Genomic DNA, 144,179 nt, shown 5'->3' on the forward strand with positions numbered 1-144,179 from the left:
ATGGTAGTTGTAAAGATTGGACAGAACACAAGTCAAGTTCCCAAAACATAGCAGGTGCTCATTCAGTGGTGTTTATTTGCCATTATTCTATCAATTGTCGCTTAGTGTTAGCCAGGGTGGGAACTTTTGAAGGACCGTCCATATAGCAAGCAGAGGAATTTCCTTTCAAAATGAGAAAACTGGAAAGGCGGGATTTAGACAGCACCACCCAGGATGGTGTGTGTGTGTACGTTTGTGTATGTGTGCCCGTGTTATCTTTCATTGAAGAAAAAAAGTTTCCAGTCATACCTATAAATGACTCTGGCTCAAAATGGGCAAAATGATGTATGGAATTAAACAGGAAAATCCTTCCAATTGCTATTTGTCACATTCTTACAGGTTATATTAACCCAAACTACCTTAAGGGAAAGATTCCATCAGCATAGAAGGAGAAAAAGAAAAGAATCTTCTAAGAATCAAAACTAATTTACAACTTCTGTGAAACACCCCAAGCAGGACTTTAACAAATCGGGTGACCATCGCGTAAAAGTGGGCGGCATGGTTTTCACAAGCGCACACAGCACTCACACACACACACACACTCAGCCGGCACGACACCTGTTCCCGGCAGTTCCCAAATTCTCCAGGTAGATCATCTCATCTAACCCTTGCATCAACACAACAATCCACTGTTATTATGCCCATTTCACAAATCAGGAAAACTGATATTTATGGAGGTTCGGTAACTTAGCTCAGGCATGGCTCTAATCCACAGCAGTTGGGGTCAAGTGTGGACTCCTAACTCCTGGTTCCATTGCTATAGGGGACACCAGGAAACTTTAAAACCCACACATGAGGCAGAGGCGAACATGGAAACAAGGTAGCCATAGGGTCGGAAAGCCTGGTTTCAATTCTGACCGCACCCCGCCAGCCCTGTGCCTCGCAGGGCATCTCAGCATCCCCAAGCCAGAGAGTTAATTTGAGAAAGTAGGGCTGTGTGTGCAAGCACCGTGTCCATGGCCAGACCCAGACTGTGGGATGCTTCCCTTTTGTCCTTCTCTTTCTTTCCAACCAAAGCGCCCCATTCTTGAGGAAGGTTTTACTTTCTTTGGCTTGAGAGCAGCATCTGAGGGAAGTCAACAATCCCGAGACCAGGGAGACAGCCAGGCAAAGGAAGACAAACAAAACTGACACCGAGCAAAATGCAAAGGTATTCAAAATGCGAGCTCTAATTTTCACTCCCTTGCCTGAGGCCTGCCAGACACAGGGCTTTGAGAAAGAAAGAAAGAGAAAAATCTGATTTGTACTGAAAGGGGCCAAAAATAACCTTGCTTTCTCTTGCAGAAGAAAACAGAAAACTCTGCGGTTTCCTCCCATTTGGATGTTGTTTCTCCTTAGCTGCGGTCTGTCGGCAGGGTGAGCCTCTTAGCTCAGGACCTGGAAGGAGACAATAAGGCCAAAACACTCAGGCAGGAGGGGGACAGTGGGGACCTGGCGGAGAGGAGACCGAGTCTGATGTAAAGCTCTGGGTTTCTCCAGGGGCAAGTGTGGCTTGAGAAGGAGGCAGAGAAAGAAGCCTTCATTTGCATATGCTAATTTACAGCTATTTCTAATCAGTAATAAGCCTGTTTTTTCAGCCTTCCCAAAAAGAATCTTATGTGTCCCTACTTTCCATCCCCACTTCCCCTGCACTGTTTCTGACTTTTTTGGGCCGAAGCTTCATCCCTGGGCTCTGTTGTTTCCAGCCTATTCCTATCTTCTCCACATTTTCTAAATGACAACTCTGATGTCTGTCCTTGTTTAAAAGCTTCCAGTAACACCCCATCAACCACAGAAAACTATATCATCTTATCCCTGTCTCCCTCTACCCTCCGCCAGCTCCCTAGTAGTACATACTTTCTCCGGCTCCTGCTTCCTTAGGTCAATAAATCTCACTCACCCCTCCTTCCTGAGTCCCTGCTTCTTGTCCATCCTTTACAGCAGAGCTCCTCTTTCTCCTCCTCCAGCTCCAAGTGGTTCTTTTTCTCCCAAGAACTCTTTTCACAAATGCTTTCAGTGGGTTGTCACATTGGCCCTGAAAAGGAAGTACAATTTCCCCCAACTTACTGATGGGGAACTGGGGCCCAGAGAGGAGAGAGAACGTGCACAAGGTCACATCACTCATAAGTGATGAACTTGATGCACCCTCAGCTTCTGGGCTGGATCCCGTAGTGATTGGCAGCTGCCAAAACCACACGTGAGGTCCCACACGTTGCTCCTGAAACCTCTAAATTGCACCATTGCTTCTGAAATAATTAAGCAGCAATTCCAGGTGTTTCTGCCACTGGAGAGAGAACTGATGTAGCTCTGGACTTTTTTGGCCTCTGGTTTCTCCACAATTCAGAGAATCTATTTTTAGCTCAGAAATCAAGCAGGGTGTGATTATCCCTGCCCATGTTTTTTTCAAATGCATATCCCACTGCCAAGCACATTGGAGAACTCTGACCAGGCCAAAGAGAACTCAAATACAGACACAGAAAACGCAGGACAGAGCAAGAGGCCCCGAGATGAGTAGGTTCAAGGATTATGTAAAGGCAGCTGACCGTCCGTTGAAATGCTTTGATGGATAAAGACTGTCAGTGACTGTGGGAACAAAGACCCAAGGTGGGAGTCCTGGAGCCAGAGGCGAGTGTCTCCAGTGCTGAGCACTCCCTAGGCCCCCACCTTGCAGCCCTGAACTCACAGAGGAGGGGTCCCTGCTCTTGACTCTTCCCCCAGCCTCATGGGTCACGATTCTGGCCAGCTCCACCGAGGAAGCGCTGGCCCTGAGTGCCGTCTCCCCAAGACTCAGTGTCTACTCAGAGACCTGATAGAAAAGGTCAGCCTCCTTTCCGAGAGATGTGGGCTGACTTGGTCCTTCCAAGGACCAAGGAATGAATTCCTGAGCGAGAGAACAAGCTCCTCCGGGATATGTCAGGAAGAGTGGTCCTCAGACCACCCCATCAGCAGCATCAGCTTCACCTGGGAACTTGTTCGACCGGTACATCCTTAGACCGCATCCCAGACCCGGTGGGTCACGCATGGGCAAGGGGCACACTCTGCCTTAACAAGGCTTCCAGGGGATTCTGGTGTGCCATTGAGAACCACTGACTGTCACAGAGAGGCACGAACAGGGCACAGGCCTTCTGCTGCACCCCCGCCCCACCCGACACATCACGGTCCTCCTCAGAGAGGCAGGGCCCCTTGAACCTCACCCCCTCCTATGTCCGCGAGGTTCCCTGAATCACTGAAATGTACGTATTGCACCTCCCGCAGTGGCCTCCGCTTCCTCAGTCCATGCGGGTTGCCTCTCCGTTCAAGGCTGTGATGTAGAAGACCTGGCCGTCCACTGTTACCTGGATGCTGCGGGACTTGCATGGGCCAGGCATCGTGTTAGCCTCTAGGGAAGCTGAGGAAAATGAGAAAGGGGATTGCACCTGCCTTTGAGAAACTAAGAGCCTGGCCAGAATGATAGTTATTATTAAACATAATAGATACTAAACATGTGACATGGGAGGTTGTCACCCTAGAGGAGGAGGAGAGGGAGCAGTGTGAGTGCAGGGCAAGAGGACCCAGTCCGACTCAGTTCATCATGATACATTTCACCATCATAAACAGGAGAGAACAGGAGAGAGGCTGAGAGAGGAGAAAGGGAGAGAGGAAGGGACAGAGGGAGGAAGGGAGGGGAGCGGAGGAGAAGAAAGGACAGGAAAGGAGAGAGGAGAAAACACCTGGCTAAACTCTGGTCCCTAAAAGAATCTGCATGTTTATCTTTTGACACTTCCCTTCGATGAATGTCTCAGAACGCGCTTTGCAGCAGAACCACTAGCTCATTCAGCCTTCTTTCTGCCCAGTGGCCTCCTCTTTGATGGAAAAGCCATCATTTTCCTGCCACCCCAAACGTCTCCCTACAATACAACAGGACTTCCTGTAATTTGAAAAAGCATTTGTAATCACCTTCTTGCCAGCAAAGAACCCAGGACCTTGGAGGATTGGGATGGAAACTGGACCTTCCCCAAGACCAGGGTGGCCACCAGGAATCCTCAGCCAACTTGACATGTGTGTTCTCCATGAGGTCACTGCCCCCCCCCCCATGCTGGTGGCAGGAGGCTGGGAGGTGTGGGGGTGCTAATACGCTTTGCCAACTGGACCCAAATTGGTCCGTGTCTGGCACCTTGTGTCTCGGGGCATCTGCACCCCTCCGAGACCCAGCCAGTGAGTCTAACTTAATCTTGACCTGTGGTCGTCTATCTAGACCGCCCACGAGAAGCATCCGGGGAGCTTTAAAAATATATCCCCAGTGGGATAATTTGTTCAGGATGCACTTCTGGTCAATGAGCTATGGTGGCAGATGTACTGAAACGCTTTCTCATAAGGGACACACGGAGGGAGGGACAAGCCCCTTTCTGCTGCTTCAGATGCTTGGGATTGCAGCAGCCAGCTGGGATAAGCTGACCCACTGGAGATGGTGGAGAAGGGTGGGAAGAGCTCAGGTCATAGAGGATGTTGTGAGTCCCTAATTAACCAACTCTGAACACCCTACTTCCATATTTACTAGTCCTGTGACTTTGGGCATACCATCTGAGCCTCGTTTTCTTTTCTTTCTTTTTAAAAATAAGGATAAAAAGCCCTGTCTCATAGCGTTGCTGTGGAGATTGATGAATTATGAATTAATCCATCGGATATGCTTAGCAGAGTGCTTGACACGAAGAAATGATGACACTAATCCTAATCCTATTGTTAACAGTAACAATAATGCTGCTGGTGATGGCAGCTTCTCCTGGGGACAGTGCAGTTATCACCTGCCATATCCATTCTTTGGCTATTCTGCTTTTCTCAGTGCACTCTGAGACTATGTTAGGGTTTTGCTTGTTTGTGGTTTTGTCCTTTAAAGTTTTAGCAAATGATCATTATAATATAATCAGGCCTATTTTTTTCTAGTGGATCATACCATAGGTTTGCTTCTGAGGAAAGGTCAAGTTAGGTCCTTATGCTATGAGCTGCTGTTGAGCCCTCCTCTGCTTTCTGCTTTCTCAGTGGATTTGTGAACAGAACCAGGACTGGGTACCACATGCCAGTGGTCCAGGCTGGGCTGGATTGCACTGGGTGCTGGGACTGATGTTGCCCCAGGAGGCTGGCAGCCTCATCTTCTGTTCATGCCATTTTAATCTGAAACATCAATGCTCTTTTGTAACAAGCATGACAATGAGATATGAACTCCCAGAAGGTGGTCTCAGGACAACTTCCCATCAGATGTGTTTTCAGCTCACTCAGTGGTGGGCTCAGCCATTGAAAGTTCTGGCAGTACCTCTATTCTGTGTGCTCTGGAGCATCTCAGGATAACGGACAGATTTTCAACAGGACCTAGAAGGTAAAGACTTAACATATTATTGTGGTTTGAAAGAAGGCTCTGGAGTCAAATTCTCCTGGTGATCTTAAGTGTGTTATGTCACTTCCTGGGTCATTTCATTGGTGTTTGCACGTTTAAAACGAGGCAGTCAGACTTTCGGGCCTCAAGATTTGAAACTGTCAGAGACATCTATTTCTTATGAAGTGTGTATTAATTTATTTATTTTCACATAAAGAGATTTCTCCTAGGGTGAAGGTTCTTAGTGTTTGAATAAAATAAGTTCTTCTCAAGTATGGTGTGCGTTTTTATAATATTCAGTTGTTTTCACTTCTGGATGAAAAGGCCCCAAATTTTACACAGTAAGGTTTGCATCAATCTTTTATTTCTACCAGATAGCTCAAGGTTATGATGTTCTTGTCTTTGAAAGAAAACAAGGCCAGACGAAGTGGAATATATGAATCGGGCCCGGCTTTCCCCTCGGAGGAGCAGGAGGGGGGGAGGGATGCTGCAGCCCTTTTTTCGTTGTTCATAATTCATTATTATAGAGATTTATAAAAGGCCTTTTCAGAAGTGCTTCACAAAGCAGATTGGAACAGAAACATCGCATACTTTAGTCAAACCTACTAAACTGACGGTACAAGGGGAAAGCTGGGTAGGGTTTGAGGAACCAAATATGATCAGTACTATTATCCTCCAAGACACAAAGGCTCTACCCTTGGCGAGGCTTTATGGGCAACAATCTGAACTCCAGGAGCAGTGCTTGCTGAGCAGCTAAGTCTCTCCGAATCCGAGATCCTTTTCGACTGCTGCCTCTTTTAGGATTTTTTAAGTTAAAACTCCTCCACCCTTGCCTCCATTCTCCTTGCTAAGTGGGTGAGCACCCTTCTCAACCCTCATTTTAGATTCTTTCAATGCTGTTCTCTCCATGCTGCACTTCCTCCAGAAATGACCAGGTCCCCACTATGCTGAACTTGACCTACTGGATGCTCTTGGAATCAGAATTCTTCATTAGCCTGGGAGCTCCCAGCAAAGGAGGCCTCCTCGCCCTCCTTGCTTACGACTGCATGCCCAGCACCTAGTGCAAGGCCCCGTATGCTATGTAGATGCTAAATAAATAGCTCTTGAATTAATGAATGGATTTCTACACTCATGTCTTCACTTTCACTGGAGTCCTTTCTTTTTTTTTTTTTTTTTTTTAGGTTTTTTTTTTTTTTTGACGTGGACCATTTAAAAATTTTATTGAATGTGTTACAATATTGCTTCTGTTTTACCTTTTGGTTTTTTGGCCCCAAGGCATGTGGGATCTTAGCTTCCCAACCAGGGATTGAACCCACACCCCCTGCATTGGAAGGCGAAGTCTTAACCACTGGACTGCCAGGGAAGTCCCCAGAGTCCCATCCTAAGATGGCTGGCGTTGCTCCTCCCCACAGGGATTTAACTCAAGTCCAAATTTTCCACCAGACACCCCCAGACACCTCCGCCCACCCACCTCCACCAACCTGGCCTCAGACTCATCTACCCCGTCTCTGAAATCATCACTGTGTGCACTACAGTGCAGGGTTTAAGATGACGGATTCTGGAGTGAAATTTTCTGAGTTCAAATTCAGAATTCCCCAAATACTATCAGTGGGATCTTGAGCAAAAGACTTAACCACTGAAACCTTGCTTCCTCATCTATAACATGGAAATGTTAGCACCTATTCCTCAGTATTGTTGGGAGGACTAAATGAGTTAATATCTGTAAAGCCCGCTGCCTGACCCAATTCAAGTGTTTTTTGAAATGAAATAGCCAGTGCCTTAAATGTAATTTGGAGTTTCTAGAATGTTCAAGCCCTGCTGCTGAGAAGACTCTGGGCTCTCAGAACTTATTCTCAAAGACCTGACATCCAGACCACCATCTTGGAGGCAGCTGTGCCAAGGCTCTGCTCACACTACCCTTAAAGCTTGTGCTGGCTCACCATGCAATGGTGTTTGAAAAAGCCTTTCTCCCAGCTAGGGAAGAAGTTCTCCAAAGCCAGGCATCATGACATTTTATCTGTGTCCCAACATTTCACATATGTTTGGACCAAAGCTAGTGCCCGGTGTTTGCTGAATGAATAAATGACAACAACAGACACATAACCCACCTAAGATTGGTACCCATTGCTTCCTGGGTGAGCTCTGAGTATCACATAGCTTCCTCTGTCCTAAGGTGTTGTCTTTTACTCTAGGACTAGTCCACATGGCTGGCTTTTTTCTTGGAGGTACGCCTCAGGTTTCCAACCATGTACTAAACCCAAGCTCACAAAATCTGATACTCTACCTGCGCCCTACCACTGGCTGCATCCTCCCTCTACCCACAATTTTGCAAGTGTGTTGGGCTCTATCCTGGATGCTATGGATATAACCATGAGTGCTAAAGGTGTGGGTCTTGTCCTGGCAGAGCTTACACTCTATGATGGGTCATTCACAGGCCGTACTTCCCAGGATGACGGCATGCTCTTTCTCCTGCCACCTCCCTGAGGCAGGCTTCAAGCTGTTTTGGCACTAACCACATCTCAGGTGTAACTGCTCCCTGAAGAATTCTGATGTTGGGTTACTTTGGAAATTAGCATTAGGCTGAGACCCAATTTGAGTGTATCACGCCTCCTCGGACACCAACACCCTCTACAGGTTGTTTCCCTACACTTGACTCAGCCCATTTCCTTCTCCATTGTTCTTCTTCTCAGTTGCCAGCAGCCAACACTCACACATTATGCTCTAGTCTCAGTCTCCTGCCACCACTCAGAAGATAAATCAAAGTAGTGTTACAGTTAGTCCTCCCAAACCCTCGACTTACGTGGAACTTGGTTGCATACTAGACTAAAGGGAGTTTCTAGATTTAAACATTCATCACTCCCCATACTATTCTAAAATAATTTCCTCTTAAATTCAAACAGTTCAGTGTGATGACTACACCCCCCTACACACAAAAAATTAATATGGTCCAACTGGTTATAAATTTTGTACTCATTTCCTCCATATGTACAGACATTCATAAAAAATAGAGAAGTCTCATGAGCTCTATGGATGGGTCACTGTATAATTGCCTACAAGGAGAGAGAAAAACGTATTAAGGATATAGAAGTAAAAGAATAATATATAATTCATAATATGGAGATGAAAGGTGGGTGAATATGAAGTGATTCTTCTCTTGAAAACATTTAATCATTTTTTAATATCAACACACCTTATAAAGACAACACAGCTTATCCAAATATAATCAGTAAAATACTACAGTCTTTAACTGAAAGATTATGAAATTCTCAAATAGTCCCTAGGAAAGAGCATTTTATGAATGTGGTTTGAATATCAGTTAAATACAGATTTCTTAATAGTTGAGCCATTATGTAATTAAATAATATTTGTATAATGACAATTGCATACTCCATAAGTAAAAGTTAGATTTAATGAGACATTTATTGGCACAAATGATTAATAATAAAACTCTCCCTGCTGAAGGTAATTTATACACATGCGACGTGGCCAAGAAGAAAAGCTCCTTTTAAGGCTTACCTTGTGTGCCATGTGCCTACTCCTATCCAATTTAAATCAATTCCTTGTTAAAAAACATCAGCCCAAGACTTAGGGGCGATAATCGTTAGGAGTGAAACAATGGACAAAGGCACCTTTTTAAACATGTTGCAATTATAGTACATTTGTGCCAAGATTTAAATTTTATTTTGCTAGTACACTGGTTCTTTTTCCCTCGATAATGTATGGAAATGTTTCAGAGACCAAAATAACCATAGTACTGATTTTTCTTTTGAGGGGGTGCACAGTTGAATAGTAGATAATTTGGTAATCATGTGATCCTCACCTCAAACGTGAGCAGTGCAGAATCAGGTGTTACACGCTGAGCGCTTGTCAAGTGCCAAGCACGGTGCTAGGTACTTTACTGCATAATTTCAGAGGCAGAGTGAACATGGGCTTGTTTGGGGCTTATAACTAGAAGAGCATCCTGGCAAGTATCCGTCATCATGATGGTTCATGAAAGTGATCAGGATAGCAGTATTAGGCAGGATGGCTCTTGTGGTATTTTGGTACAATGTGTCTAAATGACCATTTCTAACTCCTTACAATGCCCTCATTTACAGCAGAAATCACAAACATAGGTTTGAGTTCTAGACGGACTACTTTTTATTTGTGCTTCACTCTCGGTAAGTCACTAAATGTTTTATAGTTTCAGTTTCCTCCTCAGCAAACTGGTGATACTGAGGTGTCCCATACTGAAGGGGAACCAATAACATTGGTGACCAAGGGCTGAACTCCCACTGCCCTTTCCCCAGAATCCAAAGAGAAAACACACCATAAGATACAATCTTATCTGTGTTGTATCCCTACCTGCTATAGCACTTTGCACAGAGAACACACCAATTAATGTTAGATGAATGAATGGGTGTGTCTGTTGAACTCTACTTAAATTTTCCTCAATTATTTCCATTATTCCATAGTAAGATGAAAAGAAGAGATGTCATAATACTGGGACTCAATGCCTACATGTTAATAACAGTGTACTTGGAGCACCCAACTGCCATGATTTTGGTCCCTTCTGGAGAACTGCAACATCGCTGGGAGGCTGTCACTGGTCACGCCACCTTTCCTGAAATGGATCTATTATAAGCAGTATCATCCCCAAGTCTGTAGTTTCCAAAATTACTATTTTGCATTGGAAAACAGAGTTTTCAGCACAGTCTGGACTGACCCTGAGGTTTATTTGCCTTCTCCAAGTCCAAGGTTAGAGAAGACACTAAGGGTGATTCAAAAGTATAAAGACAAAAGCCTGGACAGAATTAGTCGTTTAGCAAGAATGATGTCTGCAGGTGGGACATGGGGAGTGAAGTGATGGATAAATATTGTTTGTTCTAATTTTTACTGAAATTTTAACCAAGGCTGTAGTTGGGTAGGGGCTATGGCTTTTTTTTTATTCCACTTCACACGAAATTTTCAGGCTACAGTATGCAATGGTTACAAATGAGTTACATGCATTCTTCCTGCAAAATGCAACTACTTCCAACAGGCTTAGAAAACCATATTGATGAGCATGGGCTCTCATGTCAGACTGGGAGGGTTTCAATCCTACCTCTACCACTTAGTAGGTGTATAACCTCAGGTGTGTGTGTGGGGGTAATTCTTAACATCTCTCAGTCTTGGTTTACTTCCCTTTAAAATGGAGATGATTAGAATAACAATATAACATAGTTGCTGACCTTGGAGACTCAACTCTTCTTAATAAAATTAGAGAAAAGCATTTCAGCTCCTACAACTCTAAAGTAGAGCTCCTCTAGGACACAGATATTGGGGATATATTCTCACATGCTGTATCTCGGTGTCACCTCTTCCAAGGTCTTTTGGATGCACATACACAGTACAGTTGCAGATACACACACACACACACACACACACACACCGTTTCTCTGAACTTTTCCTAAGAACTGACATCACTCTTTTTTAGAGGAAGTCCATTCCTTGAACGTCACTAATTTTTGGATCTTATATTTCCTAAAGTGAGAAAGGTGTTTTGAATACATATTCTCCAGTAACTCCTAATATTAACACATTTTTGTTAGTCAAATTGCAGGTGAATTCCAGGTATCCAACAGACCACTTCCTCATTGTCAACTGACAAGCAGAAAACATGATCTCATCAAGAAAAGTAAAGGCAGACTGCATTTCATTAAGCCATAAGGAATGCCACCTTTGATTGTTTTCTCATGGCCCCATCTTCCACAATGTGCCTTGAAAAGTATGGGAGAGAAGTCTAGGTCTTTACAAAATCTTGTTATCTTTTCTGCCTGGGAACACAGCTGGACCACGGCTCTCAGGCTCTCTTGCCTTTCAATGGAGCATGGAGCTAAGTTATGACTGATGGTATATGCACAGGAACAGCAGACCTCCCCAGGCCAACCAGTGCAACCTCGCATGCAATCTGCGAGGCCCGTCCCCATTCTGCTGGGAGGAAGGGCACAGAGCATCCAGGGAGGACTCTGGGAACCCAGGGGCTGGCAGAACCACCAGACTGAAGAGCTCTGGGTCTCTGAATCACAGTATTGGAAGATCACCTTCAAACGTCCAACTCCATATAACATGAATAAGAAATACACTTATTGTAAATTAAGCCACTGAGGTTCTGGGTTGTCAATTACAGCATTCAGCCTTACCATAATACAAGAGACAAACCTGGATCCCACTCAATAATGACAGCTGATAGACAATTTTGCAAATCCCTCCCGGTGTTAAGGACATTTACAAATAAAAACAGAGTTTGTTGACAATTGCAGATATAGATCTTGAAAGACAGGAGCAAGAGTTCAGAACTCAGAGGCATCTGCTTCCTAAACATGACTCCAGCCCCTGAGGACTCCATCTGCTTCCTAAAGATGACTCCAGCCTTGGTAGACAGGAAACTTCCTGGGCCAGGCTCCCTGCTGCCCTAATCACCACCTCCAGAAAATGAGAGAGCACCTCCACAGGAGTATTTTTAGACCAACCTAATTTCTAGAACCAGCCACATCTGAGCATTCAACCTCAACGCGCATGTTGTTACCCATACCTTGGCTATTCAGTTTCCATTATTAACATTTACAACAATATGGTAAGTCTGGTCTGAGCCTCTGAGTTAGAGGGTATTATACCTTTCCTAACTATCAAGCCCATGAAGGAGATCCTTGTATTCTGCCTCTCTCAATAATCCCACAGACTCTCGGCGTATGTGCCTTTCTTTCCTTGGGTGATCAGGCTTTGGGATTACGTCCCTGGGAAGCCTTCACTGATCACCCTTTAGCTGGGTTCAGTACCCTTTCCCAAGACCTCATAACATCCAATGCTAATGAATAACATTTATTTCAGTGAAAGTATGTTATAAATATTACACTTTGCTTCTCTCAGGCTGTGAGCAGGAATTGAGTCAAACAGTTTAATTTCTAACACTGGGGACACAGCCTGGTATATCCTTTTATTCATTTCAGAAAGATTCCTTGAGCACCTGCTCTGTGCCAGACATGGGGTAGTCAATGGAGAGCTAACCGCTGTGAGGGTCCCAGTTCTCATGGAGCTAAAGATGGGCGTGGACAGTTAGCAAACACAGGCTCTAAAAAATGCATAATCATAGGTAGTATAGGTGATCTCAAAGAAATAAACCTGTTTCTTTGATGAGGTCTTACTTTGTCTTTCCCTAAAGACACCTTTTAGACAAGGGTTTGGGTGCAAGTTATTTATTTGGGAGGTGATTTTAGGGAGCGCAGTGAGGGAGTGGAGAAGCGAGACAAGACATTGAGGAACGTCAGTAAAAGTTACATTAAGCAGCAGACGGATGCTGTGGGCAGTGGCTACTCTGAGAGCCTGCTGGGGGCCCCTGAGAGACTATATGGTCCATGCCTGAGAATTTCCCCACTGTAGGGCAAGACTGTGGTCTTAAGCAAAGGACAGATACTCAAAAACACAGATGGATGGATGGATAGATGGCTGGCTGGCTGGCTGGCTGGCTGGCTGGATAGATAGGTCCTGTATTCTAGAGTCTAACTGAAGGATTGAAAGGAAGTAATGGATAAAAAATAAGGACTGAATGGGGAATAATGATAGATGCATGCATGATGAAATCCAGTGGCCTCTGCAAGAGAATGCCTGATTGTCACTCACACTGTATTACTGCACTGAGAGCTTCAAGAGAATATGAACGTGCTAAGTACACGTGGAAGGAGATGGGAACCCAGCCTGAGTTTTCTCATGCACGCTGGTGGACCTCTGAAGACATATCAAATGTATTCAGAACCAATTACCTTCAGTTTAATGATGCTGTGTCCCACGGGCTCCTTGGTCTGGAAATGGAACCTGTGGTTCTAACGTAACCTTCCTAGAAGTTCTTTATCTGTCCCAGAAATGCTGACATGGCACAGCCAGGCCTATAGATCAGAGGCATTCTGGTAAGTGAAGAAAGCAATGCAGTAAGCCTCCCTGGGCTGTCTGGATAGGGCAGATGAGTGAGCTATTTACATGGATGTGAACACAAATATTTATTTATTTTACATCTTGGAATTGTTCACATGTGTATATTAGCAACCACACATTCACTTTATTCATTCATTTAGTATTACATATTTATCGAGCATCTATTAGGTACCACCTGCCAGTGATCCCATGGTGAGCAAGAGACACCTTCTCTCCTCAGAGATTTCCCTTGTGCAGGCTGAAGATGTTCAGTACATATACAAAATTATGCTATTGTAAAGAAGGAAATCACACAGAGTCCCATGGGATGACAAATATGGGCACTCAGTCTACCCTGGATGACTCCCTGAAGAAAGGATGGATGAATTACAAATAGAACTACCATATGATCCAGTAATCCCACTACTGGGCATATACCCAAAGAAAACCATAATCCCAAAAGAAACATGTACCATAATGTTTACTGCAGCACTATTTACAATAGCCAGGACATGGAAGCAACCTAAATGCCCATCAACAAATGAATGGATACAGAAGATGTGGCATATATATATACAATGGAATATTACTCAGCTATAAAAAGGGATGAGATGGAGCTATATGTAATGAGGTGGATAGAACTACAATCTGTCATACAGAGTGAAGTAAGTCAGAAAGAGAAGAACAAATATTGTATGCTAACTCACATATACGGAATCTAAAAATGGTACTGATGAACTCAGTGACAAGAACAAGGACGCAGATACAGAGAATGGACTGGAGAACTCGAGGTATGGGAGGGGGCGGGGGGTGAAGGGGAAATTGAGACGAAGCGAGAGAGTAGCACAGACATATATATACTACCAACTGTAAAATGGATAGTCAGTGGGAAGTTGTTGTATAACAAAGGGAGTCCAACTCGAGGATGGAAGATGCCTTAGAGGACTGGGGTGGGGAGGGTGGGGGGAACTCGAGGGGGGGGAGTCAAGGAAGGGAGGGAATACGGGGATATGTGTATAAAAAAAGATGATTGAACCTGGTGTACCCCCAAAAAAATAAAAAAAAATTAAAAAAAAAAGAACAAGGACGCAAATGCGGAGAATGGACTGGAGAACTCGAGGTTTGGGGGGGGCGGGGGGATGAAGGGGAAGCTGAGACGAAGCAAGAGAGTAGCACAGACATATATATACTACCAACTGTAAAATAGATAGCCAGTGGGAAGTTAACAAAGGGAGTTCAACTCGAGGATGGAAGATGCCTTAGAGGACTGGGACGGGGAGGGCGGGGGGGACTTGAGGGAGGGTGGGGGGGAGTTGAGGGAGGGAGGGAATACGGGGATATGTGTATGAAAACAGATGATTGAATTTGGTGTACCCCCCAAAAAATAATAAATAAATAAATAAATTAAAAAAAAAAAAAAAAAAGGATGGATGAGAAGGAAGCAGCAAGTAAAGGGGTAACAAAGAAGAGTGTCCAGCCAGGGGGAGGAGCCCAAGCCAAAATGGCGAAAAGACAAAGGACTATGGCCCATTCAAGGGTGAGGTGAAATGCTGGGGAGGCAGGAACACGGAAAGGCAGCAAGAAACTGGCAGGAGGTGGGGCTGCAGAGACGGGTACACAGAGCTTCCTGTACATAGTGTTTTATGTATTTCAAAATGTAGATTTTACAGGTTAACCAACGGAGGTTCAGAAAACATTTGCATAAAAGAAACAGAAGACACCTCAAGGAATTTCCTGCCCTCTGCATGCCCTTCTTTCAGCAGCACATGCTTCCTGAGTGCTCAGTAAGTGCCAGGTCTCGGGTGGGCACCAGGGTAAGAAGAGGACGGATGGCCAGATGAATGCTAGCGTTCGGAGGCCACGGGGCACGGAGGCTCCCATGTCCCAGCCTGAGCTCTCAGGGGACTCCGTGGATCAGAGAAGCCATCCGCCTTCTTCCCACACTCTTTAGCCTGCGTTATGAACCAGCGTGGGATATTGAATCAGAGACCTGTTTTGAATCTCATCTCTTCTCTTCTACTTACCATCAATGTGACCCATTTGTCCTAACTGAGCCTCACTAATCTCTGCAAAACAGGAATACTGACAATCCCTGCCTGACATAACTTGTGTGTGGGGGGAGGCTGGGTGGAAGAGACTGGCCGGCCCAACAGCTGGTGCACGGTCAGTGCCATACTGGGGCGGGGGGGTGGGAATGGATCCCTGCTTATCGGCCCCATATTTCGGTTCACTGCAGTCTCTTCATCTTCTCGCTGTAGCCATTATGGAGATGCTGGAAAACCTCGGGCCCCCAGCCCCTGTATCCTGGGATCCTCAGATGCTCCAGTTCTGCTCAAGCCTACGTCTTGGCCAGAGGTGGCTCTGGGCAGGCAGCACCAGCTGCTGTGGGTTGAGCCCTGTTTCCCCACAGCAGCTTCTGCGGCACCCTGGGTCGGGCTCTAGCTCCAATCAGGCAGAGTCTTGCTCCCCGCTGTGCTGAGAACACAGGTCCATTTTCCTTGTGCTCCCTCAGGCCTTTTTCTTGAAGCTGTGGACCCGAGGCTCTGATGCCTCTGAGCATCTGAGGTAGCTCGGTCCAGCTGAACACCTGGACGCCGGGCCCTGGAGCTCTGACTGAGGCTTCCTTGACTGAGGAAGCCGAGTATCACTAAGCCTGGGAACACCTGGATTTTGTGCTGGGAATTTCAGGTCAGATGGATTCCCTGAGTGCTTCCCTGCTTTAAAATCTGCCAGATTCACCCCTAAATCATTGAGATGATGAGAATGGTCACTTTGTCTCTCTTTCCTCCCTTCCAAGACGGTGTCCTATCTCTTGGCAGTGCCTGGAGCCCAAAGTCTCCTTCCAAAGGCTGCTTCTGCCCCTCAATGTCTGCTCGCTAAACCCCGGCTCAGGCTGCCCAGAGGGAGGCCCTGAGCAGCACTCACCAGGATAAACACTTGGTAGATGACGTCCCAGGAATGACAGAGCGATGGCAACAGAAGCCAGAGCCTGACGGACATGTTCTTTGGAAGGCGTTGGCAGTAGGAGGGCATGAGAAGGTAAAAGCTGCTACCAAATATATTTTTTTCAGGAAAATTTATAAAGAGGCCTTGAAGAATTTTAGACATTTGGGGTTCTCGTCTCTGCCATCTGAGCTAAAATTTCAGCCCAGATATTTACTACCTGTGTTAGTTGACTACTTTGTTCCCCTGGTTTTTCACCTGAAAAAAACAGGAATAATATGTTAGCTCCCAGCATGAAGGGCTATTAGGAGAAATACAAGAAAAAAAGTCTTTCAAAACATGTGACGCACAGTAGTTGCTTCATAAATGTAAGCTTATATTATTTTCCCCTTTGCTTGCACTTAGAATGTGTGCAGATCTGTTTTGACTGTTCATTTGTTCATTCATTCATTCAATCATCAAATATTAACCTTTTACCTCCAATGCCCTAAGCCCCCAGCTAAGAACAAGGGGTAGAAAAACATGATCCCTGCCTGGGGCCTCAAGTCTACCATTCACTTGAGCCTCTGGTTATGGTGAAAAGTCTCAGGTGTCAGGCAAAGTTCAGAGATTTTATTTCCTCTTGTAGCTTTATGACTTTCAGGCTGTTCCCCCAAAATTGCACTTAATTTTAACTTCATTAACTTCCTGTTCTGTCACAACAGTTGAACAAGGACTTCTCCATGAGCAGTATTCAACTCAGCTTTTAATGAGCTATTTAATTAAAGGCTAATTGAGGTGAATTCATTAAAGATTTCTAAATTATGCTTATCAGGGTAGCTATGTTTTAAGATAAGTTTTAAATATTTGTTTTATATTGCATTGTTTGATCATAAAAGTATGTATAAAATTACTTTTTAAAATTACTAATTAGAATGTGGGTATATTTTTCTTCCCTAATACTTGAGTAGGGAATATTTTTCTTCCCTAATTATCAATTTATCAAGTTATCAAATCAATTTAATATATGTTCTGGGTTGGGCTGAGGCAATAAGAGGTTACTAGTGATTATAGTTGAGGCTATGTTTGGTCCATGAAGAATGCCCAAGTCTTTTGAGATGAGGTATTGTTGGACTGTCTTTGACCTGGTGTTTCAACTGCAGTATAAATCATAACTGCTTAGATGCAGGGTTTTTACCAAGCCCTGGTGACTCCTGGGTTTCAAGGTGACCCCATAGGGAATGGGACTACATCTTCTTTATGCCCAAGGCCACTCAGGAAATGAATATGTAAAACAAGTAATACGGCTTCCGCAAATACACCAGGGCAGCCCTAACTTTCAGAACCCCATTTGCTGGGGATGAAAGTTTAGCTCAACAAACATGCACTGAGTATCTCCTCCATGCTAGGTATGGTTCCAGACACCAAGATACAGATAAACCAGTGTCCATGGTTCAATGGGGGAGATACATATATCACCAAAGTACATTCCTCTGGGATATGTCTGTCCTTCAAGACCAGGAAAAAGCCTCAGGAGAGAAGGGTAGTGTGTTAACCTGACTTGGGCAGTCAGGACCCTGCATGAGGGATGGGACTCTAATTCTTGGCAGACAAGAAAGTGTTGCCCCAGCAAAGAAGCGGAGAAGGTCGTCATTGGCAGAGGAAGTCAGATTAAATGGAATAATCTGATGAGGTTAAGGATTACTGTGGAATCCAAAATTGCCATATGGAGATGGGAATGGGAGAGTGGGCTAGCTAGGGAGTCAGGAGATGGATAGATCATGAAGGGCAGGGTAAGAATTCGAAGTTTGAACTTGAACTTTAAGGTGTTGTAGAGCCATTGAAAATCTGTTCCCCCAACATACACACAAATTGGAAGGGCTTTAAGGAAGAAAAGGGCAAGCATAGATTCCACAATTTATAGTCCCCAGGGCAGTGTTATAATGCCAGGGCAAGAGAGGAAGACTGGAGGCAGGTATTATAGTTTCATTGGAGATTTTTGTACTCTGTAGGCAAGAGGGAGGACAGTTAGTGGGTTGCTGTAAATAGATTAAGGAAGAAAAAAGTCAAGAGAAAACTAAGGTATAAACATCCGAAGACCATATGATTTGCATGAAGAAAGAGAATGGTCTCAGTTCAGGATGCTATAAAAAGTACCATAGACTGTGTGGCTTATAAACAACAGACATTTACCTCTCATAGGTCTGGAAGCTGGAAGTCTGAGATCAGGGTGCCAGCATGGTCATGTTCTGGTGGGAGCCTGCTTCTGGGTTGTAGACTACGGGTTGCATACTGTGCACAATGCCTCCTCCCATGAGGGTGAGCGAGCTTTCTGAGGTCTCTTTTATAAGAGCACTGATCTCATTCATGAAGGCTCCAGCCTAATAGACAATCACATCCCAAAAGTCCCACCTCCAATACCATCACACTGGGGGTTAGGATTTCAACATATGAAATTTAAGGAGGACACAAACATTCAGACTCTAACAAGAAGGGAAAGGAAAATTGGAGAAAGTGTCCAGATTTTGGTCTTAGGTATTAGGGTGAGTGGTGGTTCCAGGAATCAAGACAGAGGCTCTTGGTCAATACACACCTGGAACACCCTGTTCAACGCCTGCATCTCATTTTAGGAGAGACAACGGCCAATGTGGGCCTTCAGGGAGATACACAACCCAGCTGGTGGAGGAACTGAATCATCTGCCCTGTGCAGCTACTGAAGGAAATGGAACTATTGAATAAGGAGCCACAAACCAATGCATGGCCACCACAGGAAAGGAGGGTAGAGCCACGTGAATAAGGAGAGAATAACCTCATTTTCTTCTTTATATCAACACTAACAGTGTGAATGGACTGGCAGTGGAATGGGGGAGAGTGCTATACTGTGGTGAGCTCCTTGTTCCCGGGAGGGTACAAGAAGATGTTGGGGTACCTATCATGACTTTTCTAAAGGAGATTCTTGTCGGGATGGGGTTGGGAATGATTGGTGCCACTAAGGCCTCATCCGGAGCTGCAACTGAATGGTTGCATGACTCCCTGACTGTGCTAATTAATCAGTCGTTTGGACCTCTCCTGCAAGGAGTGGCTCCCTCATCCTGTGTGTGCATATGTGAGGTGAATGAATAGAACCCCCATTATAAGTACTGTGGAAAATGGTGCCTGGCAAATGTCACAAACCCAACTGAGTGAAGCCGCTTTCTTTTAAAAAAGCTGCTTTGCAGTTTACATTGCAAAGACATTCCCAAAGACAGGGAGCTGTCTAAGAAGTAGAAAGGCTGATGAGTTAGAAATCCCAATCCCAGTGTCCCCAGTAAGGTTCAGCAAGGTGAAGGCAGGCCCTTTTCTTGCATTCTGTTCACCCACACAATCTATGCGCAGTGCCTGGTGCGTGACAGGTGAGGGGAGAACATGGTGCTTAGCCCCCATCACACGCCCGCACACACATGCACCGACAGCTCAGGTAGAGAATCTCTCTCCTACCGGGGACAGACAGAGAGAGAGGAGAGGCCTCATTCTGTTGACATTAGGGCACAGCCAGGGTTTTCACGATGATTATGGGGCTGGATTCACTCATTCGTTGGATTCCATTCACATGCATTCATTTGTTCAGTCTTTTACGTGTGCAGAAACTGGCTTTCTGCTTCCCAGCTCCATCTTGACGCTCTCTCCTCTCCTCTGACCTCACTCCCACTGTCCTCTCTTGCCTGGGCAACTGTGATGGCTCCTAACGGGTCTCCCCACATTTATTTCTGCCACACTGTGATCTAGTCTCCACACTTCTCTCAAGGCAGTGGCTTTGAAAGCAAAGCAGCCCTGTGACTCATTGGTTTGTTACCTTCAGTGGCCCTTTTACACTTTGAAAGTCCAACCCGAATGGCCTTCACCAAATGTTGTGGCCTGAACTGTGTCCCCCCAAATTCATATGTTGAAATCCCAACTCCCAGTATCTAAGAATGTGACTGTATTTGGAAACAGGGGCTTTACCGAGGTGATTAAGCTAAAATGAGGTCATTTGTTTCAGTGGGCCCTGATCCAACATGACTGGTGTCTATATAAGACTAGGACATTCGGACACAGATGGATGTAGAGGAAAGACCACGTGAAGACACAGGGAGAAGACAGCCGTGTGCGAGCCAAGGAGAGAGGTGTCCGAAGAAACCAACCCTGCTGACACCTTGATCTCAGACTTCCAGCCTCCAGATTGTCAGAAAACACATTTCTGCTGTTGAAGGCTCCAGCCTGTGGTACTTTGCTATGGCAGCCCTGGCAAACTAATACATTGAGTTTCCCAAACATGCTAAGTTCCGACACAGCAGGGCCCCCTTGGTTCCAGGGGTGCCTGCCTCTCACCCTTCGTATGCCTGGGTCTTCTCACTCCCCAGTACCAATTGGGATGACACCTTTTCAGAAATGCTTTCCCTCCCAGATCAAATGCAGCTCTCTCCTCTCACTAGCCTCTCATGCACCTGTTCACTTCCTTTCTTGTGCTCTCCCGAATTATCAGCTAATTCAAGCCTCCCCCACACACTGTAAGCTCTGTGAGTCCAAAAGCCATACCTCTTTTGTTTATTGTTGTAGTCCGAAAGCACAGTGTCTGGCTCCTAGTAGACCCTCTGTTGATTCGTCAGATGAATGAATGAATGAGATGCCAATTGAGCAGCTCTTGCAAGCCTGTCCTTAACCTGGCGTGGGGAAAAAGAGATGAACAAATCGGTCCTGGACTCTGTCAGTGTCGGACACATAATCCTACAGGTAACACTGATATCAACCAGGTAAACAGGATAAAGCATAACATTGCTGACTTAGAAGAAGTAGCATCACAAACTAAGACATCTTTCTCTGTCCTCATATGCCAGGGACTTTCTGCAGGTGATTGGTGCAGAGGATATCCTTATTGAATAATTTCTGGTGAGCTGCAATAGGATGAAATATTATAGCTCTTAATAAGGTGCTTTTTCACTGAGATACAATTCAACTTCAGATGGGTGGGCTTGTACTTGGGCGCCCCCCACTCTCCTAGCGGCGAATTTGCAGATTCTGATTCCCAGGAGTGCCACAAACAGAGGCAGCTAGAGGCAGAGGATCTATCATGCTCCAGCTGGAGCAGAGCTCAGCGAAGAGAAGGCCAGGGAGAATTTACTACCTCCAGGGGCAGACTGATGAGAAAGAACTGCCAGGCAACTTCCATTTGCATTTTTGCCGGGGTTGGATTGGGGAAAGGGACGTGGTTCTAAATGAGAACAGCCCCATCATTTTCTCCTAAAACTTGTTCCAATTTGTCTTCCTGCTCCCAGAAGTTACTACCTTGCATAATCCGGGGAGCAGGGTAATCAGCACTTTGAGTTACATCGGTTTTGCCTGTTCCCTTGATAAAACGGCAAAATTCGCCTATGAAACCCTGGAGTTCATTATGGTGTCGCTTTCTCTCCCCTTAAATCAAAGCCATTTTATCTCCTTCGGTCGAACCAGGTTCCAGAAACGGCATCTTTGCTTCCTCTTGCTTTCAATTATTCACATCCCTTTGCTGACAGAAACCCAAGCAGTACCATCTTTGGGTGAGTGTTAGCTCAGACTCTGCCAATTGCTCACCAGAGCTGGACTTGAATTTCCACCATCCACCACCAAATGGAAAACAGCCACCCAAGGGAGAGCCACGGCACCGCGAAAACGCTGCGGTGCTGGGGACACATATGGACACGAACTCTTGCGCACAGACCTTAATTGAAAAATAAAACAATTAGCTTTTAATACGTTTGAAATAACAGAGGGAAGCATATTTATAGGATGACTGGGAAGAAGCAGCCATACGCTGTTTCTTTTTTAATAACATTGAGTTGTGTTCACTGTTAAGCTTATTAAAACACGAAAGCAGAACACAGCAGGATGCCAGGGTGCCATTCCATTGATTATCTGGGAACAGTCCCTGCTCCTCATCCTCTTCTTAAAAACTAAACAAAACCATAAACTGGAGAAGAGACTTCCTGTAAGTCGGGGCTTGTGGTATTTTAATCTGTCCCAAGGGCTGGTCATACATGATTGCATACTGAGGGCCTTTTGAGATCTGCAAGAACATGAGTGCCCTGGTCACTGTGTGTTGGTTGGTCTGTCTGGGAGGTGGTTTACTGATGTGTATGCAGCACTTCATGTCAGGGGGAGGTGCCCCCAAGGTGCTCCAAACTAGAGCCCGGCCTCCGGCGAGCCAGCCTATTTCCACGGGGACTCTGTATCTCTAGGGTTTTCCTTCACATCCATGGGTGGCAGCATGAAGGATGGGGACCTTTATAACTCTGTGAATGGGAAGATCTCTGCTCTCTCCTGGCACTTTTCCACCCAAAATGCATCCAGGGATCCTGCAGCTCCTCAGCGTGGCTTATAAAGCTCTAAAAAATAGCGCCCAGTATCTATCTCTCTTCCTTGCTGGCTACCCTCACCTGCAGTTCACACCCAAGCACACCCATCTGCCTGTGCTGGTTTTGCATCTTCATGCCTTTGCACACAGTTCCCCCTACACTCAATTAAATCTTTCCTCTTCCAGCACATTCTTAATGATCCTAACAGTTTCCACTCCGTTAAACCCGCTTTTGTGAAGCCCTTGACTCAGACAGTGTATCCCCTCTTCAAGTCCCTGCAGTGTCTGGCTCCTAGTAGACCCTCAGTTGATGCGTCAAATGAATGAATGAATGAGATAGTGATGGAGTAGCTCTCACAAGCCCGTCTGTAACCTGGTGTGATGGTCTGTCTTCTCCCTTCACTAGAGTATCTTAAGAGCAGAGCAAGTCTCAGCTCAGGCATCTGGCACGTAGGAGGCACCCAACAATATCTGCTGAATGAAGCAGAAACCAATGGGACACACTGGCATAGCCTGCTGCAGGGAGGAGATGTTAGCACAAGAACAAGGCATTTTGTGGGTAGTTTCATCATTTTTTTCATCTAACCTGTAGAGTTCCACAGTGATATGACCAAAGGGCTACATGGAGAGTCCATGTTATTACCATTTGATTTTTTAAAAATGACATTGATAAAACTAGTAATCAGCTGAAGGACTTTTTTTTTTAAACGTAAATAGTTCCAAGGCTCCCTACCCAGAAACAAATGATTTTATCTTTCCAATATGTGTCCATATGGACATGATGCTTTTCCATAACTGTGGTCACAAGTCACAATCAGGTATTTTTGCTTTCCTCACTTGTAAAATCATTTATTGATTTTTCACTTCTCCTAGTTCTTCAAAGTGTTCAAGGCAGATGCTTGTAATTTCCTTTTTCACAGCATCAGTACATGTCCCATTGTTACATATTATTCATACTTGCCTTCCTAAAGAATGGAGCAATGCATACAAATGTAGGTTTCTGGTGTCCAACTATCTGTGTTAAAATCTCAGCTCTATAACTTACCAGATCTGTGACATCAGTGAAGCTACTTAACCTCTTCAAACCTCAGTTTCTTTCTTCTGTAAAATGGGTGTAATAATAGTATTTAATACATATTATTGTTGTTAAAAATTTAAAATTGAGGAACAGTCTAAGCATAATGCCTGGAACATAGTAATAGGTGGGTAAATGTTCACTCTCTCTTCACTGCAGTTGCTATTAGCAGAAGAAAATGGCAAGTGAAAAGAAAACTTCATATCTCTCATCTATCAAATCTCTAAAATAAATTAACTCCTGCATGATGTGTTTTTAGTTGTCATTTTTGTTTACAGGAAGATTCAAAAAAGATGGCATAGTTAAGATGCCTATGTTTCTGAAAATAAGTGAACAAATGTCTGGTAATTCAATTAGAGGGGTGTGTGTGTGTGTGTGTGTGTGTGTGTGTGTGTGTGTGTGTGTGTGTAAAATCAGAGAGAAATTTACACTAATTTTTAACCATTGTGTGACTCCGCCTACACATCTGATGCTGAGGGCAATGGAGTAATTCTGACATCAAATCAGAGTTGATTGTCGGTTTTGTAGAACAGGGATGGCTCTAACCAGTTTTCTCTCCAGTGATGGGCAAGTCTTGGCCCTATCTGGGCTTTGGTTTTCTCATCTCTACATTAGTATGGTAGACCAGATGATCTGCAAAGCCAATTATAGTTCTAAAATTCCTTCTATTCCTCATGCATCTGCCTTTGGCATATGAATGGATTTTCAATGAAGATTCTGTTTTCCTTTTGGTTGTTCCTCCTATTTTCTATACCCCAGTGAATATAAATTATCAGAGAAGACTGCTATTATGAGATTATTTGATGGTCTACTGAGTTGCCATATTGCAGAAATGTGTAGTAAAATATAAAGGAGTGGGCCACTTTGGGAGATAATGAGTTTGCATCTCCCAACATATTCCACTAGGCATTATGGTGCCTTGGAGTTCTTGTAAAGATGCCTAAAGTATCCCACTAGGGGTGGGCTGGATAACCCCTGAGGATACTTTTGTAACCTCAGAGTTCATGACAACTCCTTCCTTATTCTGGAAAGATGTTTCACATGAGAAATTGCAACAATTAACTTTTAATTGCAACTCCACTTGTAAGCTAAAGGAAAGGTAGGGTCTCACTGCTTCTCCCATGAAGCTGAGGCAGAGCCTTGGGAACACAGACACTGCTGGTTTGTTTCTCTGGAAAAATGCAGGGTATGCAAAGTTCATAGATCAAATCCATACATTGGCCCCTCAGTCTGCTCCTTGCTGGGATTTATGTACCAGCCACCTGCCATGCAGACAACAGTGGGCCATTATGCTGCTAAAGTTAAGTCCCTCTCAGAGCCAAAGTAAAGAAAGGCAACTGTGTTTATTTTAAATACATAATCAATCATAACCCTGTGAAAAGCCACTTTTCTATTAATGCCTTCATATATCATCTAAAGTCCTCTTGATTCTACATAATTCTCTTTTGTCTGGTTCCTTGTCTTACACTTCACAGTTTCATTTGGGGGTGATACAGAACTGCTCCTCTGAACAAATCTTTTCTCTATAGTCACACTTTAGGTCCAGTGTTAGTAAGAGAATCATTTTCTGTAAATAATGCAGAGAGGAATGACTCATAAACACTTCAGTTACAAGGGATTTGTGGAACAGGGAGAAAGATCAAATGACTTTTGGGGAGTGGGCCCCAGGGTTTGAATGCTGACGTGGCCTTTAGTATCTGCGTGACCACTGTCTAATCATTACTTTTCTGAATCACAGTTTCCTCGACTGTAAAACAGGAACTTTGTAGGGCTGCTTGGGAAGATCCAAGTAGTTGAATATTTAGTGGTTCGTAAGCACGACGCCCACAGGAAATTCTGTTGATATTATTTCTCACTCACTTTGAGTTGAATCTATATAAATATTTTATAAGAGGCTCATTGACTGACATTCAGAAGTAAGTGAACAACACAGAGAGGAAGCTAAAACTTACATCAACAACTTAAAACAAACAGTTAAAGAAAAGTGGGTGATTAGCTTGAGAGAAGACTTAGGAGTAAAAAGAACTGTCTTCAAATAGAGAAAATTGAGGCAGCTTGCTTTTTCTCTGAGAGGAGCCTGAGAATAGTTGGACCATTACTTGAGGCATATTTTAAGATCCAACTGCTCAAACTGTCTACTCACATAATGATCTGCCTTGTTAGGTTGTCCTGAGCTTACTTTTGCTGAAGGTATGTAAATATGAGCAGAGCCGTGGGGGGATCCCAGCGGAGCCCAGGGAGAGAGCTTGATGGTATTGAGGGGTGTTTCTGCCTCTCCAAAATCTAAATCTTTTCCGTGAGAGATGACAATTCCTTGGCCAAAATGTTAACTATAACATAAACTCATTATGTTATTAGTATCTCAGTATTATCCATATTACCTACACTCTTGTAGGAAGGAGACAAGACTCTGCCACTAATTGAATTGACACTATGAACCAAATATTGGATATTCATGTCAAGCTCATAACATTTCAACCTCATGACACATAGTGTAAGACCAGGTACCAAGTAGGCAATCGGCAAACAACTGTCCAAAGAATGAAGACATGAATGAATGAGCCTCTAAAATGCATTATGGTGCACATTTACAAATGAGAGAAGGCAGTTTATAAAAAACTAGCCTTTTCCAGCGGTCTTAAAAATATGCCCATGATTTTATAACATCTTTGAGGATGAGTTTTTACCAGCAATATCCAGAAGTCAAATTTCATTTCTTCTCAGTGGAGAGTTCTGAGCTGCAAAATCAGCAGTTTGGAGACTCTTGCTGTTTATCAAAAGTTAGACCGTCAGCCATCAGCAGACAGGACAACGGTGCTGGTGAAAATGTATGGCTTTTCATTATTAGGCCAATTTGCACAATGCAATTGGAATTGAGTAAGCTGTGTCAGCTACAAGATTTGGACAAAACACTAGGATAATTTTAATGTTACAATTACCATAAATCCTCAACATTCTGTATTTACAAATCGGCCATGGAGAAAGAAAGCTTCCAGCAGGTGTAACGTTACTATCCTTGTATAAGTAATTTAAAAAGGCACCTAGACCAGATGCTAAACCCAATAAAATTCATGAGTTCATTTTCTATTTCCCGTAACTAGGAGAAATTTTATATGAACTCCTGCTGGTCTTCTCCATCATGCAAAAGAACAGGGTCCCCCAAACTTTAAACTGTTGTCTTCAGAAAGGTCTCTATCCCTAGGAGTCTACTCCACCGATGATTTCAGGAACAACCCTCAAACCAACTTCAGGTTAGAACTCCCTAGACCTGTAGCTAGATTAGAAACAGATACAAAGTCTGCGGAATCCACCATCCCTCTCCCTCCTCAAGTGTGGCAAACACAGACACACCCGCAGCTCCAGATGTCAAGGGGCTGCTTAAGCAGGACCCTGCTGGCTTACCCCCAAACCATTTTCTTTCTTCAGAAGCAGTTAGCTTTGCATACACCATGGGGTTCAAAAATGAACAAAGGAGAAGGCAGCTGATGTTGAAAACCGACTTTCATTGTTTTCCTATTGAAAGTGTGTAGCAATTTGGGCACTACTAGATTGATAAGTTGAGAGTGAATTGGAGGAAAGTGGCTTTTTGGGGTCATCTATTAATTTACTGCATTGTGCAAATGTGCAGTTCCTAATTGTTATGTTGAGTGCCTTTCAAAGGTCAGTGGTAAAGTCAAGAATAAAACTTCAGTTACTCTGTCCTGTTGAATTCCACCAGGTTGAGTAATCCACCACCAAAATTTAAAATTTTTCTTGGACAACCCAAAAAAGGCATTTTGGACATTCAACTGTTATCCTCAGTTACTAACTGGGGAATTCTTAGCAGGAAATTAAAGAGAATTGAGTTTTTTTGAGTGTGTGTGGGATGTGTGGTTGGGGGGTTGAGGGGAATCCATTACTTATATTGTTTTTCTCTTTTCTTTTTTCAACAGATATTCATAAGTGTACTTAATATGCACCATGCTCTGGAATTAAACACTGGGAATATAAAACTAAATAAGGAAAATATGTTTCCTTTTTTGAAAAGGTTTACGGTCTATTTGGGGATGAAGACCATACAAACAAGTCAACATGAATATAAATAAAATAAATATATTGATACATTATAATTCCAGCTTGTCCTTCACAATTTATTGAATAACTACTCAATTAATTGTTGTTTCTTTTTTTAAATTATTTTTTTATTTTTTGTCTGCACCAAGCAGCATGTGGGATCTTCGTTCCCCAACCAGGGATCAAACCCGCATCCCCTGCATTGGAAGCTTGGAGTCTCAACCACTGGACCACCAGGGAAGGCCCTGATTGTCATTTCTTGATTTTTAAAATTTACTTTTTATTTACCTAAGTATGTGTGAGAAGACCCTGTGTGAAGAAATTGAGAGCTTGTGATGTATCTTACAGACAAAGGTCCAGAGAAGAAAGTTGATAGTGTGAAGGTGTGGATGAAGGGATGCTGAGGGAATTAAAGGCACTTCCTGGAGGAGGTGGCATTGAGTTGGATCTTGAAAGCTAGGGCAGGGGCGTGCGAGCAGAAAGGGAGCGGAAGGAGGCAATTCCAGGAACAGGGGGTGCCTTGGGCAGAGGCATGGTGTAAGGAAAAGAGTGTGCAGTGTTATGAAATGAAGAGAAATTTGGAATGACGGTATCACCTTGTATGAGAGAATGACGATAGGGTGAGATAGTCTGAATTGGTGCGTTAGACATTTGACAAAAAACTTAGGAATGTGTACTTTATAGTCTGGGTAGTAGGGAGCCCAAAAGTTCCATAAGTGGCCAAGCACCCCACTGCCCAAGAGAGAGGAGACTGGGTGGCTGCAGCTTCCAGATTCGGGGCCTGAGTGGACTATGGTGGTGATTAGAGGCCGATACCCATCATCTTCACGATGTGGCCCTAGTCGACTCTGCAGCTTCCTTCCTCACCACTGTCCTCCTGGATTCTCAGCATAAACGATACCAGATTTCTTTCACTGCACTATTTTTGGCGCCTGGTCCTTTGCACATTCTGGAGCATGTGGGTGTCACACTCTCTCTTCCCTCGCTACCTGGCTCTTCATGCACCCTTCCGGTATCAGCTTAGATACTACTTCCTTCAAAAGGTATTATTTGATTCAGCAAATCTGAGTTAGGATCCCTGCACTGGGCTCCTCCAGTTCTTGTTTCTACCTCCCCTGCCCCTCAACATATATGCATATAAGTGGGCTGTGAGCTCATAAGGACAGGAACTCAGGGAATAAATAAACAGGGCATTCAAGTTGGCTTATGTTCCAGTGGTCCCAATGGCTTATGGCTTAAAAAAGCTTCAGCTAACTTTAAAAAATTACTTACATATTTACCAGAATAAAATCCACAAATGTCCTTGTTAAGATGGACACGTTAAGATATATGGTAGCGTGGCTGCCTTTTAACAAATGTCACCGGCTTTCTGATCCCCAAATGGTAACAGCTGTAGTAGGACCACGCACTGCGGCATCCCTTTCCACCCTTGCCGTTTCTTGCATTCCTGCCATTATGAGAGGATTTTCAGGGTCCTTTTCAAAGGAAGGGGATCAGGAAGAGCTTTGGCAGAGGTATAAAAATAGCACTGGAGCTGAGTGAATAGAAGCCTTATCACTGAGCTGCTGTGAAATAGAAGATGGGGAAGAAGTGAAGCCACAAGGGCACAGGTGCTGGAGGAATGCAGCTGGCACCCCTGCACCTAGGGCCACCCAGACAGTCCCGAGTGCACACCTGCTTCAGCTTGATTTTAGCTGTCGTGGGTTTAAAAGCTAATAGAGATCCATTAGGGTCTTTGGACACTTTGGGGGAAGAAGTGGATGTTTCTGTTGAATTGTCTGTCCAAATTTTACATGCCCAGGATGGGAGGATGCAGAAGTGTCCAAATCTGAAGGGGGCTAAAGGGAGAAACCGAAGTATGAGGCTTAGATGTTGGGGGGCAGGTTACAGGTGAGTGGTTAGCCTGAAGATGGGGTGGAGGCGGAGGGCATCACCTGGAGCTACTTCATAGAAAACCCATAATATGGGTTTGCTTTTCTGGCCCCATCTTTCCTTGTGAGTATTGCCAGGTAAGACCAGGCTCCAAATCTTTTGTTTTCCTCCCTTGCCTTACATCACCACCACCACCACTAACACACACACACACACACACACACACACACACCCTTCTCTTCTATCCGTGCACTGCCAGGATCACGGTGAGGTCAAGGTTGATCCCCAAGGCTGATGGGACAGGAAGCTCTCACAGGTCACCTTTTACTGCAGTCGTTAGCTAGGTCCCCAGGAAAAACAATCAATAGCCACAGAGTAATCAGAGAAAGGCTGCAGGGGGTCCAGAGCAGGTGGGAGAACATAAGTCCTGCCTGGGTCTGACTCAGATTGACTGCTTTTGTCTCAGACGCTTTCCACACAGAATATAAGAAGACAGGGCCACTGCATATTACAAGACCCCCAAACCAGCAGACGTAGATTCTTCATGGACAAAGCACTAGAAATATCTTGAAAAGAACTTTCCTGTTCCAGGAGAAACCCTCAGCACCTAAGAAGCCTAGATACAATATAACTGGAAACTCACCTACTCTACACATCTCTACTTAGAATTCAATTCTACTGTATCTTATGGTGATATATACTTTTGTTAAAACATTTGATTATGTACGAAGAACTAAGTCATAACTCAGTGTTAAATAAGGAATTAGTATTTCTCCATGCCTCAAACATGTTCCTGTGTATTCCTTGGACCATTCATCTATCTCTTTTCTCTGAGGTCACTGAAGAAGGGACCATGAAAGGAGAATGTGAGCCATCCCACTTGATTTTGGAGCTTTAGACATTTATGAAAATAATTTTTTGAAAATAGCTTATTAACTCTAATGCCTTGTGTAAATGCACAAATCATGAGATTTTTGCCATGCAGAGACTTATCCTAAGTGCCTGGTATATCCCCTCACCCTAGGGATCATCAACTCCTTCTTCTAGTCTAAATGACCTGCTTCTGGACTTCCCTGGTGGCACGGTGGTTAAGAATCCGCCTGCCAATGCTGGGGACATGGGTTCGATCCCCGGGCCAGGAAGATCCCACATGCCGCGGAGCACGTAAGCCTGTGTGCCACAACTTCTGAGCCTGCACTCTAGAGCCCGAGAGCCACAACTACTGAGCCCTCGTGCCACAGCTACTGAAGCCTGTGTGCCTAGAGCCCGTGCTCCACAACAAGAGAAGCCATCACAATGAGAAGTCTGCACACCACAACTGCTCGCCAAAACTAGAGAAAGCCCGCCCACAGCAACAAAGACCCAACGCAGCCAATAAATAAATAAATAAAATTTATTTTAAAAAATTAAAAAAAAAATGACCTGCTTCCTCCTCTCATATGTTGGGAGATGGAGCTCTTGATCAAGGGCCAGCCAAGGGCCAGAGGTGATGGTACAGAAGTGGGAGGCAGTGTTGTAAGATGTGTGATGCTGGGAATGAGAACCAGGAACACTCCCCTGAGAAACGGGAGACTCTGGGAGCAGAGAGCAAAGTGGAAATCGGATGATAAACCAAGAGAAGTTCCAGAGGCAAAAAATATATGAAGAATGCCCAATCTGGCATCAGGTATAAGCAGACAGGGAGATGAGGGGTTTAAGAGTATCAGTCTTCTCAACATGATCAGTTGTCCTGGACATCTGCCCCTCATCAGGTATTTATTGACCATATGCTTTGAACCAGGTCCTGTGCTGGATGGTGAGGTTATAGCAGTGAACAGAAAAAACTTCTCACTCCCTGATTGGCATTTACGTTCCAACAGCAGTGCTCAGGGAGGCAGAATGCAGTTGAGGCTTAGCTAGGTTCAAGCCTTGGTTTTGCCATTCACTGGCCATGTGCCTTGGGAAAATCACTGAGTTTCTCTGAATCTGTTTTCTCATCTGTAAAGTGGGAGATGAAAGATGTGACGCACGAACCACGCATGCAGTGTGCACTGTGCTGGCAGATGCTGTGCTCCCAGTACAAGGCAGCTCACACACGTGTCTTCGGGCCCCCAAGGTTGGCTCAGCCTCTGGGGTGAAGCAAGCCGTTAAGGTTGAGAGCTGATTGTCTTAACCATCTTTGATGGTACATTAGCATATGGTGCTGTCAATTAAGACCTTCCTATTTCCCACCTGCCATAATAAGAGGAACGTCAGCTCCAGGTCACCAAGGTATGTTTGGGACCCAAAGGCACCCAGAAAACACTTCACTGCTTCCATCTGAAAACTGATAAGCGTTATTGGACAAGCATGTAACTCAGTCGTTTTTAGTAGCTGCTGTTAATTTACTAGTAGCAGCCAAGTATCTTGTCTTCCTTTTGGGAAATGGGTTCCCACTCTTTGGGACTCAATGGGAGATAACATCTAAAAGGCATGTGGGCTAGAACCACATAAAGCAAAACTTCTAGGTCTGTAAATAGCAGATCAACGGGAATGAGGAATTTCTTAAGAAAGCATGATTATATCCATCTTTACTTAGCTGCTTGTTTTTCCAATATCAATGATTCCATTCACCTTGGTGAAAATATTAAGGGGTTTATAAATGACGAGATGCCTATGAGGTTATAGTTGTTTACTGACCTGAGGTTATTTCTTTTAGTGATTTTTTTTTTTGCTGTTTTTACATGAAGAAGAATGTATCACAAACGAATAACGTCCAGCGCAGTAGCGTTACGGTAGGATGCTGCGAGGCCCACTGTTGACTGCTGGCATTGTTCTTTCTCTTCAGCTCCTTGTTCCTTTGGCATTGTGTCACTTTAATGACATGACAACAGGACCTGGAAAACTGATTCCTGCTTTTGATCTAGGCAGATCTGTTCTGATCTGGTGGTACCAGCTGGAGTATGGGCTTAGCATTACCAGGTGTCCTGACTGACTTGTTGAAGTTTCAATTGTATTATTTTATGTACACTGTAGATCTTCATCTGTATGTGATCTTTATCATAATTTTTTTGGTGAATTCCCAAATTGAAAGAATTAACTATTCAACTTAAGATTAGATGCTACCCTGTACATTTTAAAAATATTCTCCTGTCAGCTAAACTAGCTGCTATTGTTTCGACAACTTACTATGTACGTAGTAGATATTAAAACATATGATACCAAAACTTCACAGCAATCCTACAGAAGCAGATGATACTACGGCTACTTTCTGATGAGAAAAAGGAGGCTCAGACATTGTCACCAAATCTATTGTGAACACATCCAAATCAGGCAAACCTGGAAAGCTTTTAATCTAAGACAAGGTACCTCTTGTCTTTTGTTTCAAGTTTCTGCATGTGGATTATTTGAAGCCTACAAAGGGGTTTTACATCAGTCTCTTCTTGTGCCGTGGGTCTCTAATCTGCTCTAAGTCAATGTTGGAATCATGTTGATCTGTATTGGAAGCTGAGAGCTTCAGCAAGCTGGAGTCCCCATAGCAATGAGTGATGGGACCAACCTTCGAACTTGCCATTAATAAACTGAGCTGTTCATGTTTCTCGGTGGCATAGCCTGACATTTAGGCTGAGGGTTTGTATTTCCAATAAACAGCTCAGGATGTAATGTGCGTGTGTGTTTGTCACACAATTAAAAGCTAAACCGAGGAGGCTAAGGCTTTCATTAAAAGCCATCCACTTTTATTTATTTAGTGTTTCGGGGACCTGGAGAGAGTACAAATCAGGAATAGGCCTCCAGGGGACAGCTTTTTACACACTAGCTGGTGATACCAGTCTAACTATTGGACTGCAGACAGCCTGATTGTTAGGTTAAAAAAAAAAAAAAAAATGAACCAAAGAATGTGGTCTTTTGAAGAAATTAGACATGCAATTATTTTTCCCCAGCTACAAAAGTACTCGAGAGATCTACCAGCCCCTTCTTTGATTAATATTGCTCCCGGTGGTTTCTCACTGCTCAACTTGGCATTACATTTATCAAAATTTGCCAGATCAGACAGGCATCGCCATCTGAGAAGGATGCCTCTAATGGGTACCTGTGCTTTGCAGGCAGTATCTGGGTCCCATGAATACAAGAGGTGGGCAAATCAGCATGAGCTCACGGCCTTGACTCTCTTTCTTTCTTCCGGAGCCATAATGGTCCTGTAAGCAGCTCTCAAGATGAAAGTTTCACCCTTCATCTTCCACATCTACCTGGTAGATGTTCTTCAGGGATCCCAGTCTCTTCTCCTTTGTTACCTGGCTCCTGCCAGAGGCCAGAAGAGAAAGAAAGGCTTCAGGAAACTCCACCTCAACCATTTCTTTCCAAATGCTAGCCCAAACTGTCTGCAGTTGATTCATTTGGAGAGTGAACTTAAAAACAAAATACACATTCCCGAGCACTATCCCCAGTGTTTCTGTTTTAGTGTATCTCACACACACACACATGATTCTGATGTTGAATCGATTTTGTGAAACACTGATTTTTTTAATGTCATGCTGACCTTGGCTTTTCACACCCAATCTTTATCTAGATAGACCCTGACCTAAACGGTCATTCCCTAGAAACCTGAACATGAGAGAGGTCTTTGCAGTCTTCTCATTACCAACATGAAATACATCATTCTAGTCCTCACACAATTGCCGCTGCTAAACTGGATGGCAGCCAACTCCTCTAACTTTAATTGAAGGTTGTGCTAAAAGCTCGAAGAATGAATTCAACTTCGGCATTTGCAGTAAAATGTTGGCAGATAATATTGACCTTCATATTACCCTGTGGCCCTTGAATGGCCCAGAAAAGAAGTTTCACTTAGAAATCAAGTTTCTTTTTGATTCAGTTACAGAATCAAGAGGATTTCTCATGCCATTCGAAAAGCACCACATTTCTTTCTTTATCTTGGATGCCAGGGAGCTCAGAGCCCCAGTATATACTTAATTACAGAAACATTTTAACCCTTATAATTGCTGTATCTATTTTTTTTCCTTTTTACTCAATTATTTTCCTTTTAAAACTTCTACATTGTCAGTGTCATTTTAATAAAATTTTGAAAACTTTTTCAGGAGAAAAAACATTAAAAATTGGGGATTTGGAGAGTACAGTGTGACATCTGTGGGAAGAAGAGTACAGGTTTTCGAAGCCCCCTACTAGAGGCAAAACAAGGCAATTTAGACGGTAACATCCCTTCTTCCTTTCCTTTGTCTGCTGCAGTATGTCCCCGCCTTAAACTTTCTTGTGCCCTTCAAAAAAATCACTGTGCTATTGGACAAGCTTTCCCCCACACCCAGGCCACATCACAGATCTTCTCATACTGCGAATACTATTCATCAGCATGAGCTACGTTTCTAATATTTCCAGGTTTGCACGCATAAAACTTTAAAATTATATAGGTCTATAGATTTCTCTTATTACTTTTTATATTCAAATCCATTAATATGAAAAATTTCAAAGCCATTTTAGATTGGAAGTAATTCAGCCAGATACGATTTGAATATGAAGTCTGATTTTAGTTGGTTTAGAAATATTGAGAGGGTGCTGCATGTGGCTCTGCCTATTTCAAGAGCCTGGCTAAGATCAAAACCATAAAGTTTGCCTTCCACAGACTGCCTCTATGAACCCACAGTGCTCACACAGGCCAGAGCTGGGCATGAGGGACAAAGCTTTTCTGACCTTTCCTCAAATAACCTTGAAACACACACACACACACACACACACACACACAAATGAATAAAGTAAAGTAAAAGCACAACAAGTTAAAAATAATCTCTGGAAGTGAAATTTACAGTTTTTAAAAGAAAAAATTTAGCAAGCATTTTTCACAGGCCTTAAACATGTCCAAATCTGTACACCTAGGTACTCTATCTATAGGAGTTAATTCCACTAACTTATTGGAGATATTCCAAAGAGAGAGGGAAAAAACCAACTCTGTACAAACATCTCATTGTAGTGATATGTACAGCATCAAAGTTTTAGAAAAATCTCCATATCGGTGGAATAGGAGTGATTACAAAATTTAACCTACGCCCATTGATGGATGCTTGAAGACAACTGTTTTACTCGCTGGCATACAGGTGTCATAAGTGAATAATTTTTCATTCAGCTTGATAGTCATTAATATTATATTAATATTATTTGAGCAGGGAAGGACATTTTAATTTAAATAATTTTCTTCTGGAAGCAAAAGTAGAGATGTGTCCATGGCTCAGAAATTTAGATTCTTTAATCACATTAAATGTGAGGAGGTTATTTTGTTATTTCTCAATGGCTTCAATTTGGCATGATAAGAAAAGGGGAATGAATACGCCTTAACTACTTGTTATCCATAATTTCTTACACCCATTTTGGGATAAAGTCTTCACAAAGCATTTCAAAGTACGTTTTTCAGTTGTCACCAGCTTGAGGGGGAAAGCAGGGTCACAGCGACTTTCTAATCATGGTATATTTTTCTGTGTGCACTGATCCCACTTTGTAGGAAGGTCAAGATGTTCCAAGCCCTCCTTTATATATCTCCTGAGAATTTTTATTTATTTATTTTTTCTTTTATTTTTTTTTTCTAACTGTGGCACGTGGGCTTACTTGCTCCGTGGCATGTGGGATCTTCCTGGAGCAGGGATCGAACCCATGTCCTCTGCATTGGCAGGCGGATTCCAAACCACTGCGCCACCTAGGAAGTCCTTTCCTGAGAATCTTTAAATGAGAGATGTTTACACATGTGGACTCCACTAAGTGATTCATCCACTAGTGTAGTCTCCCCATGTCCTGGCAAGGATGCAGGGATGCAGCTGTACCCCCAGCTACTGCCTAGTGAACACCCCCCTGGGTGCATGGTTCTGAGGATGCTGGTACTGGGTCACGATGGCCCATGTCTGCTGAAGCTACATGGTCTGAATCTGCTCAATGCCTCATGGAGACTGGGGAAGTCAGTGCTTTAGACTTAAGTAAACTATCTTTTTGGAAGAATAACATATATACAGAAAAATGCATGGATCATAAATTTAGAGCCCAAAGGAGTTTTGCAAAATGAAAACACCTGTGTAACCACCACTTGGATCAAAAAATAGAACATTCCAGCAACCCAACATGGATGGACCTAGAGATTATCATACTAAGTGAAGTAAATCAGACAGAGAAGGACAAATACCATATGATATTGTTTGTGTGTGCAATCTAAAAAAATGATACAAATGAACTTATATACAAAACAGAAATAGACCCACAGACATAGAAAACAAACTTATGGTTACCACAGGGGAAAGTGGGGGAGGGATAAATTATGAGTCTGGGATTAACGTATAAAATATAAAATAGAGACCTACTGTATAGCACAGGGAACTATACTCAATATCTTGTAATAACTTATAAGGGAAAAGAATCTGAAAAAGAATAGATATATACATATATACACACACACATATATATATACACCTATATATTATGTATAACTGAACCACTTTGCTGTACACCTGAAACTAACACAACATTGCAAATCAACTATACTTCAATTTTAAAAAAAGAAATAGAACATCCCAGCACCCTTTCAGTACCTTGTCCCAGTCACTCCCCTCACAAGGTAGCTACTATTCTCAAATTTATTCCATCAACTTGTTTGGCTGATTTTTGAACTTTATATAAGTGAAATAATATAGCACATTCATCAGTGTACTGTTGATGGACATTTACAGATTTTCAGTGTGGGTCCGTTATGAATCAAATTGGTATAAACATTCTTTGTTGTCTCAGCCTTTAGGATCTACTTGCCATAAAAGCTTTCTTTAAATTCCTGGCCTGAGTGACGTGGTTCCCAACCTCCCTCCAGCCCTGCCCCTACCATCCAACACAAACCTAGACATCATCATTCTAACTGCAGTCATCAGAGCTTTCTAGAGCAACGAGTCTCAGATGGAGGGAGGACACCTCACTGGGCATGTCCTTTGAGAGAGTCTCCTGGGAAGGCACCCTCCCCTTTCGGTTGGAACCTATGCAGTGGATCAAAAACTCAAGGGAGTGATGGGCACTGAGCTTCTCTCCAAATTCCCTTCCTTTCTCCTTCCACAGTCACCCATGGCTGGGCCTCATTTCTCTCTCCTCTGGCTGGTGTTCCTTCTTCAGGGAGGGGCACTTGGGGGAGGGGTACTCTTCCCGCTAGAACTAGGATACGTATAGATTCGATTCGCTTCGATTTGCTTCGATTCAAGCCAGGACTCCTGCTCAGTACTGCAAGTGGGTCCTGACGGGAAAAGGTTTAGAAAAAGTAAGTCAGTCATTCACAGTTGTTGGTGTGTGCTCCCCTTGTCCCGGGGGAGCTCCGTATAGCAATGGAATTCTCTGCTTTTGTGTAAGACCATGATTCCAGTAGTAATAAGAGTTGAAAAATATTGAGCATTTGCTGTCTGCAGTCACTGTGTTATTGGAGAAGATCTTCCCCAGCACCTAGGCCACATCTTAGGTCTTAACACACATACATCATATACTCCCCAGTAGCTTTATGACGTCAATATCGTCATGTCCATTTTCCAGATAGGAAGCCTGAGGGTCTCAGTCTCTAAGTCACCTACCCACGGTCACTCAATGAGGAAGTCATGAAGCAATAGCTAAATGTGGGATTGTGTAACTTCAGAGAACATGGTCTTCTTCTCCTTGCTTCTTTGCCTCCTACTCAGGGATGCCTATAAAATGATTTTCTTTTCAATAATGACAGGTAACGATGCCCAGCACCAGGCTGCATTGTAACTGACTTGCCGGATAGTATTGTTTGAGATGAGAGTACAATGAACGATGCTTGCCCAAGTCTGCTGTGTTTATTTTTCATGGTTCTGAGCCCTCCTCCTCGTACCCGGTCTTCATGCAAGTGGATGGCAGCGTGCTTGTTCGTGTTAGGGTCAGAGGAGGCAGAGCCCATATTAATGGGATCAGAGCAGCTTCTCCACAAAGTCACACCAACAGGCCTGGCCCCTGCTGACCCCGCAGCACATAAAGTCAGGCTGTTAACAGGAAACAGTGATTTCCGACTTGCATTCAAGTCGACTGTCATCCCGTGTCCGAAGGACCCTTATTACCATCTCAGAAACGGAGCTTCAGGATTGCAACTCTTTCTCCCTCCTGCTGATACAGGAAGTAGACTGAAGTCTCGCTTCCCTGGGATTGATGACTGCAATTTGTCTTTCTGGGGCTTCCACCATGGCTCGGGCAGGCAGCAGCCTGGCTGGAGAAGCCCTCCCCATGCTTCGAAGTCAGCAGATTGCTTCTGGGCTGGCCACGCTTCAGCGCCTTCCCGTTAACTACTGTATTGATTTCAGGGCCTTTTTCCTTCCACGTGGCCGAGGACCCTAATTTGGCTGAGGTAGGAAAATGGGGAGGAAGGTGTAATGAGAGCTGCTCAGCAGGTCCGCACACACAGCTTTAAGCCATCTGATGCTACTGACTTATTTATTTAACAAATGTAATAAAACAGAGATGCCTCTGATACCAGAGAGAACTCAGTGGGAGGAGAGACCTAGGGCTGAATCAGTGGGTACAAGGAGTAAACTGATGGGAAAAGGAAAAAGAGGTTGCGTTAAGAAGGACCAACAAGGTGTCCACTGAACGGAATTCCATTCCTCTTTGCACGACTCTGCTGGCTCCCTCCTCTGGCTCAGGCAGACTACTGAAGTCATCTCCAGGCATCCTTCTCCAGTCTCCCTTCTAATTAATTCTCCATGCAATTGTTAGGCATCTTTTTTTTTTTTATTGCAGTAAAGGACATACAATATAAAATTTGCCATTTTACCCATCAGTGGTATTAAGTACACTCACATGATTGTGCAACCATAATCTCTACTTACTTCAAGAATTTAGAACTCTAATTCACCACTCCAAAGGGAAACCTTGCATCTGTCAAGCAGACACTCCCCATTTCCTCCTCTCCCCCAGCTACTGGCAACCACTAACCTGCCTTCTGTGTCTATGGATTTGCCTATTCTGCACATGTCACGTAAATTTAACCATACAATAAAGGACTTCTGTGTATGACCTTTTCTCACTTAGCATAATGTGTTCAAGGTTCATCCTTGTTGCAGCATGTAGAGGATGTGGAGAAATTAGAACTCTCATACGTGGATGTTGGAACATAAAACGGTGCAGCCACAGTGGGAAAATCTGGTAGTCACTTAAGAAGCTAAACATTTAATTAGTATACAACCTAGCAATTCCACTCCTAGGTACACCCAAAGAACTGAAAATAGGTGTCCAAAAAAAAATTGTCCATGAATGTTCACAGCAGCACTATTTACAATAGCCAAAAGGTGGAAACAACCCAAATATCGATCAACTGATGAATGGATAAAAACTGTGATACTGCAGCCATATAATAGGGATCCTTCTTAGCAAATCATGTCACTTTCCTGCTTAAACCCTTCAGTGGCTTTCCATCACCTCTCATGTGAGACCGCAACACACCATCCATGGCTACAAGGTACCGAGTCATCTAGTCCACCTTGCTTTCCAACTCAGTTTCATACTATTCTCTCCTTTCTCACCACCTTCTCACTTGGATCTGCAATTTCAAGAAGATGCCCAGCCCTTTCCTGACTTGGGGCCTTTTGGGGATTCTGTGTCCTCAGTTTTCTGATTCCTTAGACTCATGTAAGTTATCACCTCTGTTAGTTTCCTATTTCCATGCCCTGTTAGTTTCCTTTCAAAACACTTCCCAGTGTGATTTGCTTAATGGCTGTCTTCCCAAGCTCTGTCAGGGCAGCAGACTATTTCTGCTGTTCTTCTGTTACAGGGCACAAGTGCCTGGAACAGAGCTGGGTGCCTAGTAGATGCTCAATAAAAACCAACTGTATGAATGAATAATTAAGTAGGTTTTTGGTGGGTGACTAGTGACCAGTCAGGCAATAGCTACCATGTGATATGTGGACATCTAGAAGATCAAAAATCAAGAGATTTGAGACTGGTTACTTAGTTAGGGAGGCAGAGCCAGCATTTATGTGGAGGAGCAATTAAAGTTCAATGGAAAAAAAATTTTTTCTTTAATTATGGCACTTTTAAGACTTAGTGTAGACTGTAGATTCCAGTAAAGCATCAGAGGCGTGAATGTAGAAGTAGACGCTGGGGAGGGAAATGAAGCACCATGGGAAAAGAGGGGACTGGATTTTACCAACTCGGATTTGGAGTCAAACGTTTTGTGTCACACTCCCTGACAGTGAATATTGATTTTTGCTGTTGTTGTTCAATAAACCTCTCACTATGATTTTGAGCTAAGTGTGTTTATTCTTCATTTCAGCCATTCCAGGGGTTCCTAGAAAGTGGACTCTCCCTCAGCAAGATTCCAGGCAAAAACCACATTTGAGGGGGATATACACTACTGTCCATAAGGAGCTGCTGATAAATGTGCATTTGCCTATTTCTCTGGCATATATGTATGTATAGTTGTATGTATTTATTAGCAAGTATTAATTGCCTGCTGCAGCTCAGACCACCTGAATGAAATAAAATCACTTTGAGAACTTGTCAACAACTCCAGCTCCTGACACCACCCAGAAGACCACAGGAGAATCCATGGAGTAAGAGGTTATGAAGCCCATGCTCTGTTTTCATTCCCGGTCCCTGGTGATTTCCATGCCTGGCAGACTTGGAGCATCCAGGCCTCCTGTGTACACTATCCTGGGCAAGGCTGAAGAGCCTCTTGTCTTCAGCACCACTTCTAGGGAACCTACTGTCCTCACCTGGGTGGGCTTTGGGGCTCCTTCTGTGTGTTCTCTCAGCCTCTCATTCGCGTAGCTGCACCTCCCTCCACTGTGCACACAGACTACTTCTGTCTAATACATCTTCACTGTGCTGTGTGTCCCATGGGAGAGCTGCCCATGCCTCATCCTGTACCCTAGTCAGAGCCCAGTACTGCAGTCCACACCCTAGAAAGGCTTGAAGATTAATGAGTGATCAATAACCAATAAAGAAGTCTGAGTGTAGTGGAAGAAACAAATATCACACATATAGAGAGAACAGTGAGTTAGTAGAAGTGGTTAATGAATTCAGCAAAGGCAGTGTTATGAGGCAGTATTAAAAGGCAGAGAGGACCAAGGTGACAAATTTAGTCCCTGGAGGTGAACACGCTGTCTTATCACTTGAATAAAGAGGGTTTCTCCTTGTACTCTATCCCAACCAGTCTATCCCAGTGGGTAAGAGCAAAAGCTCAGGATGAGGACAACCTGACTCTGAATCCTGGCTGTATCACTAACTAGTCGTACGGTCCAGAAAAGATTTTAACATCTGAATCCATGTGTTCACCTATAAAATGGGGGTGGTACTGACGCCTATCTCATGGAATTGTGTGAGAATTTGGTGAGATGATACACAGCACAGGCCCAGATGCCTCTCTTTGCAGCCCTGTGTGGAATCCCAACCCCTGGATTCTGCCTCCATGCTACGTCCTACATTTTTTTTTTTTTTCAGATTTTACTTTAGTAGCAAGAGGATCCCTCTCACTTTCTTTTTAACTTGCTGCCGCAGAGATGTGCTGATAGTCATCTGTTTGCATTTATGCCTGAGGCTTACTGCTTTAATTTGGTCTTTACCTCATTTTCAAGTTCATGTAATTATGTTCTCAGCTCCAGGTTGGTTTTTTGTTGTTGTTGTTTTGCCGAAACCCCTTGTGAACAGTGTAGGGGGTGAGGAAACAAGCCACTTGCTCCTCTCTCCAGAGCCAGAGTGAAAGGACTAGGGAGTGTCCCTCTGCTCCTCCTCCAGCAGCATCCCCTCTCCTGTCTCCCTGAGCCTTGTGTCCAGAGAAGGTCTGCTTTCATTGCTGATGTTAAACCATGTGATGTCACATTATGAAAGAGTCTAATCTGAAATGCTTACAAGATGGTGGCTTTCTGTGTCTTCTCCTAGCTTGTGTGCAGCACACGAGAGTGGGAATCAAGGCGCAGCAGAAACTGAGCAGCCCCGCAACCCGTCGGATGGGAGACGGGACTCCTCTCCAAAGGTCACACAGTGATGTGGTAGCCAAACTGGGTTTCTCACCTCTGGGCTCATTATGCCTGTTGCTGTGAGCAGCCTGGTGATTTCTAGTTTTGGCTGCATGGAGTACCGGGGAAGAGCAAAAAGAGGTTGCAAGATGTATGTTCAAACTATAGCTCTGCTACTGATCAGCTGTTATAGGCAAGTCACTGAACTTTCTGACCCTTCGTATTTGCATCTGTAAAAAGAAAGTAATAGTTTCGACATGATAATATCATGCTGAGAATTAAATGACTTACTAAGAGATTTAAATTATATGTGTAATGCACTTATAGTATCGGCATATACTGTCAGTCATATCCACAGGTTCAGAAACTGCAGATTGAAAATATTTGGGAAAAGATGTTTCAGAAGGTTCCAAAAAAGGAAAACTTGAAGTTGTCTCATGCCAGCAACTATTTACATAGCATTTACATTGTATTAGGTATTACAAGTAATTCTGAGGTGACTTAAAGCATATGGGAGGATGTGCTTAGGTTATAGCCAAATACTATGCCATTTTACATCAGGGAGCATCTGCAGATTTTGGTATCCATGGAGGTCCTGGAACCAATACCCCCACCCCCAATGATGGATGACTGTACTTAACATTTATTAAGTACTAATATTAATACTAAATTTACTAATAATATTATCATATTATTATTACTGTTATTACATATTATTATTAGCACCCAGAGAGGTTCCCCAAGTGTATTTTGGATTGTGCTCTGCCTGGGTTTGAATCCCAGCCCTGTCTCTCAGTAATGGAGGGATGTCAGCCAAGCTAGACAGCCTTTCTTTCAGATTCCTCTTCTCTCAAATGGAAATAAGAACTCTTGCTTTGTTCTTGGAATCAGAGCAAGGCTCAATGAAAATGATGGTTCCTGAAAGCATGTTATGGAAAGCCATGTACCCTCTGCCCCTCAATCATTCTTTAAGATCAAATGCTAGTCGGCTAAAGACTGATACCCAACCTTCAGCCACGGCTGCCCAGACTCTGCCTTCTCTGATACAGATATTGGATGCGGTTATCTTATTGTGGTAGCAATAGAGTAAAAGCTGACTACTATTCATGTTAAGCCAATGCAATATTATCCGCAAGTGCATTTCCATTGTCAGAAACAGTGGAGAGGGAGAAAAATATTAACACCCCACCCACACACAACAGCTATACCCCAAAGAGTTGACACAGGTGACTTGCTATTAACATTGGTGTTATTGCTTCTGCTGGCAGAGGGCTGGCCTAGCCCTCTCTGTCTCCTCCAAGCACACTATGGGCTGGAGTTCACCCCAGCTCATGGCCCTCCCTTACTGATAACGATGAGAACTGACTGGGGAAGGTGGCCCCTCATTTGATTATTCCCTTTTTTAAAGAACATGTCTCCCACAATCATATCAGGACCGTGTTCTCCTATAGGGGCCCCTTCCATTTGGTTTTTAATGACAGACCTGAGCAGAGAAACGACTTCTCTGAACACTCCTTTTTCTTTCTCCAGCATGCTGAAATAAATGGTTTAGGGTCTGGAGGCATAATTTACTGACTTCATTTAAATTGGACTGGAGGTGATGCTATTTACACAGCTGGTTTTGTACTGTGCCCACTTGCCTACTCCTTGCACACCACAGAAGGTAAACTCCAACTCACTAAGTCCCAGGTTCCTTATTAGGAACAGTATGTTTTTCCTAACCTTGTTGGTTTAAACATATAAGAAAGAGTAGAAGCAGAAATGGTCAGTTCGACTGTGCTGGAAAAATTGATGAACCTGGACTCAAAACACTGGAGTTCAAATATTAAATACAATTACAGGGCTGAGGATGAACCAATTAAAGCCTCTGAGTCCATTCATTCTCCTTCATTCATTTATGCAAGCAATATTTATTGAAACAGACACCCTTCCAGATACTGGGGATATGGTAGTGAAGAAGAATAATATGGTCTCTGCTCTCTGGATCCTTCATTAAAGTGGTGTAAGACCAACAATACACAAGTCAGCGAATATATAATCACAGACGTAAAACACACTTCCAAAGAGATACACCAAAAAGGTAGGTGAGAATGGCACTGAGCGTGACTTTAGATGAAGAGGCCAAGGCAGTGCTCTTTGAAGAGGAAGCGTTTGGGCTGAGACCTGAAAGGTGCTGATGAGTCAACCCCATGAAGAACATGTGGTTGGAGGAATAGCAAAGGCAAAGGCTTGGAAGTAACGAAGGCACTGAAATACAGCTGAGGAACAGAAAGAGACCAGGATGCTAAGCCCTGGGGAGAAGAAATAGGATGTGTTTACAATAGGTAGGCAGCAGCCAGAGCATCTAAGCATTTGTAGACCACACTAAGGAGACTGAAGTGTGATTCTCCAACTGGGATGTGTATCCGGAGGACTTTAAAAAATACCATGTCCATCCCCCTGGGATTCGGAAGTAATTGGTCTGGGGTAGGGGCTGGACATCAGGATTTTAAATTCCCCAGGTGTTCTAATGTACAACCACAGTTGAGAACCACTGCTGTAGATCGATGGAAATTAACTGAAGGATTTGAAGCAAGACAGTGATCATGACCATGATTACGTGGGAAAATTTTTCTCCTTGAATAAAACGGGAAGGAAGAACCCAAGTCTGCACCCTTGTTATGAGGACTGAATGTGGAAAGTGATGTGGACAGTAGATGCTCATCAAAATGGTGGTGATTCTTAAATTTTTAAATGCATAATTTTTTAATGGGGCAACATACATCTCTAATGGATCAAAAGTCTCCTTGGACACCCAAACTGGTTCCCAGCTGAAGTCAACTGAATGGTTCTTAATATATTTTCCCACAGCAGTTAGGGTCATGCAAGCCATCCACTTTGGATGTCTGTCCAATGGCTTGTCATGAAGCAGGAGAATGCTCACAGTGGAGGTGGCAAAGCTGTCTTTTCATTCTCCTGGTGGTTTGGGGGTCTTACATGGACCCCATGAGGAAATAGTGGGAGACACACCATACTCAAACAAAGTGGGCTGTTCCACAAAGCCAACCAACCCGGGTTTACATTCTGGAAATCACATTCCTTTGTATCCTTAGTATCCTCAAATGCACAGTGGGTACAAGAAAGATGCATTCAAGGTTTCCAGGGAAAACCACTGTGGTGATGAATCTGAGAGGGCTTTGCAGGCTTTCAATCAGTAGTTCTCGGACTTAGACATACATGTGAATCACCTGAAAGGCTTGTGGAAATAGATTTCTAGGCCCCAGCTCCAGAGTTTCTGATTAGGTACATTGGAGTGGAGCCCAAGAATTTGTATTTTAACAAGTTCTCAGGTGATGCTGATGGTCCTGAGACCACACTTTGAGACTCATTGCTTTCGAGTGTAGATAATTATAAAGAACACAAGTTGAAGAAGGCTACAGCGTCCTGGGAAAGCCAATGGCTTTTTAATTTTTGATCCTTCTCTCTGTTCTCAGGCTTTCGATTATTATGAACTTTTTTTTTTTTTTTTTTTCAAATGAACCTGTCAAGGCAAGCTCTGGCCCCAGTGACCATGGTTCCCAAGCAACCTCAGTTTTATGAACTAACTGGGCAGAGGAGCACATCATGAAGCAACACCAGCCACCCTCCGCCTGCAGCTTGCACTGTGCTGGCCTCAGGAAGTCACATGAAAGCCTTTTGGAGATCTCTCCACTTGCTCTCGTCTAGCAGCCAGGAGAATAAAGAGCGTGATCCTGCACGTCCTAAAAGTGAGTTGACATCTTGGCTCTGACACGGACAGGCTGTGTGTCCCCAGAGAGTTTCCACCCTTCTGAACCTCAGTTCTATTACCTGTGAGATGGAAACCGCAGCAGCCGTAGACCTCACGATGGGGGGAGTAGGAGCCCAAGCCTAGCTGTGACGTGTGAAAAAAGTTCCAAAATTCTTATCCCTTCCTCTCTCTCTTGCTTCTCTCTTCCTCCCGCCCTTTATGTCTATTACTCTTAGTAAAGATATCTATGAGAGGAAAACTATGAACTCTCTCCCCAGAAACAAATGTACCAATATTATACAGAGTTGACCATGTTTTCATATCCCCCAGTGGTTATCCGTGAATTCCAGACTAGAAACTGCTGCATTTCCTGGTCGCCTGTCCTTCTCACCTCCCACCCCTTCCCTCCCCATTTCTAACCTCCCCCAGCACTGGTCTTTAGTCAGTTCTTCTAACACATGGTGCTCCACTCCATCCACCTCCTCCCAGTCCACCGTTCGATCCTTTCCCATGCTGTTCCTCTGCCCTGACACCCTCACCCTCTCTCCTTCTAGTAAGTTAATTCCAGATGTCCTTCAGATTTCACTCGATATGCTATGTCAAGTCACAGACATGTGTACAAGCTGTTGGGGGAGCCCAGGCGGGGCTAGAGAAATGGATTTCCCATAGGATAGAACATTTGACAAGGGCCTTGATGAATAGGATTTTGTTACGTGGATCTAAAGTGGGGGAGAATAACTAATAAAAACCAATGTGTAGCAAGGAACTCTACTCAATACTCTGTAATGACCTACATGGGAAAAGAATCTAAAAAAGAATGGATATATGTATACATATAACTGACTCACTTTGCTGTATATGTATAACTGACTCACTTTTCTGCACACTTTGCTGTTGATCATAAACTAACACAACATTGTAAATCAACTATACTCCACTAAAAAATTAATTATAAAACATAAAAATAATAAAAGAGCTTGCTTAAAAAAAATGAAGTGGAGGAGAATCTTTCATTCAGACCAAGAATCAAGGGTAAAGGAACAAGAAGTACCTCCAAGGTCAGGGGATGTGAAGACATTAAGTGGTGGCAGGAAATGAAGGCGCCTGAGACAGAGAGGTGGGGGATGAAGCCGGGCGTGTATAATGAGGTGAGGTGGTCCAGGGCCCTACATCACCCTACCCTGGTGGACAGCCCATAGGTCAGGGGTCAAACACTCAAATGCCTTCATGGACAGGGCAAAGAAGGTCAGTAAACAAAACAGGACTAAAATAAACCAGAAGGAAGTGGTAAGAACCAAATCGGGTTAGTTTAAAATGCAGTTTAAAAATATTCAGTTTGAAAATTAAATACGACAAACAATACTTTAAACCTAAATTTGGCCCACAGGAAGGTGAGTGTCTTAGGTCATGTCCCAAGACGTGAATCCTGAGGTGAGGATTCCTATGCAAGGGGTTTATTAAGAAGGTGCTCCCAGGAGAAGACAATTTAGAAATGGAGGAAGCAGGGCAGGCCGGGGGAAGAAACCAAGCAGGGGTGTGACTGCAAGAGCTTCGGGCCAGCTCTCCTGCAAGGAGGCTTTGGAGTGGAAGTGAAGCCTTAGTTGTCCTGGCCTGAGACAAGAGGGCTTGCTTTTAGCTCTCATACTCCCATGCGCGTTAGTCATGGGTTTAGGGCCATCCTACACAATGGAAATCTCTAGGCCCTTTGAATTCCTTCGTGCTAGTAGGTGAAGCGGCGCCAGAAGCCAACTGCAGTAGCAAAACACATGGAAGCCAAGAGAGAGTCAAGCAGTAATTGCAAAAAGATACGCAAAAATCTGAGAGGAGTCTCGTCGGCATCCTCTACAGGGGCCCTGTGTATAACCCCAGCTTCAGATAACAGGGAGTGCTCAGGATTTCCCAACCAGGCACATCAAGGCAAGCTCGACTCCACAGCAGGTATCTGATTCTGGACAATGTGGAGAACAGCCTGGAAATGGACAAGAATGTGGACAATATCAGGTTGTTCTATCCTTTGAATATGGATATTGATATTTATTGAATATGGATACTTACATGTTTATATTTATATATAGATATTCTCCATTTAATTATGACTCCTTTAATTTCTTGCAAAAATTTGGAATTGTGAATTTTCCAATGTTTTGTTCCTGGCACACAATTTGTTTTCACATTTTGACTTTGAATAAAAAGCCTTACTGATTTCACTAATTTAGCTCTAGTAGTTTATTTGTTGAGTACTTTGGTTTTTCTCTGTATCCAATCACGTCATCTATGAATAAAAACAATGATAAGGTTTACTTTTCTAATGGCATGGCCTATATTTCTTTTTCTTGCCTTTGTTTCCCTGACTAGAGCCTCAAGTGCCATGTTGACTAGATGGGGTTAAGCGTGAACATATTTCTCTTGTTTGTGTGTGTAGAGGGTAAAACAAATATTTACTAATAAAGCACTATGTTAGTTGTAGTTTGCTTAATGTCATTTATCAGATCAGAGAGTTTACCTCTATTCCTAATATACCATTTCTGCCCCACCCCCTCAATCACAAACTGACTTTAACAGAAGCTTTCTCTGCATTTGTTGAAATGTTCATATGTTTTTTTCCCCTCCTTTATTCTGTTAAAGTGGTGAATTCAGAGACTGAGTACATGGTAACTGACCCATCCATTATAGTAATTGCTTCTTTTTTCTCCTAAATTATAGGTTATTCCAACATAGAGAAAAGTACAAAAAATAACAATCAGATATTACTATGCCTATTGACCTTATGATTAATTTGTTAGTGGTCTGCCATGTTTCTTATTTTTTTGCAAGGAGATAAAAATACTAGAGATACAGCTAAAGACCTCCTACATGCTCCTTCCACAGTCCTAAAATGGATGAAAAATCTTCCCGTGGATGTTTTTACACTTTAAGTTCATATATGTGTCCTATACTATTTTTAGGGTTGCTTCTTGTGTTTTTAACACGTAGACTGGTGGGATCTAATGGTATTTGGAAGTTACTTTTGTGTGTCCAGTATAAAGCAAGTATCTAAAAGTATTTTATTTTGTATATGAATGATAATCTCCACCCCCAAGCTCAATGTCATTATTACACTGCCTATCTATTACCCACTCATTATAAAGTCAACTGTGAAATACAGCAAGTACTCATTTATATGTGGCCATGTTTTGGGGCTCTCTTATTACAACAATATAATAATGGTGCATAGAAAGACTGACCTATTTGTCTATCTCTGCACCAATACCACTCTGAAATAATTATTACAGATTCAGATTAAATTTTGTTTATTTGTTAGAATAATCTTCACTTTTTTTTGTTTCTCTCTCCTTTTCTCATCTAAAATAATTTTAGGCTAAGCTTATCCACTTCTCAAAAGAAATCCTTTGAGATTTTGATAGAGTAAGTGATCTATTTTAGTATAAGTAAAGACTCACAGCAGATTAATTTAAGGAAATTTGGTAAATTTAAAATCGTAAATCTTATCATTCATCAACATGGTATATTTCACGTTTTATTTAGGTCTTGTTTTATATCTTTCTGTAAGTTTTTATAAATTTATTATAGTCTTTATATTTTTTGCTATTGTCTTCAAAAATTACATTTCCTAATTCATTTTTAATAGTTACAGGACACTGTTGTCTTAAAACAATATTTTGTGTATTCTGACATTGATCTATTACCTAACAATACTGATAAACACTCTCATTATTTTTAATAAGTCATCTGCAGATATTCGTGTCCTTACATTTTCAACAAAGGAATTATCATTTGTGAACACTTTTGATTCTTCCCTTACAGTTGCCTTCCTTCCTTCCTTCTCTCCTTTCTTCCCTCCCTCCTTCCTTAACTTGTTGGCCAAGATCTGCAGAACAGAGCTGAATAGAAGATATAATAGTGGGGATTCATACCTTGGTCCTGAGTTTAATGGAAAAGTTTCTAAATCTTCATTCATAGGTAAATTTTGTTAGGTGAAGGGCATTCCTTTCCATGGCTAGTTTACTGAAAGTCTGTTTTGTTTTTTTTTTTAAATCATGACTTGGAGCTAAGTTTTATTTCTATTTTCTGTACCTTTTGAGAGGATTATATAATTGTTTTTACATTAGATTTTCTAATATTTGACCACTGTTTCATTCTTCAGTAAGTCCTATTTGTCATAACAATCTTGAATTCCTTTTGCCAACATGTTAGGTAGGATTTTTACATCTATGTTATTGAGTAAGACTGTTCTATGATTTTCCTCTTAACTGAATTGTTGGAAACACAAACGCTTACAAATTACAAATATGAAATAAGAGGTATGTTATATAAGTAGGTGCCCAGTGACTGAATTGCTACTATATTTCTAAAATTCTGATGGCTACAAATGGGGTCAGATTTAATTTAAAAACCAGTAGTACCATTAGTTAAAATTTTTGCTTTTCTGCTCTTGAGAAGGTCTGGCAGGGATATCCCCCTTTCTAAGGGCTTCAGGAAAATGTGGGTTAGATTCTTTCTGGGTTTGGGGAACATCTGAAGCACCCTCATCAAATAAGGGGTGTAATACGGCTCCTGCAACATGGGGGCAGGCTGGAGCCTGAGTGGAAGGACCATAAGAGTCCAGAGTCCACAACTGAGCTCTGAGTTTCACATGCCTTTATTATATTATCTTCTTAAAGTCCTGAAGCTCATTTTCAAACAGTCTGGTTTCAGCTGTGCTTTAAGGGGATTAAGGGAGAATCAAACACCCACTCCTCGGGCTCAGAGGAATGGGTAGCTCAGCAGCATGAAGAAGCAGTGAGCAGTGGGCAACAGGTGGCCTGTGAGGACAGAACCAGCTGTCCAGAGAGTGGCGAGGCAAAAGCAAGACCAGAGATTGAAATGCGTCAGCTGGCAGAGGGCTGAGCAGAAAACCTGGGTATGTCCATTAGGCCTCCGATAGAAAATCTAACTTGAAGAGTCTTAAAGAAGAGAAGGTATTATCTTACATTAGTTGAAAACTCCATGGGTGACATGCAGGGCTAGTTACACAATAGGTAGGACGCAGTGGAAAATAAAAAGGTAGGGCCCCTCTGGAGGAGGCAAAGTCAACCTCTCTTTCCTAAGGGCCCACTGCCCCAATCCATGGCAAAAGTGTTGACCAACCCCCCACCCAAGGCATTGCAATCTCCACTCTGGAACCTACTCAGGCCCTGCTGCATTGACTGCTGAACATACTTTGATGCTCTCAGCCTGGGGCAGGATGTCCACCGCTTAGCCCCACTCTAAAATGTTTTAGGACGCCTGTCAACCCAGCCCTCTCCTTGATTGCATCCCCGTCCCTGCTGCGGGCTGAGGGTGATGGTGTATCAAAACCCCCCATTCCATCGCACATCCATACTACCTCGGCACGGAACGTGGCAGAGGACAGCAGCTACTGCAGATCAGATAAAGAGTACAGGGATCAGGAACGGGGGTGGGGTCCAAGGCATCGGGAACAGGAAGCAAGCAGCTGAGGATTTGTCCTAGGAAGGCAAGGAGGTGGCAGGAGGCAGAAGCACTCAGGAGCTCCACGCCCCTGGGGCTCTACTGTCCCACTGGACTTTACTCACACTTTGAAGATACAATCATGAGTAATTCAAAACAGGGATTTCAAAGCATTAAGCTTTGTGGGGCCGTGTGTGATTGCACTGACTCCATGTCTGTGAAACCATTCCTGGTAATGTGACCCAAAGGCAATACTCCCAGGAGCTGATTATCACCGAGAGTGGGGTCATCCTTCGTCTCTCCCCTCCATGCTGGATTAATTCTCACCTAACACATGGTGGCAAAATGGCTGCCAGCACCTGAGGGCTCGCATCTCTCCAAGTTCCAGTTCAGAAGGAAGGAGACACCTCACTTCCTAAAATGTGAAAAAATTCCTAGGACTGGCCAGGGTTCCATGCCCATTCTTGAACCAATCACTGTGGCCAAGGAGTTCAACTGGGCTGATCCTAGAAACCTGAGTTCATGCCTGACCTGGAGATGAGAAGGAGGAAACTTCAACCAAAGCACATAGACTTTGGCTTCAGACATGAAGGGGGAGGTGGTAGTGGTATCAAAGGAAAGTTGATTTTTCAAAGCTGGGAATGATGTCGTTTGGACGCTAAAAAATTTTTATTGGTAAAAACATGAAATAATGTCAACAGATTATAAAAGTTTAGAAGACTAGGCACAAAGAGGTAGATAGGATCAAGTGGTTAAAAAACAAATCTATAAAATAACTGAAGTCTGAGACGAAACCACTATGTTTTGGAGAGAAAAGTGGCTTGTGATCCTTGAGATAAAGAATTTAAGAATTACAGACAGAGCACAAACCAGATTGAAAAGGTTGTTCAGTGATAATAAACTGCCACTATTCCAGATTGTGTTGAATTCCTACGGGTAATTCTAGTAGGAAAATCATTCCTCTAAGGCCATGGGCTTCATCCACCAAGGGCAGCATGGATGCAAACTGAACACATTTCACCACTGAGATTGTGAAGGGAAAAATAATGACCAGCCAAGCCAGCATGAATAACAGGTTGTAGAAATAAGATCATTCCTTTGAGAATAAAGTTCTAGAGAACATGAAAACAAACTCAAAATGGATTAAAGACTTAAATTTAGGATCTAAAACCATGAACCTTCTAGAAGACATCATAGGAGAAAAGTTCCTTGACATGGGTGTTGGTAATGCTTTTCGGAAATCACACCTAAAGCACAGCAACAAAACAAAAATTACACAGGTGGAATCACATCAAACTAAAATTCATCAGAACAGCAAAGAAACTACCAACAAGTGGAAAGACAACCTATGGAATGGGAAAAAAATCTTTGCAAACCATATATCTGATAATGGATTCACATCCAAAATATGTAAAGAACTCATACAAACAATAGCAAAAAAAAATAATAATCCAATTTAACAATGGGCAAAGGATTTGGATAGACATTTTTTCAAAGAAGATATTCATATGGCCAACAGATACATGAAAAGACACTCAACATCACTAGTCATTAGGGAAGTGCAAATTAAAACCACAATGAGATATCACCTCACACCTGTCAGAATGGCTATCATCAAAAAGACCACAAGTAACAAATGTTGGCGAGGATGTGGAGGAAAGGGAACCTTTGTGCACTGTTGGTGAGACTGTGAATTGGTACAGCCACTATGGAAAACAATATGGAAGTTCTTCAAAAAATTAAAAATAGAACTACCATATAATGCAGCAATTTCACTTCTGGGAGTATATCCAAAGGAAAGGAAACACTAACTCAAAAAGATATCTGCACCCCCATGTTCACAGCAGCATAATACAATAGCCAAGGCTGGAAACAACCTGTGTTTATCCATGAATCAATGGACAAAGAAGTGATGGTGTATATGTACAATGGAATGTTACTCAACCATAAAAAAAAATCCTACCATTTGTGGCAACATGGCATTATGCTAAGCAAAAAAGTCAAAGACAAATACTGAATGATCTCACTTATATGTGGAATCTAAAAACAAAACAAAACAAAACACCAAACTCATAGAAAAAGCGTTCAGATTTCCGATTATCGGAGGCATGGAGTCGGGGAGCTAGAGGGGGAGTTGGAGGAAGGTGGTCAAAAGGTACAAACTTCCAGTGAAAAAGTACTAGGGATGTAATGTATAACGTGATGACCATAGTTAACACGGCTGTATGATAACTCAGGAAAGTTGCTGAAAGAGTGGATCCTAAGAGTTCTCTTTACAAGGAAAAAAATTCTTTTTCTTTTCTTTTTATTGTATCCATATGAGATGATGAATGTTATCTAAACCTACTGTGTTAATCACTTCACAGTATATGTAAATCAAACCAACGTGCTGCACACTTTAAACTTACACAGTGATGTATGTCAATTATTTCTCAATAGAACTGGAAAAATATATGAAATCATAAAAATATATACGCATGTATATTTATGCCTATATGCATGTATACGGGCATACTCTCAGAAACACAAAAGAAATTAGTGTATTTTTTTTTTTTTTTACCTGAAAATTAAGTTCTCTTTAATTAGTGATGATAGGGAAAATATAGAATGCATTATACCACTAAACCCCCTCCCCCCCAAAAACCCAAACCAAACAAACAAAAACAAGCATCAAAACATTGAAGGTAATAATACAGGAAATTAGTGTATTTTAAAAGGTTAAGTATGCATTAACATTTTTCCCTTGTTTTCTTCTCTCTAGTCTTTGTCTCTTTCTTCTGATTTTTTTCCCCTATCTCTATTTATAGTATGTTTTTCCTTTCTTCTGGGTAGGATAAATTTAAGATTGAGCGTGTGAGCTGGAGGAAGCCCATTTTGGATTTGAATTTTAGCTAGCTACTTGGTTATTATATGACTTTGGACAACTGGCTTAATGGCTGCAGAGATCTCTGTTTCCTCCCTTATAAAGTGGAGATCAGAAGGTCTCTGCCTCCAGTGCTTGTTCCAAGGATTAAACAGAAGTTTACATGTGACATTCTTAGCACACTGTCTTTCACATAAGAACTGAATTTGTATATGTTACTGTGTATAAAGTCACTCCCACTCTATTTTGACAGTTGCTTTCTCTATTGTCTTTCTGGGTGACAGTTGCATTTTGCTCTCAGCTTTGACTTATTGAAGTCTTTCACTTGATGGCTAAGGGAGGAATCTATATGAGGCCAGAATGAGACCTCCTCCAGTGAGACTCCATGGAGTTAAGGAGGCTGGACTATTGTTGATGAGGAACCAGTCCAAATGGTTCCAGGGACAATGCTGTTGTGTGGGGGAGAAAAGAACTTGGACAAGCCTGGCTCATCAGTTTGCAGGGCCATCTTCCTCTCCTTAAAACTCTTCAAAAGTTACTCAACTGGCTTTGGGATCATGAAAACAGATGTGGAGACTATCATATGTTAGAAGCCTACCATGTGCTGGAAAATACGCAGGGCATTTTTCTTTCTTCCTTTTTTTTTTTTTAATAACACATTTACCCACCCCACCCATCTCTATGAGTTGAGTATAACCCTATGCAGTATGTACAATTCGCCTCCTTTTCTAGATAAGAAATGGCCATTTAAAGGGATTCCTACCCAAGGTTATTGAGTCAGAAAGAGGTTCCGGGAATTCGAGTCTTGGGATGGCTGACTTCTGAGTCTCAGCTTCCTCTGCTTCAATTGTTGTAGGGGATGTTGTTGCTGTTATTATTACCATTATGATAATGTTTTGTCATGGTTGTTGTTAAAGGTAGTGATGATTCATGCTGGTTCAATGAACCAGTACTACTATTTTCATCAATGTTGACAGACATTTATTTCTTCAAGAAATTAAATGTTGCCATACCAACCGGCTCAACTGACAGGAAAACTATGCTTCATGTCAATGTAAATAGTATTAAAACATCCACAAAAAAAGCAGGGGTGGGAGAAGTAGTTTCTAGTTTATCAAATTATTATATAAAAGACTGACAATAATGTCTCCTCTTACAAAGCTATAAAAAGAGCAAAGCATATCAGCGTAACTTTTATCCTTCTCATAGGCAGAGAAATGGTACTCACAACTTTCAATGACATCTCAGTCTTTCATTCAATATTTTTTTTGAGAAATATGCATATGGCATTTCCCTGCGGGCTCCTTTCCATGCCAACACTGTGCTTTGAAATCAGACAAACCCACCCATATCCCACTCATTCAGCGGCCAGTATGATGGAACTTTAGACCCCCAAGGACACATCCAAGTACATACCCAGGACACATGCATTTTATTTATCCCCTGCCCTTACTCCGTGCTACAGCCCAGTGACCCCTGAGCCCCTGCTTTGTTTCCTTTCCCTGTTACTCACTTGCCCTCCCTCAAACCGAAGCCTACATTTGGGTTCTCTGGTTTGATACTTGGTGTTGCTCTTGGCAGGGAACACACCAATTATCAGACCTTTCCGGCCATTCTTGGTTTAAAAAATTTAATGCAGTTCTGGACCCTTGAAGATCACTTTGTGTTACCATGTGTAGCTGTGTAGCAAATGCCCAGATTCAGCTCAGGCTTGACTCGCCATTTTCCCCTCCCCTCCACACTCCCAAGGGAGAATCTGAGATCTGTCTCAATTGAGAATATGTTTGTGAAGAGCCCAAGGGTAAGTGCAGATATTTCTAATAGTGTTTTCATATTACTTCAGGCAAAATCACAGCAGGTGGTTTGGTTGTGGTAGAGCACTGTGAACATTAATATGTGTGTGTGTGTGCTCTGCCTCACATCATTTTTGTTCCTTGAAAACCCAAAGAGTGAATGGACCTCTCTAAAACATAATTTTCATTTCCTTACTCTTTTGTACAATTGTATATCACTAATAGGTGTTTTCTGTGGTTACAGACATCCAGTCCTCTCTAACTACTGTTCAACAGACAGGGTCTGAAAGAATGCTGACTTTTTATAAGTTAAAGAGGACTCACATTTTCTTTCCATTTCTCACTTACTATCTGTCGTATTTCTCAGTCTCCAAAGTCTATGTGTGTTGGAATGTAGTTTGTCATACTCAACAGATAGAAGTCAGATAAATCATAGGCATAAGAGTCTGATGATTAGAAATGAAGTTGTCCCATACCTACTTTGGAAAGTTCGGATTGCACTCTGTTTCTTTGCAGAGCTATTTCAAAATGAGCTTTGGACATTGTCTCTGCAGCTGATAATCTTGCAACACGGGTTTTCAAGTGGATTGCCCAAAACCTATAGGGTAATGGTAAAACTTGTTTTCCCATTATACCACAGGAAGAGGGTTTCAACGATTGTTATTTGAGATATCAATAGAAAAATGAACCCTAAAGTCTAGAGAATTTGGTGACCTCTGCCAACCAAATAGTGAAATTGTAAAATAAAAGGTGAAATTAAAAGCTACCCAGTATCCAAGACACAGAAGCTCAGGCAGTAAAGAGCTTCATAAAGAGAGTGATGAGTGAGTGATATCAAATGGTTCAGCAAGTTCCAGGAAAATGATGGCTGAGAAGAGACCATTAGTTTTGGTGAGCAAAGGGTCATTTGTGATTTCTGAAAAAGGAATTTCAAGGTTGTGGTAGGAACTGATAAACAATTGCATGTGATTGCAGAATGATTACGTACCATCTGTACTGATAGCTTTGCTGAACTCCTGGTAGGATATTCCAGGACAAGAAATAATTGCATTAGTAGGGCTACTTTGAATGCCAAGGCTAGTGGTATATATGGATCTGTTCATAAACCTAAACAGAAAACATCCTATAAAGATGAGAGAGGCCTCATGGTCCACCATGCCACCATGGCTATGCAATTAAGAATATTATTTTGAACCTAAAAGCTTGAACAAACATTAATATAAATTCTTATAAATTACACATAATTTGTCACTAAGCAGGAGTTTAGCCCTTTCTCAGGTTTTTCTTTTTTTTCAAGTGCTTAACATCTCAAGGTACTTTGAATAGATATTACTGAAAATAATGAGCCTTAAAGAAAAGAGGGCTAGAGCAGCCTAAGTACCTATGCTATTAAGGGAACGATGCCCCTTCCTGCTTTCTCTGTATCTGCCTCTTTCTTTCTCCATTTTTTGTGTTATTTCTCTGTGTGTGCCTGTTACTAGAAACATACAATGCCAGTTGAGGTTTGAGGGCTCAGGGGAAAGCTTGCGTGGCTCTGAATACCAGATTCACCACTTCCTAGCTAGGTGCCCTTGGGCAAGCTTCTTAACATCTCTAAGCCTCAGTTTTTATCCGCCTTTGAAATGGAATAACAAGTGTGCTTACCTCATAGGGTGTTGTAAGTTCTTAAGTGAGATAATCTACGTAAAATGTACATTGGGGTGCATGACATATGTTCAACATTGAGTGACAGTCCCTTGAATGGCACCAAAATCCACAGTGAATTCACACCTGAATGACAAATGTACGTGGCCAACTAGGAACCACTGTACCATTAAGCTATTCTGCAGCGGTGGGACTAAACCTAGAATTTCTGAATTACATTTATTTGTTTATTCCCTGATTCATCTCATCATTCTTTTAATATCTATTTTGTGTCTCTGTGATAGGCACTGACTAAACTTCATGGTACACAGTATCCCTTCAAACCAAGGAGAGCTCAGTGCCAAGGTGTAATGATCCACAAATCACCTCTATGTGCCTCAGTTTCTCATTTAAAATAGAGGTAATCATAGTAGCTTCTTCCTAGGATTACTGCGAGGACTAAATGTTTAATACATGTGAAGTGCTTGGCAAAGTGCCTAGTCATAGTGAATACTTGTCAAACACAATCTATTTATTATCGTTGTTATTCTTGCTATTGGTATTTTTAAAGACTAAAATAAAATGTGACAAGAGGTAGTGAATATATATATATATATATATATATATATAAAAGTATCAAGTGAATAAATAGGCAGAGGCACTTAATTCAGGATCAGACATTTGGGAACATTTCTCAGGCGATGTTACTTTTGGACTGAGATTTTAACAATGAGAAGACGTTTTCCTGGTAGAAAAGGAGATTCCAGGGTTAGTAATGGCAAGAACAAAAGTATGAAGGCTGTAAGAGCATGATGGATTTGGAAGATGGAGAGACATCTGATGATATGAAAACCGAGTCCCTTAAAACTGTGTTTCTCTGGTGAGTTTATGATTAACCTCTCTATTGGAAATGTTATTCTCTTTTTTTGTCTAACACCTGTTCCCCTCAAGATTCAGGGGTATCAAAGAAAAAAGGGGGATTGAAACTGCATTCAAGCCCCTGTGTCCCTGACCTTTACAGTAAAAGGCTTTTGCTCTAGTCTCCAAGGCTTCCTCTGAGTCACAAAAGGTTTGTTCAAGAATTAATGTTTAGGAAACGTGAAGATGTAGAAACAAAGGATAGCTATTGGTGTGGGAAACTGGTTACAATTTAGACTATAAACCAGCCACATAGCAGCATCACCAAACTCCCAGTTCCCTGGAAGATATAAAGTTCTGACCCCAGACTGGTTGAAACCAGAAGATTGGTGATGCTATAAACTTCACCTTGACGCCAACCAATCAGAATTATGCACGAGCTGCTCATGTGCCCTGTAGCCCCCTCCCTCACACTGCCTTTAAAACCTTTGTCACCTAACTGACAACTTGGAGATGGTCTTAGGACATTAGTCCACCATCTTCCCAGGTTGTGGTCCTCCTGAATAAAGCCACTTTTCATTTTCTACCAACACTTTTCTCTCAAGCAGCAAAGGTCTTTCGAGTGATGAGCAGCTGAACTTGGGGTTTGGTACTGGCCTCTCCAGTTACAACATGAAATAATTCTGTCATCTTGTTAATCCATGGTTCTTAGCATAATGTCTGATATATCACTGTTGGATGGATGGATGGATGGGTGCATGGAAAGATGAAAGGGAGGCAGAAAGAATGGATGGATGGAAGGAAAGATGGCTGGAAGGGTGTAAGGAGGGAAGGATGGAGGGAGGGAGACCTGGATGGGTGGACAGATGGATAAATGGATGGACGGACAGATGGATGTTACTGTGGCCCCCACCTCCTTTCCAGGGATGGTTATTAGGGGCAGGTTTGGGATGACTATTTTGTACCTTAATCTGGTTTAAACATCCCCTCCCAAGGTTTCCTGCACTCTGCTCAAAAAGGCAAATCCTAATCGATGAGCAAACTTGATCCTACAACCCTCAAAAGGCAGCTGTGTGAAGAGTGCCTTTGAATTTGTGGTAACACTACAGACCTCAAGATTCCCATAATGAATCTGGCTGTCAAATTTTAGAGGTTGCCGAAACTCATGGCAGAAGAGAATCCTTACTTGCAAGGAGTCTCACCTAAATATGTTTTCTACCTTTCAGGAGTCAGCCAAGCATTGACAATATAAAACCACGGACTCACATCCCTGTCCTGGTGCTGCCTCCAGCCTTAAACTGCCACCTACATTTACAAAAGTCATCAAGGAAAGAGTCCTTGTTTTGATACATCTTGGAGCATAAGCATCTGGAAACGCTGACCATGGAGGACAGTGCTAAATGCCGCAGTCGGGTGCATATTTTCCCTTCTTGTTTTTTTCCCTTCTTGTTTTTTTCCCATTTTGATTTTTTGTAAACTGCCTTTTAGATGTTTGGTGCCAAGTTTAAAAAAAAAATCAATAAGCCCAAACATTACAGCAGCAAGTTTAATATAGCTCACCTTCCTGGAACAGGCCTCAGGGAAAGCGAAAGGCATCATGTTAAAACGGTGCTGAGCTCAGACCTCGAAAGATGTTTGGGATGGAAGGGACTTGCTCAGCAAGATTTTGATACCTTCAGATGCAAATGAGACAACCCCTGCAGGAGCAGGCCTGGCACAGAGCATATTGAGATATTTGTGGGAGACGATACTGCAATAAGCTCCGATGGCCATAAGGGGAGTAGAGAGGCAGCACAGAATGTAAGAAGATCGCAACTCTACCATTGCTGGAGGTCTGTTGGAAGGTTAAAGGCAGAACTTGTCGCTTGAGTCCTATGGAGACCTCTCTTGCCACAGAGAACAAAGTGCTGCAATTCTTACCACCCCAACAGTTCAAGTCATGAATAACAGGCCATAATTTGAGCGTGGGTTTTCTTCTTTTGAAGAACACTGACTTGGAGGGTTGAATACATTGGGCATTTTGAATAACTAACAATAATAATGACTTCATTCATCCATTCATAGGTTAAACAGATATTCATTGAAGGGACTTTCCTGGTGGTCCAGTGGTAAAGAATCCACCTTGCAATGCAGGGGACATGGGTTTGATCCCTGATCAGGGAACTAAGATCCCACATGCCGCAGGGCAACTAAGCCCGTGCGCCACAACTACGAAGCTCACGTGCCTCAACGAGAGGTCCTGCATGCTGCAAACTACAGAGCCCATGCGCTCTGGAGCCTGCGCGTCACAACTAGAGAAGAGAAAACCCACATGCCATAACTAGAGAGAAGCCCCCATGCCACAACAAAGAGGCCGCACGCCGCAATGAAAGATCTCGCATGCCTCAGTGAAGATCCCACGTGCCGCAACTAAGACCCGACGCAGCCAAAATAAATTAAATAAATAAATCACAAATAAATCTTTAAAAAATTCATTGAAGGTCAACACGGTGATTGTTTCCCTACTATGTGCCAGAGATACAATGGTGAGCAAAGCCAGCTTCTGATTCTGCCTTTGTCAGGCTTCCTGTCTGGTGGGGAAGAAAGATAGCAACCACATGATCCCCGACTCAATGTGAGATTACAACTGTGATAAATGCCACAAAGCAGAAGCGTTATGGCCAACAATACCATTGTTGAGTGTTTGCTCTGCCAGGCCCTTCACATGCAAGATCTTATCTAAGTCTCAATAATAGCACTTCCATTTGATGTGTACATCCAAACTGTCAATCAACAAAATATACAGTTCATTGCAGCCAACTTTAGAAGCAAGGGGATTCTGAACAGGAACTGAGATGACTTAGGTATTATAGACATCGTGGACCTTGTTGTCTTCTCATCCCTGTGCTCCTCCCAGTAGCTCTGTCTCTGTAGCAAGTAATGATTCTTTAGTTGCTGACTATGTGCAAAGAGCTAGGGATGCAAACACCCATCTTCTTCCCTGGTCCAGCCCTCTTGCCTGTTAGTCTCATCCAGACAAAAATCAAGCAAATAATCCATTACTTTTTGTTATTCTATCTGACTCTCTGGATCTCTACTGAATAAAAATGAAAGAAGTATGAATAAAATGCTATGACCATAGTGTTTCAAAAATCCAATCACTTTAGCCCATAATTGATTATTAATTTTTACTAAAAGGGTATGTGGATATCTTACTCTGCAACAAGATATTTACACAGTATGAAAGGAGAGACACTTTGTAAATAGGAGGCTTCAGCACTACACTGATTAGTTGGTCCAGCACTGCACACAATGCAATTGGTGTTTAATAAGTCATATTATAAATCATCTTCTGAAATGTTAATTAAGTGGTAAAACATTTGTTGAAAGTTAGAAGTTACCAAGAATTTAATTATAACCTTGCGGACGCCATTTCCAGTTAATTATATACCCTTCTTATATTCTTGATAAACCACAAAATGCACCCCATTAATGATCAATTGGTATTAAATTAGCTGGAATTAGTTTTTATTAAATCTAAATTAGATTTTTATTTGCGATACAATAAAATAGTGCATCCAGCCCTTGCCACTATGATTGGGGATATTTCTGTGGAAAGTGATCACCAGATGTCTAATTGGGCAATTAATAGATACAGTTTCCAAATTAACATAATTGGGGGACCTAAAAAGAAAACAAAATGATTATTCAGCCAGCACACCATCTTTTTTCCATCCTGCCTTTCAGTCAGGGATGTCAACGAACCCCTCATTCTTTTGGAAAACCTTGCTTCTCAGGGCTGGATTCCTACCAAAATGGTCATTGTGACCCCAAAATGAACAGCTTCAAAGTTCTCCAGCATGGAGACAGCAATCACTGAGGCCACCCAGAAGGTCATCTCTAACAGGCGGTTTTTCCAGGGTGTGCCGTACCTGTAGGCAGGTACAGTGAGCCTGCGTGGGGTTTACAGAACCACGGAGATAACCAGCTAGATAATGGGGTGTTTACACAGCTGACAGGAGTCCAAATGCACAAGCCCATCTCTTTCCAAAACCAGTTTTCCAGATGACTTTAGTTTGATGTTCCAAAGCTTTTTCATTTTACCATTTAATATACCACAGAAGGGATTGAAACTTAACCGCTCCATTTCTGCCATCTACTTAAATCCCTTTATAATTGCTTTCCCAACATGTTCAGTGCCTAGTCTCAAAGTGTGTCCGCTGCCATCTGTGTTCTCTTAAGAGATGGTCCTGCTCCCCACATGTGAATAGGCTCTTTTCAGCGGGGGTCTCAGCTGCTCTGCTCATTTTCGGTACCCTGGCTTCACTCTTGGATTCCTGTTTGTCCGAGAGTTTTCTTAAAACTCAGAATACAATGTCAACAACCAAAAAAAAAAAATGGATGAGAATTACTGAAAATAAAAAGTGTAAGCTCTTTACATATAGTTTAAAAAGAGAGAACATTCACACGAATGAATTACATAAAGTTTATAACAAGGTGGTGAGGAGTACATGAGCTTCCATTAGTATCTGCAGTTCTCTTAGTGATGCCTTTCCTCCAGGAGCACTGGTGAAACTCTGCACAGGATGGACCATTACAGTTCAGTGATGCTTTTATTACTGACATCTTTCTCTTAGCTGCTTCCTAACTGTATGTTGGTCCACCCTATCCCTCACTCATTCAAGGAATCTGTGTTTCCAATCACTCCTTTCCTTAGGAACTCACTCATTCATTTAGCAAATAGTCAAAAACTGCTTTATTGCAGAGCTATGCACTTAGACATTGGGATACAATGGTAAACACAACTGATAATGGTCCCTGTTTGCATGGGGTGCCATTCGAGTGGGAGAAACAGACTGAAAGGACAGGTATATATAATTGCAAATTGCCATAAATTCTATACAAGGCAAGAAAAAGTGAGAGCTATAAGGAAAATAAGGGAGGCCTCTTTAATTAGGTGGTCAAGATGGGTGTCTTTGAAGATGGGTGATTTAAGTTGAAACTCGAGTGGGAGAAAGTGCACTCTGGGCAGAGGGAACAAGATTGAGACAGGCCTTGTGTGGGAAGGAGCTCAACTGTTGAAGAAACTTAGGAGACCTGGAAGAAGAATGACCTTGGCATGGTGAATAAGGCGGAAGGCGGCATCGGTAGAGAACTGGGAGGGCATAGGAGGTGGCAGTTAACACAGGCAATTAGGGAACATGAGAGTAGGTGAGGCAGCTGGGGACTTTGAAATGAAGCAAGAGAACAAACCTGATATGCTTGGGCTTTAAGGTCATCAACCTTGCCGATTGGTGAGGAATGTATAGGAAGAGAGTGAGGGGTGAGAAAGCCAACAGGAGGCTGTTGAAGTTCTCCAGGCAAAGGAGATGGTGGCCTGGAGGGAGGGGAGGTGGAAGGGAGAGAAGGGGACAAATGGAGACGTATTTTAAGAAAAAACTGAAGAGGAACTTCCCTGGTGGTGCAGTGGTTAAGAATCCACCTGCCAATGCAAGGGACATGGGTTCGATCCCTGGTCCGAGAAGATCCCACATACTATGAAGAAACTAAGCCCGTGTGCCACAACTACTGAGCCTGCATGCTGCAGTTACTGAATCCCATGCTCCTAGAGCCCGTGCTCCACAACAGGAGAAGTCACTGCACTGAGAAGCTTGCGCACTACAAGGGAGATTAGCCCCCAATCACCGCATCTAAAGAAAAAGCCCACACACAGCAAAAAAACCCAACAGAGTAAAAAATAAATAAAATAAAATAGAATAAGATAATAAAATAAAATATCTTAAAAACAAAACAAAACAAAGGGATGGGTTGGTTATGAAGCTGAGGCTAGAGAAAACTCAAGAAGCCTCCTAGGTTTCCGGCTCGACCAACTGAGTTGACTTGTCCACTCAGCATGTAGTTCTTGAGCACTTAGCATATGCCAGACGTTAGATTACGACAAAGGTGGACCCAACAGCAAAGGTTCATGGTCTAATGGAGTTAACATCCCTTGAGAGGAGACTTGATAGGCTAATTGCAGAGAAGTCCTTCTCTTTCCAATCATTCAAAATCTGGTTTTTGGAACACAGGACTTTCATGAGCTACAATTCTAACACAATTTACTCTGGCAATGATTGTGACTTGCTTTCATCCAATATAAATTTAGTTTCCTCCAAAATGACTTTGCTTGTCTCCTGCTGGGACAGAAAGGATTTCAGAGACCTCCTTGGTGCTGTTATATCACAAATGATTACTAGGTCTAGGGTCACCTCTATGGGCACAACTGAGGTGGCACCACGAAATGCCTTTCACTTTTACCCCAAGCTGCTGAACCACATGAGATTCTTTGATTTGGGGCCTCATCAGTAATTTATCATATAATGACTTCACAGTCAATTCCCACTTTTTGTTTTATATAAGATTGCCTCCAAATTATTGCAGTAATATGGAATGCCTACATAAAATCTGGAAAAGAGACAGGAAAAGAAAAAAAGTATAATCACTCATGATGCTATTCAAATTTTATAAAGCAGTTTTATAATTCTGGTGCTTTATTTATATGCATATTTCAATGAAGTTCTGATTCCAAAAACTTTTATCTTGAATTTAACAATGACACAAATTCACTTTTCAAATGTTTTTCACAGCTACAACTTCAATTCTTTGGACACGTAAGCTATTTTCAGTGTATCACTATTCTAAGCATAATTTCAATAAAAGTGTGCATGAACTTCTTGTGTTATTCAGGATTATTTCCTCTTTATTTGTATCCTGGAAGTAGAATTAATGGGTCAGAAGGTAGGAATGCTTTAAAGGCCCGTGATACATATTGCTAAAATGCTTCTAAAAGGGCTGTGCTAATTAACACTCCCTAGAGAAATGCAGAAAAGTAAGTTAAGCCAAACTCTTTTAAGCATCATTTTCTCTTCTCTCCTGTCTATTAAATTTTTAATGTGTGTTAATTAGATGGGTGAAAAATTTCCTCTCATTTTTGCAACTGCCTCCTTTTTAATTTTTATTAAAGGTTGGAACCCACCTCCCATCCCACATGGGCCTATGAGTCATTTCTAATTCCTCTTTTGTGAATTGCTCTATTTATGTCCTTTACTTGTCTGTTGGGGTCTTAGCTTTAGTTTTTCTTTCCTTATTTATTTATACAAAATCTTTATATGTGTGCCACCGGTGGGTTCTCCTCTCCTTTGCTGGCTTTTTCCTTCCTAGCCTCACCCCTGGCAAGAAGGACGTCTTTCAATATCCTGACACATACATAAATTTCTATAAAAATGATCATTGTAATCAAGAGAAAGTTTTGGTTTGTTTTTTTTTTTTTCCAATTAATCATTCCTTTCTTTTAAAAGCCGAAAAAGTGAGAAGTCTACACCACCGAGAACTGTAGGGAAACACAAGCAGTGAGCTCCATACTGTTACTGATTCCCTGTGCGATCCAGGAGGACACTGCCCTGCTCTCGCATTCAATCTCTCCTGCACTGATCATGGGAGGACACTGATGGAGTTGAAGTCAGGGCTCAGGATGGAACCAGAGAAGTAGAAAGGGGAGGAGAGAGTGTGGCCTCAGAAAGAACACCTCCCCACACCAATGAAAACCAACAAGCAAGCAAGCAAACACCATCAGCAAAATATATGCATACATAAGCTGAGAGCTATCTGCACTGTCTTCTAAACACCAAGTCATTTCATGATTGGCTACTGGCGATTAGTACTTCTTCCAGGAATGGATGAAGCTACAATATCCTTCCAATCAGATGCCCATAGCAGCTCCTTTTGGTCCAAATCAAGCAAAAGCGGCTACTGTTGATTGCTATATATATATATATATATATATATATATATATATATATATATATAGACTCTGGTTTCTCTGAAGAGCTGTGACTAATTATTTCTATGTATCTGTCTATCTATCATCAATCTCTTTAACTTTGCCACTACTCCTCAGCCACAATCATTTTTATTAACTTGATGTCAGTGCAATCTTTTCAACCTTGCTTACTGACAGGTCATTCTGTTTCGTTGATGCTTTGTCCATAAAGGGAGGTGCTTTGCGAGTTTATGCTCCAAATGTGGTTTCATTCAGGTGAAACCAAATGCCATGTGTACAACAGCTCCAAGGAATGAACCCTGACTCTTGTGAGGGTAACTGGCTGCTGTAAAATGGCAGGGCTGGAGTTCCTGTTTCACTGGACACAGCCACCTAAGTCTGGGTCCAAACTCAGTGGTTACCCTGAGTCAGATGATTCCTAATAAGCCCAGCAAACAGCTTCAAATGTAGCATTCTTCCTACCAAATGCATTATCACAAACATGGTGACATAAAGCAACACATTTTTTTTTAATCTTGCAGTTTTGTAGATTAGAAGTTCAAGGTAGGTCTATCTGGGCTAAAAGCAAGGTGATAGCAAGGCAGTATTCCTCTGGAGGCTGTAGGAGATAATCTATTTCCTTGACTTTTTCAGCTTCTACAGGCTGCTCACATTAGCTCATAACTCCCTTCCTGTGTCTTCAAAGACAGTAACACTGCATCCCTCTGACCATTCTTCCGTAGTCACATCTCCCTCTGACCACAGCCAGAAAAGGTTCTCCACTTTCAAGAATGCAATTAGATTGTACCTACCTGGATAATCCAAATGATCTTTTGGTCTCAAAGGCCTTAATTACATTTGTGAAGTCCCTTTTGCCATGTAAGGTAACGTATTCAGAGTTCCCTGGAATTAGGATGTGGACATTTTGGGGGAGGAGTGTTTTATTCCTCCTATCTGTCTTAGTCAGTTCAAACTGCTATAACAAAATGCCACAGACTAGGTGGCTTATAAACAATGGGAATTTATTTCTCACAGTTCTGGAGACTGGAAGTACAACGTCAGGGTGCCACTACAGTCAGGTTCTGGTGAGGGTCCTCTTCTGGGTTGCAGCCTGCTGACTTCTTGTTGTGTCCTTACAAGGCAGAGGGCAGAGAGAGAAGCAACAGGCTCTCTCTACACTCATAAGGGTGCTGATCTCATTCATGAGGGCTTCACCCTCATGACCTCATCTAACTATGATTACCTCGCAAAAGCGCCTGCCCCTAATACCATCATTACATTGGGGGAAAGGGTTTTGACATACGGATTTGGGGGCAACATAAACATTCAGTGCATCATACAGCTTCAGGAGAGCACGCTGTTAAAAAGAAAAACAAATGCATCCTAAACTTAGGGTGAATTCTTGGTATAAGCTCATCAACTTCCAATCCTGAGCAAGACGTCTGGTCTCCTAAGATTTTATGTACTGGAGTTTTACATATGATATAGAAGAAAAAGTATAGACCTGATTCAAATGCCACCCTGGAACTCTTTTCCATGTGGCTTTAGAAGTGTGGCACCACCTCCATCAGCTTCCGGTCTTCCCTGGAGAAGGGGGAATCAGCCTGCTTATATAAGCTTCCTATGAAATAGGAGTCTCAAAAACGTGAAGCAGCCCCCACATACCCCACAGGCTTCCATTCTCCTTCCAGCAACCCTGGACCGTAGGCAAGGCTGCTCCTACATTACTACGTACACACTTATGCCCTCCTGAATTTCCTGGAGAAGAGACAGCTCTGGGGCCTTGGGTTACCTTAACTCAATGACTGAAATTTATCTATACCTTGAAATCCCGTTTATTTACAATACCTGCCTGTCTACCCAACATCTCAAATCCACCTCAAAGTCTCCATGTTCAAAATTAAATTCATTCTCTACCCCACATTACTCGTCAAAACCTAGTCCCCTTTTGGCATTTCCTATTATAGCTAATGGCACTAATAATCACCTTTAACTCCCATGGGCCACCGACCTCCTAAGTAAGAGTGGAATTCTTCCACTTCTCCAACCACCACCTGGTTTGAGCAGCTACCATCACCTGTTGTCTTTAGTGGTCACCTAGCAGATGTCTTACACTCTCTCTCTCACTCTTTTCAAACCATTTTTCAGGAAAAAACCAGGATGATCTTTTCAAAATAACCATCTGGTTGTCATCCCCTCTGCTTGAAACCACCCAATACATCTTCACCATGAGTGGCCATGCTTGGTCTGCCCAGGTCCTGGACTCACCTTCAGCAGACACCCCTTCACTCAACACTTTCATCCCCCTAGAACTTGGTGTGTAGTTCACAGGATGTCCTGTGTGTCCCACTAAGAGACGACTTTTGCATGGGCTCTCCCCTCTGCCTGGTAAACAACGTATCCACTACCCATATCCTCTGCCAACTCTGTTTATCTAAAGAGCTGGTTGGTCCTTCAGATTTGGAGTCAGATATCTGGTTCTTACTGAAGCCTTTCTTCACCCTCTAAGCCAGATGAGATTTTGTTTTCTTTACTGCAGTTCGTGATTATGTTCTCACGCAGATGAGGGAATCTGTGTGTCTGCTTAGAATTATATTTTCAGCACATAGCACAGGCATGACATATAGTAAGCCCTCAGTTATGTGTTAATCATTTGCCTAACACATGCCTGAAATCTATAGCTCCAATGAAGGTTGCCCTATTTCAGCTTCACATATATTACTGCACATATATTATTTCCATAGTTTAGTGATTAACTTCCCTTTCTCCAGCTTTCTCTTTCTTTCTCCACAGTGTCACAAGAATGATCTCTCAAATGTGTAACTCAGATGATGCCAGCTGCTGCTTATTTATTTATTTATTAGTTTATTTAATCGGTATGCCCACTGCCTACTGAGAGAATTCCGTCATTCCTTAGCTTTAGTCATGGCCCTTCCTAATTTAGGCATTTCCTACCTGATTCCCCTCCTTTCTCCTCCACACAGCCACAGTTACAGCCAATCTGAGCTGGTCACTGTTGCTGGGATTTGATGCTATACTTGCAGTCTTGCCATCCCCTCTGCCTCAACTGCTCTGTTTTCCAGCTCCGCATGCCCCAGGCTTACTTATAGCCCAAGCCCACTAACCGGCTCTGCTTGCAGTCTGCTTTCATCCTGTCCAGGTGGTCAACCTCTCTCCACCCCTCAAATGCTCACACCTCTCTCCACCACTCACACAGCGCAACAGGACTAGAGCTGTAACACACACACGTGCTGTTCATGCATGTCTTCTTTCAGCCAGTTAACACATCTTCATCCAGCTTCTATTATACTCCAGGCACTATGGACACAAGGATGGACAAGGTATCATTTCTGCCCTCTGGGAGCTTACACTCTGGTGAGCAAAAGACAGGCAAGTAGTAACTGAAAGTAGTCTTCAAAGTGTTATGGTCACCCCAAATAATCTATAAACTCCAGCAGAAAAAAAACCCATATCCTTGACATTCCTTTCACTCACATGTATTTTAATGAAAAAGTGTTGTTCCAACAACAATCAAGGCCTCAGGGTTTGTGGTGGAAAATGTGACTCTCTGTGTCTAAATGCAAGAAGATGTAGCAAAGACCATAGCATTTGATGAAGTCCTGCATATTAAGAGTATTTCTACATCAGGAATAAAGCCAGATCCAGTCTCTGCAGACCCATCCCATGTCTGTCATTAAGAGCCAAATGACTACACTCTTTACTCAGAATAATGAGCAGCAGTGCTGTCTGCCATTATAGCATATGACAGCCAACACCATTCAGAGAGGCACTTTGAGAATACAGCCTTAATGCAGTGTTGTCTTAATCAAATACTTCTTTATCGACTGCTTATGGTTTAAAAAAAAAAAAAGATCAGTTTGCATAACTGCCCCTAAGGAGAGGTGTTAGCTGCAGCACCTTTATTACGCCTTTGAATAAGTCAACCATGATGACCCAGCTGGATTCACCTTTAGAGGAATAGTAACAACCCGAAAATAAGATCAACCAATCTGATTACATACATGCATTTAAAACTATTAAATAATTTTTAAAAGGCAAAAACGAGAAAAGCTGCTTGCAGCAAAAGGGGGAGATGAGACAGTATCTCTGTTTCTAATATTTTCTAAATATATGCCTCCCTGCCTTTGTTTCTCCTGTTCCATCTACCTAGCCTGCTCTCTCCATACTGTTCCATGGGCGGGCATATGGCATCCTCAGCCACGTCCTCCTCATGACAGCATCACACACTGAGCTCACCACAGCCTGTCCCCCTACTAGCTTGTGAACGCAAAGAAGGCAAAGGTTGGGTCCCATCCTCCTCTATGTCCCTACAATATGTTGTGCCTGTCCAGTGACGGAAGAGTTCATCCAATTGATTAGAAAACTAATAACTAATTGGTAAAGGGAGAGAAAATCTAAACACCTCTCACAATAGACAATGCGATCTCATAGTAAACACTGTAAATAAAATAAAATCAGTCAAAACGATAACTAAAACAAACTTATCACTACTAAATAAATATGGTTTTAAAACGATAATGCCAAATGCTGTAGAACTTATAGTAAAACTGGGATAGATCATCCACAGCAGCAGCTCGATGATATGCATTTTATTTATTCTAGGGAAGCGATTGGAAATGAATTAGTAAGTTATGATGGCCTATCAATCCAATAGGAAATTTCACAACAATTAGAAGTGATAGTTATGAAGATGATTCTGACATGAAACTGTTATGAAGTTGTGTGTTTCATAATAAACAAAAGCTGCAAAGAAAACAGAAACAGTTTGACTTTGGATGTCACAGTGAGGGTGAATCTTTAGTATGCTTTATTTTTATTTTTATTAGTATGCGCTACTGCTTCAGCAGCATAAAAATTGATCATCTTTTTTTAGGGCCATGTTCTAAAGTTTCATATTAAAATGCAATATGATTTCTAGCAATTTCATTTTTGCATAACAGTGTGACTCAACACATTTTTTTTTTTAATTATGAAAATATCCCTTTCACCTCCTCATGCAAATACCATATTGATGTGCTTGTCAATCTGGTTGACTGTTGCTATTTTCTTACATTTATGTAAAAAAAAAAATTATAGGTGGATTCTAGGTAAAGATGGCAGATTGAAGATATATACATATTTCCTCTCCCTCTCAAAATGCCATTTAAACAACAATACAGGGTTTCTTTTTTTGTTTTCTGTTTTTCATTTCCTTTATGGTTTATTACAGGATAGTGAATATAGTTTCCTGTGCTGTACGGTAGGACCTGGTGTTTATCTATTTTATATACAGCAGTTTGTATCTACTAGTCCCAAACTCCCAATCCTTTCCTCCCCCACCCAGGTTGCTTTAAAAGTCATAAGTAGCAAGAACAGAGAATGAAAGAGGGGCAACATCTACAAAATTTTGGAAGCTCAAAAGCAGATGGATAAATAACTACCTTAGTAGTACTGAAAAAAATGAATCAAGCTGGTAACAGGGAAAGTTGAGAAGCAACCCAATTTAGACCATAGAACCCCAGAGGGGATCAGGATTAGATATTGCCTCTGAGAGTGAAGGTGAAGATGGTGCTATTTTTTGTTTTTGTCCTTTTTGCCCTGACCAGAGATTGAACCCAGGCTCTTGGCAGTGAAAGCACAGAGTCCTAACCACTGGACCACCAGGGAACTCCCAAAGATGGTGCTTTAAGGAGCAGGACCACTGTTGAATGTGTACCTGAGAAATATTTTGATTTCCAAATTGCTTCCCTGACCCTGCTGGACAACTTTCTCTCCCCCATTCCAGCATAAGAATGGAGGTTTTATTCTCTACAGAAGATGAAGCAAAGATTCTGCTTGGCAATATAAGGAACTTTATAAAAATAAGGGTGTATATTTGCCTTTTAGAACCATCACCTCCGTGCCTGGAGTGAAGGGTTTGAAGGGTGAAATGGAGCCAGAAGGTAGGGAAACCAGTGAGCCAACTTCAGAAAACTGGTAGCAGATCATTGGAGGAGGAAGCACTGGGGAGAGACTTTTTTTAGGAAATAGAACTCACAGGGCCTAGTAAGCGATTGAATGTAGAGGAGGGGCAGAGAAGAGTAAGTCAAGGACGATTCCCAGATCTCTGTATTGGATGACTTCTACATGGTCTCTCTGTCTCCTCCCCGCTCATTGTTTTAATTATCTCACTATTTTTTTGTGAAAAGCCCTGGTAGCTCAAATCTTTTGGGGAAGAAAATGGAGAAAACCTACTTTAGCAATCATTTCTCCATCCTTCCTCTACTCTAAGCTCCAGAGCAGAAGTGAGTTTAAGGAAAGTGGGGAGAAAGAGAAGGCTGCCATTTGTGAGGTGCTTACAAACCTGGTTGTAGTAACTTAAGATATCACGTACTGGATGTGTAAATGCAGAATGATGCCCTTTCCTGTGCAAACTAGCCTTTCCTACCATGTGCCATCTGGGGAAATGATTCTCTTTGTCTCTGCTATTCAAGTCATTTGGGGAATAAAAACTCACCCTAGCGTCAAACCTGCCCCAGTACACTTCTCTAAGTTGTTGACCATTCTTCTTGCATAATATTCTTCCTGCTGAAAAGCAGTGCATGGGGAGAGGGAAAGATCAAGTGGATTCTCGCTTTGCTTTATTTGCGCAACACTTTTTTTAAGCAATATCTACTGGTATTTAGCAGTAGAATGAAGCACACTTTAATGTCATGTAATCTTTTAGAAAACACCGCTTTCTATTTTTTTCTGTCTTGCTATAAATGCAGAAGGAACCAAAAAATAAAGATATTGACCCTGACAATGGCTAAGTATGGCACCTAGACTCCGTTTAGCCATTACAAAGTTACATGTCTCATTATCCTGGCAACTTCCTGGAAGCCACATGCAGTTGAGCCTAAAAAAATCCAATAAAATGCTTTTCATTATGGCCAGGGAACAACTGCAGAATATCTGCATGGATAATGCTGCCACATCTTTTTTAGGAGAACAGCTGGTAGCTCAATGGCCTTCTTTCTTTAAAAAAAAAAGTGCCTCTTGCTCTGAAATTTCAGCAGGAAACTGCTGCTTCATCATCGAGTCATGTCACATATTTTATGGTGCTAAACTTTGCCGTAGGAGTTGAGAAACAAAAATGAAAAAAAATTGATGCCCTCTATGAATCGGTGCCAGTGAACAGAGAGTAATGGGTGAGCATAAAACTCAGCATCTACTGAGAGTGAAGGGTACACAGTCTGCTGACATTCGGAACTTGAACATTAGCGCCATTTCAGACGCCTGGAGGAAAGATAACACTCGGCAGAGGGTTTATCGGTGGTGGTATGATCTGCTCATGGGTTCTTGGTGCAACTTCAGGGGGATAAAGTGTGTAGGAGAATGGACTCAGACGAAAAGGCTTTGACCCTGAAAGATCAGAAATGATGCGACAGATTCCTTAGAAATGAGAAACAAGAGTCAGCTAAAATACTTTCCACATGGACACAGGCACAAATGCCAAAAATACATCTGTCCTTAACACGAAGAGGAGAAATAACCAACCCTGTTCCATGATTTTAAAAGGGAGACAGTACACCAGAGTAATTAATGAAAAAGGTATTAATGCAATTTATATACAATGAGTGCTCATAAATCATTAAGAAAGAATATCCTATTGATACACAGAGAACTGACACAAACACTGAGCCTTACACAAGAAAACCACCCAGTGAACAAACATTTAAAAGGTTAAGCCTGAATAGTAAACAGAGTGCTAAGAAGAACAGCTATGAGGTATTATTTTGCATCTTTTATTTTGATAGAAAGCGATAACACAAAAGATGCATTGGAATGGCCATAGTTTTATATTGCTGATGGTAATAAATTTCTGTAAATCTCTTTTTGGAAGTAATTTGTCAATAGGTATAAATACATTCCTATCTGGTAAACAACAATTCTTCAGATTTTTTCTGGGTTTAATAATCCAAAATGGAGAAGAAGGTGCATATGTTAATCTGTGTGTGGGGGGTGGGGGTGGGGGGGTGGAGGGGTGGGTGGGGGGTGTGTGTGTGTGTTTTAAAGTTTAAAGCTGGAGGCAATCTTACTGTCCAACACAGGGCAGGTTAAATAAATAGTGACCTATCTACTGCCTAGATGAATTACTAAACATTCTAATTATAACAACTTTGTAGCAACATAATAAGCATGTATATATTCAATTAAATGGACAATAAATAAGTAGAATATTTAATGGGAAATATACTGTGATTATGGACATGAAAAATAATAGCTAACATTTAAATAGTATTCGTCATTGCCAGCCACTCTGTTAAGCCCTTTGCATTGATTATCCTATTGAATCTTCATAACAGCCCCACGAGGTTAACATCCCATTTACAGATGCACAGACTTTGACTTGGAGATATTAAGTTACTTGCCTAAACTGACAGAGCTGGTAAGCAGACTTAGATATTCTGGCCTCCACTCCGGAGTTATAAACTGATACTCCATATCACCCTTTTCCTGAAAACAAAAGAAAAGAAATGGACGAGGATATGAAAAAATTAAAATAAGTATATTTAGCTAGTGGGATTATCACTCACATATTTTGGATATTAGATTTTCATTTTAATAATATAAATTATTCTCTAAAATCTCTACTTCTGATGAAAAGCAGATGGATACAAATGACTGCACTAAATGGATATAATGAAGGGAAATGGCAACTTGGTCTCATTCAATCTTCCGCAAGGACTGGGGAAAAAGCAGCTCTAACCATTGGCCTCCATCCTATGTTACCTTGGAGAAGGATGGGTCAGCTTATTACTCTGCTGCAGGGATCTCACTGGCAGCACTGTGACATTTTGAATTGGCTATTTCTTTGTTGTAGGGCCTGTTCTGTGGATAGTAGGATGTGTAGCAGTATCCTCTCAGCCTCTATCCAGCACATACCACCAGCACACTCCCTCCAAGTTGTGACAATCAGAAATGTCTCCAGATATTTTCAAATGTCCTCTTGGGTGGCATAATCATTCCTGATTGAAAACCAGTGCCTTAGGTATTCATTTCCTTTCATGTGGCCTCCATGGTCTTCCTATAGCCTTTTGATATTAATATGATTGTCCTAGAGTACTTTTCCTTCTGGGAAGAGGGCATCCAACCAGCCAACATAAGGATGACCCTTGGGACAAGGATGTTTCTATTTCTCACTGAAAGTTGACCACTTGACATTTCCGTGGATCAGCCAGCCTGTTGGGAATGTCTCATTTTTAAATACATACTCCAAGGACAGCATGGGGTACCACACAGTGCTTAGAGCCTGGCATCAAGCAGACAGACCATGTCTTCCCATTTCCTAGGTAGGACTGATCTTACCACTGAATCTTGACTTTATCATCTCTAAATGAAAATTATAATAGTTATTTTGACAGTCACATTGAGGATAGAAAAGAAAGTATACAAGATCATTAAGAAATTTTAGGATAGAGACTTTGTAGGTGGCACCGTGGTTAAGAATCCATCTGCTCATACAGGGGACATAGGTTCGAGCCCTGCTCAGGGAAGATCTCACGTGCCGCGGAACTGCTAAGCCCGCGTGCCAAAACTATTGAGCCTGTGCTCTAGAGCCCGTGAGCCCCAACTATTGAAGCCCACACACCTAGAGTCCGCGCTCCACAGCAAGAGAAGCCACTGCAATGAGGAGCCCGCTCACCACAATGAAGTGCAGCCCGCGCTCTCAGCCATAGAGAACGCCCGTGTGCAGCAACGAAGACCCAACGCAGCCAATCAATAAATAAAATTAATTAATTATTTAAAAAAAAGAAATTTTAGGATAACCCCAAGGAGTTTATAAGGTGGAATAGGTGGGTATAGAGATATACAAACATAGAGGCAGTGTTGGGTAAGAGGGTCCATGAGTATGTCCCTGCTCCAGATTAAATTGGCTTTTCCCAGGAGAGGTTTCCTAGCTTCCTGTACTTCTCTCAGCATTGCATCCATCATAATTTAAGCGATCTCTCACCAAGCCTACAGGTTAAGAGAGCATGAACTGGGTCACTGCAATATCTCTAGCACCTGCATGGTGTCTGACTTACATGAGGAACTCAAAACATAATTTTTAAAATAATTAAATGAAGAAATAACTGTTGAATGTACAAGGTGTGATGAAAAGAGAGAGGAGAGAATGATGAATTCTGCCTGAAACAGGGGGCAAAATAGTCAAGAAAGTGGCTACATTTGTGTTGCATCTTGAAAGGGGAATAGAATTTCTCCAGGTAGAAATAAATATGAAGGATGTTCCAGGCAAAACAGCGAGCACATACTAAGGCCTGACGGTGAAAAGCCTTGCATGCCATGTTAAATGGTTTGAAATTCAACCTAAAAACCACAGAGGGTCTCACTGAGACATTTAAAAGTAGAACTGTCATTCTCAAATTCATCAACGTTGCCATGAAGACTCTGACTACTTTTTAATAAAAACTGTGGTTTAAATATGGAAGAGATCAAGCATACATAAAAGTAGAAGGAACAGTATAATGAACCTCCATGTATCCATCACTTAGTTTCAAAATATATTAGCCCATACCAATCTCTGCCTCATTTATAACCCTATCCACTTCACCCACCTTGGGTAATTTAGAAGCAAGTTTCAGACACCAATATATTTCACCTGTAAATATCTTCTTTTCTATCTCTAAAAGCAAAAGACTATGATGTCAACACAACCATAATCCTATGATCAAACTTCCCTCCCTGCCCCTTACCCATTCCATATCCTCCTTCTTCTCCTTCTCCTTCTTTGTCTTTCTCCGATTCTCCAATTTACTTGTTGAAGAAACCAACAGAGTTTGTCCTACAGAGATTTTCCACATTTTACATTTTGTTTATTCAGTGTCATTGAACATGCTTCTCTGTCTCTTCTATTTTCTCTAAGTTGGAAGTTAGATTCAGAGTTTTGATCAGAGTTAGGTTTGAGTTTGCTTTTTTGGCAAGACAACCTCATAGGTAGCATGTATATCCATTGGGAGGTTCTTAATGTCTAATCACCTCTCTGTGATATTAACAACTCGGAAGCTCAGATGAAGCGAGCGAGTAGCACAGACATATATATACTACCAACTGTAAAATAGATAGCCAGTGGGAAGTTGTTGTATAACAAAGGGAGTTCAACCCGAGGATGGAAGATGCCTTAGAGGACTGGGACGGGGAGGGTGGGGGGGACTCGAGGGAGGGTGGGGGGGGGAGTCAAGGGAGGGAGGGAATACGGGGATATGTGTATAAAAACAGATGACTGAACTTGGTGTATCCCCCCCAAAAATAATAAATATATAAATAAAATTTAAAAAAATAAAAATAAAAATAAAACCATTAGAAATAAAAAAAATACATCAAACTATGCATGTATCTGTGTATTAGTATCTATTCCTTTTCTTATACTATGGACCTTGATTTTTTCACCTCAGAGTACATTTTATATATCACATATTTCTCATACTTGCATTACACTTGCATTACATGAATATGTTAGCATGTAAAGTCCAATCTTTACGGCCATTTCCCCCCAAACTTTGCTATTACAAACAGTGCTACAAAACCATTTTTTGCATTTCTTTTTATATTTTTGTATATCTTTGAGATAGATACTCAGGAGTGGGGTTGCTGGGTCAATGTTAAATACCTAAGTAACTTGCTAGATATTGCCAAGTTCTCTTCCATATTCATTATATTTTTGCATTTCCCCCAACAATGCATGAGAATGCACGTATCTCCAGACAGCTGCCAATAGAAAATAATATTATTTGGATTTCTGCCTACTTGATAGGTGAAAAATACTATCTCGTAGTTTTAGTCTGTATTTCTCTTGTTATGATCAAGGTTAAGCATCTTTTCATATATTTATGGCATTTTGCATTTCTTTTTTGAGAACTGTCTGATTATCTTTGTCATATTTCTATAGAATTATTTTTGTTTTCTATTTTTAGAAGCCTGTTTCTATATGAGGAATATGAATCCTGCCTGATTTAAGTTGCAAATATTTTTTCCGATTTGTCATTTGATCTGTGACTACCTTTTAAAACAGCAATCTATACATGGTTTGCAATTTGTAAGCCAGGTTTATATTACAGGTTTCATACTGATGTAGAGTTGAAATGGTACATGGTAATCTTCTTATATCCTTGAAAAATAAGTGCCCCATTGCATCACGCAGAGCCAGGTAAGTTATTTAAAACATCATTTGAATTTTCTACCACTTGTAAAGTATTTCTAAGACAAGAGCATAATAAAAAAGGCAGAATTTTATCACCCCCCCAATGATAATTTTGCATGGATACCATCAGAAACATAGTGATTTACCATCTCTATTTTATTTTCATGTCTTTTAAATCATTAACATTTAAACACCTGGAAACTGACTTTTCGTGATTAACCTTTTAAAAATGTACAGTCTATTTATCCGTCTTTCAAAGGTCTTGGCACATCACAATAGCTCCAGAAATGTTTAAAGATATACCATAAAAGGGAAAGAAACAAAAAGGAAGAAACAATAGATAAATGGAAAGAGAACAGGAACTAGAGAGTCAGACAAATCTTCTCATGTAACATGACATCTTCCACCACGAGGCCTATAGTAAAGACGAACTTTATCTTCCAAATCTCTGAATTCTCTCCCTAAGAAAACTGCATCAAAAGAAGTCCATATGTGAGGCATCTCTATACAAAAGTTAATATTTATTTTATGCCAGTGGTGTCCAGAAGTACGTGGTGAGGAATCACCGCTTTTTAAAATGGAGTCAGCGTGGATTCGAGGCTGGACACAGACATCTCTGCTTGAGAAGCTTTGTCTCTCTTTGTCAAGGATCCTAGCAGTGGATTAATTATGGGAAGGACTTTGCTAAGCCTGGGAAGGTGAAAAGGAGGACAACCAATGATTCATCCCAGCTTTGCTCATGTGAGTTATGGAAGAATATTATTCAGGTTGAAATGTTATAAATGGAGGGAAAGGGGTAGACTGTAAAGAACATTAAGTTTGAAAGAAACAAACTTACAAACTCTGTGTGAAGCAGAACTCTACAAATACATTATCTATAATATATATGTATGGATATATGTATAGTATGTAGACAGATATATAGATAAGTGGGACAAATTTCTCTTTATCTAGCAGAAAGTTGTTAATATTACAGCTCAGAAGCTAGGGAAAGAATATTTATTGAGTACTATCATATACAAAATATTTTGCCTACTTGATCTTATTTCAATCTTTCCAAAGATCCTATGAGGATTATAGTTGAGGAGAAAAAGGTTAAATAATTTTCCAAAGTTTAGTCACAAGAAGTAAGAGGCTAGAACCACCCAAGGCTGAGTCTGCAACTCTTCATTACTTTTTTCCCCACTATACCTGCTGACTTTAAAATATATCGATGGTTTCCACCACTACTGCAATAGATTTGTGTCTCAAATCCATTTGTTCCCAACAAAGAGCCACAAGACTCTGAGAATCTGGACCAAGTTTTATTTTTCATTAAATGGAATTACGAGAATACACAAGAAATATTGCTAACATAAAATACAATACACCCTTCTGCTCAGGAATGAGTTAGAAATCCAAGGAAAAACCAAAACAAGCCACAACTAATAACTAGATTTTTTGGGGGGGTGAAGCAATGATACAAGGATTACTTACTATTGATGTTCTATTCATGGGGTTGAGGCAGAGCCTGGAGAACTCTTGGATCTCTTATTGGAACAGTAATTATCCTGTACCAGAGCCAGAAAGATCTCTTTTGTTTGTAAGACAAACTACTTGGGTTACCTTATCATGACTCTATCAGGACCTAGGAAGTATAATCTTAATGTAATTGTGAAATGAAGATGTAATTTGAGGATACTCCATTATGTTGTAGAGTTTCCTCTACATTGCTTGAAGTATTTTGTGAACAGTAAATGTTATTTCATAATTGACAGAAATCCTGTTTCCATCTACTCTCTGACAAATTAGTCTGGCCAATATATATATTTTAAAATCTTTGGACATAAATTAAATTGATAAAGATATTTTGAACAGAAAAACTGAGAGCACTCCCCAAACGTTTCTAGATCCTTTCAAAGAATAGAACTGATAAAATATGTCTATTTTATACGTCATAAGTCTAATTCTGGACCACAAGGTTTTTACTTGACCTCTTCAGCCTTATGTCTTCATGTTCTTTCTTTTAAACTGAAAACCCTGCTTCCTGACATAACTAACATTATGACTCATTTATTTTTCTGTAACATTTACCAGTCCACATGAGGATGTCAGCTCCATGTTCATATTATTTGACTTGGTAACCAAGTCAGTGGCACACATTCTGATCCTCAAAATCCTTCCCAGATGTTTGGGGATGGTCTTTGGGGTCTAGACTCAGTAGACCTCAGCAGACCCATACAGGACTCCCAGCTCTCCCACGTCTACTGAGGCTGCACAATTATTTTCTAATGCATTTTAGCTGCCGTGAGAGATGGGGCTTCCCTGAAAGACATTTACATCGTCACTGTCACTCTCCTAGGAAGGAGACTGAACACACAACAATAGGCAATGAGAACTGGGACACCCTCACCAGTTGAAATCACTTAACCTCTCAGAATGTCAGTGTCTTCACATGTGGGGTCGTACTAGCGCTACACGTTTGTGTGGATTAAACAAAATCTTTAAAGTAAAAGCAGTTCTGTTAGTGTGGAAGCTAAGTAACTATAGGTGAGAAGTTGCATTCGCCCAGAAATCTTTCTACAAACTATATATGTATTTTTTAAATGAGTGACTTAACTCTAAGCTTTACAGAAGTAACTAGGTTCAAAGCTTCCTGAACATGGGCACTGTTTATTTTTCATTCATCCCAGAAATCTTAGGGTCTAGCACATTGCCTGGCACAGCACAGGATCTCAAAGTCATAGTTTTAGAGTAAGAAGAAACATTAATCAATCAATCAATTATCAAGCATTTATTGATTGCTTACAATGTACATGTGTGTGGAGCAGAGGGTAAATATATGGCTGCTTTATTGCTCTATTTCAAGCTCTATGAGAACAGTTACTCCACCGAACTGGCTCAGTTCTTTCTCTGTAAATCTATACAATCTAAAACAGTTTCTGGTATAATATAGATGTTCAATAAATATGGGTAGAGTGAATGATTCCTTGTATCAAGTGTATGTGATGAACTTCCCTGGTGGCACCGTGGTTAAGAATCCACCTGCCAATGCAGGGCACATGGGTTTGAGCCCTGGTCCAGGAATATCCCACATGCCACAGAACAACTAAGCCCATGGGCCACAACTATTGAGTCTGTGTTCTAGAGCCCATGAGCCACAACTACTGAGCCCACTCGCTGCAACTACTGAAACCTGTGTGCTCCAGGGCCCGTGTGCCACAACTACTGAGCCTGCATGCTGCAACTGCTAAAGCCCGTGCGCCTAGAGCCCAAGCTCTGCAACAAGAGAAGCCACTGCACTGAGAAGCCCACACACTGCAATGTGGAGTAGCCCCACTCACCACAACTAGTGAAAGTCTGTGTGCAGCAACAAAGATCCAACGCAGCCAAAAAATAAATAAATAATTTTAAAAAAATTTAAAAACTGTATATGAGAGCTGTAGTGAGAAAGCATACATTAAAATTTTGAGAACCACTCAGTCCCAATCTGTGGGCCGTGGAGATGCACAGATAAGCAAGGCTTTCAAGGGGAGCAGAAGGGCTTCACAGAGGAGGTGGGAACCTGTTACCATGATCACATGAATAGGCTTTGGGGAAGTGGAAAAGAAGCAGAATGGCCGTCTCTGAGGGGAACAGCAGGTGCAAACACAGAGAAGTGGGTGCAAAAAGGGTGTTGATGGAGAGAGACGTATAGCAACAGGGCCAATCCACAGCATTCCCTGGAGGGGCCTCTGTCACTGATGGAGATCTTACTCTGTTCTGTCCTGGATTGATGGATGGGACCAGCCATTTACATTCTCTCAATCTCAGCAGTTCTGTGACATCCTAGTTGCAGCACTTATCACAGAGGGCCCTGGATATGACAGTGTCTCTAAGATTTTTGAAACATGAAAATTGCCATTTGAAACCCTTAAATTGTTTTCTGTCTCTCAGGCTTAAATTTGCATTTATCATTGTAGAAAAGTGTCTCTTTTTTCCATGGAAATCACTTCAAGGTTTCTTAGACACTAAAATGTTAAACAAAGTTCCACCCAAAGACCCTGGAGAAAATGGAAACCTTGATCCACTTGAATGCAGGTGTTTTACTTAGAGAGCAAGTTCTGCTAAGCCATGCAGCTGACCATTCTGTACTCTGGGGGAAGAAATTATGTTTTTATTGTATATATATCAATTTACCTTAGAGTTATGGGCATTCTTCTTTGGAATCTACTGCTAGAGATGTAGAATGCTGCAGTGAGGATCTGTAGGCACAGGCTTAACCTTTTTCCACTGAAATAAAGGCAATGAAACTCGAACGTACTGGGTTTGATACGACTCAACATAGATTTTATTTTTTGAGATGCAAAATATGATGTTATTTAACACCAAATAAAGTACTGAGGTTGCACAATTCTTTTCAAATGTGTTTCTAGCTCTGAAGGTGACTAAGCTCCATGAGGAAAGGCAGCAATGCTGGTCCTCACTGCATTCGAGGTTTGGATCCCTGAAGAACAGAAGTGTGCAGGAGACCGTCTATGGGAGGAAGCGGACTGTCGCATCATTCCAGCCCCACAGGGTAGTCACAAGCAAGGTAAGGCAGCAGGCTAGTGCTGGTGGTTGTCGCCTGTTCTGTAGTTAAGAGTGCAGACTCTTGGGACTTCCCTGGTGGCGCAGTGGTTAAGGATCCACCTGCCAACACAGGGGACACGGGTTCGATCCCTGGTCTGGGAAGATCCCACGTGCCACAGAGCAACTAAGCCCGTGCACTGCAACTACTGAGCCTGTGCTCTAGAGCCTGTGAGCCACAACTACTGAGTCTGCATGCCTAGAGCCTGTGCTCCACAACAAGAGAAGCCACCGTAACAAGAAGCCCACACACCACAAGGAACAGTAGCCCCGGCTCGCAACTAGAGAAAGCCCATGTGCAACGAAGACCCAACACAACCAATAAATAAATAAATAAATTTATTTATTTAAAATTTTTTTTTAAAAAAAGAGTACAGACTCAAGTCAGATGGCCTGAATTCAAGTTCTGACTTGATCCTTTGCTATTGGATCAGGGTAGGCAAGTCACTTTACCTGTCCATGTTCCATTTTTTAATGTATTAGAATAAGGATAACGATAGCGTCTGCCTAGGTGATGATGGATATTGAGGTAATAAATGCAAGTCTCCCTTACTATGCCCTGTTTCTTCTTGCTATAGCACATATCACATTACAATCTATAGTTTTTTTAATTTTAATTTTTTATTGAAGTATTGCTGATTTATACTGTTTCAGGTACATAGCAAAGTGATTCAGTTATATATTCTTTTCCAGATTCTTTTCCATTACAAGTTATTACAAGATATTGAGTAGAGTTCCCTGTGCTATACAGTAAGTCCTTCCTGTTTATCTGTTTTATATACAGTAATCTGTATCTGTTAATCCCAAATTCCAAACGTATCGCTCCCCCCCTTTCCCCTTTGGTAACCATAACTTTGTTTCCTATGTCTGTGAGTCCGTTTCTGTTTTTCAAATAAGTTCATTTGTATCATTATCTAGGACTCCACATATAAGTGATAACATATATTTGTCTTTCTCTGTCTGATTTACTTCACTTCATATGACAATCTTTAGGTCTATCCATGTTGCTGTAAGTGGTGTTATTTCACTCTTTTTTATGGCTGAGTAGTGAATAAAGAAGATGTGATATACATACATACATGCATACCTGCAATGGAATATTACTCGGCCATATAATCTATGGTTTTTTATGGTTTTTTTTTGGTCTCTTTCTCCCCACGGGAATGTAAACCCAGTGCAGGGATTTTTTTTTATTAATCACTAGTATAAAATTTTTTGTATTACTCATAGTACAGTGCCTGGGCCACAGAAAGTGCTTAATAAATATTTCTTGACTGCATAAAGCACTCAGAAGGATGCTCAATAAATGTAAGTGGTCACTACCATTGCTCTTTCGTCCCTTCTGTTACTCACGGTTTCCAGGAAAGTCTTGTACGTGTGAGCCTGGTCTCTGGGGTGCGTGTGGGACAACACAGAGCAACCAGTTTCATGGTTGAGACATGATGGCCCCACCACCTCCACGGTGGCACCATCCTGCCTGCACCACGAGAGAACCATCGGAAATCACAGGAGCCCCATTATAGAATTTTGTCTGGTTCATAAGCCAGCAAAGATAGACATTTATCTTACACAGCAGGAAAAAAAGGAATGCTAATGCTACTTTTTTTTTCCCTACTAGGAATGTAGAGCTTATTCCAACAGTGTTACAAGCAGGGAAGGTCTACAGTTACTTCTTCTCTCTGGGGGCAGATGTTCTGTCTTACCTCTGAGATAACAAGATAATAGATAATGATATTAACAACAGAAGTGTAGCTGATACATACTCTTCTAAGCCCTTCACGTGCATTATCCCATTTAATCCCAGCAAGTCAGAGTTAGGTAGTCACGTGATCATTTTAGATGAGGGAACTGAGGCCCAGGAGGTGCAGTGATGTGCCCGCTATCACTCAGTGAGGAACCACAGGAAAAGGAAGCAGACCCTGTGTGCCTGAGGCTCCTCGACACAGTATTGCATTGACTCTAAATCTATCTGTGGGGCCAGCTTTGGAAGGCGGGGGATGATGAGGGAAAGGCATATAAATCACTATTCACAGACAGGGCTTTAGGAGGTGCGGCAAGAGGCCCTGAGTAGGGGGAACTGAACATGCCTAGGAAACTAAGAGGTCTTCTAGAAGCGGTGACATTTCCTAGAGACAGCAGGAGGGAAGCAACAGTATTTCATAGGCCAAGAATATGCACACAGGGGACGTGAAGAGGTTGCAGAGGCAGCAGCACATGCAAAGCCAGAGATGTGAAAGATGCTGCTGCTTCCAGGAGGTGCTGAAATGACACCTGGCCTTTATTCGGGTCTGGGTGTCTAACTGTTTGTGTGCACAGAAGTCACCTTTGAACCTATTTTGAAAAACGCAGTTTCCTTGGACTCGTTAGGTCCAAAGACAGAACTCAGGAGTCTCATTTTAGCAAGCACTCCAAGTGCTTCTGATGATATTGTGTGGATCATGTTTCGGGAAATGTGGCTACTTATGGCTTTTAAGAAAGGATAAAATAAAGAACGTGGTCAGATCCCTGTTTTATAAAATTCCTCTCATGAGGCATGAGAAGAGCTGAGTCAGGGGAGCTCTTAGAAGGCTGACCCAACAGTTCAGGTGAGAGAGGCAGGTGTCTGGACCCAGGTAGGACTGAGGAGGTAGAGGATCTCATGGAAGCAGGCTCAGAGCTATGGGCAGCTTCCCTTGTCTGAGATTCTTCATTCAGTCAAGTCATGACCCACTGGCTAGGGCAGTGGTAGCAGGAAGGTCTGCTTCTGCTAGAGGAAAACTCCATGTCAACAACAGGAATGAAATATGTCCTGGAACGAAAGGAGTCTGCCATGTGAACAGAGTAATTCAATCAAAAGTATTTTTAATAGGCATTTCTGCAAAGAAGACATACAGATGATCACGAGGCACATGGAAAGCTGCTCAACATCACTCATTATTAGAGAAATGCAAATCAAAACTACAATGGGGTATCACCTCATACCGGTCAGAATGGGCACCATCAGAAAATCTATAAACAAATGCTGGAGAGGGTATGGAGAAAAAGGAACCCTCTTGCATTGTTGGTGGGCATGTAAATTGATACAGCCACTATGGAGAACAGTATGGAGGTTCCATGAAAAACTATTAAAAATAGAGTTACCATATGACCCAGCAATCCCACTCCTGGGCATATACCCAGAGAACACCATAATTCAAAAAGACACATGCACTCCAATATTCACTGCAGCACTATTTACAATAGCCAGGACATGGAAGCAACCTAAATGTCCATCAACAGATGAATGGATAAAGAAGACGTGGTACATATATACAATGGAATATTACTCAGCTGTAAAAAGGAATGAAATTGGGACATTTGTAGAGACATGGATGGACCTAGAGACTGTCATACAGAGTGAAGTAAATCAGAAAGAGAAAAACAAATATCATATATTAACGCATATATGTGGAATCCAGAAAAATGGTACAGATCAACCGGTTTGCAAGGCAGAATTAGAGACACAGATGTAGAGAACAAATATATAGACACCTAGAGGGGAAAGCGGGGGGTGGGGGGGATGAATTGGGAGATTGGGATTGCCATATATACATCACTAATAAGAAAAAAAATCAAATTGTACACTTAAAATATATGCAGTTTATTGTATGTCAATTATACCTCAATAAAAGTTCTTTAAAAAAAAGTATTTTGAGAAGCAGAGTTGTTCAACTTTCAAGACATTTCAGTGCTCAGGTAACATTCTGAGATATTTCACAGACGCCCTTGATTAACTCAGCCGTAGGCAAAGCCAGAGAGGAGGCACCACATCATCATTTCAAAGAATGCAGTGGGTTGTATTCAATACTCAGTATCTACAGAGAACGTACTGTGCTAGTTAGAAACAGTGGCAGGGACAAAAATGGCTTGGATTCAGCAGGCCCTTTGGGGTAGCAGCGACGGAAGAGAGTAACACAATTAACGATGCAACTGGGTTCTAGGTGAGGCCCAGGTAAAAGTCTGCAAGTGTTCAGAGGTAGGAGAGACGGCTCCTGGCTGGGATGACCATCCGAGAGGCAGTGGGCCTTGGAAGAGGGACCTGGTGGTGCACACAGGGATTAGATAGGGAGGAGGATTCAGGCTGAGGAAACAGCTTGAGAGCACGACTAGGTATAGCCAAAAGGGAATGGAAGATACAGGGCACAGAAGCTCACATAAACTGGAGCTTAGGGTTCATACATGGGTGAAGGATTGGAAATAACAAGTAAAACAAACTACACTTACGGAGCACTTACCACGTGCTGGGAGTGCTCTAACGTGTTCTGCCTTGAACATATTGACTTACAATCTTACGGGGTGGCTCTCAAGCCTGCCAGACAGAAGGGCTGAACACAGGGCTAGTAAGCTGGGATTTGTTCGTCAGGCTGGTGATCTTAAACTGCTCTGCGTTGCCCTCATGTTCCATGGAGGTCCTTTGGAGGTGCTCTGGGCACGAAGAAGGGAATCCGAAGGGCAAAGGCCCCCCCACTTCTAAAGTCTAAACTAAAGATGACCTGCTCTACCTATTTGATTTTCTAGGCTTCTAAGTAAGGTTTTGCTTGGAGAAAATATTACTTTCATAATTTTTTAAGTCTGCAAATTACTTGGAGTGGTGGAATGTCATGATAAAAGTTGAACATATAAACACAAGCTTAATCGGAGAGTATGTGTAGGTTGACATAAAGAGGAAAGCAGCTTAAAAGTTGTTTAAGTGGTCCAGGCAAGAGATACTAGAACGCAGTGCTGGGGCAATGACAGTGGTTATGGAGGGATCTAGAAGAAAGGCATAGGTGGGCTCCAGATGGCGTGGAAGCTAAGCAGGGAGTGCGGAGGAGGAGGGAAGAGGACAGGATGGCTCCGAGGTGAGCGGAGCGAGCAGGCACAAGGGACGGAGGGAGGCGCTCAGGTATGGGTGCAATCAGGTTCTGTCTCACCACGCTTCCCATCTTCTCTCTGAGCAGAGGAGTCAGCTCTCCCACTGGGAAGGACGCTGCAGTTATTCTACACCCAGCATGGCATTTCCAATGAAGTAAGACCTTGATAAATCTGTACTGATTTAATTTGACGCTCCCATGACATCATCTCAGGTTCAAGTTTTAGACAAGGTGGAGACAGAAGGTGCCTTTGCTTTTGACTTGAAATAGATGGAGGAAATGAGACACGCTTCCAGGCAGCTCTTGGGGCAGGGATTTATAAGGCAGAGTGGTGCATCAGAGAAAGCAATGGCTTTTGCAACTAGGACGTAGTTTCCAATCTTGCCGTGTCCATTTTCAGATGTGGTGCCACTTTGGGAAAGTGTTCTTAACTGCTCAGCATCTGTTTTTGCATTTTTTTAAATCAGAGAAATAAGTCCTCCTAAAATGTTGTGACCGTACATCATGATGTACGTAAGGCTCAGAACGCCGCTTGGGTATTCAGTAAGCGCCATGCAAATACTAGCACTGCCACCCCTCACCAGACCACTCCAGAAATAGCTCCCACTCACACCCCATCTGTGTCCAAGGTCATACAGCTTCACATACCTAAGGTGTGTTTCTGTATACAGAAGGATACTAAGTAAATTAATGATAACACCCATGATATTCTTTAAAGTGGGTGCAAAGGTGATGAATCCACTAGGCCAAGCTGTGAATGAGGGTTACAGTCAGCTCAGTACTGGGAAGCGGTAAAACCCTCAATTAGAGGTGAGAGAACCCCACCAAGGGCACGGCATTTTATTATACGTGCCATGTGGGAGGTCAGAAATCGCAGAGAACTGAGATAAAGTGCTTTGCTGGTTGTTGGTGTTTTTTTTTTTTTTGCCTAAGTATTTAGGATTTTTAGTATACTTCAGATGTGATTTTTTCCTTCACTTTGGTTTTTTGAATATATATAGCTTGATTTTATAAAAACAAACAAAAGAAAAGGTCCAGCTTCTTGAATTAAAAACAGTAATTGTGAAGCCCTGGCAGGTGAAGTCAAATACTGAGGATTAATACCAATGCCATCTGTAATTTGCATAGACTACAAAAGTAATCAATCTTGCATTGTTTTAAGTTCAATGAGTACACAGCAGTGGATGACTTTGCCTGGGATAATCCTTTTCAAATGTTATTTTCAATTCAAAAGTGCCTGCTGAATAATACTGGATTTCCCTAGCATGACAATGGTATGCTGCCCACGGAGGGCAGGCCTGCTGTGGAAGTGGGGAGTGCCGGGGGGGTGGGGGGGTGGGGGGGGTACCCCCAGGTGTTCCACATGAATGATGAAGAGGCAGGCATCTACTGAGGTTTGTATTTTGTGTTTCTCTAGGCACAATCAAGGCCTGGCACCAACCCGGAAGGAGGGCAGATTTAGGATATGAACATGTCCTTTTTGGACTTTGTTGAAGCTAGCTTGTACTGGCTTGCAAGATTCAAATGTTACATATTGAGACATCTTGGTAGCTAGTTGTTGAACTGCTGGCAGCCTGAAACAGAACATGTGGGGGTATTTACTCCAGAGAAATAGGCAAACTCTACAGTAAGTGGCGAGGAAGGAACTGAAAGCCAGGTTTGAAACCCAGGTCTGCCTAGGCACACACCATCAGGACCAGAGATAATCGTGAAGAGTGTTTGTCGTCAGTGAGAGGGGTCTGAGCAAAGGAGTCCATTACCAATCTCTACACATGCCTGAACTCTCCATTTCTCTCGACTCTTGAAAACAGAGGAAAGAAACAGCCTTTCCTCCTGCATCATCAGACCCTGCTTTCTTATGAAGTGCAGCTAGGTTCTACCATGGCCATTTTGATGAATTATTTCTACATTTTGACAGATTTTCTCAGACTATGGTCTACCTCTGAAGTGCAGTAACATCCCAGATGGCATCTTCAATGAGGTATCTGAATGGCTGTTAATTCCGAATCAATATGATTACTCAGAGTGAGTTGTGTGTGTGTGCAGAGTGCATCTGTGGGTGTTCCCAAGAGTAAGCTTGCACGATTTAAAGAGGAGAGAGTTGGAGATTCTTTGAGGAAGCAGCTGCAGGGTGGGGAAACGGTTAGCAGGATGGGAAGGACAGAATGATGAACGTGAGTTATCTTGTATTCTATGGGATGCGCTTAATCCCCAACGCAGAAACCAAGGAATCATTATTTATTTATTCATTCACTTATTCCTTTTCTTTTGTCCAACAGATATTTTTGAGCATTAATGGCACCACGTCATATGCTAAAAAGAGAAGAGTGAAAAAGACACAGGTGATCACCGCCCTGGGGAGTTGCCACCCGGGAGAGATGGTTATCCAACTAATTATTACACACATAATTATTTAATTTCAACCGTAATAGGTGCTCCAGTGGAAAACAATGGGATGCAACAAGACTAAATTACAGGGGATCCCACCTAGGCCTAGGTAGTCAGATGGGACTTCCTGGAGGAAGTGATATTTAGCAGTGATTTGAAGGAAGAGGAGTTGACCAGAGGAAGGGAGAAGGGTAAAGAGATCCAGGAAGAGAAATGTGGATCAGAAAGGTTCTAGGTGTGTGCAGGGAGGGGAGAGAGCTGATGTGGCTGGTGTGTGGTGAGGAAAGAGGACTGGTGGTGGGAAGAAGCCAGAGCAATAAGCAGCGGGCAGTCCTGCAAGGCCAAGTACTTTCTGGTGGGGCATTTATCCTAAGTTCAAATAACCAGAGGTGATGTGCGGAGAGTTTTGTTTTTAAAGCATATCTTGGGCTACTGGGGAAAACTGGAAAGAAATAGGAGAGGAACTGGAGAAGATGCTGGATCCTTGAACTCACTCTCATTCATTCATTCACAAATTCTTAGACATTCCTTAATGTCTCTACAGCCTGCGTCCACTCTGCCATCCTAAAACATTCTGTAAGAGAGTGACACACAGAAGTGTAGGCACTGACTAAACAACAGACGGGTATACGATTTTAGAAAAAGAACTTCTACTGCTTTACCAAGTCCTGATTTCCTTTTTCCGTATGCTGCATGACACACAGATGCAGATTTGCAGAGCCTTCCACAGACTGTTCCTGAATTTGTTTCTGTTATGTGTTTGGGGAATTAGTTATACAATTTTTAGGAAAGGGACTTTGGACTGTTTTCTTCCTTATATGCCTCTCCACTTAAAATATTTCAACTGTGGCCATTTGTGTAGAGAAGCAAAGTGTCTCTACTTATAGAGGGGACAAGTGAGTCTTAGCAGTCTATACAATGCATGTATTCAGCCAACAGACCTGCATCAGTGCTAGATTCGGGGATCTAATGATGAAAAAGCTGTTCCCTGTCCTTGGGGAGCTCACTGTCTGATGGCCCATTGATAATCCGAGATGCAATGACATAAATGAAATGATAAAGGGAAACATGGGCTCTTCGGGAGGCAGAGAGGAAGAAGCCAGGAACTCAGCCTTAGAATCTTTCTGGAAGTACCAAAGTCTGTGCTGAAGCTTAATTCAGGAGTAGGGGTTAACCATGGAAAAAGTGATAGGAGGTTATGGAGAGGACCACTCCAGCCACAAGCAGAGGTATGGAGGCAGCAGACCACCAGTGCCCATATCTCCACTGAAACACTTGATCAAATGCATTTAACTATGTGCCTTTATAGCTGTTCTTTTCCCTGATAGTGTCAGTTTCAGAAGAGCACAATGCCATTTCCTCCACAGTTGTACTCTGGGGCAGTGTCTTAGGACAGAAAGAGAGCAATATGTGGGTCTCGCAGAACTTGACTTGGTTCCCACCTCCCCCACTAGCTGTGTGACCTTGAACAAAGCACTTTAAACTTGCAGCTTCAGTTTCCTCACCTGCGAAGTTGGGCAGTAGGGCTTGTGAGTGTTCTTACACGAGATTCTCTAGGCAAGGTACCAGTGGCAAGAAGACACTCAGTGGATGTTGAAATGCATTGAGGTCATTTGATTATCCATGATCCAGCTGATATTTATGTTCAGATATTTTCTTTCATGATTCTGGTTTGTGAGCACAGTCTTAGATTGAAAACAACCTTGTAAGTGATTTAAGCATGAGAACCAACCTTGAGGCAGTTGCTTCATCTGTAAAATGGAGAGCAGTGTAGGTGCTCCTCCAACTTTGAAACCTGAACACTCTGATTCAAAGCCAACTCTAGCTAAAGGAGCCACATGCCACTTCTTCCAGCAGAGGGGTAAACACATGTGCTCAGGAGCCTTTACTAGGTAACTATTAGCTTTTTATTGGGATCTGCAATGTGACATGGGTAATCTTTTTTTACTATATGTCATTTGAATTTCTATCTCCAGTAGCAATTAAACTTTAAAAATTTCTCTCTAAACATTGGATATTGACAGTAATTGCTTGCAAAAAGGAGTTTTAGGTCACTCCCCTAATTAGTTTTGCAAAATTGATTTGAGAATGTTTTAAAAATTTGAATTCTGACACTTGTATCCAGAATGCAATTTATTTCATTGTATCCAGGAGCTATCAATTTTAAGCTGTATCATTATTATTACATGTAATATTAAACAAGAAATACTGCTGCCAATTAAAATATGACAGTGATTCCTTATCACTGAGTTTTTTAAATCTCACTGAAAGAGCTCTTTGGGACTTATTTAGACATTAGATTTTGTCACATGTAACTCTTGTGCATTTATTTTAAAAAGTGAAATAAATTGGACAAGGCCTTAATAAAACTTCTTCATATTCAGAGTAAAAAATCTTCAAGGTCACTTTTGAATTCAGCTAGTTTCTCCCATGTCAGATCACTGGTGATATAGCAGTTCTTGAAAGAGCACACTGTTATTGTAATGGGTATTTCCCCCTAACTATAGATCCTCATTCTGCAACTTTTAATCCATATGAAGAGGCAATGATAATTACATCAAGGTTCCTGCCTGCCAGACTGACAGCATTCTGATTGCAGAGAAGTTAACATGTGAAAGGAAAAAAAAAAGTAAGTCAAATGTGTCTGAGAATTGCTGAAAAACAGTAAAAATATGGTGTGGAATGTACCTGGGATTCATCAACTGGTCTGGGCTTATTTTAATCACTCTGGACCCAGATGATTGTATAGTGATGAGCTTGGAGCCATATTTTCAACTCCAGGATCGATATTTCACTTCGTGAAGTTAGAAAAAGTCCATCATGACTGTTTTATTGTTCCTGTAAAAATTCCATTCTGGACCCCAAACTCTATAGCATCACTTAATGCTGATCAAATTATACCTCAGTGACAAGCCCAGTGCCACATGACTCTTCCAAGAAAATGGGAACATTCATTTGGCAATAACAGTCACTGCCAGAGTCCACATGATACAAAGGGAAACTTTTTTTCCCTCTGATTTTATATTTTATCTCTTCAATTTCCCCTTCTATTTCACTTCGAAAATTGCTGCACAAATCTCTGGTGGAACTACGTGTGTTAGAAAGGCTTTTTACTTACTTTCAGCTTCTACCATCTGTACTTCCCATTATGCACCTGACATACCAGGTAACTGAAACGACCTGCAGAAGGGGGCCTCTGGAAACAGCCTGGGCATCACGTGGCAGCCCCTACAACTACAGCAACATTCCCCTGTGTCTCCCTAGTGAATTATCCATGGTTTCTAAGTAGCAAGATAACTGTATTCATTATAGCTTGCTCATCTATTCTTCTATATATTCAGCAAAAATTTATGGACCAGACTTTATGCAGTTACCTGGGATACAGTGACATAAAGAAATATTCCTGCCTTCCATGAGTTCAGAATCTAGCGATAGGGCATATAAGATAATCAAAGAAGTGCTTTAAGTGCTAACATCAAGGTAAGTATTGGGTATTATGAGTGGTGAAGGGGGCTGGGACATTCAAGTAATAATAAGAGGGTAAAGGGGATCAGTCTTCAGAGGGGAAATGTAACACGAAATAGAAGTGTATACATTAGGTTTAAAAATAGGACAGAGAGATCGTATGTATGCATCACCCAGTTCTCCCTATGGTGGCATCTTATGTAACCATTGTGCACTATCAAAACCAGAAGTCAATATTGGCATAATACAATAACCAACCTATAAAAGGCAACACTCCTACACTGTTGGTGGGAATGTAAATTGGGACAACCACTATGGAGAACAGTATGGCGGTTCCTTAAAAAACTAAAAATAGAACTACCATATAATTCAGCAATCCCACTCCTGGCTATATATCTGGAGAAAACCATAATCTGAAAAGATACATGCACCCCAATGTTCATTGTAGCACTATTTACAATAGCCAGGACATGGAAGCACCCTAAACGTCTATCAACAGGGGAATGGATAAAGAAGATGTGGTACATGTATACAGCGGAATATTAGCCATAAAAAAGAACGAAATAATGCCATTTGTAGCAACATGGATGCAACTAGAGACTGTCATACTGAGTGAAGTAAGTCAGACAAAGACAAATATCATATGATATCACTCATATGTGGAATCTAATTTAAAAAATGAAACAAATGGACTTATTTACAAAACAGAAACAGATTTACAGATATCGAAAAGAAACTTCTGGTCACCAAAGGGAAAATGTGGGGGGAGAGGGATAAATCAGGAGTTTAGGATGAACATACACACCCTATATATAAGATATATAACCAACTACTGTACAGCATAGGACCTGCTATATAGCACAGGGAACTCTATGCAATATTCTGGTATAACCTATATGAGAAGAGAATCTAAAAAAGAACGAATATATTAATATGTTTATGTATACTGAATCATTTTGCTGTACAGCTGAAACTAACATAGTATTGTAAATCAACTATAATCCAATAACATTAAAATAAAAAAAAAAAACCAATAACCAACCCAGAGACTTGACTCAAAATTCAACAATTTTTGCATGTATTCATTTTGTCTTTGTATATAATGAATGCATTTTAAACCTGAGTGTCTTAATGCAGCTATTTGCAGAGCATGTAGGAAGAAGAAAAGTTCAGAATTCAAGCAAAAGTTTTCCTTCCTTGTCCAATGCCCTCGTTAGTGTCCAGTGAGCAGAGGTGATCTCACTCCAAAGGGTGACAATGAGACAGGAGACAGACAAATCAAGAGCTGTCAATCCCCACCTCAGTCTGGGTGGAAAGCCAGTCAGGCAATTAGCCAGCTGCTGGACGCTGCCAGTAGCACCCAGCATCATTTGCTTCATAATACGTCCCTGGTGTCAAGCTGACACTGGATTTCTATTTGAATTTCTATGAAAAGGCTAATGTGGTACACATGGGAAAGGGGATTGGGTTTCCTTGGGGTCATATCAACTAAGATCTGAATCTTAACTGACATTTACCAGCTCTGCGACCATGAGTAAATCACCTTGTCTGAGTGGCAGCCTCTTCATCTGTGAAATGGGCACAGAAAACAGCATCTTCCTGGATGGTAAGGCTTTGGGCCTCACCTGGGAACTAGCAGGTGCTCAATGAATGTGGGGTGTGTTTCTACGTAACACTAACATCCTGCCGTCAATTTCACATTCTATATCCAAATGATTGTCCCGACGTTTACTGCTTTCTTGTAAGCTATGGAGTGCCTGAGAGTTTGCAAAATGCTTACCTGTACATACTTCCTGTTTGTTCTTCTCAGCGGTCTTGTAAGACTCCTAAGGATGACTTGCCTGAGGTTACACAAGCAGTAAGTGGCAGGGCCAAATCTAATCTCCCGTCGAATGATTTCAAATTCCATGTTCTTCCTGCTGTACCCAGCCATCTCCCAGGTGCCAAAGGGGTTGTCAAGATTCTTCTGAGGAAGAAAGGTGAAATAGCTCTGGATAATTTAGGGGCAAAGGGAAGGAAGCTTTCAAGTTTATAACACAGTCAGACCTGGAGTGTGAGTTCATCCCTTCAGGGGAGCACCCAGCAGCTTTCGACATGATATTGAGTTTTGTCTTGGTTTATGTGTTTCCTGTGGCACAGCAAGGATATTTTTGTCCTTTTTCCTGTGCTCTGCCAAGTCGTCTGTTTGGTTGCCCATTAACTGAGGATATATGGTGTGTTTCTCTTTTCTGCTCTCACCCAGAGTGTTAGAGTGAAAAGGTACCTAGAAAATAGATCACTTTTTAGTTTCTGTTGAGAACCTGTTGTTTCTGAGTAATTAGCAAACAGCTTGGCAAATGTTATTGGGCAGAGGACAAACAGGGAATACACATAATTATTTCTGCTAGTCAGAGACCAGAAGCTATGTTTGTCCCTTCAGGAAGGGAATATAAAACACCTTCGGTAAACATATCTTGTCAGATAGCTGTTCCTTACCAGAGAAAACTGTCCACAGCTCCTGATACAGAAGCACCAAGAAACACAGCTGGTCCACCATCACTATTAACCTCTACCTGGCCCTGTCTTCACTCATAAAAGTGTGGTCTCTGGCTCCCGGAGTCGGTTACGATTGGAGCCTGGTATGAATGTGCTCTGGTATGAGGGGTCGCTGTAGGGTGTGGACCGGAGTGGGAGCCTGAATCCTCAATTGCTAGTGAGACCCGGGACAAGCTTTCCTAATCCCTGAGGCTCCACTGCATTCTCATTTATATAACGTGGGTTCCCATACATATATTATACAAGTATATTAAAGTGTTAATGTGCGGGTCAGATAAGACAATGTATGTTAGATGCCTAAAACGACAGTTTGACAAATAGTAGGTGCTCGATAAATATCAGCCTCCACTCTTTCCTCCTGTGACATTTCTGTTCAGGCAAGCAGTCAAAAATACATCACGTCTTCAAAAGCCGAAGCAATCTCCGCTGATGACCCACTTCACCCATTTAACCCATTTTTGCATCTCTCATGGCCGCAGTCCTGTTGGTGATGAGGTTCAAACGGTCTCTGCCTGCTGAGAGCAGGGCTGCCATCTTCGGAGGGCACTTGGAGACTCTGTCTGGTTACTATGGCCTAAGCATTTGCCCCCACCCACCACGGGATGAATGGGAGCAATTCTCCAGCTAATTTGCCAGTTACATGGAAGAGTGCTTCCCAAATAACAAGGCTGTTGAGATTAAACTGGTAATTACCTCATGCAGATTTCCCAAAGTGTTTGTCTGCATCCCACACTGACTGACGGCCTGGGATTTTGAGTGGCCTTTGAGTCACATTTAAATTGTGGCAGATGTGGACAAACATTGGGTCTGGAGAGAAGCTATCAGTGATGACATGGTACTCAGCCATGGGGTGCGGGAAATGTCAGGCAGGGTGGCAGACCTCACAACGAAAATCCTTTCTTCCTATGGCTGAAGCCCGTCACCCTCCACACCCAGCAAAGACATCTTCCTGGCAAAGCCTGCCTTGAGTCCCTTTCTTCAACTCAAGCTAGATTAATTGCTCCAGATCTGTACACTGATGGCATCCGCAGGGCTCTCCACAGCCTGTGACAATTCTTGATGAACGTATGAGTTGTCTGCCTCCATCAACTGGGGATTAACTGCAGATCAAGGATTGTGATCCTTGGTGCCTGTCCTGGTACCTGTCACATAGCAGGTGTTCGTTTACCAATGGTTGGGAAGGAGGAAAGGAGACAGGAAGGAAGGAAGAGAGCTCTGATACAGCCCCACATATAGTTTCGCTCCTAAGAACAGGTCTTTTTTGTTCTGTTGTGTGACACAGAACTATACCACCAGCCCACTCCCAGCTGTCTCTGTGCCCCACAGTCTCCTCTCCATAACCTCCTATGAAGAAAGCTGCCTGACTCCTTCAGAGGGAGAGTAGATCAGGAACCTTTCCTTCCAAGAGTCTTCTCCTGGGTTCCTTCCCATGTTTCTTGGTTAAAATTAGATTTGGCTGCATGTAAGAGGGAATATCAACGGTGGCTTAACCCAAGACAGAGCTTTATTTCTCTCCCAAGTGAAAGATACATGGAGACTGGAGAATCAAAAATATCATGATGGCTCCTTCCTTTGGGTCTACAGAGACAAAGGGTCCTATATTTCTGCTCTATCACATCTTCAAGGTCACTTTATGACCCACATTGGTACTGAAGCTGCAGCTGGCAAGGACAAGCTTCAGGCTGGAAGAAGGAGGAAAGGCAAGAGGGCAATTTGGAGGCCTCGCCCAGCTGAGCTGACTCTTTACGTGCAGATCATGCTACATCACTTCCACACATACCTCTTTGGCCAGAATGGAAGCACATGGCAGCGCGTGACTAAAAGGGAGGTTGGGGAAAAATAGCCACCTTTCCATCCAAGATGGAGATTATTCCCCCCACTGACAAAAACTGGGGTTTTAATATCAAGCAAGTTCAGAGAGATTGTGCCTTGAGATGGGCAACTGGCAGCCACAGCAACCAGGATAAAAATGAAAGAAAACCAATGCAAGGGAAGGGAGCTGTTTTTCCCTCTTCTATAAAGATTCAAACCCCCAAATGCCATTTCTCCTGACAAGCTCAATTCAGATGTCTATCTCAAGAAGAGAGAAAAAGATAGGGAAAAATGATGCTTCCTTCTCAGCTACGTGGAAACAGCCCAAAGAAATCAACCAGCGGGAAAGAAGCAAGTACATATTAATTTCCTACTTGCCCCAGGCACCGGCACACATTTTATCTTATTTAATTCTCACAACAGCCCCAGAAGGTAACTATTATTACTTCCGTTTTGCATATGAAGACTCTAGTTCAGAGAGGTTAAGTGACTCGCTCAAGGTTGCAGAGGGAGTAAGGGATGAAGCTGAAATTCAAACTAAATCCCCTTACAGCTAGCTCCTGTTCCTTGTTTAACAGGAACTTTCGACACAGAAGTAAAAGAAGGAGGAAGAGGCATGACAACATCTCGGATTCAAAGAACAAAATGCCCTTGAATTCTGGTTTCATGTTGGTGTAGAATATTAAATGTTCATAGTTCCTTTCATGTACAAGCGTTTGTCTGACAGACATTTTCTGCATATATGAATTTTGAAAATATTTTAAATCTCAACCAAGATCCTCTATATTAATGGTGGAGCGCAGAGAAGAGAGCTGAATGCGAAACTTCAAAGTCTGAGTGTGAATGGCCCGCTGGCCACTGACTTCATGAGGATCTATCCTCTGCTGAAGCAAAGCCAATGCTTATCAGTGTGAGAGTTAGGCCACACTGGGCTAGTAGGATACACAGGCAATTCAGAGAGACTCCACTGGAACTGCAGAAGGAAGCTGTAAGTGCAATCCCTTAGAGATCAAAGGGAACGTAGAGGTCACTGTGGCCAGCCTCCCACGCATGGCAGAATGCTTCCTAATATCATTCGTGAGTAATCATCCAGCCCCTGGAAGAAGTCTTTAAGATGGGGGGCTTGCTGTTTTCCAAGGTCAGGCATTTCAATGGCGAACAACCCTTTTTAAAATAAAGCCCAAATCCACACTCCTGAGTTTAACAGCAAAGTATCGAGGGTCTCCCATATACCATGCTTTTATATAAATTATCTTCAAAAGTCCTAACATTGTGCCTATAAGCCTATGAGGGAGGTAGAGATTATCCTTTTCCTTTTGTAACTCAGTTAAGAGTCTGAGAGTCCAGGACTTTCCAGAAATCACACAGCTAAGATGATCAGCCAGGCCACCTGGCTTCCAAGTGGATGTTCTTTCCTTGCATGGTCACTGCATCTTTGTTCTTGGTCTTTGTTCTTAATCTTTGATCCATACTTCTCTGCTTCTAGCTGGATGGATGTTAACGATACCATCATCTCTTCCTCATGGGACCCAACTTACAGACCATTCCTCATTTAATTGACCTTTGCAGGATGCCAGTCAACGTTTTCAATGGTTTTCCTGACCATGGCTCCCCAAACGGAGCATACGCTGCTGGTCATGGTCGGAATGGGATGGGGTTTGCACTCTTTGCATTTGAAGACCCATGTCTCCTTTCTGCTGAGACTGTTCCTTAGATGATTTCAACCACAAGTGCTCTGGAGCAGCTGGGTTGCTCCAGTTAACCCATCACAATTGTGGGCTCAACTGTCAAATCCAAGTTAAATGCCCAAACCCTGTTTGCCTAGAGCTCAGTCTTATGGAATTGATGCTGAACACTCAGACCTTTACATGCACTCCCATCACTGTGAACTATCCTTCAAAACTGTCACAGGGACTTCCTCGGTGGCGCAGTGTTTAAGAATTCACCTGCCAAGGCAAGGGACACAGGTTCAATCCCTGCTCCAGGAAGATCCCACATGCCACGGAGTAACTAACCCTGTGCACCACAACTATTGAGCCTGTGCTCTAGAGCCCATGCTCCACAACTACTGAAGCCCATGCACCTAGAGCCCGTGCTCCGCAAGAAGAGAAGTCACTGCAGTGAGGAGCTCGCACACCAGAATGAAGAGTAGCCCCTGCTCGCTGCAGCTAGAGAAAGCCCGCGTGCAGCAATGAAGACCGAACACAGCCAATAAATAAATAAATGAATAAATAAATTTATAAAAAAACAAAACAAAAAACTGTCACAAACCTGTCCTTAAGACATTTCCTTTCCAAGAGGCAACAGGTAGGACATACATAAAGGGCACCAGTGTTGATGTCCAGTTATCTATGCTGCATAACAAACCACATCCACATTTAGTAGCTTAAAACAACAATAATCATTTATTTTGTCCCTGAATATGCCATTTGTGCAGGGCACAGGAGGAACAGTTCATCTGTTTCATGTGCATCCAGTGGAGCACATTCAACAAGGGACTGGATAATCCACTTTCAGGACAGCTCGCTCACATGGCTGGCAAGCTGGTGCTGTTAGCTGAGAGCTCTGCTGGGACTGTGGGTCAGGGCTGGGGCTCTGGTTTCTTGCAACCTGCGTCCTCCATGAGCTTCTATGGCTTAGTCACAGCATGGCAGCTGGGTTCCAAGAGTGAGTGTCCCAAAGGAACCAGACAGAAGCTGCAGGGCCTTTCCTAACCAAGCCTGGGAAGTCATGCAGCATCCCTTCCACTATACTCCATGGATTGACATGTCACCAAATTTGACCCAGATTCAAGGGGGTTGGGGGGAAAGACCCCCACCTATCAATACAAAGTGTGCCAAAGAACTTGCGGCCTACAGACCGACCTTGGAAGGCGGTCAGCTCTAATGTGTACTTCTGTATGATCTGGAGCAAGTTACTTTACTATCCTGAACCCTTCTTTCCCCTTTCTATGATGGGAAAGAGTAGAATCTGTGAAAAGGTACAGCATCCCTTCTCAGACATACGCGCTGGCTTCCTCCTTTCCACTCAGTTTCGTGTTATTATTCAATTCAGGTTATCTGGATAAATCAGTTCATCTTCTCCAGGGTCTCCCAAACTTTTAATAAAACTTTCAGGCAGGTCGGAGCACTGGGACACACCACTGGAGGCCTCTCTTTAGACTGGCCAACCCACACTCTTCCAAGGCAGTTACTCAGTCCACTGTGAATCCTAGTTAGCCTCTGGGAGCTTGTGTAGGCTTCTTAGTTCTCTTCCAGATGGGCCATACTCCAGGAAGTAGTGATGAATGCAGGGACAGGCAAATGAACAATGGAACCGATGTGGATAAGCACATCCAACACTAGTTTCATGCTGATGCATTCAAATCAATTTCATGATGCAGGTTAATAATTCATTCTCTGAATAGTCAGATTAGGTGAGTTTAGCAAGGAAGATTTTTTTTTTTAGAGAAAAAGCTTTGAAAATCCTGAAAAAAAGGATTTGAAAACCCCAAACAGAGGAAATTTTTTAAAAAATATATTTATTTGATTTATTTGGTTGCACCAGGTCTTAGTTGTGGTAGGCAAGCTCCTTAGTTGCAGCTCCAGGGCTCCTTATTTACAGCATGCGGGCTCCTTTAGTTGCAGCTCACAGTCTCCTTAATTGTGGCATGAGAACTCTTAGTTGCAGCATGCATGTGGGATCTAGTTCCCTGATCAGGGATCGAACCAGGGGCCTCCTGCATTGGGAGTGTGGAGTCCTATCCACTGCGCCACCAAGGAAGTTCCAAAGGGAACTTTTTTTTAAACAAAAAATTATATTGGAATTTTGGGGGGCAGCACAATTTGGTCCCAAGTCAATTGCATATTAGGCCACCTAGTCTTACCCCAGTGGAAGTGATTACCATGGAGAACTCTTTAGATAAAATATCCGCAAAAAATCCACTTTCCTTTGTCAGTTGATATCCTGACATCATATCATTTGATTCTTGCAGAACTTAAAGTGGTTAGAAATCTTCAAGGAATTATTTTATATATTTGAATAAAACTGTTAATTATTGCATTCTGTTGTGAAGGCATGAACCAGGGAAAAGATAAAAGCATCTTTCACATTTAATGTCCCAATTAATTAATTTTTACTTATAAAATTGGAGCCTTTGCCAAGGCTTCTGGAAGCATTATAAAAGATTGATGTCATAAAGATATGCATTTAACTGGGTCAAGCCCAACCATCAGATTATTCTTAATTAGGAATGAATCTCTATAATTTCTATAAAATTGGTTGAATAACAGACGACACACTAAATTACTAATGTAATTCAAGGGGTATATGATTTGAAAACGGGCTGTTCCTTTTTGCCAATTTCATCAATGGTGCTCTCCGCCCTGATTCATTCTGCAGGTGGTTGTTTATGTTCCAAGTTCAGAAAAATGTCATTTTTAAGTATAGATGGTGCCTAGGACATGTATCCCTGCCCCCTGTTCATGCCTGCTCCCCGTATTGAATGTAAAATATTGGCCTGGATAGGAAAACATGTGCTTGTGTCAGAAGCGGCATCGTTTCAGAAAGATCACATTTGAGACTTGTTCAGTAAGTCAGCTTAGAGAATGTGAGCTGTGTGCTATGATGTTTAAGAATCAGAAAGTTTAGTCCCTCCAGGCAATTCCAGATATTGCCGAGGAAGGTAGCTTTCATCGGAAAAAAGGGAGAGAGGGTGTTTGAAAGACTTGAAATATATCATGTCATAGCACCATGGATGAATCTCATAAATGTAATATTGAGAATACATACCATTTTATTCTGTTTATATGAAATCCAATAACAGGTAAAAACTAGGCTCTGATAATAAATGTAAAATTAGTGGTTACTTATGAGGTGGATATTACTGGAAAAATGCATAAAGAAACTTTCTAGATTGATGGGAATGTTCTATGTCTTGATCTGGGTGGTGCTTAGACACATGCACACACATAATTTTATATATATATGTGAAATTTAGGTTTCTGCATTTTGCTTCATATGAACTACACATCAATACAATCACACACAAATACAAAGACTTAGTATGACAATAACAGCATCTATGTCATACAATCCTAAAACATGATGGCTCAAATTTCCAATCTTTAAGTATTGTCTCTACTAGGTCATATTTGTCAAAGTGAATTCCCTAGATTTCTGCAGCAGAATCAGCTGGAGTTTTTGTTAAAAATACAGATTCCCTGGACTTATGCTAGACCAGCTTACATACACACAATCAGTGGAAATGGGGTTTTAAGAAATCTGCCTTTTCAGTAAACTTCCCATACAATCCTAGCATCTCCTAAAAGAAGAAACTGGCCGAAATGTATTTTGGAGAAGTGATCTGTGAACCAGTAATTCTGCTTTTCTTGTTAGCACAGATGGGCTCATCAGAATTATCAGTGGATTCCGAGGAGCCTCCCTTCAGGTTCAGTGTGTAAACATGGGATAGGAGTTATGAGCCCTTTTACTGAGCACTTGCCATGAGTCTTTACTTACATTATCTCTTTTAATTTTCACAGCTATGATGGGAAACTTAGATTAACATCATCCCATATTCAAGAGGTGATAACTGAGGTCCTACTGGATAAGTCAGCAGCCTCAGGGTCAATAAAACCAGACAAGAGAGGAGTCACCAAGACGCGGATGGCTCCTTGGCTCAAACTTTTAGCCACTATACTTCCCAAATATGTGAAGCTCACAGTGTTCTAGTCCTTCAGCTGGGAAGGTCCAGGGCAAGACAGGTCTCAGATTAAAGAGGACTCATTCTGAGCCTTAGAGGAGGGGTAGGACTCGAACAGTTAATAAGGGGATAAGATAGACACTAAAATGAGAAGAGAAAGCTGAGTAGACACTCCTTGATCAATTCTGTAGGATTCATCCTATCAAGAATGATTGGATGAAACCTGGATTTTCAAGGGAAAGAATGAATTACAAACATGGATCAGGAGGATGCAGCAGACTGGAGAGGGTCTCAAATGTCAAGTTAGCAGGTTGGCCTTTCCCTCTAGGTTATATGGAAATAATGAAGGTTACTGAGCAGGGGCCTTACAAGATGACTCCAGACCCCAGTGAGGTCACTCCGAGGGCAGCACCAAGGATAAATGGATGAACCATTGCCCATGAAGACTCAGGCTCCCCTTTTCCTTCCTGCAGAATCTCTTCCTGTTTTTCTTAACCTCTCTCGTCCGTTTTTAGCTTTTGGGCCAGACCTTTATTCTCAATATGGTTGGTCTAATCTTTGCAGAGCAAAAGTTTGTACTGCTTGACTAAATCCTACTTTACAGAAAGGACATTCAGCCATTCAACCATGGACTGAACTGATATATGCATATTGCATATGATTTGATTCTGTACATTTCTCTTTATATGCCTCACTTTTCTGTTATGTACGTTTAAGGCGACCTATAATTATGTTTAGATCTTTAGGTAGGTGCGGTTAGCCCATTTTGTGATATATAAATGAGTGTAGTCATTCATACATTCATTTCACTTTACAATGGCAAATATCTGAAAGAGGTGATGGAGAACCAGCTCTGATTTGGAGTTAGCTAGGGCACATTTAATTTTGCCAAAGCTTAGGTCAAATTTAGAATCTCTTACACTGCTGCATTGTAATGCTGCACCTCAAGAGTGTGACAGGCCATAGAGAGCTAGGGTAGAAGAGAGAGCATGTCTTGGAAAGAATTATCTCCCACGCTAAAGGAGTGACCTATGCAAAATATGTAATTGTAAAATTTGACCTTATGCATCACACAGCATCACGGCCACCGGGAACACACTTTCTTGCTTATGCCTGCCTCTGTCTGAATACCTTTTTTTGTTTTTAAATCTTTCTCAGTGAAATAAATTTCCATGCTGTCTGTACCATTTTTCTGTTCTTAAATGCAAATGAGATTTTTGTTCAGTTGTAAACTGTGTACAGCATGTGGACTTCAGCATGTACAAATTTCTACTCCTCTCTGTTTTCACAAGAACTCTTTACTTCTGGAAATCACCTTCATAAACAATGTGGAAAAATTACACCACTGAGCCTAACTTAAGTGTTTATTTCTCATGACCACGTTTCTCCAGGCTGAGGTTAGGAGAACTACAGCTCTTGACACATCATTACAGTTTACTGAGCCCATTACTAGTCACAAGATTTGCGGTAGAATAGTAAAAAAATATCGCTTGCATACTGGGCTGGAGTCTTTACACACTTTTTTTTCTGTAGTCACCCAGAATTTTTGGATTATTTTTATTTTAAAATGGAAGAAAATGAGACTGAGACAGCTGAGTGACCCTTGAGTGCAGACTAGGAAAAGAGAATCGGGTGCCCGCAGAGATTAAGAATGGTGAGACAAAAATGAGTGAAAACTGAAAAAGCAGCTACCAGATCCAAACGAATGCAAACACAGGAGCCAAGGCAACAGAGTGGAATAAAACTGAAAAAAAAATTGAGTTTATTATAGAAATCTGAATATGGACAATAGTCATAACTTCAGCAATAATGCATCTCTTCTAAATTCATTACCTCTAGGACATCCCTGCCAGGTGTCAAGCAATGAACTATGTTTGGGGTGTGACAAGGAACAAAGCAAATTTGCTCTCTGACCTTGTGGAGTTTACAGCCTCGGGGGAAACAGTGCTAAAAAAAATGGCTGTCAGTCAATTTGAAACACTTAATGGTGCCTTGAAGACAACCCAAAATGAAACAAGAGCCAGTGGCAACAAGCCTGCTTGCAAAAACTCTGTGAGTGAAACCAGGGGCAGCCGGCCCTTTTCTCCCCATGTTTTGCCTCGACCCGTCATGGACTTGTCCAGAACTCACATTAGCTCCCACTCTCATAAATACACTACCATGTGTAAAACAGTTAGCTAGTGGGAACCTGCTGTATAGCACAGGGAGCTCAGCTCGGTGCTCTGTGATGGCCTAGTTGGATGGGATGCAGGGGGGGAGGGAGGTCCAAGAGGGAGGGGATGTGTGTAAGTGTATGGCTGATTCACTTTGCTATGTGACAGAAACTAACACAACATTGTGAAGCTATTATACTCCAATAAAAAATAAAAAGTTACCCCCAAGTACATATAAAGCATCTCTTCTAAATGCACAATGGCTACAACGTTTGATCTTCGCTCCTTTGAAACTAACTTTTGCCAAGTCTCTAGTTTCAGTTTGAGGACACCCAGCATCCCAGCTGGTGAGCAGCTGAGCTAGAATTCAAATTCATTTCTTCAGAATTCATGTCCATCCTGTGCCTCCCCTAGGACATCTAGCAGGAAGTGCGTTTACATCTCCGGTCTATCTCAGCTCCAGATACTTTAAGAAAAGCAGCTTTCTCTCATCCAAGTATTCACCTCTCCAGTTTTGTACACAACTGTACTCCTTTTAATAAGCAGATAAATAAATGAATGAATAAGCAAAACTGCAAACATCACGTTCATGGAAATATTTTTGCATCTTAGAAAAACAAGTGGCTCTGGTGAACTTGGCCCCAACGGCTGGAAATAAGTAGTTGCTCAATTACAATTAAGCAGCCCTGGAATAGAAGTTTGGCTTTTGACTCAGGAATGTAATTTAGCTTTGGGAGTTTCCCAAAGTGCTTTATACCAACGTCACAGCACTAGTCATTTCAGTAAGATCTCCGTGTAACGCCTAGAAGTCTTGCTTTGATACTTGAAATTGAAGACCCAGAGGCTCTAAGTGGAAATAAGTATTTCTGCTCTCATGTGTGGTCCTTAAACTCTGATCAGTTACTGCATTTTATCAATATCGACTTTGAGGCGAAAGGGATAACGTGTGCAGAGGGATAGGTAGTCAGCAGATCTGTTAAGACAGGTATGCCTACAGTTCTTCGGGCCGGGAGAGGTATCTTGAGTATCATATACATCATGATAGACTTGGACTTCAGAATGAGTCGGGTTCAAATCTCTGCCTGAATCTTACTAGCTGTGTGATATTGGACAAGCAACTTGACGTCTTCAAGTCTCACCTGACATAAAATGCAGATAACAATACAGATCTATGACATTGCCTGTCTTGAATAATTAGAACAATTAGAGCACACGTTAGGGAAGTAATTACACACCCAGACTTTTTCAGAATTAGTCCTGATATCAGTACTAAGTGCTCTCATCCCCCAAACTAGGACAGTGGTTGGCTGAGAGCAGGAAGGAATACATTGGACAGGTAAGATCTTTTTCTAAAGAGGATGCTTTTGACATTCTCTCTTTTCAGATGCTATTGACATTCTCCCAGTAAGTACCTTAGGTGAGGATGCCAGAAATAGGTCAAAAATGAGCACCTAGTGGGGAGTTAAGGATGTCATCCCACTCCCAATGCTGTCATTGAGTACACAATTTAGGGTAAGTCTCCTGGACCACCTGGGTGTCAGTTTCATGAACTAGAAATGGTGGCAGTCAGGGGAGGAGGATGTAGCCAAAAGAAACATCAAAGCTTTCCCGGGTTTCACTCTCAGTAATTAACAGAACACAACCCCAGGCCATTTATTTCTTCAGGAGGCTGATTCTCGGCACAGACATTGATCCCAGAAAATAACAAATAAATAAAATTAAATAAATAAATAAATATCTCGGGCTGTTGCACAATGTACTATTTTTCACAAAGAATAAATTGATATCTCGGTGGATTGGCATAGCGGGATGTTTTTTGTTCCTTTTATGGAAAAAACATGGTTTTAAGGGGCATAAGTAGATGGTCTTTGTCAAACATATATGTTTGTATTTTCATTTAAATGTAAATGCAGCTGTGAGCCTTAGCAAACCCGCACACACACCCCACCGCCTTTGCAGAGACGCCCCAGGAACAGTGAGCTCTTCAAATTGAAATTCCTTCCTAAATTATTTTTTAAGTCTCTCAAGATCATCTTGATAATTAATTTTTTATATTTCAAACATCTTTTTTTTTCCTGCAAAGCAGAAGAAAGCACCAACATCGGTGGAAGAACCCTGATTGTCAAGACAACACAATGTGCTGCTAGCTGGGGAGATATTTGTGCAACTTACATAGAGATACAAATATATTAGTTTGGGGATTGCTGCTTTCAGAGCAAATATTCCATTGTCACAAATACCATACCCTCAAGCCAAGGTACGTATTAATGGCTTCATTATTAAGATTTGGTTACTGTTTCAGAACTGTAAATCCATCAGTTATGATAATTTTATAAAATGAAACCAGAAATATTAATAAAAGTTTTCAGTTCAACAGAGCATCAACAATAATCAGATTTTATAATGCTGGGAAAGTTGGGGAATAGTATTTTCAAAGTGTAAGAAAATATTCCCTAATTCAAAATATTTCCCTGAATTTTCAAGCATTAGCCTGGACAGTACGTTTCTCCTATTCCCCTCCCTACTAAACTGCATCATTTCTCATTGTCTACAGAATAAAGCCCATGCTTTCTTAGCCTGGCATTTGAGAACCTCACCCTTCTGCTTTATATGAACTTTAAACCTCTTTCCCGATACTCCCCTTGGTGAATACGGCATCCTCAGGACAGGCACATCCTCAGGTTCTGCCTTCTCTTAGACATCACACTGTCATTATTTAAGGCAGCCCTCAACTGACATGCCCTTCCTTTCAATTATTTTCCTCAAACAACTGAATTAAATTTTGGTTGGACTTTAAGCTCTTTCCTCCCTAACTTGCACAGAATAGGTTCTTAATATTATATCTATGATGAAGGACTGCATAAAACAAATTTGTTTCTGCTGCCTATACAAGAGCCACAGATTTCATAGCTCTAAGGTAGGCAAAAAAAAAAAAAAAAATTTAGAAATAAAAGAATATTAAAGCTCATTAGGGATATTTTGCCAAAAAGCAAGATGGAGACCAGGCAGACCAGCTTTATGCCAGGAAATTGCTTTTCTTTTTAATCAAGTATACAGCCATTTATGTAGTTATTAAGCAGCCAGATTGTTTAAAGGGAGTTGGCTGGCCCCCTTCAGGTTAAAGGCCCTTGACTGTAATACATGCATCACAGACTGAACAAGATTAAACTGGATTCACAGAACAAAACACCGACCTATTTTCTTTTCTAAATTGCAGAGGAGTCAGTCTTTCCACTTTTTATCTCCCTTCTCTCTCCAGTCATTCTCTTAGTCTCATTTGCCAAGATTACAGAGAGAACCACAGCAGTCCTACACACCAAATATACTCAGGCTTCATCGTAAGTATTTCAAAGTGCATTTAATTCAAACTCCTTTATTTTCAAAAGCTGATTAGTTATGTGTTCTGATGGCTTTTAGCATTAAAACCTGACCAAGTGGCTATTCCACAGTGGGCCACAATCCCTCGTAGTCTGTTTGCTAAAGACTGTTTCTTAAAGTCACATATCAGATACTCTGCCTTGCCCAAGCAAGTTGATTTATCCTCTGAAGAAAACACACATAAAGACCATGCACCCAAGAGGAGGAAATTAACGCCATAAACCTGTCATGAAACATTTCAAGTCACAATCAGATCCGGTGAAACTGGAGTCCTTTATAGTGGATGATGGAAACTGTGTGTTACAAAACCAAGTCCTCCAGCTCCAACTTCTTCAAAGAAAATGCCTAAATCTTCTGGAAAAAGAGATGCTTTCTTTTTTTGTTTGTTTCCATAATTTCCACCCTTCCAACTGAATTTAAGGGAATTCACTTATTCATTCATTCTTCACTTAACAAACATTTGACATGTGGAAGAAGCTGAGGATACACCAAAGAACAAAGGACAAAGTTCCTCTTCCCAGAAAATAGAGGCATTCTTTATAAACCGGAGGATCCAATTTAACAACCATTTGTCAGGAGAGCAACCTCTGACAGACATCTGGTGTGGAAGTGGTATGGCTGGTGAAGGCCTGCAATTATTAAACAACTTACAACCTTGCTATTATTGTAAATATGCTAATGAGATAAAAGGGCCCAATATTTTGACTTCTTGCAGGAGGGATTCCCTGAGTTCTCCTTTATGAAGTACTAATTTTGTAAAAATCTTGGTTAATTGGTTCGTAGGCACAGGTTCTAGAAAGAAAGTAGTGAAGTGTTTCCAAATTGATTTTGGTGCTTGTGTTAGATTTCAATCAGGGATGTTTTGATCATCTCAGAGGTGTACTGAAACACAGCCCACGGCCTCCTAAGCAGGGGAAGAGCTGCTCAAGTGTGAGTGTATTCCAGCAGCTTCTCCCATCCTCCTGAACATGCAAAAGCCTTCGTGAGTGAGGTCTTGGACATGAGTGATTTTCTTTTACTTTGATTTCTAGACCTTACTTGACAAAGAAAACTGTTCCAAATAGCCTAGGAACTAGTATAATTTTGAAGTATTTTGTATTGCAATTTCTCAATAATCCATTTCTGAGTTCTGTGGAAATAAACATTTAATTTTTTTCTCCAAGTATACATATATATACTTGGAGAAATATATATATATATATATATACGCACACACACATATATATATATACACACGTGCGTGCACACACACACACACACTTGGAGAAATACATATATATATATACATATATATGTATTTATATATTGCTCTTTGTTATAATGGCATCTAACCTTCAACCATGGACTTGTGTTTTACCTGTTGATACTATTTATATTATAAATTTTCTACCTATGCATATTTTTGCTGATACCCATGGATAATAAGGTCTCTTATGTAGAGCAGTGTTATGCAACCTTAAATAGTACCTTTTAAACCTAATACGGAAAATAAAGAAAAAATCTATTTAACAGTGAATTAAGTTTTAGATATGTTTTAAGGAACTAATTGATTGTGATGATGTGTTTCCAATTTGGGTTAAGAATAATGTATGAGAGGAATATATTAGTATCCATATGAATTATCTCTGTCTGTCTGTCTCTCACACACACCCATGAACAAGCATTAAGTTCCACCTATATTCCAGAACAGTTATTTTCATAGAGGTAACAACTGACTCCTAGCATCAATTAGTAAATTTCAATTAAGTGATCATTCTACATTTGTTAGTTCAATGGGGCACTTATATTATGAATCTCTCTCTCTCTCTCTCCACCCCCCTTCCCCCCTCTCTCTCTTTTCCCTCTTAAATCCATGTGGTGAGAGTGGAGAGCTGACCCAGGATTTTTTTCTCTCACTCTTCTGCCTTTTCTTCCCATGTGGCTGAATGGAAGATGGTAAAATTCAAAAGCTAGATTTGGACTTGGGAAAGGCAGCGCTTTAGTGCTAGTGTTGACCCTGAGCTGCAACCCAGCTCCTAACACTTTCTGTACTGAGATCTGGGGCTCAAGCCCAGCTGACAATTAAGGCTCTTCCCCTTTCCTTTGTTCCTATTTTCCACATGTTCATCTTCCTTGGAGAGGGTGGGAGGAAGGGAGGGGGTCTAGGGAATGAGCCCAGAAATTCTGGGTCCAAATACCATGTGAACATCATCAAAAAGACAGACTCTTAACACTTTCTTCATATCTGTTTTCCTCCCTAAACCAATGCCTGCAGGTTCTCCTAGATGCAAAGCTGCCCTTGAATTGGGCCTCGAGCTGGTAACACAATGTACCTGGTGTCCATTCTGGTTTTAGGTTTTCACTGGATGGTGATCACAGGGGACCCTGTGTTCTCAGCAGGAGACCCAGTGGACTCAGATTTTAAAAGCAAGAGATCAGAGAGCAGGAGGTAGAATGGCTCTGGGTGATGAGTAGGAATTAGCTTCATGTGGAAAAGTGATTCTGACCTCACAGAATGGTTTGGATGCCAACCATTGCTCTCTTTTGAGCATTTCCCTCAAATTCGATCTTGCTTATTGGGTTGTGTGATGAAAGACTCTTATTGATTAATACTGAGCACTTGAAAGTTAAGCGGCTCTGTGGAAAATAGGGAATTAGATGATCATTATTTTTCATCTTTTCTGAAAAGTGCAATTTCTCATTAGACATCTGACTAAATAAGACCCAGGGCATCTTTATACACCAGAAAGTAAATGAAGAAGTGAAAAGTGGAATCTCAAATACAGCATTTCAGTGTGATAGGATTTAATTAAATATTTCATATGAAACTAGGGAGAGGAAGCTAGCTTACACCGGGAGTGAGGTGGGCATTTCCTTTTGTGAACTGGTCTAACGTGGAGCAGGCAGGTCCTTTTCACTGTCAAGGTTCCCTTCCCCTACACCCTATCAAGTCCCAGAAAGGTCTTAGGCTAGTGCTTAGTCAGCCTGTTTCTACCCCCAGGTACTCCCTACAGATATCACAGAGCTTCCCTAAAGCAAGCCTTGTCCCACCTAGCCTGTAAGCCCATCCTCAGAGAAGCCCACTGAGAACGGCACACGGGTGAGGATGGTGCACCTGACTATGGGAGTCCTGCTCCTGCCCTGCTTGCTAACCTTCTCTATCTCTATCAGCCACTAGCTGATGCCCTCACACCCACTCACCAATACTTTTGCTTTAACAGTGACCGTGACAGTGTCATTTTTAGAACCGAGAAGAACGGACTACAGCAGACTCTTTACCTGGACTCCAAGATGGGTGGATGGGCTGGCGTTGTGGGTAAAACCATCTCTGTGTTCCCACGCACAACATGGGCAAGGCCTCTGCTTTCCTGGGGCTTGCGTTTTAGTTGGAAGAAGCAAACCATGAACTAAATAGATCAATACACTAGATAAAGGCAGGTTGTGACAAATTCTACAACACAAAAACTTTTCACAGAATTTGACAGAATTTCATGTGGGTTTATAGGGGCAGGTGGGTAACATCGTGGTTCCTGAAGCAGGCACTGAAATGACCAAAGTGCTTTGAAGCCTCTTGTTTAAAAAGAAAAAAAAACGATTCATGCAATTTTTGTTACTGCTTCATTATATATTCACGTTCATTTCAACATGGAATGTATTTTACAAGTGGTCAAAAAAAGTTCAGAACACAGAGATATATGCCATATTTTCCCTGCTACTTTGTGTCTCTACATTTAATGTGCTCTAACCAGAGAAGAAATTTGGGACTTGGTGCTGTGCCACTCCCCCTGACAAAAAAAGCTCTGGGGCATTAACAACAATGGAATTGCATCCCAGGCTGCCCCGCCCCCTTGGATACGATGACCTGGGTTTCTAGACCCATTTTACTCTATTGCCTGGTTAGTCTGACCATCCCCTAGCTCCTCCATGGCTCTCTTATCTTGACCGGTATAGTAGCTACACTGAGGTCCCCAGTGTGTTACAACTGAACTCAAAAAGGCTATGATCCTGAGAGTCCTTGGTTGCTACCTTCTAACCCCGCTTAACCAAATGCTTAAAGACATGGACTTTGAGGAGATTCTGCTGCTGCCCAGGTCTTCTCCCATTCTAATTCTACTGGCTTCACCTGAGTTGTAGAATGTATGGCTCCATGGGCATCTGGGTGTAAGTAAGGGTTCCCTTGGTCCCCTTCATTCCCAGGTAATCACTTTAGAATACCTCTTCCAAAGAATGGAAGTTACTTTCCTTGAGATCAAATATAGCCCCTAGAAATCAAAGGGTTAGAAAGGGTAAATTGGTTAATATTCTTTCTTCCTATGTGGTCAATAAAACAGGGTTATTTAAGATCTCTGGTAAATCACATGGGGCCTGGAGGAGTCCACCCATGGCTTACTGGGTGAGGTTGTGAATGGACTGCCATCAGAGGAGGAGAAACAGGTCCTGGGCAAGATGACTGTCAGAATCTCTGCTGGCTCCTCCCAGTGTGGACCATCAGGCTGATGGAAGGAAGTGCAGAGGAGACTGGATGAGATATTGGAAATTAACTTAACGCCTCCCATTCTGATCCAGACATGAATGAGAGCAGAGCGTGATTCCCTGAGCATGAGGAAAACAAAAGAGTCAACATAATAACATGCACTTCAGTGAAAACAAACATAAATGAAAATAAAGTTGTGGCATTTGGAGTCAGTGAGCCAGGTTCAAATCTAAATTCTTCCATAAACTGGAACAGTTGCTCAGCTTCTTTGATTCTCATCTTCCTATACACCTAAATGGACATAAACGGGTACCAAAACCCTTCCGCTGTGAGGTTATTATGAGCAGTAAAGGAGAACTTCGTGCTCAAGGATTCATGCCTAGTGTATTCTTCCGTGTGGGGATAAGTATCTTTGGGAGGAAATGTGCTGGCCCCAAAAGCCAAGAGTGAATGGGAAGCTCAATACGCACTGGAGTCTCCTGGGAGTATGCTTGAAAAGGTTCCAAGGCAAATGGACACTAAGTGGCAAACGAAATGCCTTGTCAGCCTTAGCCCAGAAGATACTGGTAAGGAAGTTACTAATTAATCGTCAACCAGCCATAAGGTGTTATGGAGCCCGCTAAGTTTAAATACGCTTTATTAACTGACATCCAACATATGGCACATGGTTATGAGGTGCATGACACTAGTTTTAAAGGTCACTGTTACCCAGATGAGCAGATCTGAAATGGAGAAATTAGTTAATGCTTTCTTCTGCTGATTTAGTGTGAACACATCCAAGGGAGCTGAGGCACTCCAGATGGCAGGCAGCAAAAATAGCTAAGAAAGATGATGCGTATTAACTGTTTCTTAATGACACCATTGGTTCACCAGGGGGGAAGAGAGAGAAGGCATCTTCTCTAAGTGCTGACCGAACTTGTGGGCAAGACAGACGTCTCTTTACCTGGTTCTCAGGAGATTAAATCCTTCTTGCAACAAATGGAAAAACTTCCCTTCCGTCCATATTATTAGTATTGTTTCTTATTCTTCTTCTTCCTTTTCCTCCTTCTCTTCCCCTTCTCCTCCTCCTCCTCCTTCTTCTTCTTAGTTTCAGCTAATATTTGATAAGCACTTCCATATGTCAGGCACCACTTTGTGTTTAATGTTCATCGTTTCACTTACTTCTCTCAACAACTCACTGAGGCAGTTGTGGTTAAGAATGTTGGCTTGGCATTATCAAAAAGTCTACAAATAATAAATGCTGGAGAGGTTGTGGAGAAAAGAGAACCTCTCTACACTGTTTGTGGTAATGTAAATTGGTACAGCCTCCTTGGAAAATAGTATAGAGGTTTCTTTAAAAACTGAAAATAGAGTTGCCCGATGATCCAGCAATCCCATTCCTGGGCATATATCCGGACAAAACTATAATTCAAAAAGATACATGAGGGAGACGGTTCAAGATGGAGGAGTAGGAGGATGTGTGCTCACTTCCTCTTGCAAGAGCACCAGAATTACAACTAACTGCTGAACAATCATTGACAGAAAGACACTGAACTCACCAAAAAATACACCCCACATCCAGAGACAAAGAAGAAGCCACAATGAGATGGTAGGAGGGGCGCAATCACATTAAAATCAAATCCCATAACTACTCGGTGGGCAACTCACAAACTGGAGAACAGTTATACCACAGAAGTCCACCCACTAAAGTGAGGGTTCTGAGCCCCACGTTAGGCTTCCCAACCTGGGGGTCCGGCAATGGGAGGAGGAATCCCCAGAGAAGCAGACTTTGAAAGCCAGTGGGATTTGATTGCAGGACCTCCACAGGACTGGGGGAAACAGAGACTCCACTCTTGGAGGGCATACAAAAAATACTGTGCACACCAGGAACCAGGGAGATGGAGCAGTGACCCCATAGGAGATGGAACCAGACCTACCTGCTGGTGTTGGAGGGTTGCCTGCAGAGGTGGAGGGCAGCTGTGGCTCACTGAGGGGCCAGGGACACTGAGAGCAGGCGTTCTGGGAAGTGCTCATTGGCATGAGCCCTCCCAGAGTCCACCATTATCCCCACCAAAGAGCCTGTAAGCTCCAGTGCTGGGTAGCCGCAGGCCAAGCAACCAACAAGGTGGGAACACAGCCCCACCCATTGGCAGACAAGTAGATTAAAGTTTTACTGAGCTCTGCCCACCCAGCCCTATTCCCTCCCATCAGGAAGCAACCATGAGCCTCCTAGATAGCTTCCTCCACAAGAGGGCAGACAGCAGTATCCAGCAGTATCAGCAGTATTTCATCTTGTGGAACTGAAAACCACAGCCATAGAAAGACAGAGAAAATGAAAAGGCAAAAGACTGTACCAGATGAAGGGACAAGATAAAGCCCCAGAAAAACAACTAAATGAAGAGGAGATAGGCACCCTCCCAGAAAAAGAATTCAGAATAATGATGGCGAAGATGATCCAGGACTTTGAAAAAAGACTGGATGCAAAGGTCGAAAAATTGCAAGAAAAGTTTACCAAAGACCTAGAAGAATTAAAGAACAAACAATCAGAGATAAGCAACACAATGACTGAAATGAAAAATACACTAGAAGGAACCAATAGCATATTAACTGAGGCAGAAGGGTGAATAAGTGACCTGGAAGACAGAATGGTGAAAATCACTGATGAGGAAAAGAATAAAGAAAAAGGAATGAAAAGAAATGAAGACAGCCTAAGAGACCTCTGGGACAATGTTAAATGCACCAACATTCACATTATAGGGGTCCCAGAAGGAGAAGAGAGAGAGAGAAAGGACCCAAGAAAATATTGAAAGATATTCTAGTTGAAAACTTCCCTAACATGGGAAAGGAAATAGCTACCCAAGTCCAGGAAGCACAGAGAATCCCAGGCAGGATAAACCCAAGGAGAAACATGCCAAGACATATAGTGCTCAAATTGACAAAAATTAAAGACAGAGAAAAGTTATTAAAGGCAACAAGGGTAAAATGACAAATAACATACAAGGGAGCTCCTATAAGGTTAACAGCAGATTCCTCAGCAGAAACTCTGCAAGCCAGAAGGGAGTGGCATGATATATTTCGAGTGATGAAAGGGAAGAACCTACAACCAAGAATACTCTACGCAGCAAGGATCTCATTCAGATTCGATGGAGAAATCAAAAGCTTTACAGACAAGCAACAGCTAAGAGAACTCAGCACCACCAAACCAGCCCTACAACAAATGCTAAAGGAACTTCTCTAAGCAGAAAACATAAGAGAAGAAAAGGACCTACAAAAACAAAAACAAAACAATTAAGAAAATGGTAATAGGAACATACATCTCGATAATTACCTTGAATGTAAATGGACTAAATGCACCAACCAAAGACACAGACTGGCTGAATGCATACCAAAACAAGACCCATATATATGCTGTCTACAAGACACCCACTTCAGACCTAGGGACACATACAGCCGGAAAGTGAGGGGATGGAAAAAGATATTCCATGCAAATGGAAATCAAAAGAAAGCTGGAGTAGTGATACTCATATCAGAAAAAATAGACTTTAAAATAAAAAATGTTACAAGATACAAGAAAGGACACTACATAATGATCAAGGGATCAATCCAAGAAGAGGAGATAATTATAAACATATATGCACCCAGTATAGGAGCACCTCAATACATAAGGCAAATGCTAACAACTATGAAAGAGGAAATCGACAGGAACTCAATCATAGTGGGGGACTTTAACACCCCACTTACACCAATGGACAGATCATCCACACAGAAAATTAATAAGGAAACACAAGCTTTAAATGACACAATAAACCAGCTTGATTTAACAGATATCTATAGGACATTACATCCCAAAACAGCAGATTACATGTTCTTCTCAAGTGCACATGGAACATTCTCCAGAATAGATCACATTTTGGGTCACAAATCAAGCCTTGGTAAATTTAAGAAGATTGAAATTGTATCAAGCATCTTATCTGACCACAATGCTATGAGATTAGAAATCAATTACAGGAAAAATAAACTATAAAAAACACAAATGCATGGAGGCTAAACAATATGCTACTAAATAACCAACACATTACTGAAGAAGTCAAAGAGGAAATCAAAAAATACCTAGAGACAAATGACAATGAAAACACAATGATCCAAAACCTATGGGATGCAGCAAAAGCAGTAAGCAGTTCTAAGGGGAAGTTTATGGCAATACAATCCTACTTCAAGAAACAAGAAAAATCCCAAATACACAATCTAACCTTACACCTAAAGAAACTAGAGAAAGAAGAGCAAACAAAACCCAAAGTTAGTAGACAGAGAGAAATCATAAAGATCAAAGCAGAAATAAATGAAATAGAAACAAAGAGAACAATAGCAAAAATCAATCAAACTAAAAGCTGATTCTTTAAGAAGATAAATAAAATTGATAAAACTCTAGCAAGACTCATCAAGAAAAAGAGGGAGAGGACTCAAATCAATAAAATTAGAAATAAAACAGGAGAAGTTACAAAGACACTGCAGAAATAAAAAGCACCATAAGAGACTACTGAAAGCAACTATATGCCAATAAAATGGACAACCTGGATGAAATGGACAGATACTTAGAAAGGGTTAACCTTCCAAGAGTGAATCAGGAAGAAGTACAAAATATGAACAGACCAATCACGAGTAATGAAACTGAAACTGTGATTAAAAATCTTCCAACAAACAAAAGTCCAGGACCAGATGGATTCACAGGTCAATTTTATCAAACATTTAGAGAAGAGCTAACACCCATCCTTCTCAAGCTCTTTCAAAAAATTGCAGAGGAAGGAACACTCCCAAACTCATTCTATGAGGCCACCATCACCCTGATACCAAAACCAGACAAAGATACTACAAAAAAAGAAAATTACAGACCAATATCACTGATGAATTTAGATGCAAAAATCCTCAACAAAATACTAGCCAACAGAATCCGACAACACATTAAAAGGATCATACACAATGATCAAGTGGAGTTTATCCCCGGAATGCAAGGATTCTTCAATATACGCAAACCAATCAATATGATACACCATGTTAACAAATTGAAGGATAAAAACCACATGATCATCTCAATAGATGCAGAAAAAGCTTTTCACAAAATTCAACACCCTTTATGATAAAAACTCTCCAGAAGGTGGGCAAGGAGGGAACCTACCTCAACATAATAAAGGCCATATACAACAAACCCACAGCAAACATCCTTCTCAAAGGTGAAAAACTGAAAGTATTCACTCTAAGATCAGGAACAAGACAAAGATATCCACTCTCTCCACTACATAGTTTTGAAAGTCCTTGCCACAGCAATCGGAGAAGAAAAAGAAATAAAAGGAATCCAAAATGGAAAAGAAGAAATAAAACTGTCACTGTTTGCAGATGACATGATCCTATGCATGGAAAATCCTAAAGATGACACCAGAAATCTACTTGAGCTAATCAATGAATTTCGTAAAGCTGCAGGATACAAAATTAACACACAGAAATCTCTTGCATTACTATACACCACCAATGAAAGATCAGAAAGAGAAATTAAGGTAACAATCCCATTCACCACTGCAACAAAAAGAACAAAATACCTGGGAATAAACCTAAGTAAGGAGGTAAAAGACCTGCACTCCTAAAACTATAAGACACTCATAAAAGAAATCAAAGATGACACAAAAAGATGGAGGGACATACCATGTTCTTGGATTGGAAGAATTAACACTGTGAAAATGACTATACTACCCAAAACAATTTACAGATTCAGTGCAATCACCATCAAATTACCAATGGCATTTTTCACAGAACTAGAACAAGAAATTTTACGATTTGTATGGAAATGCAAAAGACCCCGAATAGCCAAAGCAATCTCGAGAAGGAAAGATGGAGTTGGTGGAATCAGGCTTCCTGACTTCAAACTATACTACAAGGCTACAGTGATCAAGACAGTATGGTACTGGCACAAAAACAGAAATATAGATCAATGGAACAGGATAGAAAGCCCAGAGATAAACTATGGTCAACTAATCTATGACAAAGGAGGCAAGGATATACAATGGAGAAAAGGCAGCTTCTTCAATAAGTGGTGCTGGGAAAACTGGACAGCTACATGTAAAAGAATGAAATTAGAACACTCCCTAACACCATACACAAAAATAAACTCAAAATGGATTAAAGACCTAAATATAAGGCCAGACACTATAAAACTCCTAGAGGAAAACATAGGAAGAACACTCATCGATGTAAATAACAGCAAGATCTTCTCTGACCCACCCCCTAGAGTAATGGAAATAAAAACAAAAATAAATAAGTGGGACCTAATGAAACTTCTAAGCTTCTGCACAGCAAAGGAAAGTATAAGCAAGATGAAAATACAACCCTCAGGATGGGAGAAAATATTTGCAAACAAATCAACACGCAAAGGATTAATCTCCAAAATATAGAAACAGTTCATGCAGCTCAATATCAAAAAAACAAACAACCCAATCAAAAAATGGGCAGAACACCTAAACAGGGACATCTCCAAAGAAGACATACGGATGGCCAAGAGGCACATGAAAAGCTGCTCAACATCACTCATTATTAGAGAAATGCAAATCAAAACTACAATGTGTTGTCACCTCACACCGGTCAGAATGGGCATCATCAGAAAATCTACAAACAGTAAATGCTGGAGAGGGTGTGGAGAAAAAGGAACCCTCTTGCATTGTTGGTGGGCATGTAAATTGATACAGCCACTATGGAGAACAGTATGGAGGTTCCTTGAAAAACTAAAAATAGAGTTACCATATGACCCAGCAATCCCACTCCTGGGCATATACCCAAAGAACACCATAATTCAAAAAGACACATGCATTCCAATGTTTATTGCAGCACTATTTACAATAGCCAGGTCATGGAAGCAACCTAAATGTCCATCCACAGAGGAATGGATAAAGAAGATCTGGTACATATATACAATGGAATATTATTCAGCTATAAAAAGGAACAAAATTGGGACATTTGTAGAGACATGGATGGACCTAGAGACTGTCACACAGAGTGAAATGAGTCAGAAAGAGAAAAGCAAATATGGTATATTAACACATATATGTGGACTACAGAAAAATGGTAGAAATCAACCAGTTTGCAAGGCAGAAAGAGAGACACAGATATAGAGAACAAACATATGGATACCAAGTGGGGAAAGCGGGGGTGGGGGGGGGAATTAATTGGGAGATTGGGATTGCCATATATACATTACTAATAAGAAAAAAATATCAAATTGTAGACTTTGAATATAGGCATTTTATTGTATGTCAACTGTATCTCAATAAAAGTTTAAAAAAAAAACAAAACCAAAAAGATACGTGCACCCCCTATGTTCATAGCAGCACTATTCACAATAGCCAAGACATATAAACAACCTAAATGTCCATCGGCAGATGAATGGATAAAGAAGATGTGGTACTTATATACAACGGACTATTACTCAGCCATAAAAAAGAATGAAATAATGCCATTTGCAGCAACATGGATGTAACTAGAGATTATCATATTAAGTAAAGTAAGTTAGAAAGAGAAAGACAAATACCATATGATTTCACTTATATGTGGAATCCAAAATATGACATAAATGAACTTAGGTACAAAACAGACTCTCAGATATAGAGCACAGACTTGTGGTTGTGGGGGACGGGGGTGGGTGGGGGAGAGATGGATTGGGAGTTTAGGATGAGCAGACGCAAATTCTCATATATGGAATGAATAAACAACAAGGTCCTTCTGCATAGCACAGGGAACTATATTCAATATCCTGTGATAAACCATAATGGAAAAGAATATTAAAAAATTATATACATATATATATAACTGAATCACTTGGCTGTACAGCAGAAATTAACACAACATTGTAAATCAACTATACTTCAATAAAAAATAAATCAAACAAACAAAATAATTCAGACTTTGGGAGGGATGATGAAGAAATATTTTGGAAAAGTAATCTTAAATATTTAAATCATAACAATCACAAATAATACTTACCAAGTCCCTACTATGTGCAGGCATTGGTTAAGTTTCTTGTACCATGTATCAATATCATATATCAATATCATGTCTTGTATCATGTATCAGTATTTTTTTTATTTTCACAGTGAGTAGAAGTTTGTCCTGTCATTTTCCCCACTTTATCCATAAGGGAAGTGGGGACAGGAATGATGAAGAACATACCCAGATGCACATGGTTAGAAAGTGGAGGTGCTCAGCTTTGAACTCAGGCAGTTGGGAGCCACAGCCCCTACACCCCAGCAGTGCTCTCTCCTGGCCCTTATCCTCTAGGCATGACTTGATGGCTTCCAGGGTAGGGGTTCTCAAACCTGAGCAAGCATCCAAGTCACCCAGATGGGCTTGTCAGACAGAGATTATTGGAACCTACCCCCAGAGTTCAGATTCAGTAGGTCTGGGGCCTGACCCAAGAATTTGCAATTCTAACAACCTCCTATGTGATGCTGATGCTGCTGGTTTGGGGGCCACACTTTGAACGCCCTTTCGTTAATTAGATTCTAGAGCCTGAGTCAGAATCACAGAAAAGGTGGTTTGGGTCCCAGATCCACCACTTGATTGTTTAGCGACACCAAGCAAGTCACTTAATCCATCCTAGCTTCAGTTTCCTCATCTGCTCAGTAGGGGTCTAAGTCATTATAGTCTCATTGACTATATAAATAGTCATTAAAAGGATGCAGTTAATAAAACCCATCTCCTAGTGCTGTTATGGAGATTAAATAAAATACCAAGTATAAAGTACCTAGTAAGTAGCCTGGAACAGAATAATAGCTCTCACATGGTGGTAAATAAATAAACTTGTCACAAAATGATTAAGCCTTCCTGTGAACACAGCATGGGGAGAGAGAGAGAGAGAAATCCACATTTCCTGTCTGGGACAAGTAAATTTAAGGACTGAAAAAAAAATCCAAGAAGAAGCACAGATGCATATACAGATGCACACACAGTCACCAGGACACACACACTCATGTACACACACACACATACACACACACACACACACACACAGAGTACAAATACAAAGTAAATCACGACTGTGCCCATCCAGGGGTCTGCAGAGCACTAAGAGAGCCCTGGAGAATGAGTGCCAACTTCCAGATGGAGAAATTATGAGAGGTTCATGGAGAAAGGACCATCACAGCTGGCTCTTAAAGTATCTAAGCATGCAACTATACTTGTTAGTTTTTTGCTTCGTTTTTTGTTTGTTTGTTTATTTGAAAGCATTCCATGGCATTGTCAGCAAGTAAATGCAAATTTTTTAATTAATTAATTAATTTATTTATTTATTGGCTGTGTTGGGTTTTTGTTGCTGCACATGGGCTTTCTCTAGTTGCAGGGAGCGGGGGCTACTCTTTGTTGTGGTGCGTGGGCTCCTCATTGCCGTGGCTTCTCTTGTTGTGGAGCACGGGCTCTAGGTGCGTGGGCTTCAGTAGTTGCAGCACACAGGCTCAGCAGTTGTGGCTCGAGGGCTCTAAAGCACAGGCTCAATAGTTGTGGCGCATGGGCTTAGTTGCTCCGCGGCATGTGGGATCTTCCTGGTTCAGGGATCGAACCCGTGTCCCCTGCATTGGCAGGCGGATTCTTAACCACTGCACCACCTAGGAAGCCCTATACTTCTTAGTTTTTAAAAAAGAAAGACAGATTGAGTGCCAACTATGGACAGACACCATGTTTGGCATTTTGCCCTTAACTGTCATAGACCCTAGCAGGCTGGAGGCTGAGCACTAGGCTTCTCCTTTCGACGGGTGAACAAACAGGTCTGGGATGATTAAGCAATTTGCCTTAGGTTCTGTGTGTGTGTGTGTGTGTGTGTGTGTGTGTGTCTGTGTCTGTGTCTGTGTGTGTAGCTGGGGGTGAGAGTGGGGTAGGCAGGAAGGCGTGTTTTCTTGAACTGAAACCCCAGGGAGTGATCCTGTCATTCTGTCCCATGATTTCCTCTAGTGGAGTGTTAGCAAGCTGAGCTCGGAAACTTCAAATTCACAATCCCCTCGCTTTAAAGCACGTCCCCTGAGGGAGGCAGAGAAGATGTAAACGCACATACCGAAATGAGCTTGGAACATCCGAAGCAAAGCTGGGCGAGCTCCAGGGCACCTTGATGAGACGCCGTCTGGAGCCCCCGGGACCGCTGTCTCCTCTTGGCGTGAGGCTGCCTCTGCACCCACCCACGCCTCTCCGCCGCCTTCTTCAGAACATGCCAGCGCTCTGGTGGCTCATCTAAGCAATAATGTGCAGGGAAGGTCGCTCTTCTCTCCAAATCCATCCAGAACCCACCTGTGCCTCTGAAAGAGAAGTGCCAGGTGTGTCTCTCTTTTGAAAATCATACATTGTGCGAGAGAAGTGATGACGCTCTTCACTGTGGACACAAGAACAACTCATTTGAGTCCCTGATGGGTTCCTGAAACACATCCACTGGTCATTGTAGGAGATGCAGAGTGAGTGATTCCTAGGATACTTGATGTCTCTTTAAGAACAGCTATGCCCCACTTACTCAGATGCCAGACTTCTAGTAACTTTACCAAAATTTAGTTCTGAAATTAGCTATAAATGAGAAGGGCTTGAGATAGCTAGGAATTACTTTCAAAAAGCCCCTTAAACACATACACACAGTCACACACATTTTAGAACTCAGTGGGCTCTAACTTTATACATGTTTTTAATAAGCCCTCTAATATGGTTTCCAACTTATAGGAGACACTTAGGTGCCATTTACCGCTTGGCCCAGTGAAGGTGATAAAGCAGGAGGATCCAAACACAAAGAACCAGGAACCCTGCCCTCCAAAACAATCATACAAATGACCAGCAGTAAAGAAGTAAGCAAGTGACAGTCTCAGGTAGGGAAAGTCTGCAAATGGTGTTAACATTGGCAAAAGAGAGAGCTGGCAGGCTGAGGGGTGAGGTAGATGCAAGCCTGGCTGTGTTGGTACCCACAGGCCTTGGAACAGCATCTCAGATCAGGAAGTGAGGTTCACTTCCTGCGAGGTTGTGGTTTGGAATGGAATTATCAGGAGAGGAGATGAATCACCAAGGAACAGAGGGGTAGATTGCCCTCCATGTACTACAAGTGTGAGCTTCCCAAAAGGCCACAATGTTTTCCACGGCAGAAGGATGCAAGTCAATCCATGGCTCATGATCATGAACCTGGAAGAGTGTCTTTGCACTTGGATTCATATGAGCTGTTTAGCTATGTTTAAAAACAGCAGCCCGAGTCGGGGACCAGGGCTTCCTTGGAGTTACTTAGGCCTCTGGACTCTTAGAGCCTCTTTTGTATGTCTGAGCACTCCTCTGAAAGGGCGTAGACTCCCTGCTATGGGTATGAGATCCAGGATGTTTCATTTGTTTATTTTTGTTGCTGTTTGCAACAGGGATAGTTCTGAATCCTGGCAAAAGCAGACTGCCCAGACCCCAGTGGGATCAAGCAGAGGATTGAGACTTAAAGAGAAACAGACAATTGTATGTCAGTGCTTAGCCCAGGGAATGAAAGTCTAACTTAAGAATTTTGCAACCAGAGGTCCTTAAAATTCTACATTTCAGACTCAGGCATTCCATGGTTCCCTAATTCAGACACCACCAAGTGAGAGAAACCTCTGGCATCAACTCAAGGAAAAACAGTTTCCCTCAAAAAACTGGTTCTTCTTCTCTAATGTTCTCCCCACCCCTGTTTCCTGTTGTGTTGCAGAAATTGAGAATCACATAAGCAACCATGTTTCCTGCTTTGTTTTGGCCACTGGGAAGCTTAAATGAAAATCTGGCTGACATTTAGCATGGAATGTTTATATAGTGACTATTGCTTCTATCTGAATATCATTTCTTTTCCTTATATGATAACAGACTCACGCAAGTATATAGGCACTAGAATGAGACCGATTTGATCACAATAAAAATCCCTCTAGCACGAGAGATTTGTCCAGGTATGTTCACGTGACCCAAGCTGGGCCAATCAGAGTCCTATTCCAAGATTTTCCCACCAGAATTGGTAGAGAAATGCATGCTTTCCTGTAGGTCAAACCACCCACTGAATCCCCTTTACATAGTGGAAGAATAAAGGACTATTGCATAGAAAAACAGAGATGAGAAACCTACAGAGAGGGTCCTGACAGTGCTTGGGAGTTAATTCTGGTCAACCTCAAGGCCATTTCCACCATTCCTCACTACTGCAGTATTTTATAATGTAGCAATTACATCCTTGCTGGTCCTCAAGTAACTCAAAGCTGGATTTCCAGCACTTGCAACTAGAACATGAAGACAGGATCTTTCTCACAGATATTTTCCCTGGCTTTCCTACTTTCCCTTCATCTTGATTCCTTCAATTATTTGCTCTTTCCCTTTTGTATTACATATAATTTTCTAAACTGCCTCAAATTCTCTGTGAAGAGCAGCAAAGCATAAACATGTATGTAGTATCAAATACAGTACTTTCTCTCTACCACAACTGCTGGTAATGGTAGTCTGTGACATGAAGGAAAGGTTAACTTGGTTTCTGTATCTTCTGTTTCAAAAAGCAAAGAGGTATGTGATACATTAAATAACGGTTTCCCTTTAAAAACAGTTAAAATAAGCCATTTCCAATGGGGTAAATGCTAAGTCTTCGTTATCTGGAAAATTATATGGAAAACATATAAAAACTTATATGGAAAAGCATACACCCTAATTTGACCAAACACATGCAATATCACCATAATAAAAATATAGAAAAAAGTGACAACTCACAGGACAACCAAAAGTGTCTAGTGGTTATTTTAGTGTTGGTATCTTTTTTAGAAACAATTCTCTAGGCTACAGAGACTTCCTAAAGCGTCATAATATTTCATCCCAGACTCTAATTTCCTAAAGACCATTGTGCATGATGATTTTCTGTGTATGTTTCTGTGTACTTTGCCGAGTCAAATAAATACCTCTGTGCAATGATGTCTTGTTTGATAGAGGAAAGTAAATGATAATAGGACCCGTTTCTTTGGTGATCAACAGCTTAAAAACACAAAACCCTTCTGGTTTTTATTTTAAATTACATTCTTTTATAAAGAAGTCATCTCAAAGGTGTACTTATTCTGAAAGTAAATGCTGCAACGGAGCCAACCCACTAATGGGCATAGTGATTATATTGTCACACCCGCGGGGTACTGCTGAGCCTGATGACAGGGGGTATTTAATGAGGGTGAAGAGGAAAGAAGGGTTATAGTGGCTGTATTTCCCCAATGGATAATCTGGTTTTGGCAGAAACCTCAAATTGGATTACCTCTTCCCTCAAAAGAGGATCTAAAATGCCCCTCCTTAAGCCACAGTGATCAGAATGAATGGACCCCTCCCTCCCCAACACATGTACCACCACTACTGCCACCAGGACCACTGGAGGGAGAGTGTGGGGTAAATGAAGGGTTCAGATCAGCAAAACAGAGATTTCCCTCTGAACATGCCAAGAAGCACAGCATAAGTAAGAGCATCTTGTGGGGAAACAGAAATTGATGGAGATAACTCCTTACTGATGTAAACTGACCTCAGGCTAAAGGACAGGGAATCTGGGGTGGTTCAGCACTCATGGCAGAGTGATATACATGTACACACACACACACACACACACACACACACACACACACACACACACACACACACACACACACACACACACACACACACACACACACACACACACACACACACACACACACACACACACACACGCCCAATGGCTTTTTCCAAGTGGGCCAGACCTTTCTCACCAAACACAGTGGTTGAGGGTTTCTATCAGCACCTCTGGGAGGAGGAAGGAGAGGTCAAGATCAGAACTCCTAGATCCAGGAGCCCTTTATTTAATTATACCCATCTTGTTCCACACAAGAGTTAAAGATGCTTTGTCTCTACATGTGCATATTTTACGAAGTTCTCAGTATGGAATATAGGTTCAGTCATGCTTAACAATACAAGCCACCACAAAAAGTGTGGTAAAGAACATTTGGACCAGCCACCTGTATTTGGGCCAGCCAGCTCTGTCCTTCGCCTTCCTGTGCAATCTTGACAAGTGTCTTAACCTTTAAAAGGTTTCAGGTTCTTCAAGTTTAAAATAGAGACATTAACACTACCCATTAGAGTTGTGAGGATTTATGAGATTATATGCATGTAAGGGGCCTGGTTCAATGCCCGGCACGTTTAAATGTTCAATAAATGCTAGCTATGATTATTTTATTCTCATCATAACCATTATTAGTAGTATCACCAGGATGATCATGTTCATAACTCCCTTAAAGGATTCTATCCTTTAAGATAGAGGTAGGAAGGATACTGAGGTAGGAAGGACGGAAAGAGTAAAGATGGGAGGGAAGGAAGGAAGGAAGGAGGAAAGAACTAATGTTCTAATTAGGATTGGGAATCTGTCTATTTATAACAGTTAAGATTCAGATGACCAGAACAGGACAAAGCATACAATGTATCGTTCTTCTACTTTAAGCTGTTGCTATTTGGAGATATTAAGCATTAGAGTATCTCTCATGAGTTGAGCTCTCAGAAGGCAGGCTAGGACACGTGTGGCACAGGTCGGTGAAGATAGGAGGAGCATGGAGACCCATCTAGACTCTGAGGCTGATTCTCACAGTAGTTCAACCACTAGAGAGCAAAGAGATAGCACATGGAATTCAGGCTCGGCCAGTGTGACTGTCTGAACTTGTTTGAACTGATGCGAGGGTAATGGAGAAGAGATACCTAGATAGTGATGATCACCAAGGTCAGAGCAAAGGAGGGACAACCAAGAAGGGACCCAGGCATGAAGCGGAATCCCTGGGGTGAAGATGAGGCTCCAGCCCCTGCAAAGAAGTAGAGAATCCCTCTATGGGGAAACTCCTCTACAAAGCAGAGATTGGACGGAATCGCTCATCTTTAGTGTGGATTTGAGATTTAATATGAATTAGACCACCTCTACTTGCAACCTTCCACAAACTCCCCACTCCTTGCTATAGCTGGCAGATGCCTAAGTGATCTGGATCCTGTCTACTTTCCCAGCCTCATCCCTCCCAAACCTGCTCCTGCTCCTCAGCCATGCCAAGCTCCCTCTCATCTTGCAGCCCTTGCATTTCCTCTTCCTTCTCACTGGAAGGTACCCTGCTCACCCCCACATGACCAGCTTTGGCTCATCACACAGATCTCAACTCCAATGTCATCTTCTCATAGATACCCTCCACTGTAGAGTTACCCTCTACCGTATCACCATATTTATTCCTTTCAGGGCATGTATCATAATAAAAAATCACCTTATTCAGGTATTTCTTGACTGTTTATTATCTCTCTCCCATAGTCTCCAAGGGTGATGTCTATCTTACTGCATTTCACACTGCTGCATCCCCATCACCAAGAGAAAGGTCTGTCAGCAGATATATGTTCCAGAAATATCTGTTGTTCAGGTGAATGAAGAGTCTTAGCATGGATCGTGACACTACAGATCTCTCTTGCCATTAACCCTGCACCATCAATGCTGTAGCCTGGCCAGGAGTTCCCACCTGACTGGGGCTAACCAGAACCAGCCAGGTAAGCTATCAACTCACAATAAGTCCATTCTCAGTTTGGCTACATGTTGCAACTTAAGAACATGCGGCTGGTGCGAAAAAGAAGCAGGGGGTTACATTAGTGTTGCTCAGGGACAAAGGGATAAGCAGTGGTGGCATCAATGAAGGGCATGGCATGCAGGGCACAGGAACAAGAACTCAGCTTCTTTTCTATCCCTAGCAAAGAACAGAGTAACTTCTCCCATGTCATCACTGAGGGCCATACTGTCAAATTCAAAAGCGGAATAAGGCCACTACCCAACACTACTCACAGATAATGTCCAGAAGGGAATTTGGACACATTTTTCTTCCACATGGAGACTCCATCATTTGGAATGGTCTTTAAAAACAGTTTCAGAAATGCATTGATGCTATTTGATATTGCCACACCGAATTCCTTTTGATACCACATAATACTCACAAAAGAACCTTTTAAAGCTCAATTTTAATGTCTGAGATGCTAGTTTGCAAACCAGCGTCAATTCTATTCTGATTTAAAAAAAAAAACAACTTGTATGAGAATTCAGGATTTGAGAAATATGGTTCCCCGTCACACAGACGAGCTGTAAAAATGGAAAACATGTGGGGTAAATAATATACACTGTGGACAAGGCAAAATATGTGAAAAACTTATATCTGTACTTTTGTTTTTGCTGTGCAGTTTACACAAATCACTGCCTAAGCATTAATATTTATACTCCGAAGCATTTTTTTTTTCTACCATGCCCATCAAACTGTCACATAATCAGGGGAGTCAGTATATCACATAGCACAGGGGAGAGCAACTTGCCGGCCTCGGTTCCTGTAAATATTTTTCTTTTGTGCTGGATTAAGATTATCCTCATGGTAGGGGTCCTTGTGGAAGTGAAGTTTGCCAACATATTTTATGATTTAAAAAAAATATGGACACGTCAACTTTCCACAAAGTAGGCGTTTATGTTCTGCATGGGAGAGACCTTTCTGACCTAGCCCCTGAAGTTTTTGAGGTTTACTCATCCTGAATTTATTTTTAAGCTAAAGAGAGGTCCATTTTCTGCAGAGAGAGATTTTTCTTGGCAGAAAACACAAATACCAAATTCATTCTTGGGTTATGGCTTATTTGAAAATACCTCTGCTGCCTCTTAAACTTTCTGAAAGAGATACCTGCTCTTGCACGGCCCCTGCTCAGATAATTGTGGGACTGCTTGACATCTCAGAACACGGGTAAAGCTCTTTCGGCCTGGTGTCCAAAAGTCTGTATGTTCTGACCTCAACCCTCCTTCACCATGAGATTTATTTCTCAGTGCTTTCTAAGTGGGAGGGGCTGGTGTGGCAGAAACAGCAAAAGGGCTGAATGAAGTCAGGCTGGCCTGGCTCTGCAACTTGCTTTTTGCTCTTGAATCTGTGCTTGACTTTGCCTATTTCAAATTCAACTGCAAAATTTGGATCACAATGGGCAGTCAGTATAGCAAAGTGGTTAAGAGTGTGGCTCTAGAAAAAGGCTTTCTGAATTTAAATCCTTACTTTTATGCTTTCTTGTTATATGGGACTTAGCATAAGCGAGGTGACTTTGCTAAGCTTCAGTTACCTGTAAAATGGCGATGAATATGAGTACTTTCACAGTTTGTTGTGAAGTGTATATATATATATATATATATATATATATATATATATATATCAGCTAACTATTGCTTTATAACAAACTAACAAAACTCAATGGCTTAAAATTGTTCCTGAGTCTATGGTTAGCTGGGCAGTTCTGTCTTAGCTGGACTCACTTATTGATTATGATGCATCACTAGCTACAAGATGGGCAGGAAGCTCTGCTGATCTTGGCTGTATCCTTTCATATGTTGGAGAGTCAGACAGCTCAAGATTAGTCTAACCTGGTCTTGGCTGCAACAACTGGGTTCTCTTCTCCATGGTGTCTTATTCTCCAGCAGGCTCTCCTGGACTTGTTTTCATGGTGGATGGACAGGAGAGAGAGAGAGATTGAGATTCAAAGCCTATTGAGGCCTAGGCTCTGAGCTAGTATAACATCATTTCTGCCACAAAGCATCCCAAAGTCAGAGAGAAAGGCGCTTCAAGGTTACGGAAAGGGACCTGGTACAGGGAGGCCAATGACTGGGGCCAACATTGTGCTGCACTGAGCAGAAAGTGCAAAGTACTTACCATAAAGAGGATCGTACAGCAGCTGCTTAAGAAAACATAGCTATCGTGACAGACTGAATATTGCCTGATAGCATCATTGTGAGGATTAAAACTCAAATAGATAACCGTGAGTACACTGACATGATGTACCACGGGATGTGCCATTAAACAGTGGCAGTCATGCCCCCCTGTATTCTCGACCAGCAATACTCTGTCTTCTGTTCTTTTCTGATGTCTTTTCTGTGGATGTTTATACAGTCCAGGATGCCCTTTCGGTATCTTTGAGATCCTATTCCTGATTGATCCCACTCCCTGGTGAGATCATCCTTCCAATGACCTCGGAGAGCCCTGTATCTTCACATTGTGTCATCAGGTCCCTTCCTCCTTAGATTTTGGTGATTTATGTTGACGCATTGTCTCCCCGATGATTCTACTGGCTCCTTGAGAGCAGAGACTGTTTAGGAATCATGTTTTATTTCTTTCCACACTTCAGTGCTAGACGAATTTGGGAGTTGGGGTAGGGCAGAGAGAGTGAGGGAGAAGACAAAATTGTATTTTATTTCCTGGCTTTAGGAATATTGGTTAATCTGTTAATATATTAAATTATTTTTGCACCAATAACTCCATGGTTTACTTGCAGAGACAGAGAGCCTTATAATTAAGTTCTATACTTTATTTTCTCACAGTTTGGTCTGCTGTTTATGTTTAAAATTTTACCATTAGAACTTCGTTCCTTGTGCTTAAGGCATGATTACTCGTTAAAATGGCTCATCTATAAATTACTTTTATGGTAATTGATGCAGTGTTTCAGACGAGATGTTTACATATACTAATTTATGCCTAATAACTCTCTTATGCAGATGTCAGCTCTTCCCTTTAATCCTGCTGCTTCCCTCAGTCTTAACCTGAACCCACTGATATGTGCAGGACTTGGCAACCGTTTAGATTCCCCAGAAATCATTATTTTATGTCCAAAGCCCTAGCGAGTAATGTCTATTTTTCTTAGCATCCCTTGCAAAGGAGGCATGCACCACTGCTTTGCACCTCTCATAGAGCGACTCTCAACATTCCCTTTCAACGGGTCCCTTCTCCTTTGACCAGGCAGCACACCTGCTACTCTGTTTCTCTTCTCCCAGGTGGCAACCTTGCCCAAACTTCAGTGTGTTTTCTATACGTTTAATTTCTCAACTTTTCTCCAAAGTCAAAATTAAACCAACACCCACCCTGAGGGTAGGAGTTAGAACTAGTCACAGGTGAAATATTACTTTCCTGTCATCCCACAGGCCAAATTTTCATGCTTTGCAAAACCATTCATTTCCAGACTGTCAGAGAGCCTTACATTATACTTTCTGATTTGAGGGGGATGTCATGCTGGGGTTAATTGAGGGGTTTATTTTTTTTTTAATATCAATGTTAGATTTACTTTACTCTGCCAATGTCTCTGGAGGAAAGGCAGTGGATAAATACAAAGCATCATTATTAACTATTATTACGCTGACATGTAAAATATAACTTACTCCTGACAGTTTGGTCGGTTGGAGTTAGATGACGTTTACATACACCAGGCCAGCTCTCAAAAATTACCCATGATTTTTGCTCATGTTTTAGAAATTTTCAATGTTTAGAACCTAGTGAAGCAGGCAAACTATTCTGTGGCAGCAGAGCATGGCGGGGTGCAAACTGCAAGGGCTCATCTAGATCACGTTTAAATTCTACTATCTGCGCACTGGCTGGAGAGGGTCTACGTAGCAGTCTCTAGAGAAACAGTGGGTTGTTCCATTGACCTTGGTCTCAGGAGCACCAGCATAAAACAGCTGCTGAAAAAACAATTATGAACTTAGTCTGAATAACAAAGTCAGTGAAGAAGAGAAGAGACAGGTGAACCATCTTCCATAAAAAGGACAGCACTGAGCTTCTATACCGCCCTGGGGTATGTCATGTGAATGCAGTGTTGAGAGAGCCCAGCATTTCCCCAGAAGGAGTGAAGCCATTCGAAGATTTAAGTTGGAGAAGGAGAGATCTTAGCAGGATGATGATGGTAGAAAAATGGCTGCCTTCAACCATGTGACAGGGAGGAGGTGAAAAGTTGATAGAACTGGCCTTCTCTTCCAAAAGGCAGAGCAGAACCAGTGTGAAGGCTGTTCCAGAGAAGTAACAGGACTGCATAAAAAAGAAATCCCCAGAGATAAGAATAATTCAACAGGGAGTGAACTTTCCTTAAAACATTGGTTTCACTATTTCCTAAACACTGAACAGTGATGAAATCATTCATCATCTCAGAGATGGGCAATGAAACTATCAAACCAGGGTGTGTGTGACCACAGAGGATTCAGACAACTCTACAACTTGAGGGGCTTCCCTGTGGCCCAGGGTTTAAGAGTCTGCTTGCCAATGCAGGGGACACGGGTTTGAGCCCTGGTCCAGGAGGATCCCACATGCCACGGAGCAACTAAGCCTGTGCGCCACAACTACTGAGCCTGTGCTCTAGAGCCTGTGAGCCACAACTCCTGAGTCCATGTGCCACAACTACTGAAGCCCGCCCACCTAGAACCTCTGCTCCACAAGAGAAGCCACCGCAATGAGAAGCCTGCACACTGCAACGAAGAGCAGCCCCCACTTGCTGCAACTAGAGAAAGCCCATGCGCAGCAACAAAGACCTAACACAGCCAATACATACATTAATTAATTTCTAAGAACAAATAAATAAAATTGCATGGCTTTAGTTGGGGAAGATCTGGGAAAAGTTGAGTCTGGAGCTGGGGCTTCAGTGAAGATTAGGGATTCATAGTTACAGGACTGAGAAGTGAGGTGAGAGAAGTAGCAAAAGCAAAGTTTAGGAGTAAGAATGAGTTTTCCGATGAGCATGAGGAGAGTGATGAAAGCAGCTTGTGGAGAAGGCAAAGCTGATGGAGGGGGTTGTGGAAGCGAAGCCTTTGTGTGTAGCACGGGCCTCGCACATCCAGGGCACCCTTAGATCTATTCTTGATTCTACAGGTAATAGAGAACCCTTGACAACTTTTGAATTAGTAGGTTGGGAGAGGCTAGGGAAAAATATATTTGGTATAGTATTTAAGGGAGCTGAGTAAGTTGTAGGATGAAATGAAATGTGGAATGTGACAGAAGGATAAGAAAATATTAAATTATGTGAAATGAAGACCAGGAGAGGTGGTCTCAACTCTTTACAATACACCGTATGAGCCTATTTTTCATGCCTGTCTTTCACACCATGAACTTGCAGTTGGAAGAGCCTCACTTTCACTTATCACTCTATCTGGCCCTTGGTGCTTAATTTATGATTATTAAATGAACATTCCAGTTTCAGTATGAGATGAGGAGAGCATATGCATCTGGCAAAGGCTAGCACACATGAAAACAGGGAGAAACAATTCTAGAATTATGGAAATACATTTGAAGAGACATTTGGGTGGTTCTGATCTGGTAATGGAAACTACCCTCCACCTTTAACCCACATTTATTTATTCAGAAACTATATGAGCCCTCCTCTTTCCAGAAAGGGTGTGAGGTGTTTCATTTTGGTTTTGTTTTACAAGAAAAGATATGCCTAAAAGGAAAAGAAACAGAACATAATAACTAAATGAGGATGCCAAAAATAGCCTGCCTTTTAAAGATGGATTCACCCCAGCTGTGTAGTAAAGGTAGGCTGTGGTCACAGTTGTTTGTTTAGGTCAAGTCATCAAGCTTCCCTTGCAGGAAATCATAGCCAGAAAAGTAGAACTGTAGTCAAATGGGAACTGGAAAATTTGTGTAGCAGGTGTCTGGCTAACAAGCCACATTTTCAAGGCAGGTGGGGTGGCTGGTGATGGACTGTCTCGTTCTGCTCATGAGAGTGGAAACAAACTCTACCTGAAGCTGGTGACTGCTTGTTCCACTCTCCTTGGGCACCTTCAAGTTCAGGGAATCTCTGGAAGGCTAAGACCTCAGTCCATTTGTCTGGCCATGCACTCCAATGGCCTTAGTCTTTCTGTGGCCCAGAGAAGCACCTCTGAAATTTAATTGTCCTTTTCAGACACCCCATTAGAAGGCTGGATCATCTACTGAGCTTCCTTTAGATTCAACTTCAAGTTTAACGTTGCATGTGTACGAATCATGGTAAAATCTTTCAGGTAACCCTCCATGGGGGAATATATATTGTAGAAGGAATATGGATTTAAAGCCAGACACTCCTGCATTTAATTTGTAATTTCCCCACTGTGTGACCATAGAAATTCTTTTCATCTCTGTGAAGGTCAATCATCTTATCTGTTAAATAAGTACACTTTTAACACAAAGTCCATAAGAGCTCTAGGACAGAAGCTGATTCTTAATAGGGTTCCAATAATTATTGAGCATTTATAATTCAACATACTTAGCCTGTAGGGGGGAGGGGTGGGCGTGAACATGCATACACTAGTGTGCTTTTAAATAGCACACCCATTTTTTACTCATTTCACAAACGATATCTCGTGACTTGAGTGACTTATCGAAGGTCATACAATCGGTCAAAGGCAAGAGGAGAACACAGAGCTCAGGTTTCATGATTCACGGGCCTGTGTTTTTTCCACCCTGCTACTCTCCTCCAGAAGCTACATGCCAGCCAAGGCCATAAGAATCTAGATGTTGCATTTTCAAGTTCTCTTCAGGGAGGGGATTACATTCACAGAACTTCTCCTTGAAGAGTCTAAAGTGAATAACATTAAACCTCATCCTAAATGAGGGAAAAATCTAACAAATAGTCAAACTCCTGGGACTGTCCCTCTTCTGGTGCTCTTGATAGAACTGATCCACTTCATCATGGATAAAGTATATTATTTCAGAAGCACAAAGGCAGGAAGCAGTCACCAGACCTATGAATGAGCAGATGTGTAGGTTAACATGGACGTCTTATAATGAGTGGGATGATGGTGGAATAGGAAAAATTGGGCCCATCTGGGTTTGAATCTATGCTTTGGAGCCTAAATGAGTTGCACAAATTGGACAAAATTACTTAATTCACCCAAGCCTCAGCTTTTTCATCAGCAAAATGGGTATACAAAACCCAATTTAAAATTTGGATGCAATATGAAACAGCATATATCACACAACCAATAACTGACATATGAAAACAAAGACATTTTATTCTTCTCCTGCCTTTGAATGATGTTGTTACAAACTCTATTGCTGACAGCTTTTTCTGCAGACAAAACCCAGCTGCTGTGAAGACAGCCTTTATTAGGAAGTCAAGTCCAGGTGCCTATTTTATATAGACTTGGAAAGTAAAACACGAATGACACCCCAAGCTACTCAATATCTTTGGTATTCCTGGTGTCAAGGCTCAGCCAGGGCTGTGACTGATAATGTTGGTGAAAAGTCTCTCATTGTATTCTTCACTTTTCAAATCAAGACCACAAGAGACAAACAAATCAATTAATTAATAAGCAAGAAGAGAAGGAAATAATGGCCTGGATGCCCTAAGAGGCCCAGGAGGCTGGGACAGCTCCAAGCCCCAGGGCTGGTGCTATAGGCAGAAAGCAGCACCGTGCATGAGCTCACATTTGCACTGGCTCAGTGAATGGGGCTGTTGTTTTTCTGCATCACTGAAGTCACACCAGGGTTTGACAAATCCCTTTATATCCCCCACTGAAAGTGGATCCATAAACATCACCCCTTTTGATGGGAATTTTAAAGATAGTGCTTTTTTGTGATCATACATCAAAGTAAGGAGGGCATTCCCCTTGTTCTTATGTGAACTGTTATTAGCCTTACAAACTAAATCTGTGGAGGGTCTTAGTGGGGAAATTAACATTTCATTTTCTGGAGGCAAGAAAATGATAGCTTTGGCGGCCATATAGCTTCACTGTCTGGAAGGTAAGTGGGACTTGGATCTCTTTTATTACTGGCCCTGCCAGGGTTCCGCAAAACTGATTTTAAGTTAATATTGAGGGAATCTGGAAGACTTTGCCCATCCGTTAATGGATTTGAGCACTAAAATCACAATAGCTATTCTTCTGCTTGAGATTCTGCCTATCTCATAAAAGAAACATGAAACATCTGGACATGATTTGATAAAAATGGGTATTAGCATTTTGGGGTATTCTATGTATATATACATATATGATGAGGCTATTCTGACTCTCTGAGCTATGTGACCTGATGCAAGTGGCTTCGCCTTCTTGGGTCTCACTTTTTTCCTCTGTATATAGCAGGACTATTGATAACATCTAATACCTTGGAAGTCACATACAGCATGCTAGTAAGATCCAGTTTCCCCTCACTGTGAAAAGGTGTTATGGAGTGAATTGCGTTCCCTTAAAAGCATATGTTGAAGCCCTAACTCCCATCACCTCTGCATGTGACCTTATTTGGAGACAGGGTCTTCACAGAGGGAATCAAGTTAAAATGAGGTCATTAGGGTAGACTCTAAGCCAATCTGACTGGTATCCTTTTAAACAGAGGGAATTTGGACAGAGATACACATAAAGAGAAGACAACGGGCAGACACAGGGAGAATGTCATGTGAACATGAGGATGGCCATCGATAAGCCAGAGAGAGAGACTTGGAGCAGACCCTTCCCTCACAGCCCTTAGAAGGAACCACCCCTGCTGACACCTTGATTTTGGACATCAAGCCTCCAGGACTGTGAGATAATACATTTCTCTTGTTTAGGCCACGAAGTTTGTGGTACTATGTTATAGCAGTGCTAGCAAACAGAAGAGCTGATAGAGTCTGGCTCTCCTTCTGAGAGCAGTGACCAGGAAGGGTAGGACATGAAGTTCAACAGGAATCTCCTTCTCCAATCCAAATCCTCTCCAGAAATGACTGGCTTTTCCTAACACTCAGGTTAGTATCTAATTATCTCAATAACAAGGTTGCCAAGACAACTGGATATAAAGTTTAGTTCCAGAATTTGAATCCAACATGCTAAAAGCTCCACAGGATATTTTCTTTGAATGAGAGTAAATTAAGCAAAGCACACGTATGCATACACAACACAATCTCTTGAAAACATTAAAAAAAGGGCCTACAGCCTCTGACTCATCCCCCAGTGTTTGAGAATATGAGACACTCGTTGCCGTTAACCATCTCTGCATTCAACTGACATTTATTCATTCAATTGGCATTTACTGAGCAGCTACTATGTGCCAAGCACAGAAGGAGAATTCTTGGCAGACTAATCACTCATATCAGAGAAAGCTTGAGATTGTTTAAACGTCTGGATTGAAAAATGACATATTTGCCTGCTGTGGGTTAGGGAGTGCCACAGGCTTCATGAAAAGAGAGGCTGTGCCTTGCCCACTCCTCACGTCCTCCTCTGTGATGTAACACAGGTCCAGGCAACCTGTAGATGCTTAACAAATATGTACTGAACAAACGAACGAATGAAGAAAAGAAAATTCAAGAGAACACTGAAACTGGACTGGGAATCATGAAACACTGAAACATCTGGTCATGGAAATGAAAATAACATTAGCTAATATTTACTGAGCACCTACGAAGCTCCTGGCACCAAGAACTCCACATTATATTACTATACTTTTTGTGTAACATTCACAAAGGTCCTTACTGTAGTGAGGCATGGGTCCACTCTACGGAAGGAGGAGACAAGCCTTTTAGAGGCTAGGTAAGTTGTCAGTGGTTATACAGAAAGAGACCTGCACGTAGACCCAAGTTCAGAGCTGTACCCCTTAGATGGCTGCCCACCCTCCCATTTTCCGCAGAGCCCTGAGCATGTTGTCTGCTCTCTCTAGGCTGGAATCTCCCAATGAGAAGTAGGAGTATTAGCTGTTCGTGTATCCTCTCTTAAACATTTTTCACTAATTTTCATAAATAACAGCCCTAAGGAGCAACTAGCAACTTGAAGAATCTGGACGTGTGTTCTGTCTTCTTCCCACCTTCAGTAAACCATCTAGGGATTTTTATTCAACCTTACACACACACACAAATATGATCAACTTGCAACATCTCCTGACAGGAGCATAATCTGGGTCCAAATGACACCTCACTTGGCAGGATTTTAATACTAATTCCAAAAACTCAAGGAATGTCATTGGTTTGAATTTACATAACTGATAAAGTACTGATTCATGTTGTAAACGGGAAGGCTTTAACTTAAGATGTGAGTTAATTGGGGTTAAATGGTGTCATCTCTTGATATAGAGTGATATTTTAGGCTGATTCTGTAGGACTCAATGGATAGTTCTGAGTTCCAGCAAGTTGCTGCCTTCCTAGCCCTCATTCACATAAGAGAGGACTTATCTTCTGGAATTGCTGAACAGTCAGACTGAAGAAAAAGGGATAGGATGTCAGAGTCCTTAACTAAAATAATGAGAGCAAAGCAACTTGACCTTCCTCCGTAATGGTGAGTTTTTGGGCATAAAGGAGAAACTGAAAATGACGACGTTGCTTTGAAACTGAGATGTGAGTGTGCTGGGGGTGGGGGTGGCGTGAGAGGAGGGGAATGTATCGGTAAAGCGTTGACCCGTTTTTAATGTATAATATACACATTCCCGTGAGCCACTCTCGGCGCGTGGTAAACCTGGCCCACCACCATGATGTAGGCACGGTCTCATTCATTTATGCACACACGTGTTCAATATTGCTTGTCTGCCGAGGCTGACACTGTGCTGGGTGCCTGGAACAGTGGCTGTCAACAATGCACGCGGCGTGCCCGTACTCGAAAGGCTCACAATCTAGTGCAACACAGAGATACGGAGACAGCAAAGACAGCAGTCCGAGAGGGGCAGCATGCTAGGGCGGCACTGCAGTGGGTACAGCCACCTCAGCCTGGGGAGTCAGAGTTGGAAACACATTTCAAGGGAAAGGGCTCATTCATGGGACCTTTAAGTGCGGAAGGCTGGAGTTACCCGGCACGTGAGGAGCAGGCTGTCGTATCAGGCAGAGGGTTCCACGGGGGAGACTAAGGCTGTGTTGGGTCTTATACGATGTCAGGTGTGACTGGAGTAGAGGGCAGGCATCGGCTCACATGTGCCTTTTCCTTCCTAGCCTTTGTCAGACTCGCAAGTCATTCAGTATTTGGGATTGTTTTTCATAGTATCCTCACCAGACTGAAAGCTCCACGAAGACAGCAATTCTAACTGGCTCGGTCACTACTTATTCTCAGGAGCTAGGACAGCCTCCGGCACATTCTAGATTGTTGAGCACTTTTTTTTTTTTTTTAATTGGCTGCGTTGGGTCTTTGTGGCTGCATGTGGGTTTTCTCTAGCTGCTGTGAGCGGAGGCTACTCTTCATTGCGGTGCGCAGGCTTTTCATTGCGGTGGCTTCTCTTGCTGCAGAGCACGGGCTCTCGGTGCGTGGGCTTCAGTAGTCGTGGCTCACGGGCTCTAGAAAACAGGCTCAGTAGTTGTGGCACACGGGCTTAGTTGCTCCGAGGCACAGGGGATCTTCCTGGACCAGGGATTGAACCGTGTCCCCTGCATTGGCACGAGGATTCTTAACCACTGCGCCACCAGGGAAGTCCCTAGATTATTAATATTCATTGAATATTCGTTGAATAAATGAATGAATATGTATGGAGGTGCATCATGAGATGAGACCAGAATTTCATCTCAACCACAGCAGATCACAGGGAGCCCTGAATGCCATCTTGTAGGTGCTCATGAGATATGTATTCAATGAATGAACGAATGAAAACAAAGTTTACAAAACCACTGAAGCCAAACTTGGACTCATGACGTCTACAGTGAAAGGGAAAATTTGAATTATCTTAAAGAGGGCACTGGCATGGTTTATTCTACCCAAAGAATCTTTTATGAGATGCTGATTATTTGGCCTTGGCGGTTTGCCACATACGAGTGATTTAAAGACAAATAAAACACAGTACTCTTTTGAAGAGGATTATAATCTAGGAGGGAAAGAATAAATTTACTTTATACTTTTAAATATTTTGGTGGGAATTCCCTGGTGGTCCAGGGGTAAGGAATCTGCCTTGCAATGCAGGATACTCAGGTTCGATCCCTGGTCGGGGAACTAAGATCCCACATGCAGCGGCAGAACTAAACCTATGCACCACAACTACTGAGCTCGTGCACCTCAACTAGAGAGCCTGCATGATGCAAACTACAGAGCCCACGCTCCCTGGAGACTGTCTGCCACAACTAAAGAAGAGAAAACCTGCACACCACTAGAGAGAAGGCCGTGTGCCACAATGGAAGATCCTGCGTGCTGCAACTTAGACCCGATGCAGCTAAATAAATAAATAAAACAAACAAAATATTTTGGAGATTTCTCTATAAGGAAACATCTAGATTTTTTTTCATGGAATACAACGAAAACCAGGACTTATGCTTAAAAGAATTCTTCAATGGCTAAGTATATATTTCCTAATAGTACAAACCATACTGAGAAAGAGTTACTAGTATCTTACTCTGCACCAGGGATCGGCAAGCTATGGCATAAGGGACAAATCCAGTCCGCCATCTGTTTTTGGATAGCTGTGAGCTAAGAATAGTTTTTGCATCTTTAACGGCTTTAAAAAATAAAAAAAAAAAAATAAGAACAAGATTTTGTTGTCACGTGAAAAGTATATAAAATTCAAGTCTCAGTGTCCATGAACAGTTTCACTGGAACACAGTCACACCCATTCCTTTATGTATTGTCTATGGCAGCTTTCTTGCTACAAGAGCAGTTGTGTGGTTGCTAGAATACGGCCCACAAAGCCTAAGATATTTACTATCTGGACTTTTACAGAAAAAAGTTTGCCGACCACGGCTCTAGAGTCACAGTGAGTTTGAGAAGCATGGTTGATGTCAGCATGCATTTTGGTGACCTTCTTCTTGAGAGGTTCCGCTTCCCAAATCAGCGGTTCCTTGCAAATTAAAATGTAACGACACTGGGGAATTTCATTTCCTACTTCTTAAAATGAGTGCCTTGCAAATGATGATTGATTATGCCTTTGATGAGGAAGTAAGGGGACCTACAGCTTAGTATGAAAAGCAAAGCTATTTTAGGTCACTGCCATATAGTGGAAACAACAGTGGCTTAAGGTCTGGAAGCCAATGTTTTCATCCTGCAAGCGTGACCACTTCACATCCCCCATCTGGGCCCAAGACCCCTTCTGTATCAAACGACAGGGCCTGGAGGACAGCCTTCAAGATCCCTTCCAGGACTAAACGTCTGTAGTTCTGCAAGTACAAGTCACTATTTGTACTCAGGACTCTGCCTCCTCCTAGCAGATATGCATTTTACAGAGAACATGCTCACGGACCACTAGATACCTTTGATTATTTACACGTGTGGCATTAACAAGAAACACATGGGAATGAAACACAGAATGAAACATGGAATTTCAAATCTGCAGGAAGCATGGGAGCAATTAGGGTTCTGCATTTCATCATGTAGCTTCAGAATGCATGTTGTCTCTTCATTTGGAAGTAACTAGATATAGAAATAGGCTTGCAGTGTTTTAGAAGGGCCAAAGAGGGGAGAGGTGAATTTCAAAGGAAAATGTAAAGTTGCAGCTGAAAGTCAGAATATTCTTGCCCTCTCCCCACCCAGTGCCAACTTCTCTTTGCTTTAAAAGCTACAATCTTTTCCCTGCTTTGCTCAGTTATTATTCTACCTCAAAATTTGTCAACAGGATATTAGCAGCTGTTAACCAGGGCAGGACTGGAGCCACAACACTGACCACTGGGCACATCTACTATATACATGGTTTATCGGGCCCCTAAGTGATCCCTCATTGTTCTCCCTTATGAGTCCAGATAGGAACGCTGGGAAGGTGCTTGCAAAATATCAATGCTTAAGTGACAGTTCCAGGTGTTAAATCATAATACGGTGTGATTTAGCTGAAATGAAGTAATTACAGGGGGATAAAAGGAAAGTCAAATGATATAAAAACAGGTCCTTTCTGATTAAGTACTGATGTGTTTTCTGATGCACGTGCATTACTCATTTCTGACATGCCCATCACACAAAAGGTTACACTGCCTTAAGGGTGAGGTTAGTGTTATTTTGGCTGACCCACTTCTCCACAAATTTGGGCAAAGATGCTGTACTTACAGGTCCTCACAAATTTCTCAAAGAGGCTGTAATCATTCTAAATCAACACAGCTCATGTTTTAATATTTTGATCTGAAATTTACAATTTAAGCTCCCTGCCCTCTAGCCCTTATTTTAAGCACATGGCATCTTTGTGTAAATCATGGCTCTCCCATGTCTTAGCTGTATGATCTTGAAAAAATTGCTTCAGGTTTCGGATCCTGTTTCTGCATCTTTTGAAGAAAGATAATAATAGAACATACCTCATATGGCTTTTGTTTTCTTGAATATATTTGAAAAGTACTTATCTGAGTGCCTGGCACACACTAAGCTCTAAATATATATTGGCTGTTATTCTAAATAGTTTAAGACACTTCTATTTGTCCTTTGGGCTCAGGTGTTATCCACCTGGGAATCTGTCCTTGCCCCCTAAGGTT

The sequence above is a fragment of the Hippopotamus amphibius genome, chromosome 16 (assembly GCF_030028045.1).
Source record: "Hippopotamus amphibius kiboko isolate mHipAmp2 chromosome 16, mHipAmp2.hap2, whole genome shotgun sequence".
Lineage (NCBI taxonomy): Eukaryota > Metazoa > Chordata > Mammalia > Artiodactyla > Hippopotamidae > Hippopotamus > Hippopotamus amphibius.